At 44.6% G+C, this 144,179-nt stretch overlaps 2 protein-coding genes and 1 non-coding gene across 5 annotated transcripts; 2 read left to right on the top strand and 1 right to left on the bottom strand.

Moving 5' to 3' along the window:
- The first annotated feature begins 3,761 nt into the window (after positions 1-3,761).
- Positions 3,762-10,169, top strand: RPS3A (ribosomal protein S3A). Its single transcript, XM_083171534.1, has 6 exons — positions 3,762-3,919; positions 4,375-4,478; positions 5,106-5,293; positions 7,970-8,178; positions 8,770-8,879; positions 9,995-10,169. Exons 1-6 carry the CDS (start codon positions 3,858-3,860, stop codon positions 10,114-10,116), a joined length of 795 nt encoding a protein of 264 aa, XP_083027660.1. The 5' UTR covers positions 3,762-3,857; the 3' UTR covers positions 10,117-10,169.
- Positions 8,256-8,323, top strand: LOC146045514 (small nucleolar RNA SNORD73). The gene has a single exon (XR_014465455.1). It is a non-coding gene; the product is annotated as a small nucleolar RNA SNORD73 (small nucleolar RNA).
- Positions 10,170-25,936: 15,767 nt separating the features above from the next.
- On the bottom strand, positions 25,937-104,943 carry SH3D19 (SH3 domain containing 19). Of its 3 annotated transcripts, XR_014470226.1 has the most exons (22): positions 104,297-104,943; positions 74,767-74,806; positions 69,636-69,676; positions 65,932-65,974; positions 61,666-61,801; positions 61,096-61,288; positions 58,707-59,684; positions 54,265-54,372; positions 52,129-52,229; positions 51,193-51,251; positions 50,116-50,371; positions 49,615-49,683; positions 45,705-45,845; positions 42,360-42,426; positions 39,370-39,500; positions 32,480-32,535; positions 31,817-32,010; positions 31,555-31,607; positions 30,955-31,141; positions 28,861-28,933; positions 28,353-28,447; positions 27,954-27,995 (listed from the first exon to the last, which is right to left on the bottom strand). XR_014470226.1 is itself a non-coding variant. In XM_083171560.1 (21 exons), exons 1-21 carry the CDS (start codon positions 104,388-104,390, stop codon positions 27,888-27,890), a joined length of 3,150 nt encoding a protein of 1,049 aa, XP_083027686.1. In that variant the 5' UTR covers positions 104,391-104,941; the 3' UTR covers positions 25,937-27,887. The 3 variants fall into 3 exon arrangements, 2 of the variants coding, with proteins under 2 accessions (XP_083027686.1, XP_083027692.1); XM_083171560.1 differs by lacking the exon at positions 28,861-28,933 and having other exon boundaries at positions 25,937-27,995; positions 104,297-104,941; XM_083171566.1 differs by lacking the exon at positions 28,861-28,933 and having other exon boundaries at positions 25,937-27,995; positions 61,096-61,285; positions 104,297-104,940.
- Between the last annotated feature and the right edge of the window lie 39,236 nt (positions 104,944-144,179).

Genomic DNA, 144,179 nt, shown 5'->3' on the forward strand with positions numbered 1-144,179 from the left:
TCAAGTGAAAGTGTGGAGGTGGTGTCTTAAGCCCCGTACACACGGGGGAGATATATTGCTCAGCAATATATTGCTGAGCAATATATTGCCCAGTGTCTCCTTTTCATCAGCGACCAAAGATGGTCGCTGATGAAAAGGAACCTCTGCTGGCGGTGCCGCAGAGGTAATTAGCTGGTCGCAGGAGCAAGCTCCTGTGACCAGCGATTAGAAGGGGGCTGAAAACGGGAGCGCGCACCCGGCGATTTATCGCCGGGGCACACTCCCAATCACTGGCAATATGGTCGCCAGGGACCATATTTCCAGCGATTTCAGCCCCTATCGCCCCTGTGTGTACACAACTTTAGAAGATCCATAGTCCCCACCTGTATTAACCATTTGAATGCCAACATTTCTGTCAGAGATGTTCAAAATAGCCACTAAAAATCCCAGCAACCCTCACATTTGTTATATAAATTCAAATAAAAAATGTTGTGTAATAAAATATATTTCCTATATAAGGTAAACATTACAGGTAATTATGATGAATAAAAATGTTTGCTTGCCAATTTTTTACACATATTTCGACAAATTCACTTGGCACTCAAAGGGTTTAGTACAAAAAGGATGTATTTTTCATAGACAGCCTTAATTTTGTGATAGACAGACCCAGTGGCACCTCCTCCATCCCTAATCAAGGCAACCTAGGTAGCTGTATAAAGAGCCAGCCCTGCTGACATATTGCATGTGGCTAAAACAGAATGATAACTTATTGTAGCAGTACAAATGCCAGCATAAGATGACACCCCAATACATTTTTTGCCCATGATTAACCAATGCGGGTGTGGATTATAGAATGTTTGACTATTTATTAGCTTAATTTGTGCCCCCCAAGAGCAGTCCTTTTGTCAGATAACGTAGGCCTACAAACAAAAATTACTGTCAGACCATGCTAGAACTTGTAATGTCCAAATAAGGTCTGGAATAACCCTTAGGCTGTGACCTGGAGCATACCTACAAACTGTCCGGATTCCAGTGGGACAGTCACGCTTTTTGGACCATCGGCAAAGCAGCTGATGGTCACCGAATAGTGAATAGTAATATAGCATATGGGAGAGGTGAGCCAGGGACTGCACAGGAAGCACTGCGGTTTGTGCTGTGAGGCCCTGCCCCTCTGTTTGATGCTCCACCCTCCATAGAGGCCTGCCCCCTTTTTTGCTTGCTGCACCTCTGGCACCCCAGATCCTGAATTAAGACCTCCTAAAGGTTGGAGGTATGCTAGAATACTGTGACTTGAGGGATTCTACTGAGGCCCCCTAATGCTAAAATGAAGGAAGTGACATCCTTAATGTTATAAGCAAGCTCAAATGTTGCAAGCTGCTGCCCTGCACTTTCAGATTTCAAATGTTCTGAGAGATTTAAGATGGCCACATATCTAAAAATTGGTACTTGTGTATTATCAGGGCGCCCATTACGTAGTTTACGTAGTGGTGTATTCAGAATACCAATACAGCACTATGCTGGCTACGTAAACTACGTAAGTGGCTCTGGAGCCCTAAAAATGCACAATGCTTAATACCCCCACTATCCACGTTGGCGTGGAGTTGATTTTTTAAAGTGTGGTGAGCGCAGTGAGCCACCGAGCCTGAAGCGTGTCGAGCGCAGCGAGCCCAGCGAGGGGACACGGATATGCGGCCCCTCGCGGGGCTCGCCACACTTTATAAAATCATCACCACGTCGACGTGGGTGCTGGGGGTATTAGCCGTCATACCCTGCCCGCTGCCGTCCCCTGCACGGCTCCGAGGCTAGGCTGCACATAAGATTTAGCAAATCTTATGTGCAGCCCGTCCGACCTCCCGACTCCGATCCGATGCGCACGGGACCGCGCATCATATTGGACAGGATGTCTACATGTGCATCCGAATCGGGTGAAATCGTGACCAAATCGCATAGTGTATGGGGGCCTTCAGGTTACATGATAACAGCACTTACCAATATATCTAAGTTGAGAGCCAGCCTATAAGGAGTTACCCCTAAATCCTCCTTGTGGCACTACAGGAACCAGCATGCCCTCCAAATGCAGGTCCCAACAAATGCCTCTTAAGGTGCGTACACACGGGGCAATATGATTGCTGGCAATATATTGCTCAGCAATCATATTGCTCAGTGTCCCGTTTTCATCTGTGACCAGAGATGGTTGGCATGCAGAAAGGTCGACATGGGTCTAGGTCGATAGGTAATTAGGTCGACACAAGTATTATGTCGACATGGGCAAGGTCGACAGTCAAAAGGTTGACATGGGGTTTTTCACTGTATTTTGACCCGACTTTCGACACAGTCAACATGGACACTGAAACGTAGCACCGTGTCCCCTCATATGGCTCGCTGCACTCACTATGCTTCAGACACTATTTTATTCTCCTACCACACCCTAGTGGACGGTAGGGCATAAAATTCCGCGTGTCGGCACATGTCGGCTTAAAAAACAATGAAAAATCCCATGTTGACCTTTCTGCATGTCGACCTAATGGTGTTGCATACCCTCCAACATGACCCATTGCATTCGGTACACAATGGTCTGGACTTCCCTGGTAATGTATGATTGCCAGCACCTGTGTGGAACTAGGTAATTGACGCGAAGGGTGTTTCAACACAGGTGATGACAATCATACATTACCAGGGACGTCCAGGACCAGAGCATTGTGTATCAAATGCAATGAGTCATGTTGGAGGGTATGGTGTTGACCCAATGCTTGTCGACCTAATGCTCGTATCCCAAATATTTAGTAGTCGCAATTTATTTAGAAAGTAAATGCAACAAAGCAAATTTGTAGCAATGATTATGTTAAATCTTAGCAGCTCCATGTCTTTTCAATAAAAACAACAGGGAGCAATGTAAAAAAAATTAAGAAAAGCTGGTGTAATGCAATAGTGTAATACAGTGGTGTAAGTTTGTCCCTGTTGCCCGGAGGCAAGATCAATATTGGTGTCGTCCCCCCACAACCTTAAATTTGATATTCTATACAGTATATATATATATATATAGATTTTTCCAAGGAATCCGCACTCGCATCACATCAAAGTGCAAAGGGGAGGTGCTCCATAGGATGGGAAAACATCATAGAATAGAGAAATGGAATGGGCACTCACCAAGGTCTAGGTAATCAAAATATCATTTTATTTGTATCAAGTCGACATACCATCCGACGTGACGGATGTCAGGTTGTTGTTCTGCTGATGATCTGTATTTTGCTGCACTATTCCTGATGATGGTCTTATGTAGACCGAAACGTGTCGTTACGTCGGATGGTATGTCGACTTGATACAAATAAAATGATATTTTGATTACCTAGACCTTGGTGAGTGCCCATTCCATTTCTCTCTCTCTCTCTCTCTCTCTCTCTCTCTCTCTCTCTCTCTCTCTCTCTCTCTCTCTCTCTCTCTCTCTCTCTCTATTGAAATTTATGTGTTCTATATATATTTAGAGAGAGGTGTAGAGAGAGAGAGAGAGAGAGAGAGAGAGAGAGAGAGAGAGAGAGAGAGAGAGAGAGAACATATTTCAGAACTCCATTACAAAAGAGATATTGATGGTTTTCAGTTAACGGATTTAAACTTGCAGGGGAGGAGAGGTGCCCCCTTGGGAGCAGGAGCCCGGCAGCAGATGACTCCATTGCCTCCCAGTTTTCTGCCTCTGGTGTAATATAATTACCAGCTGGTCCTACGGCATGAGCAAATTTCTCTCTCGTTGCGCTTACTCCGTCCCGCCTCTAGGGGTCCTCGTCACCAGATCTGCGGCCGCGCGTCCTCTCCCTCTCGCTGGTCTCTCCCTGAAATCTCGCGTGTGCGGCCTTCGCTTCCTCTTTCTCTCCCAGCTCAGCAAGATGGCAGTCGGCAAGAACAAGCGGCTGACCAAAGGCGGCAAGAAGGGTGCCAAGAAGAAGATGTGAGTATCAATACGGGCGCGGCCGGTTAGGGTGATGTGCGGGTCGGGGGTGCAGCTGGGCGTGGAGGCTGCGGGTCCCAGGATGGCGCTGATGTGCGGCGGATAGTGACCAGGCGGGTCCTGTGCACTCTGTGTGTTGGCGGCAGCTTTCCCCAGCGCCTCTCCCTGTGCGCAGGCTGTGTAAGTGCAGGGCAGGCCAGAATGCGTGCTGGCACCCAGCGTGTCAGTGCAGTGGCTGTCACTATGGCCACGCCGTTGCCTGGCCCTAAATGTAGGCGCAGGGCTGGTGGCAGCAGGCTATTTGCAGGCATGTCCCAGGTACAGTAGCAGCATGTCGGTGTGCTATTCAGTACAGCACTGGCGTGCCTGTTGCTCTTAGCTGTTGGGTGCAGCAGCATGGTGGATGTACATGGGCGCTCTGACACTTGCTTTCTGTTTTTTTTCTTTTTTTAAAGCGTCGACCCTTTCTCCAAAAAGGATTGGTATGATGTCAAGGCACCAGCCATGTTCAATATCCGCAACCTTGGGAAGACCCTGGTTACGAGGACACAGGGAACTAGTAAGTAACATCACTGATATCTTTGTGTGTATGTATGGGGTAGGTAGGTGTAGAGGGGTAGATTTATTAAGCTCGGTGAAGTGATAGTCTGGTTTTTATTACCGGTGAACATGCTTCTACCTGTCATGTTTCACACAGTTATTAGCTGATTGGCCGGTGATAAAAAATAGGCACTTTATCACATCACCGAGCTTAATAAATCTGCCCCACAGTCTCTTAATGTGGCGCCTGTTGTCTTTATTAAAGCAGGGATAGTTTAGGGTCTGGGCAAGATAAACCCCATAACACTGTACACCGTCACATAATGGCCTGTAAGTATGGCATTTAGTTTTGTGTCTAGGAATACTTAGGCAGGGCCTATCAGAATATTCCTGTGTTATTGTGGAACTGCTGTTAGCATTGGCAGTACTGGTCTGCGGGAAGTGCTGGGATGCTTGGCGGCATGAGTGAACTTGTATTTGCCATTAGATGGGAATGAATGAGTGCGGTGTGTAGGTCCATTTGACTTAATAGGAAGTGAGATCTCATCTGTCATTTAAGTCTCCTAACACTTTTTTGCTTTTTCCTGTTCTCATATTTTCTCTTCCAAATACTTGCATTAATCATTCCACTCCTTGCTCCAAACAGAAATCGCCTCTGATGGTCTAAAAGGCCGTGTGTTTGAGGTGAGCCTTGCTGACCTGCAGAATGATGAAGTAGCCTTCCGTAAATTCAAGCTGATTACAGAAGATGTCCAGGGCAAGAACTGTCTCACCAACTTCCATGGAATGGATCTGACCCGTGACAAGATGTGCTCTATGGTGAAGAAATGGCAGGTATGTACATGTAACTGCTGGACTGTAAACATTGAAGTTTAAAATCGGTGTAACACATTGCTTTACTAGTAGTTGAATTGGTGCCTAACAGAAGTGAACCCTAGTGTGTGTACATGGGCAGAAAAGATGGACCAAGTTGTTATCTGCTGTTATATGCTACTATGAGAAGTCATCTTATTGTACTCTAAGATCACTTCTCACTAGAGGAATTTGCTTGTGTGTGTGCCTGGTCTAAAGCTGGATCAGGTGATGGGTAAGTGCATACACATTTACCAGTGTTCAGCCTGATGTGTTGTGCCTGACTTCACAGCTGAGTGTGCACACAGGACTATGCATTGATACATAGGCAAATATGTGTTTCCCAGGCTGACATGAACTACCTCATTCAGTCATATTGGGACACACCTGCCAGAGTAGCCATAATGTTGACTGTTCAATTGTATGCCTGACCTATTGGCCAGTGTGTGCCCATCGTGTGTATCTAAAGGCCCATACATACACACTGGGAGATTTCGAGCTGAAAGCCGCTCCATTATGTCATTTGAGCTCAAAAGCTGCCCAGTGTGTACGGGCCATCGATGAGCAGTGATGCACGCTCCTGTCGCCAACACTCATCTGCTGGTAGTCTCAACAGATCAGTGATGGGGTCGATGGCTTTTTATAGCATCCTGCTATGGAAAGTAGTCTACCTATGGGAATATCACTTAGATTGGTGAAAATCACTCTGTGTATGGACCTTAACTTATACTTGTGTTAGGAACTTTGTGTCACCCGCAGGGTAGTATTACATTAAGGTTCGTGTAACTATTTTTGTATGCTAATGTATTTGTCTTACTAAATATAAAGCTATTTATATTTAAGCCTTTAAGTATATTTCAGACGCTGCCCTTATGGGAGAACTCTGTAAATGTTGAGCTAATGGAGTTGCTGTTGGATGTTGAGTTTCATCATGTTATTACTAAGCTAGATATAGCATCATTTCTTTATGAAATCTATATAATGTCCCTCTGCAATTTTCTAGTCTTAGAATTTCAGGAAACTGGTATCATTACATACAACTCAGTCTGGTGTTCCTGTATGCGTACCTGAACGTTGCGTATTTCACCAGATTCTTTGTATATTAAAGCTGGGTACACACCTGAACAATATGTTGCTCTAGCTGTGGTCAGATATGATGTGAGGATATATTGTTCCTGTGTACCAACTGCGCAATAATATTACATTATTGTATATGTAACCTTACCGGGCTGCACAATTTGTCCCATGCAGATCATGAGGATTTGTGACCATACAACTCAATGATTGCCACAGAGCTTCACCAATGGTGCCCTTAAGTGGTTCCTTCTCTTAACTTACAAGCCATACCTCTGCTGTGCTGGTAGGGGGGGGTCAGAATGGACATTTTAGTAAGGTTATGTTATTTGTTCAAACATACTCTATGATCGTGTTAGGATTATTTTATTTTTTTGTCATGTTTTACTCAAATAATGGTTTTTGTAAGAAAACCGTTATGTTTGGCTATACTTCTGCCAGCAAGCTGGTTTTATGCTGGGTACACACCAGGATGGTTTGGGCTCAATTCCCCCAATAGTAACACGTCTTGTGACCATTTGTACGTAGAAAGCACAGAATTGTACCTGTTTTCTCTAAAATTCCGATCCGATGTACGCCCCTGCCGGTTGTCTTGTTGGATTGGAGATTTTACCTACTGCAGTAAACATTTGTTACTCTGCATTTGATTGGGTATTGATCGTGTACAGATCATGTGTGTTTGTATACTTCAATCCATCAAGAGAGCATCGTGCGATTTCAAGGGAAATCGTTTTACGATAGTCTCATGGTCGGCCTGGTGTGTACCTTACATAAGACTGTTAAATGGTCATGGTTTTTTTTCTTCTTTTATAGAAGTATGTTAGTGAATGCTCATCACTAAGGTTATGATCAGTACAGGTTTTATTGTGATAACACTGTTAAATATGTAACTTGGTAAGAAGTAACGGGTCACACCTCCTTTTTTTTAATTGCTTGGCACCATCGCATCATTTGTAACCACACCAGGCAGTGCATATTGATCTGGTCACAAATTATGGCTTCAGTCAGGTAGTGTGGGCAGCTGCTGCTCTTAGTGGTACCTCCAGGTCCCTCTGCTTCCTTCCTTGCGCCCTTCCCCAGTGTCTGCCACGCTGCTGATCGGTCAGCACAGCAGGAAAGGTCTACCCAGCGGCTGCCAACATAGATGCCACTGGGGAAATATATCTTAACCCGCTCCTGTGGCATGGCAGGTAGGAGCTGATTGGCTGGCTGTTTATCACTCTCCATTTTATCACTTTTGAAGCTTAGTACATCTAACCCTAAGTCATCTGCCGGAGAAGAAAGTTGTAACTTATTTAAAGAGTTTCATTTTAGTCTGTCAGGTTTTTGTAGGGTATCTGTAGAATTTCTTTAGGAGTATTACATAGTGTAGGTCTTATTTATGAACCATGCATTTGTGTTACTTGCACTTAACCAAAACAACCAATCGGGTTTTATCTGTGTGGTGCAATATAGAACATGAGCAAGTGTGTTTGTTCAGTTCTAACCCTTCACCGATTTGTTTATTTTAGGTCTCTTACACTGGCTTTAGTTTACTATAAATATGTTGTCCTTTGTTCTGAAACTTTTGACTATTTTTCATAGACCATGATTGAAGCACATGTTGACGTAAAGACAACAGATGGCTACCTGCTCCGTCTCTTCTGTGTTGGTTTCACAAAGAAGCGTAACAACCAGATCCGAAAGACATCCTATGCCCAACATCAGCAAGTCCGCCAAATTCGTAAGAAGATGATGGAAATAATGACCCGGGAAGTGCAGACTAATGACCTGAAGGAGGTTGTTAACAAGCTGTAAGTTTTTCCAGCTGATGTGTGAGGGTCTTTTGTCACTTTTTTTTTTTTTTTTTTTTGGGATGGTACCATGCGGGAATGAATGATGACAGTTTCGGTCCCAAATGATCGTCTATGATTACTGTTTTGAGATCGTTCTGAAATTCCCATTTACCATTCCAATGCAAAAAAAAAAACGATTAAAACCTATTTGATTTTAAACTAAATGTTTTCCTCTGTATTTTATCATAGTTTTCTATGATAGCAATAGGTAAGTGTGACATCCATGGGGGATGGTCCAAATCCAAGTAGCTAGTAGTATTCCTCTTTAAAGGTTTTATTTATGCTTGGTTGGCTTCTAAATGAAGAATACCCTCTTCTAGGTCAGGGGAATTCAACATTTGCTATTAAGGCAGGCTAAATGGTATGGGCATCTAGTAGTTGTATTTCCACAACTGGAAGGCCACATGGTGTATACCCCAGCAACTTCCACTTGTATTATTTATTGAAGAATTCTGGGTATATGTAGGCATGTTGTATTGTAAGCACTTGCTTTAAACCAGTGTATCTCGAAGGGTTTACATTCATGGTGCATAATTCTTTTCGCTCTAGGATTCCAGACAGCATAGGCAAAGACATTGAGAAGGCCTGTCAGTCAATCTATCCTCTCCATGATGTCTATGTTCGGAAAGTCAAGATGTTGAAGAAGCCAAAATTTGAGCGTAAGTGTTTTCATTTGTTAAACTTCTAGACAATTAGACAATGTAATACATTGTCGGATCCATTGGTGAAACTTAAATTAAGCTGCCAGATTGCAACTTTTGTGTAGTATCTCGTGCATCTTTACAAAAAAAAGGGTAGCCGCCCATAAACTCCTTCAAATAAACACCCGAACCTTTTGTCTGCTGTAAGTTTAGACGTTTACTTATGGGAATTCCATTGAAGGTTTGATATGGCCCATAGCAACCAATCAGATTTTAGTGCAGCACATTCTAGAAGATAATAGAATTTGATTGCTATGGGCAACATCCCGTTTTAGTAAATGTATCCACAATGTTGATGTAATACAAAGCTGGGTACACCTCTATAGATTTGTCCATTCTGTCTGGTGTGAACAAATCTGGTAAAGAATGTGAACGTATCTGACCATTCAGAAATGCTGGACAATGGACAGATCTGTTAGCTCTGAATGACCATTGTCTGATTTCCAGCATTTGGGAGGAAATGGTTGATTGTCATTTTCTCCAATACATTACCAGATTGTTCCCACCAGACAGAACAGACACCTTTTATAGTCGACAGTCCGACACACCTGGCCGGCGGTCCAGCTATATATCGGCTGTTCAATTGAACGGCCAATAGATCAGCCAGTGGTCTGTTGGGGTTGCACAAATGTTCACTCTGACATAGTTGGGTATTACAATTCCACACTTGTAGATGTTTGGTAGCTAGCACAATAGATGCTTGGGCATGTTACAGGACATGCATCTGATCATCTGTAGCTGCTTTTCCATAATCATCTTCTGTGTACACTCACCGTAGGAAACTAAATTGAAGGATAGATATCTTTTATATCGGGTTTTTTTAAGTGCCAAATTGAGGACTTGTAGCACAGCCAAATATGCCACACCTCGAGTTCTATTAAGTGATTTTTGTAGCATAGTTGGCAGGCTGTGTTCTCAGTACTTTACAATATATTTTTGGTCTTGTATTGGTACAGTGCCATTATTAGCCCAAATGATTGTATGGGAACATCAAAATGATCTCCCAAGTCAGAAATGAGTATTTCTTTCTTTTCACTTGTTTCAGTGTGTTTTTTCTTTTGTTTACTCTCTAGTGGGCAAACTTATGGAGTTGCATGGAGAGGGTGGTGCTACTGGGAAGCCTGCCGGAGATGACACAGGCGCCAAAGTTGATCGTGCTGATGGATATGAGCCCCCTGTGCAGGAGTCTGTCTGAGATGATCAATCTGATCTAGCCTGTAAAAAAATAAAACAAAACTATTCTATGTATTTGCCTTGTGTATTGCATTTACAACTTACAACATGGAGCAGTGTTCCCGTGAATATTTTTGAATGAGGTGAAGGTATCCAGTCATAAAGGGAGTGGGACTTTTTAAATTTTTTTTTTTCCTCACTTTTTAAAAATTCAGATTTTTAGTTTTTGTTCTATCCAATTAGATCGCTAAAACATTTTCTCCACAATAACACACCAGTTTGACACCTGTACTTTCAGCCATCAAAAGTTTTTGCTTAGAAATTGGGGTACTTGTGTATTTTGGCGGCGCCCATCGCATACCATAACGCATGCGATGCGACGCGATTTCGCTGAAAAGTGTGCGATGGCATACAATTCTCAAATTGTATGCCATTGTACATGGCATACAATGCGATGCGATTATACATTGTATAAGCACCCTAATGGGTGCTTACAATGTTAAATGCACCCCCACGCCACCCCCCCACTATAAACGTGAACCGGAAGCGTGGCGAGCGCAGCGGTACGCGTCCTATGACCTTTTCATACCCCCACTATCCACGTTGGCGTGGAGTTGAGAATAGAATAGTGTGGCGAGCCACCGAGCCCGAAGCGAGCCCCGCGAGGACGCGGATACCTGTGAAGGCCGCAAAGGGACGCGTTTACCTGTGAAGGTATCCGCTGCGCCCGCCACGCTTCGGGCTCGATGGCTCGCTGCGCTCACCACACTATTCTATTCTCAACTCCACGCCGACGTGGATAGTGGGGGTATGAAAAGGTCGTAGGACGCGTACCGCCGCCCCTCGCGGGCTTGCTACGCTCGCCACGCTTCGGGTTCACGTTTATAGTGGGGGGGGTGGCGTGGGGGTGCATTTAACATTGTAAGCACCCATTAGGGTGCTCAAAAGCACCCTTTAGGGTGCTTATACGATTTTTTATCGCATAGGGGGTGAAAATCGCATCGCATGCCATCGGGTACATGGCATGCGATGCAATGCGTTCATTGCACGATGGCCAAACCGAAATTGGTGCTGCTTTTGTGGTGTTTTTTTCTGGTCCTGTCTTTCTATCTTGGTGAGACATATATATTTATTTTATCACTATTATGACAGCCTCTTATGAAGGAGGTTCACATTTTTTTTTTTTTTTTTAAATGGGTGGCACATGATTAACTCTGATGTACAATTGGGGTTGTCATTAACATCTCCAGAGACACTAGTGTGGCTATTCTGCTCTACACTCAGGAAGGGGGGGGGGCAAATGACCATTTGCCTGTGCGCTCTTGGGAGACTGCTCCACAGTGCGTAGTGGCCATTCCCCTGCAGTGGTCATAATCCTGTTATTGGCCTTGGCACAGGAACAGCTATTTAATACAGATACAGCTTAGTGCTCTTCCTCCCAAGCTACAGTTAAAGTGATTTCTAGAGTTAGGTGCCATGGCGTATCTAGTCACCAGAACTGAGAATAAGCCCACACTTTCATTTCTGCTCTCATCTTTGTAGAGAGCAGCTGCAGCATTATGGTCGCAGAGTCCAGACTACTGTATGTTCTGTAGATTGGGTCTCTGGTGGTATGGAACACCCATCCTGCTATTGCCCTGCGAACCCAGCATGCTCAACTGACACCTTTTGTGTGTTCATTTATGGTTGACTTCTCTCCACCCCATGCAGTTGTCGCCCCAAATACATTAGTGACTTTAGACTATCTGGATGATAGTCAATAGTGAAAAATTTGCCTTTTTAACTTTATAATCTGCCTTTTTAAAGCTTTAACCTGCTAATACATGTGGGTGTCCAGTGTGGAAAGCTATAGTGTTCAATCACTTGCATTGCTGCATGACTCTCACCATAGAGTATAGCACAAAGCTGCCTTTGGATAGACAACAATGTCTTTGGCGCTAGGGACTATTTAGGTGTAACTGGTCACCCTGCAGCCACCACATTGGAGGATTGCCAGCCTCCAAACAACTTAAGAAAAACAGAACGTGGGGCTCTCTAAGGTGTACACTATATAAACAATTTATTTAAAACACATAAATGACACATTACATCAATATTAAAAATTAATTCATGCACAATGGATGTGTAAAGATACACACGTTGTTACTTATTCTTGTGCTAGAGCCCCTTTAAAAGATAGTCCTTATTTCCTTTATGATTGCAATTAATTGCCAGTTGGGAGGCTAGTCTTTTGCTCAATAGTAACTTTGTAAACGGCACTGTCCAATCTCTCAAGCTTAGTACACACTGTCAGACCCAGAAATACCACAATGTCTCTGGTCTGGGTGGGGCGGCAGTCTCTTCTGTAAACATTTATAAAGGGTTTATTACCTACAATGTGCTGTTAGATGGCAACAGTATCTGCTTTTTATTTGGCAGTCAACTTCTGTCCCACTGCAGGGCTCACGCAGCTCAGATAAAGCCGTGGAATAATACCTGAGCCGCGGAACCCACTCCGTCTCATACCCCTCGGCTTGATCTCAAAGTTTTGCAGCCTGCTGTGTCACTTCACCGTGCCCCGTTTCCTCACAGCGGCTAGATAGTGCTGCGGCGCTCTGCCGCAGCGTCACCATCTCACTGCACCGTGCCGCTCTAGCACAAGAATAAGTAACAATGTGTATTTTTACACATCCATTGTGCATTAATTCATTTTTAATTTTTACTATTGATGTAATGTGTCATGTATGTGTTTTAAATAAATTGTTTATATTGTGTACACCTTAGAGCGCCCCACATTCTCTGTATGGTGAGAGGCAGCTTTGTAATCTGACATTTAAACTTTTTGCACCTATTAACTGATCATTTGACAAGGCATACAAAGTGTTCTGATCACAAGCCATGTGAATACCATCTGTAGACTCTATTACCACCAAGGAATCATTACTGCACAAAACATGGCAATTTGGGGTATTGCATTTAATGAAACCATGTACAGATCTTCACAATGGTGAATGAATTATCTAGAATGTGAGATCTTTTTGTGAAATCTTCTGTTTTTATAAATTCAGATTTTACATTGTCCCTCATTAATCAAAGCAGAAGAATGAATTATGGCTCTGAAGCATAAATGTGAACACTCCACCTCACACTCTGAGAGCTCACTCACTGTTGGAGAACACTTTATAGGCCACCTTAAATAACATGAATTTTATCCCTCATACAGGAGTTCTGTCTAGCCCAATGGTTCCCAAACAGTTTTCAATTAAACCACTCTAAAGAATTGGATATTTATTTTTTTATGGCACCCTAGGCCAAAATAGGATTTTGTACTTACTGTTAAATCCTTTTCTCCAAGTCTACAGGTGAAACTGGAGTTAGTGGGGAATAGAAGGGTGATTTTAAATTAAAATGAGTGTGGCCGATGCCTCCCCTTCTACTTCCCCCCTCTCATACAATAATAAGGATTGTGACTGGAGGGAGATGGAAGAGAAAAACACTTCCGAAGAGGAGGTTAAGCAACATCTAAAACAATCATACAAATAACATTAGTAATGTCATGAAAACCAGTGAGAAACACTGAATAAGGAACAGCCACACAGGAAACACAAGGGAGTTCCAACAGTCATAACCGGATCCAACCCTGGCAGGAAAAAACTTCAAACCGTTTATAGTTCGGTACACAAGGTAACAGCGCCAAGGTGGGTGTCCAGTGTCACCTGAAAAGAATTTGATGGTAAGTACAAAATCCTATTTTCTATCCACTACATGACACTGGAGTTACAGTGGTTCCATAGCTCCCAACACAGACGGGACGTGCGGAGAACCCCTCTTAACCCAGCAGCCAAACTGAAAAGCAGGAGCTGCAATGGTATGAAACTCAAGAAAAAAAAGGGGGGGTGGGCAGCGCTGATAAATTGCTATTTATGTGCAATAATTGGCAAGAAAAAATGGAAATGGAAGATTGGTTGGATCTAGCACAATTTAATACAATTTCTAAAATGCAGAGCCAGAAAATACCAGCTGAAAGCAATGAACAATAATGAATAAAAACTATAAAATGATTATCTCACCAGACCGAACCACATGAAGGTAAAACCCGGAGAGTCCCAAATGTCCAGAGGATGTGCACTGGTGTCACCCACTAATTAGGGGGGGGTTTGATCCTGAATTGTCCAAATGCTGTTCCTGGTACAATAGCCAAGCTGCAATATGGAGGGAGGTCACAAAGATGTAGATGCCAGGAGTGGCCCAAGATGGCACGAATCACCAACTCCTGTCGCCAGATGTTGTAGGCGTGGTGTCCTCAACCTCTACTATTGTTGCAGAAGTATTTGTAATCCAATGGATAAGGTGGCCGGGTGGCCAGTAAAGCTGGTAATGGTCCTTCCGGGCAATATAGAGGGTAATATCCTCAAAGCGGTTCCCCTATAGAAGTGGTGGGGTTAGGTGAGGCAGAAATCCTTCTTTCTGCCTCACCTAACCCCACCACTTCTATAGGGGAACCGCTTTGAGGATATTACCCTCTATATTGCCCGGAAGGACCATTACCAGCTTTACTGGCCACCTTATCCATTGGATTACAAATACTTCTGCAACAATAATAGAGGTTGAGGACACCACGCCTACAACATCTGGCGACAGGAGTTGGTGATTCGTGCCATCTTGGGCCACTCCTGGCATCTACATCTTTGTGACCTCCCTCCATATTGCAGCTTGGTTATTGTACCAGGAACAGCATTTGGACAATTCAGGATCAAACCCCCCCCTAATTAGTGGGTGACACCAGTGCACATCCTCTGGACATTTGGGACTCTCCGGGTTTTACTTTCATGTGGTTCGGTCTGGTGAGATAATCATTTTATAGTTTTTATTCATTATTGTTCATTGCTTTCAGCTGGTATTTTCTGGCTCTGCATTTTAGAAATTGTATTAAATTGTGCTAGATCCAACCAATCTTCCATTTCCATTTTTTCTTGCCAATTATTGCACATCAATAGCAATTTATCAGCGCTGCCCACCCCCCCTTTTTTTTCTTGTATACCATTTTGAACAGGACTAACTACCCTGTCCCAGGGCAGCTGCTTAGGAAAAACAACTCAGGTCAGGCGCACCTGACCCCGAATCACCCAGTGTGATTCGGGTTCATTCTCTTTTTTCAATGATGAAACTGGTAAAACCTCACAAGGGGCCTTATTCTGGTTGAGGCGTTCCGAATTCTTTTGGACGACGACTTTTAGCTAACTGCCCAGGCGTAAGCAACGCTGTGTCTTCGCTCTTGTTCTCAAAAATACAGTCTAAAAATGTCCACCGAAAACTCTCGGGAAATGTGGGTGTGTATAAGGGTGTGGTTTCAAAGTGGGCAAAACTGGGTGTAGATGTGGGAGTGCATGAACAGTGGTAGGCGTGCATTCGGACCAGACACCGAGCTCAAGCGAACCAACACGGCAGAAATCTTCGATGAATACAAGCAGCTTTCACTTCTCGGAAGGCAATGGTTCATGCGCTAGGTATTTGGATCACCCAATTAGTATGCCCGCACCTTAAATACTCTCAGCTGAGCACTATACAATCCAATCCTCTGGTCATTAGTGATTAATTAAACACTTTCCACAGGTTCAATTGGAACCACGAAGTCATTGCTGGCTAAATGGGGCAATACAAAATAGTTGAATATATGGTGCAATCACATTAACTTTATTGTTGGTATCTGACCCACATTAACACTGCACTCAATGGACATAACTGTGTTACCCAAATCTATATGCAAATCTGGTGATTACATTAATGTGAAACAGCACACACGTTAACAAAAATCTTGTTTTAATAAAGAATTATTTTAAATTTTTAACATTTTTAAACACCATATTATTTGGCACATGGAAACATATGTGAAAAAAACATACAATGTGAATTAAAATAGCCACAACAGAATCATTAGGAACACACCAGTTGGCTTTGCAAGAGATGTATAACAACAACACTTCGAGCCCATCAGCCAGTAATTGAACCAGACAAGGGGGCAACAGGGGAACAAAGCCAAATATTCCAAGAGAAGGGACATGATTTCCAAATAGATTTGTGAGGTGGACGCAAAAACGCCAACTCTGTGCGTACGGTCAGCTTCCCGTCCGTTCGGACGCAGTAGGACCGTGCAGAATCTTTGAGTTCCGACTGCACACAGATGTGTGGATACAGTCCGAAGACACTCCCTCTTCTTTGAAAGTCCGTACGAACGGATGCGGACGACATGTAGGCGTGTGTTCTTTGAAGGTCATTTCCGAACGAACGCGTATCCGAAAGAGTCAACTAGAATAAGGGCCAAAGTTCTGCCGGCACTACATAGCTGCTGAATGGAGACCCCACAGGCAGCCACCCAAGAAGGTCCCACAGAGCATGTGGAATGCACCTACAGTAAATAGAAGATGGAGGAGGCCGTGAAGTGGCCACATAAGGTTGCCGGATAGCAAGACTTACATCTGGCCAGTGTTTGTTTAGACCAGGCATGTCTAACCTTCGGCCCTCCAGCTGTTGTAAAACTACACATCCCAGCATGCCTTGCAATAGTTTTAGCATTCCCTAATAGCATGCTGGGATGTGTAGTTTCACAACAGCTGGAGGGCCGCAGGTTGGACATGCCTGGTTTAGACGCAGGCCAACCCTGCCTTACGGAATCATAGTTCACAAACAAGGCATCCGATTTTCTGATGGAGGCTGTACATGCCACATAGATGCGGAGAGCTTGAACTATGGCCCTTATTCAGATCTGATCGCAGTACAAATTTGGGTACTGACGTATTATCTGGGCTCCCATGTTAAATGCACCCCATTTTTTCATACCCCTACTATCCAACTACGCATAGAGTTGATTTTATATAGTGTGGTGAGCCACCATGCCCGAAGCGTGGCGAGCGGACGCGGTCTCATAAGAAAAACGGGAGCCCAGATATTACATAAGTACCCAAATTTGTTTTTAAAATGGGCAAAACCATGTGTACTGCAGGTGGGGCAGATGTAACATGTGAAGAGAGTTAAATTTGGGTGGGGTGTGTTGAAACTGAAATCTTAATTGCAGTGTAAAAATAATGCAGCCAGTATTTACCCTGCACAGAAACAAAATAGCTCACACAAATCTCTCTTTATACATGTTACATCTGCCCCAGCTGCAGTGTACATGGTTTTGACCATTTTCTGAACAAATTTGTACTGCGATCAGATCTGAATAAGAGCCTATGTCCAGAGACCTGGCATTAGTAGAATCCTCGGCTGATTATATGGAAAGCCTTTACAACCTTAGGAAGGAAAGAGAGGCTGGTATGCGGTTCCGCACGGTCAGCATGAAACTCCAAAAAGGGAGGACGACAGGATAGAGCTCCCAACTTTTAGACACGTCTTTTGGAGACAAAGCCAAAATGCACCGTTTTCCACCAGAGATTTTTGAGATCGACATCCGCCAATAGCTCAAAGAAGGAGGTGTGTAGAAACCCCAGGACGAGGTCCAAATCCCATGAAGCTGTAGGCAGATGGAATGGTGGTTGAAGTCTAAACACCCCCTGGAAAAAAAGTTTGCACCTCAGGCATCGATGCTAATTTTCTTTGAAAGAAAATTGATGAAGGGACCTGAACCTTTAAAGATCCAAGCCGCAACCCCGAAGCAAGTCATGCTTGCAAGAACAAAAGAAGCCGTGCTTTCTTGAAAAGGGTAGTGTAAACCCCTCGACCCTCGCATCAAGACATAAGCTCGCCAAATGCGATAGTGGTGCACTGACGTAACCTCTTTCCTAGCATGCATTATCATAAGGATCGCCGCAGTTGGAATGCCCGTACGCCCCAGGATGGACTTCTCAGTAGCTATGCCGTCAATTGAAGACACTTTACATCTGGAAAGACGAAAGGTCCCTGAGAGGTCACGACTTGTCTATCAGCAGAGACATGAAGCTGGTTTACTAGGACCGGCAGGCCAGTCCTTGGGCCCAAAGCAGTATCCAACTCACCCCTCCTTCATGGCCGCGTGACTGCGTGTGCTACCCTGTTTGTTTATATAGGTGACAGCTGTGGAGTTGTCAGATTGAACTTGAATGGGTTGCCCCTGAAGAAGGTGTTGCATCTAAAGCAGGGCTGGGCAACACCGGCCCTCCAGATGTTAGTGAACTACACATCACAGGATGCTTTGAATTAGTTTTGCTATGTGGCCATGCTGAAACTGATGCAAGGCATGCTGGGATGTGTAGTTCATCAACATCTGGAGGGCCGGTGTTGCCCAACCCTGATCTAAAGCAAGGCATAATACACTGCTCTTCATTCCAACCCATTGATCGACAGGAGGGCTTCTTGCTAAGTCCAAAGACCCTGAAACTGGCAGTCCAATGTGACCGCCCCCCCACCCCTGGAAACTGGCATCTGTGGTGAGGGGGGTCCAATCCAAGATGACTAATCTCTTGCCATCTCAGAAATTGGCGAAGTGGAGCCACCATAGAAAAGAGAGACACGCCCAAGGGGACAGGGTCACTCATGGATGAAGGCTCAGAGAATCGACCGTATTGTACAACCTTAAAGGTGGCAAAGATCTTTCCCAGAAGTCTGGTGCATAGGTGTACCGACACCTGCCTGTGTTGAAGAACCAGGCGATACAGCTGAATGGCATGAATATTGTCCTCTGGCAAGAACACCTACAATTGGACCATATCCAGAATCATTCCTAAAAGCAGTTGGGATTTTGGAAACTTCAGAATCCACCCATGCTCTGTGAGCGTGTTCTGAGTGAGATGGTTATTGATCAACTGGGTCTCCGGTGAGGGAGCCTTTAACAGGAGGTCATTGAGGTATGGTATTGTTGTCTTCACCAAGGTCAGGATGGAGGTGCTCAGGACTCAAGGTGTGACCATGCGGAGAGCCCATGGCAAGGCCTGGAACTGCCAATGGTGGGGTAGTACCGCAAATTGTAGGTACGCCTGATGTGGATACCAAATTGGAATATGTAGGTAGGTGTCCCTGATATCCAGGGATACCAGGAACTCCTCCTGCTCCAAACCCACTATCACTGACTGCAGGGATTCCATCTTTAACTTGACAAACGTCAAGTACAGATTCAGGTTTATCAAATTGAGAATTGGCCATGCCAAGCCATCTGGCTTTGGCACCAGAAATAGACTGGAATATAACTCCTTGGACCAGTGATCATCAGGGTCCCACACCACCACTCCTGCAAACTGGAGTCTTGCGATAGCAGTGTACAAGAGGCAACCTTTTTGTGGCAAAACTGGCAAACTGATTTTGAAGTATCGTTGAGGCGGAGGCAACCAAAATTAATTTTGTAGCCGAAGCCTATCAAATTCCTTACTCAAGCATCGTGACAAGACTGAAACCACACGTCTTTGAAATTCCAAAGATGTGCCCCAGATAAAGTCTGTCATGCTGTGGGCTTGGTAGAAAGCTTAGCCTCATGGTGGGTGGAGGCCTCTACAAGAACCTCTGAATGAGGCAGAGCCACCTCTGGAGCGACCACAGAACCTATTTGGCAGACAAAAGGACCACAAAGAGGGTCCCTGTAGCTTGGAAGATCCATTTGTCAAGTTTAGGGCTGAACAAGACATCTCTAGTGAAAGCAAGCGTTTCTACAGCCTGCTTTGACTCTGCATCTGCCTGACATTGACGGAGCTACAGAGCTCTGCATGCTGTTACAGAGAGAGCAGAAATGTGGGCAGCAATGATGCAGATATCAGAGGAAGCCTCCACCAAATAAATTGAGGCTTCACGTATGTGTTCAGCCAACAGTGTAAGGGTTCCTGCGTCAGGATTTCTTCGTAAAACCTTAGCAATCTAAAAGACCCTTATGGCTTTGTTGACCCAGCATCCTACATGAGCAGGGTGCTGTAATACCCCAGCAGTGGGGTGGCCAATCCTGGTATTGAGATTGGTGGGATCCTGGGATTTGGCCGCTAAAATGCCAGGATTTCAATCCCGGGATTGGAGTTTCCAATCCCGGGATTAGACCGCGCACATGAGCAGTCTAATGCAGAGCAGCGGCTAACTGGGTGCTCAGACGCTGCCTGCTTCTTCTGTCCCCGGTGGTAGTACGGCTCTGTGCAGCGTGACTAGGTCAGGTCATGCTGTACCGGCCACACAGCCCGCTTCACCGCCTGTTCGGCTCCCCTGGATTTACCGCCCACCCACTCGTCTGTCGGGCTGGCACCTGTCTTCACTGCCCACCCGCACATGTAAGTAAATATGTGGGGCATTTTTATTCGGGTAGCCAATGCCAGGATCCGGCATTTTTCCAATCCCGAATTCCGGGATTGAAAAAACCCCGGGATTGGCATCCATACCCAGCAGCCTTATAGATGGATTTAAGAGTAATTTCCAGTTTTCTGTCAGAAGAGTCATGAAGAGAGGAGGCGCCTGGGACAGCATGCACTGTCTTTTCTTAGACAGGTGCCAGACTGATGGGTCCACCATTGGAGGAGTCTCAGACCATTTTATACGGTCAGCAGGAAAGGGATAAGTAGACAAAAGCCCGCAAGAGGCTTGGAATTTCTTATCTGGGTGGAGCCAAGCCTTTTGTAAATGATCATCCAATTCCTCAGAAGGAGGAAAAGAGGATGTCTGCTTATGCCTTTTACCAAAAAATTAAGCATGAGGTGGGGCATGATCCTCCACATTCACATTTAGGGCTATCTTAACCATCTCAATTAAATCCTCCAACCCCTGAGAAACCTGTTCAGGTTCTTCAGGCTCTGCCTCATCGCCTGGGTCTACAAATTCACCCTCGCTCTAACGCTGGCATTTTCCTGTATAATCTGAGGAAACGGTCTCTTTTTCTGTTACAGAGGAGGGGAGCCTGAGATGTGGCCGACTCTGGTGCAAGAGCTTTACTAAGGCACAGCAGAGGTTAAATCAGCTTGCTGAGATTGAGAGTTGTCTCTGTCTCTCTGGAAAGCAGTTAGTTTAGAGTACCGTTGTGACCTAACATCAGTGAACTGTGAAGCCGGGGCAGGGGCATCCCTTTGGGATAATAACAAAGGTGATCTGCTGCCCATTTGTCACAGAGCAGAGTCCCCAGGTGTAACCTTAGTTGCACACTTCTTGCAAAAAAACTTTTTGGAGCTTCCTCCTGCCATGATATATACTCTACAAACATACAAGAGTAGGTACAGGTAAACCAGAGCTAGAATCACTGGACAGCAGAGACAGTATGAAGAGAGGAGCTGCCACAGGCCACCAACAGCACTATGGTATATAACATAGGAGCCTAATGGCCTAATTTGCATACAGCCTAAACTGTCCCACCATGCTCTAAACCTCACTTTCTGAACTCACAGAACCTGGGGAAACCTTACAGCAGGTTTCAGGCATCAAGAGGCTTGATAAAACGCTGTATCTGTGTTCAGGAGCATACTGGAGCCTCCAGCAAAGTGCAGAGGCGCCAAATTAGTGTTACAATTGCCACCAAAGCCGCGTGAGTGCTGGGGAAACACCGAAGCCGCTGTAAGCAAACCGCGCAGTAAGCTCCACCCCTCCCAGAAGCTCCATCTCCTTTAATAGTGCCAAAGTTATAAAAAAAAAACCAGCTGTTTATCCACCTTTAATGCAGGACCTGCACTCACAACTGCTCAACACATGCAGCGGTGGCCGTTTCATCTCCAGAGGCAGTAGCCTCTGCAGCCGGGGACCCGGGCGTGAGCTGCACGCAGCTGCCCCCCGGCAGCTCCATCGTTGCAGGCAGGTGGTGGTGGACACTACTTGCCGGTCCTCATGCTGTAGGAAAATCTTCTGCAGCTTGTAGTCTAACTAATGACATAGCTCTTAGGAGGAAACCAAAAGCATGACCAGCTCCCTCAGAGCACAAGCTAAGACTGCCTGGGAGGGGAAGCAGAAGGGGAGGAGCTGGCCACACTCATTTAAATTTAAGTTGCCCATACTCCCTGTAGTCGCCCTTCTCCAGTGTAACCTAGTGGATGAAGGAGAAAGTTTGTTACTAACAAATGTAGAAGTAAAATATTAAAGTAAATTGTGTTTATAGGTTATCATTAGGTACATACTGTATATGTGGTAAGGGATAAAGATTCACTTCTGATTGTCCACATATTTTATAACTGGTAGCCATCAGCACAGGTTTTTCCTAATTACATTATATATAAACAATTAAAATTGGTCCTGGACCACCAATCCAGGGCACCCCTGTAAGTGACCTGAGGCACCCCAGGGTGTCGCTGCACATAGTTTGGAAACCATTGGTCTATCCTTCCAGCTAGGAAATGGATTGCTGGGTTTATTCATTAACTGATTAAGCTAAATGTAACGCTTCAGGAAACAGAAGATTGCTTACTTTCTTCTTGAGGCTTATATAATTTGAATGCTTCTGTGGTCATTTGTGGGGCTGGCATTCGTTTGCCCAGCAGGCAGCGTTAGCCCCCTCGCTTAGCGAACCAAGTTGAATCAGGCCCAAAGCTAATTTCTTGGAAGAAAGCCTCCAATCAGAAACCCCTTGTACTAACTATTTGTCACCGATGCTGAACAGTCTAAAAAAGTTCTTATCTAGATGAGAAGGATATAGATTTTGGTATTCTCTTCCCCCAAGTTCTTCCTTCTTACAAACAAGCTCTACGTACATGACAAGCAGACTCAAAGTCAACTGAGGCACCTGAAGCTCTTCCTTTCAATAGGAATGTTCTGTTTCGGCGCAAATAGTTGCCACGGTGGCAATTTCTGAAGACCGCTTTACTCCCTTCAGCAGAGCCAAAGCTTTCCATTCTTCCTCAAGGAATGTCCAGAGGTCCACCTTCCCCTAGATTTCAAGGTTAGTCTACAAAGGGTTAGAAGTCCAGACTCAGATAGTCATAGTCATAGTCTGCCCACCATCAGATGCCCAATTCAGCAGATAGCGAAGCGGATGACAGTACAGTCCCTCACTTGGGACTGCGCAGCATTGGAGGCCGTCTTATGCTCTTTGACAAGGCCTGGAAGCAAAAAACTGTAGTTACCTGGGTAAGAAATGTAATATGCAAAGTGTGCTCATTAACATTAAATTAGTGTTCGCCAACACAGTACTTTTCATAAGGACTTCCTGTCAATCTCAGCAAGGGAGTCTGTCAGGATCACCAGAATCTTCTCTGATTTGCAGTGCAGGCGGATTATTTCCAGTTTGGATCATAAATATTTGGTCTTTCCATGTCTCATGTATTCTTAAAATTAAGGTCTTTGATAGTGACTGACCTTCAACTGTGGGTGATCCGTATCCTTCCATATTTCAATGACCTAATTTTGGCTCAGCAACCATACACCTTCCAGGATCATCTACTGCTATCTCTGGAGGTTCTGAAGTCTAAGATACATACCCACTAGGAGTTTTTGCCCAGTTTTTATACCAAGCATTGATGTGAAAATCGCTGTCTGATAAATCGCTAAGTGCATACACACACACAAGGCCACTGGAAAGTAGTTAATTCGTCCTGTAAAACAGGCCAACGGACTTCAGCGATGATGCTGAGCGCGCATCGGTGCTCATTGCCCGGTCATACACAAAGGATGCTTTATTTGGGAGCTCTGTTGGATTACAAATTTCAACAGGTATTTATTCCCAGATCTTTAGCTTATGCAGTCAAAATCTAGATAGATCACTGGCATTTGCATAAATAACACAGTGGTTAGTACAGATCGCTCAGCACACATCAGTCTATGTGTATGGGCGATTTGGCTAACCGGGAAATTGTCTACACTACATCGCTTAGCAAACACACGGGGGCGATTACCACTGCCGGGCTCCCCCAGGCAGTTTCTTTTTCATCAGCGACCATCTCTGGTCGCTGATGAACAGGAGAAACTGAGCAATATATTGCTCAGCCATATATTGCTCAGCAATATATGGCTGAGCAATATATCTCCCCCGTGTGTACACAGCATAAGTGTGTTTACGGGGCTTAAGGCTGTCCTCTGCACATACTTTCATACCTTTTTACAGATTTAACACCTTCACCTCTACATATGCGAGTTTTGGGAGTCGGGTTTTAAATACAGCACTGCTTTGTTCCCTCCATTAGGGGAACATCTTTGCGATGATTCCAGTGTCCCCCCAAAGGAGAGAGTGTAAATGGGATTTTGTTCTTACCTGTAAAATCCTTTTGTACAAGTTTATGGGGGACACTGGACATCTGCCCCTATGCCCCTGGCTGATTGAGTGTTTTTTTTTTTGTACCGCACTATACACCAGTTCAGGTTGTGCAGGTGTGCTGTATGATTCTCCTCACTTACGTTGGGCTTGTCAAGTTTACTGGCTGCTGTAGGGGGAGAGAAGTAGGAGCCTGTGTGGTCTTTAATTAAGTTAATATTTTGGTGCCCCGGACTCCTCCTGTTCTACTCAACCCAGTATTCCAGTGTCCACCATGACTCAGAAAATACTTTAACAAGTAATAACTAAAACACAAATTTTTCGCTTTCCAATCCCTTTGACGCCAAGGTAAAAAGGTAGGGAACTAATGGTAAAGACTTCAGTTAAATGTTATGTACTCTAAATATGCATCAGCCAGAATTTATCTAGAACATATAAGCTTGAATTCTAGAATAAAAGGGAGTTTAAGTGTAATGTAAAGTTAGAAGGATCCTGCTTGAATAAAAGTTAGTTGATTTTTGGTGCTTCCTAGAAAGATTCTACCTTCTGCTTTCATCCACATCCTAGTTAACTTGCTTTGGTCAAGGCATCTTTTAGACCGTGAACATGGAATGAACGAACAAATATTGCAAGATGACACAGCTAGATTGTTTCTTGGATGAATCGCACTAAGAGATGCCCATAAATGCATCAGGGGGTAATGCAAATAATGAAGAACTTTCTAAAAAGCACCAAGAGACTTAACATAAACTTTTACTCCAGACTCCCCGTTTGACTCTTGATACTGGAGGCCTCCCTATTCCCCCCCTTTTTTCTCACTCCCTCAGTCCCCCTTCCCTACATTTTCTCACACCTCTTCTTTATTGCTTAATATGTTGAAATAAGCTGTTTGCATCCATTCCTCAACAGGGCAACATAATTTTTTTTTTTTTACTCCAGAAGCAGCTAGAAGATCCTTGAATGCATTGCTAGAAACGCAAAAGGTCTGGAAAACCTAGGGGTGGGATTGAGAAGATTGAGGAGCTTGAATGAGTCAATTGTACTAGACTTTACTCTAGATATTATTAAGGATTTACGGTACTTGTGTAGTTTCACGTTGTCAGTATGGCACCGTGTGTCTGAGTCCCCTTGCGGGGTTCGCTTCGCTCGCCCATGCTGCGGGCTCGGTGGCTCGCTACGCTCGCCACGCTATTTAAAATCAACTTCATGCCAACATGGATAGTGGAGGTATGAACTATCCATGTTGGCATGGAGTTAAGTTACTTTTTTTTAACATAGTTTGTGGCGAGCGTAGAACCCGGAAGTAGCACGGCGCCACACTAGTACCGGATTTACTGTTGCGAAGGGAGCTTTTTTATGCATACACTTGTTGGCAAGCAAACTTGTTGAATTTAGGACTTGTACGGGAAGTGCATATTCCATCCCTCCAGGGGATATCCAAGACGTAAAGAACAGGGTCACTTAAATTTAAGTTCTAAGATCATCATTACTACAGTTGACATCATCCCAAAACTAAACAATCTTTGGACAGAACCCTCCACCACACACCTGGAGAAAAAAAAACTATAAATGTGTGCAGAAATAGTGCAACACATATTACAGACAGTGACATCATTCTCTTCAATCTAAAGAACCAGGTTCAATTGTTAATACACCAAATAAGTCTAATTTACTAGGCATAGGATTGAAGATCTAAAGTGTATACATTGTTGGGCCACTCCTATGTACACAAATTATTTGAAATAGAGACAACACACGGATGTATTATAAATTATCTTCTTTTATTATGTAGCGTTCCAGTAATGTATACTTGCCCAATGAAAGGTTCTAGACAAATGATCCCCTTGTGATACCCTCCTCAGTAGGCCATTATGAAAGGCATATTACACTCCTCTACAAGTTTACAATATCAGAGTCTTGGGAAAGCAGTCAAGATCCTTAAAGTGCATTGCTGTTTATATGACAGAAGATAGGACACACGTTGTGGATTTAGGTAAATTGCTGCATCCACTGTATTATCCTTGCAAACAAAAGGATGCAGAAAACTGCAATAGGGAAGGGGGAACAAAGTTCATTCAGAGATCATGAATTTACAATGAATGTAAAAGGGAGACATTCAGTTGTAAAGTGGGGTCTCAATGCAACCCCATACACTCAGCAAGTCTGGCTAGGACACTTCATTTCAGTTTCTATTTTACATGTTGAATGTTTCAGCATAGAAAAAAAAAAGGATACACTCGTCATAAAAAGTAGTATTTTATACAGTGCCCAACGGAATGATTCGAATAAAATCCATTAAATCTACCCTGTATATGGACCTTCAAAGTTCATTAATGCACTTAAATGTAAAGTGCGACTTCTTTCCACTTGATACTTGAAGTTTTGCCTCTTCTTGGGGTATTTATGTACATACACATTTCCACGCTTAGCAGGACTATAAGCCCGTGTGGTCATAACAAAGCCTGACAAACACAATCCCCAAAGTAAATTATTATGAAACATGATTTTTAATTAAAGTAAGAAAAAAACACATCATCCTATAGCAATATATTTCTCAATACTGCACTGTGGTCATGCCGGAAGTACTCGTATTGCTGTGTATTGTGGGAGTGCTATGTATTCAAACACTTGGAGGTTTGAATGCATTGGTCAACAGTCTGTCTGCAGAGATGAGTGCTGGATGGGTGTTTGGGGAACATACGGCATCTCTACTAGTCCCAGTATGGCCGGCCTTTTCCCTTAGGAGTAAAGGGGATTTTGACCATCAGAGCATTGTGTCAGAACATACAGTGACTCCGATATCATCTCAAAGCAGAGAGTTTACTGCATCTTTGCTTTATTGCAAGTGTCTACCTATTGCAGTTTACTCCTACAAAGAGTCACATCCCAAGATTAGTGATTTGTAAAACGAATCGCTCCTTTGTTTCGCACAAGGGTTGAAGGGTAGCATTGCTGGTTCTTCGGAAGGATGTCTGCCCTGCCCTGAAGCAATGAGAGATAGAATGTGCAGGAAATGGAAAGCTTAAACAAAAGTGTAGTACATCTATTAGGGAAACGGTTCCGAATACAAAAATGGGTAAACAATGACGACTTAAGGAACCACAGAAAACAATATATAGAGATAAGGATATGATGGGGCATTAACATGTCACTGTAATGTACATAGGCACTAAATGGATTGTAGCTACTACAAACCCTAAAGCAACCTGTGGAACCCCAGTATCCTGTCATGGAATGCATTTCGCTAGCCTGGCCACTGTAAGACAATAAGAAAGTACAATAAAATACAGCACATTACACATCGCGTGCTCCCAGGCTGCTCATGTATAACACGGACCGAGCAGGCTTCCAGACACTTGTGTCCCTCATCTGCAGGGACGTGGCAAGGTAGATCAGAAGTCAGGATTTATTGGTAAATTCAATAAAGGACATTCTTCTTTAAGCCCTTTACACTGCTACATGGCCTGCAATATGTATTTACCATCTGACTGGACTGGATATATTTCATACGGGACAAGCAGGTAAACAGCGCATACAGAAACCAGAACAAAACATTCTCTTTTCTAAAATTAAAAAAGAAAATGAAACCGAAAAAAAACAAAAAAATACATAGTGCAAAAAATCTCACACAATTCATATAAAAAGTTCAGTTGGCACCGAAGGTGATAGTCTGTTTTTGTGAGAGGGTACAATGCAATGCCCGCTGCATACTGTTAACATCTCTGAACAAAGTTCTTTGGAAATATTCCCGTTTTTCCATGGAGCTCTCCGCTCATCCATTCATTATCAACTGGCTCCAGTGCAGAGATCATATCCCCAGCCTGTCAGGGAAGCAAGGAGACTTACTTACACATGGGATTCTCTTACAAGGCTTTACAAATCATAAACACACCTTTCTACCGACCAATAAAAGACACAACGGACCAAAAAAAATAAATAAAACAATGAGAGAAGTAATGGATCCGATGAGATGCAGAAGGGATTGCAGTATTGGCAGTCATCGGTCTGTGACCTTATACAAATGCGATCACAAATGCCTTCCCTTTGTATATCCATACGGCTAAAAGCACAAGGACTGAGATGCCCACTTTCATCTGGTACATCACCAGAGGTCAATGAACAAAAGGAAGTGGATTACACAATAACTATTTTAGGTTGAGCTGCATTCTAGAAAATACCGTAAATGTAAGTTCGTCCTCATTCTCCCCACAGAAGTCATAAAGAGCCCTGGCCTTGGCTGGCTTTCCTCCCTGAGATGGCCACGCCGTTGGTCCTGCAACACAGACACCGAGATCACCATGTGGACTTAAAGAAACCTTTAGCTTGTTGCATGTGCTATCTGCCACCACACTTTAGCTTATAGTATAACAGCATCCCAGCTATTGTATTAATGTGTTTGTTATATGCCTCACCGTTAGTGGACCTGCTTCCTTGCGGATACTCTGAAAAAACTATGTACCCGGGCAAACAAAATGTTTGTATAGTTTGCTCTATACAACAAACTGATCAGTGTTAAACCTGCACTTGCTATACGTCATGTCCTAATCCCCACCCAGCCTACATTACATGTGCACATGCTGAAATGCATACATTTTACAGACACTTGGGTAGTTCCAAGTCCCAGCTTATCGCTCTGATAGATCTAGAAGGGAGTCCATATTATACACATTCAAAGTGGGTACAGACCTCAGACTGAGAAAGCCTACTAGTCGGGACTACTGCAGGAAGAAAATCAGTCTTCAGATTTGCATAGAGGGATCTAATACAGGGAAATAATTAAAGGGCTTTACCATTTATGCAATGCAGCTTGGGTGATGGAAAAATATTTGGAAAGTGTTTTAAATTTTTTTAATTTTATTTTTTATTTTACCATCCCAATTGTAGGTCCACTTGCAAATGTAAACTTAACGGACATAATACATGAAATATTTTCAATATACACCCATCAGCCATAACAAGAAAACCACTGACAGGTAAAGTGAATACATGGATTTTCTTTCTATAATGCAATGGGGTGGGGTCAATTATGCAGTAAGTGAACACTTCATTTTTGAAGGTGAAAGCAGGTATAATGGGAAAGTGTAAAGACCTGTGCGAAATTGAAAAGGGCAACAGTGTAATGGCTAGACATCTGGGCCAGAGCACCTTCAGAAAGGCAAGTCGTGTCCCTGGTATGCAGTGGTTAGTGCCTACCAACAGTGGTCCAAGGAAAGACAACCAGAGAACCTGTTTAAGGGTCATGGGTGCCCAGTGAGTCGTTAATTTGCATGGGGAGCAAAGGGTAAGACCTTCTGGTCCGATCCCACAGCTACTCCCAAGAGCTACTGTAGCACAGATAGTTCAAAAAGCTAATGCTGGCTATAACACAAAGATGCCCAAACACTCAGGGGTAGATTTATTAAGCTCGGTGAAGTGATAAAGTATCTGGTTTTTATCACCGCCCAATCAGCTCCTACCTGTCATTTTTAAAACCAAGCCTGTAAATTCACAGTTAGGAGCTGATTGGCCGGTGATAAAAATCAGACACTTTATCACTTCAGGAACTTAATAAATCTGCCCCTCCGTGCATTGCAGCTTGATGTGTATGGGGCTCAGTAGCCCCAGGCCGATCACAGTACCTATGCTGACCGCTGTCCATTACCGGAAGTGCCTACAATAAGGGTGTGAGAAATGGATCATGAAGCAATGGAAGAAGGTGGCCTGCTCTGATGAATGACATTTTCTAGTACATCATGTGGACAGGCGGGGGCTTGTGCATCATTTACTTGGAGAAGAGCTGGCACCAGGATGCACTATGGGAAGAAGCTAAGACAGTGTTACGCTTTGGGTAAAGATCTGCTTTTATGTGGATGTTACTTTAACACGCAATACCTCCCATAACATTGATGCAGACCAACTACACCCATTCCTGGCAACAGTGTACCATTATAGCAGTGGCCTCTTGCAGCAGGATAACGTGCCCTGTTCAGGATTGGCTTGATGAACATAACAAAAAGTTCAAGGCGTTAACTTGGCCACCAAATCCCCCAGATCTCAATCTGATCAAGCATCTGTGCTGGACAAACAAGTTAGTGAAAGGATCTTGGTACCAGATACCACAGTACACCTTCAGACGTCTTGTGGAGTCCATGATGTTTTGGGGTACAGCCGTTTTGTTGCCAAAAGGGGCTCTTACAATATTGGGCAGGTACATTTAATGTTTTGGCTGATGGATGTTTATTTACTAAACAATAGGCCAGATTCAGCAAAGCAAAAAAGCAAGTAATTTTGTGTCTGGAGCAAACCATGTTGCTATGCAAGGGGTGCAAATACATTTATATAGTTTCTGTGCAGGGTAAATACTGGCTGCTTTTGCATGTAGCCCACCGACGTTAGGCAGCTTTATTTTTACACAGCAATTTAGATATCAGTTTGAACACACTCCACCCATCTAATCTATATGCACAGGCACAAGCTACATCTTTCCCACCTGCATTGCAACATGGGTTTGCCCATTTGGGTGCTTTTTTGCTTTGCTAACAAAGCTGAAATCAGAGCTAATACGCATTTCTCATGTGGCTGTATGGCCAAAAATTCATGTTATAGTCATAATGTAAAAACTGGCAATCACGTCTTACTGTGATATGTGGATGGGTAAAACATACATAATAACAATCAGTTGCTGGTAAAATTAAACCGTAAGGATTTAACACAAGAATCTCCATCCATCGTAAATGTGGCAGGGTGATTTCAGGGGGATTCATCACAGGCTTTGACATTTTAAAATCGTAACACACACACCTGAGCAGAGCTGTACAAACGCAGCTGGCAGAATCCCTTCTCTGCCATTCAGTCGCCCTTTGTACCACTCCAGGTCCAGGTGTTCTATAATCAGGATCTTGTCTCCTTTTCTAAAGGGCAGGTCATCTTGTGCTTCTGCAGCAAAGTCATACAGTGCTTCGCCCCATTCCCCAGACTGGCGGCTCTGCTGTGAAGTAACAAGACGACGGAGACATGAGTAGCTTGGGAATGGAAAAGCACTTTCTTCATTAAACCTACTGTCTGTATGCTTGGCTGATAAGGCTGTCGCAGATACAATAGTCGTCAGGTTTATTTTAACTCATGGTTACATTTACTAATGCTTCACAAAATTAGAAGAGATGACGTTGCCCATAGCAACCAATTCTGTACATCATTTCTCTATCGCATCCTAGAAATGATACTTAAATTCTCCTTTGAATGTAATGGCTTTTGTGTAGAACACGTGTTATAAACCCTAAATACACCTTATGGGAATGTTTGTGCCACATAGTACTCATAGGTTATTGGATCATTCTGCTGTACACATGTATTGCATATCAAGTACAAGTTCTTTCTGTTTAATGCATAAAAGCAATGTACCTGTGCCGATGATCCAGATAATTTATTCTTCTGTGAATCCCGGGATTCTAGCCCTATGGACAGAGAAAGAGAAAGTCACTCGAGGCAATGTCACAGCAACCAGCCCACCATGAGTGCCATGACTGGCGGCTACTGCTGCCGCTGCTATGAGCACATTCAATAATACAGGTCACATGAGCAACCAAATTTTTTGGGGGGAGGTGTTGATTTATGATTTGAACTAGAAACAGATTGTATATTATAATAAGTAATAATGTTATACCTGGAGTTTTGTTTGCCAAGTCTTCCAAAATTTCCACAAAATTGATTGGAAAGATCCCGATCCGCCCTTTCAGCTCCCCCTTAGCCCATTCCTCGTTAATGTATTCTCTCAGGATGATTGTGTCGCCTTCGCTGAAGCTCAGCTCGTCTTTCTGATCACCTATAAATTCAAAACGTGCCACACATCGCGGGCCCCTGGGGGAAAGCAGTCATACATTCAGGGCAGTCTCGCTCACATGTATCTTGCAATTCTGTATCGTCTATATATAAAGGAGGATATTGTGCTGCTTTATAGGGTTTGTAATTACAAGATAGAAAGAGAACATCACACAATATAGTCTCCTGGGATGTGGAGAAATTCCAGCAGTATCATCATATAGTGGATAAATAGTAATGTGTCAGAAAATAAGTATACAGCCAATATCTGTAAGTAAAAGAAAGAAGCACAGTCTATGCCTGTGTAGCATTTCTCCCACCCATTTCCCAGCTATGCCACTCACAATGGTGATTGATGCCATGAAGTAAGGGAAGGGTGTTGGACAAGAAGGATGGGGAAGGGGGCACTAGAGATAGGGTAGGGTCTCAAACATTACCACTACCAATGTAATTCTATGAATATGAATACAGCTCTCTACAGCCCGGCTATAGTACTGTACATGCTTACTTCATAGTAGATGCTGAGGAGTTTCTCTTCGGATTCACTTTCTCTGGAATATCAACCTAAATACATATAGAGGTAGTATCATTCATATGCCCCATTCTACACATAATGGCCCCCAATGGGCCATGCATTGCATTGGCAAACATGTTACAATCAAATCAATATATATATATATATATATATATATATATGACGAGAAAGAGCAGGCGGCACTCCAAGGATTTTTCGAAAAAGTGTAATCAAAACAGTGGGATAAGACATCAACGTCTTATCCCACCTATTATTTCACCTTGACAAAGGGGCGTTCGGGCCCCGAAACGTTGATGTCTTATCCCACTATTTTGAAAAATCCTTGGAGTGCCGCCTGCTCGTCCTCGTCTTCTAACTTATTGTTGTGGAAGGCACCGAGGTGTTTGCCTATTGGGGAGAGTGCCAGACCGCCTACAGAACACATACATACATATACACATTATATATATATATATGCACACACACACATTATATATACATATATATGTATATGTGTATATATATATATATATATATTTATTATCAATGCCCTGTCTGCATTGTAACGTTGGTAACAACAGAGGCTTGTGTCCGTTTCATTCTTTCCGAGTGCCGCCGCCTACCATGTTGATATATATATATATATATATATATATGTATAGGTCTAGTGTCTGTGTGACTCTGAAACACTGCCATCTGTTGGCAGCAAGTGAAACTACATCTACTAACTTTCCAAGTTAGCATTAGCTGTAAGCGGGCTTACTAGTAAATAATAACTGATGTGTGTGCACATCATACGATGTGTCAAATGTCACCACCCTTATAACACTGAGCACCTATGCAGGGAATTTTCCCATGTAGCTGTCTAATGCATAAGGGTATCACTTGCTGTATGGGCTTATCAAGTCATTAACCAATGTTGCCAGCAACATCTGCTGTAATATAGATCAACATTTTAACCCCTTCCCGCCCGCGGACGTACCTGTACGTCACGGCAGCGGGGTAGTTCGCGCACCTTGCCGTACAGGTACGTCCCCGCTGTGTCATGTCGCCTTGTCAAGTGACAAGGCGACATAGTATAGATGGCTGCTGTCATCAACAGCAGCCGATCGTGTCAGTGCGCCCGCGGACCAATCAAAATGGTCCCGCCCCGCCGATCGCTGTGATTGGTCAGTCAGTCCTGACTACACCAATCACAGCCTTTCTATTGTAAAAGGGGTGTTTTGCTTCTCTTCCCGGGCTCTAACCCTCTCACTGTGTTAGAGCCTTGGAAGGAGAAGCTGTGTCAGAGCTGTGTCAGAGTTTAGGCTGTGTAAAATTGCGCTGATCACCACAATACCCCTGCCTATATCACCCTCCCTGTGGTCATCTGTGCTGGGATCACCCTCCCTGTGGTCATCTGTGCTGTGATCACCCTCCCTGTGGTCATCTGTGCTGGGATCACCCTCCCTGTGGTCATCTGTGCTGTGATCACCCTCCCTGTAGTCACCACCTAATTTTGTGTGTTGTGATCCGTATAATTTTTCTGTACCTTATCCGTACACCATAATTTTTCGGTGCATTTGTACCCCATCATTTTTTATGTGCGTTACTCGTACCCCATAATTTTTCTGCGCATTTGTACCCCATAATTTTTTTCAGTGCATTTGTACCCCATAATTTTTTCTGTGCGTTATTCGTACCCCATAATTTTTCGGTGCATTTGTACCCCATAATTTTTTCTGTGCGTTATTCGTACCCCATAATTTTTCGGTGCATTTGTACCCCATAATTTTTTCTGTGCGTTACTTGTACCCCATAATTTTTCGGTGCATTTGTACCCCATAATTTTTTCTGTGCGTTACTTGTACACCATAATTTTTCAGTGCATTTGTACCCCATAATTTTTCAGTGCATTTGCACATTGTCAGTGCTACAAAACCCCACACGTGTTGAAGCACCTCATAAATACATACACCAATAAAACTATGGCCCAACGAACATATACTGCCGAGGAGGCATACGCGTTTCTGGCCTCTGAAACGGAGTCTGCTAGCGAGGATGAGACAAATTTCCGTTTGTCATCCTCTTCATCATCTAGTGACTCTGATGAACCCCCGAGGAGGCAACGCAGGACTCCCACTGCAGTAGTCGAGTCCTCTGACCCCATATGGACAACCTCTGAAAACTACGTACCCCAGGTCCCTGAGTTCACAGGGAATCCAGGAATACAATTTAATTCAGCAGGGTTCAGAGAGCTGGACTTTTTTAAAAAAAATTTTAGTGATGATTTAGTTGATCTAATGGTCACCCAGACTAATGTTTATGCCCAACAATTTATTGAGCAAAACCCCACCTCTAATTATGCCCAGCCCCGCAAGTGGACCCCTGTACATAAAAATGAAATGGTTATATTTTGGGGCCTTGTACTGTGCATGGGGCTAGTGAAGAAGCCCACGATTAGGTCCTACTGGAGCACAGACATCTTATACAATACACCAATGTTCCGTGTGGCTATGTCAAGGACCCGCTTCGAAGCGATCCTTAGGTTTCTCCATTATAGGGATAATGCACAGTGCCCACCCCGGGATGACCCCAATTATGACCGGTTATATAAACTTAGACCCCTAATAGACCATTTTAGTACCAAGTTTGCCCAGGCATACATCCCCGAGAAGCACATTTCAATAGATGAGTCCCTGGTACATTTCAAAGGGAGGCTCCAATTCCGCCAGTACCTGCCAAGTAAGAGGGCAAGGTATGGCGTGAAGATGTACAAGCTGTGTGAGAGTACATCAGGGTACACACACAAATTTAGGATATATGAAGGTAGAGACACAAAAATAGACCCCCCACAATGCCCCCCCTTACTCGGAATTAGTGGGAAGATAGTGTGGGATTTGGTGCACCCACTGCTGGACCAGGGATACCACCTGTACCTGGATAATTTCTATACCAGCGTCCCACTATTCAAAAGCCTCGCTTCCAGAAGTACTGTGGCATGCGGCACTGCACGTAAAAATAATAGAAGCCTCCCTAGGTCGCTGCTTGGGCAAACACTTAGAAGGGGCGAGAGCAGGGCATTATGCAGCGACAATGTACTGTGTGTCAAGTATAGGGACAAGAGAAATGTCCTTATCTTGACAACAGTGCATGGCCATAGCATGGGGGGGGGTCGACCTGTCAGATCAAGTGCTGAAGCCTTACAGTGCTATGAGAAAACAAGGTTCTGGTATAAAAAATTAGCTGTACACATAGTACAAATGGCACTGTACAACGCATTTGTACTACATCGATGTGCAGGCCAAAGGGGGACATTCCTGGAGTACCAAGAGGCAGTAATAAAGGCCCTTATTTTTGGCAACCAGGAACCCTTCTGAAGCCTGCTGTCTGCCCAAATAGCGTTTTACAACCATATATGGGGTATTGCCATACTCAGGAGAAATTGTGTAACAAATTTTGGGGTGCTTTTTCTACTATTGCCCTTTGTGGAAGTATAAAATTATGGGGTGAATCTACAAATTAATGGAAAAAATGACATTTTTCATTTTCACGTATCGATGCCTAACAATTTGACAAAACACCAGTGGGGTCAAAGTACTCACTATACCCATAGATGAATTCCCTGAGGGGTGTAGTTTGCAAAATGGGGTCACTTGTGGGGGGTTCCACTGTATTGGTGCTTCGGGGGTCTTGCTAATGCGACATAGCACCCACCATTCATTCCACCAGAATCTGTGCTGCAAAATCCAAATATCACTCCTTCCCTTCTGAGTCCTGCCATGCACCCAAATGGTATTTTTTGGTCACATATGAGGCATTGCCGTACTCGGGAGAAATTGCGGCACAGATTTTGGGGTGCTTTGTCTCCTTCATTCCTTGTGAAAATGAAAAATTTTGAGCCAGAACTTCATTTTTGTGTAAAAAAATGTAATTTTGCATTTTCACAGCCCAGTTGTACCAAAATTGGTGAAACCCCTGGGGGTTTGAAATGTACACTATACCCCTAGATAAATTCCCTGAGGGGTGTAGTTTGCAAAATGGGGTCACTTGTGGGGGAGGTTCCTAACTTTTAGCATCTTATGGTGCCTAGAAACCTACATGGTGCATAAAAAATAATATCATAAAAAGGAGGCTCCAAAATCAAGTAGGTGCTCCTTCTATTATGAAGCCTGTGGTTTGGTCAACGTGCACACTAGGGCCACATATAGGATATTTATGAAAACAAAAGAATTGGGGGAATCAATTTTTAGTCACATTTCTCTAGTAAAATCTACTGTGTTCCTTAGAAAAATGTATTAAAATTGAAAATCTGCTAAAAAAATGACATTTTTAAATTTCACCTACACTTTGTTTTAATTCCTGTGAAACACCTAAAGGGTTAACAAACTTCCAAAATGCTGTTTTGAATACTGTGAGGGGTGCAGTTTTTGAAATGGCATCATTTATGGGGGTGTCTCACATACAAGTCCCTCAAAGTCACATCAGAACTGAACTGGTCCCTAAAAAAATCAGTGTTTGAAATTTTCTTGAGAATTTGCTATTTATATTTTAAGCCTCCTAGTGTCCAAAAAAATTAAAAGGAGGCTGAAATAATGATGGCAACATAAAGTAGACATATGGTCTTTGTTAGTTATTAACTATTTTGAGTGGTATGATTATTTGTCTCACAAGCAGAAAATTTAACATTTTGCAAAATTTTCAGTTTTTTTTCCAAATTTTGGTATTTTTCACAAAAAAACACAGACTGTATCGACCAAAATTTGCCACTAACTCACGAGAAAACAATCTCAAAATCAGTTGGATAAGTAAAAGCATTAGAAAGTTATTCCCACATAAATTGACACATGTCTGATTTGAAAAATAGGGCTGCGTCCTTTGGGCCCAAATAGGCCGCGTCCTTAAGGGGTTAAAGATACTAGCAGAAAGAGATGTAATACAGTTGCACGCGTTCATGGGCACCTATGCCCACTCACCTTCCCCCTTCCAAAAAAAGAGAGTTACTTGGGTGACTGCAATCAGAAACAATAGCCATAGGGACATGGGACACATGTGCCCAATTAGGAAACACTACAGTTATAATTATAGAGCGTAAGAAGGCTACAGGAAACGTTTCTATGGTTACAGGAAGGTACACAAGAAAAGCAGAGGCTTCATACACTGCGGAACCTGAATATTGGAAATACCCATAATTGCTATAGTGGAGGACTTTTTTTTTTTCTTTTCAGATTTAGACCATAAGGGTGAGATGTATTAAACCTTCTATTGAGTGTGAAAGTGGAGAAGTTGCCCAGCGCTTCTAGCAGGTACATTCTATAAAATGACAGGTGCTATGGGCAGCTACTCCACTATGTAGAAGGTTTGATAAAATTCCCACTTACTGTATGCTTCTAAAAAAATGACTATGAAAACTGCATACTGTATATTTAGGATCTGCTTGACCCTTCATATACATTATTCAGAGACTTTTGATAGACACTCCTATATAGATACACAGATGTTTCCATACACATCTAGCCTCCTTTCGTGTTAACCAGCTCTTCTACGCACACCATGCAATGGCGGGACTTGGTAGCGCTGGGTGTCTTTTTTTTGTGACCTTTTCCAAGTAGCGGCTTATTTGCATAACGGATCAAACAGGATGCACAAGCAGCTGATTGAAATGATATGTGGCATGGCTATGATCAGTGTGTGACTATGGCTGTATCTGCATATGAAATGCTAATGTACACTGTTTTCCTGGAAAACACTAATGTTCCGTTTCTTATGCAGATACAGCAGCAGTTTTGCAAATAAAGCGCTACTTCCCGGAAAATGTTGCAAAAAAGACGCTCAGTGCTACAAAGTCACATGGAGCTCACACGTTATGTATTACACAACTTGTATTGCATGGAGGATAGATGGATGTGGACATATCTGTACAGCCATATAAAAACCTAAATGTTCCATATTGGGTTTTTTTTACACTATGTAACTTTGTAGTTTCTATCTGTTCTCCAGCAAGGGAGACTATGTTCCGATAAGCTTATTGTTTCCATTGCCAAGCATGAGTTTGTATAATCTCATGTGTAATTGACAGGATATAGATGCCTTAATTATCAAATCACTACTAAGCACTGAAAATCTATGTGGGGCGGCCCTTGTTTGGGTGCGGCACACTTGGATGCTTCAGTTTGAAATGTACCAGTAACTACAACACATTTCCACTGAACTGTACAATATGGCACCTTGAATGGAATGTAAATGGGAAGGACATGCACACACTGCCCTCTAAGCTGTCCTACTTAGTAAATATGTATACCAAAAAAATATTGACTATCATGAAATAAGAGCTTATAACCAGGGGCCTAACTAGATATTCGTAGCCCCATGGCAAGGGTTTGTAAGGGCCCCCAATTTAACAACTAATGGTAACAGATGTATGTACAACATATTACTTAGACAGTAAAGATGGGCCCCCTTCAGTTCTGGGCCCCATAGCAGCATCCCTTGCATCTATGGTAGTTACACCCTTGCTTATAACCAGGCAATGAAAATGATAAAATTAGGCAAATGGGTGGAGAGGCGACGGGAGGAGGCAATCTTTACTGTTGTTCCTAGGCACGTTCTCAACCCTAAATACACCCCTGGTTGTTGGGACTATGATCCTTTGTGCATCTCTAGCTGTGTAAGTGTATCTGCATGCATGCAGCCTGTGTTCACCCATATGATGGACTGATTCATGCTGTCCGTAGGGGATGTGAATGTCCTACATATATTCTTGAAAAATAACAGCTTGTCACTGTTGTCGCCGCCTGCCCTGTGCCGAGATACAGAGACAAACTACTGATTATACACAGAAACTGTACAATAATCCGGGAGCCAAGGCAGAGTTACTTCTTCACTGTACAGATGTATTTACATACCATTATTCTGACATGATTGGTAGGAAATATGCCGCTGTTTCCATGACATTTCCCTCTGTACCACTCATTGTCTACCTTTTCCAGCAGGTACACAATCTCCCCTGAGCTCAGGCTGAGGTCATCTCCGTGTTCTGAAAAGAACCATTGACAGAATCACTATGTTAGTGCAGAAGATAGAATAACACAGTCATAACTGTATAATAATGTCATTTGTCTGCCCATGGACAAGCTACAATAATAATATATAATACTAACACTGCAGAAAACTAAATTACCGGGTGAAGGAGTTCTACTCGGTAATTTCGTGAAAAACACGGGTCCTTTTTCTGAGTGAAAGGGCACACCCGGATTGTAAATCCCGTGTCTCCGACCCTGGAATTGACCAGGGGCAAGGACACAAGATTTAAGACCCGGGTTGACACTTTCAAGCAGAAGAAATACCAGTGTTATTAAGCAAATTACCGGGTAGAAATTTTCAACGCAGTAATTTGTTGTTCTGTGTGAAGGGGGCGGTCAGGCTGCTCTCTGTCAAATGACCCGGCATTTGAAATGCCCTGTATTTGCTGGGATTTTCAGACTTTTCTGTCTGAAAGGGGTATTATAGCAAGACTTTTGAAGAGTCAGCCCATTCATCTTGATCGAACTTTCTTCTAAATCAGATTCCTATTCAATGTGGAATGGGTCCCTTTTTTAGCGCCAGAGATGGGAGTAGGACATTATAGGGATTGGAGAGAAGACATATGAAAGAATTAGCATATATACAGAGATAATGTAACTCAGAGACAGAATTGTATCATAGGCGAGACTCCCAAGGTATTGGTAGAACTGTAGTATCCCCAGGAGGTTTCAACAAGTTGTCAGATGGAGGAAAGATTTCAGCAGATAGACGGTTCAGGAGAAAAAACACAGGTTTTTGAACAGATCAGGGAGGGGAGCGGGGTTACCCCACAGTGGGTTATCTGGAGATGAAGTTTGGGATAAATTGCCCTTTTTGCTACAACATGAACATATAGCCACCCGGGGCCAATGGTGTGATGGTAGCCAAAGTGGGAATAAACTGTCCAAACCCTGGTGACTTGTCGTGAATACATTGCACACTGAGCTAACCTGGCTGAATAAGAATTCACAGAATGAACACTAGATGGCTCCAGTGATTCTTTTCAGAAGACTTCAAGCAGATGTATACAATTAAAGGACCTGCATTCTAGGTGACACCTATAATTTACATAATAGAGCTAAACATGAAGGAATAGCACCCTTTAAAACTTTCTGGCAACTTTTTAAAGGTTTTGGTCTCCTTATGCTAAAATGGTGTATATGGCCAATCATCATATCATTATAAGTCCTCATCAGTATTTAAATCTTCCCTTTGTACTTTAAGAATCATGAAAAAGATAATACGCCAACATTAGTTTATTAAAAATATGTAACATGTACTTTTGTTACTAATGCTGCTGATTGAGGACTGTAAATCACTAGATCTGACCACCTCTACATGTAAGCAGCCGTTTTATTGAAATAATAATTAAGATGATACAGCCCTTTCTTGCATCCATTTTTCATGACCGTATACAAATGCACCACTGACACCTAGCAACAAAGAGCCAGTCACCACCAGGCATACAGGATGTACATAGAATAATGACAATGCACCTGTCTAAAATCTCTGTCATATTGTACTGTTCTTGTCCTTGAGGGTCTGACCAGCAGTGGGGTTGGGATAATTTGGTCTACAGCATGATGGTCGACAGTCATTAGGTCGTCACCATTAGGTCGACTTAGGAAAAGGTCGACATGGTTATAGGTCGAAAGGTCATTAGTTCGACAATGTCTAGGTCGACAGTCAAAAGGTGGACATGGAGGTTTTTCACTGTTTTTTTACCTGAATGTCAACACAGTCGACATGGACACAGTTTAAAGTGCACCACAATGCTCGCTACTCTCGCAATGAGTCAGGTACGGAGCCTCGCTACACTCGGCACACTCATTTATTCTCCCACCACGCCTTAGTGGATGGTAGGGCATGAAATACCGCCTGTCAGCACATGTCGGCTCAAAAAACAGTGAAAAACCCCATGTCGACCTTTTGAATGTCACCCTATACACTGACGAACTAATGACCTGTTGAACTAACAACCTGTCAAACTAATGACCTTTCGACCTAGAACCATGTCGACCTTTTCCCATGCTGACCTAGACCCATTGTGTGATTCTCTATTCTTTTTTGTCAGTTTTAATGTGCCTGTAAAACTCTTTGCACACAAGTAAATTTCACTTGCCTTGTGTTTTATACACAACATTATACTTGAATATAAATTGATTACATTTTGCTTTGTTATTTTTGCTAAGTGCACTTTATTATATGGCTATTTACCATCATTTATTTTATTGCATGCAATTATGTTAAATTTGACTTTGAAATTAATCCCCTTCATGTGACATAGAACCCGTGCTGTACTCGCCATTCATGTGGTGCACTTTGACAACAATAAAGGTGCCCATACACGTTACAATTATTGTATACAATATTGGATACAATATCACATCTCATCGCATATCGGTTTTGCGATGAGATCAGATGAGATGAGATCTAGTACAAAAAGTATGTGCAGCACATACTTTTTGTACTAGATCTCATCTCACCTGATCTCATCGCATAACCGATATTCAATGAGATGCGATATTGTATACAATAATTGTACCATTTTTACAGAACATTTAAAAAAAAAAAAAAAAGGACAAAAGAAATGACTTAGGAGAAACCTGTTACATGGTAGCCCAACCATACTGAGTTCATTAAAGGATTTAAAGGGACATGTCAATGCATGCAAGTACAGCAACTACGAAAAAAATCTATACACATTAGAACATGATTTTATATATATGTGAAGGGAGGGGAACCATCCTATATTAGGTGGCAGGACAAGTTAGAGTAATTTTGTGTATGGAGTAGCACTAATAAGGATAGAGTATGCAGACGACTGCCTTACCTCCAGTGAAGTCATGCAGTACCAGCGCATGAGGTGTATGGCTGTCTTCCATTCTCTGGGGAAAATCCTTTAAGCCAAGAAAGAGGAATTATGTTAAACGTTAACAACAATTTGACAATGTTATGAAGATGTAAATAATCTACACAACCGTAGTGGACTGTGAGGCTGGGTGTAGTTAAAAGAATGTGATTAATACATGGAAATTATGGGTGAGATTTAATAGGATGAGAGATTCAGAAAATGAGAGATTTGGGAAGAAATCTCCAGTTTTTTTAAAGCGGCAATCATTTACACTGCAAAATCAAACTAGTTTTGCAGTGTAAATGATTGCCGCTTTAAAAACAACAACAACAAAAAAAACCCTGGAGATTTCTTCCCAAATCTCTCACTTTCTGAATCTCTCATCCTATTAAATCTCACCCTTTGTATCATAAGGTCATGTATTATTATGGCCCTGTCCAACGCCACACTTGATGCCAATGCTATATTGAGGCAAAGGTGCTGGAGACAGCTGCAGTTCCCTCAAACCAACCCAATATCCTTTATCAGCAACACTGTAGCCAAAAACGGATATACAGTATGGGTGGCACCAAGCACGAATCCTCTCTGTAGCCTAGGGCAGTGGTTCTCAACCTCGGTCCTCAAGGACCCCCAACAGCTCACATTTTCCAGGTCTCCACACAGAATTACAAGTGAATTAATTATCTCCACCTATGGATCTTTTATAATGTGTCAGTGAATAATGAGTGCACCTGCTGGGTGACCTGGAAAACTGTTGGGGGTCCTTAAGGACCAAGGTTGAGAACCACTGGCCTAGGGAGAAATAAGGGTTTCCCAAGTAAACCACAACATATAGGGGGGGGGATTCAATCCCGACCAAATTTTTTTGCCAGATGAAAAATCTTTTTTGTAAAAAGGGGAACGGTAATGATCCATAGAAATGTCAATGACACCATAGGCCAGTGGTTCCTAAACTGTACGCACTTACGGAACACTTATAGGGGTGCCTTGGGTTGGTCGTCCAGGACCAATTCAAATTATTTATGATCAATTATTTTTGGACAAAACCAGTGTTGGTGGCTGCCAATCATAATATGTGTACAATCAGAACCAAATCCTGCCCTTTACCACATAACTGAACCTAAGAAGCACATATAAACACAATCTACTTAATTTGATATATTTTTTGGGGGCCTAGGGGTGCCTTGGAAAAATTCTGATACACTAGGGTGCCGTGATTAGAAAAAGATTGGGAACCCCTGCCATAGGCTGTGACTAAACAGTCCCTTACTCCTCATATGGAAGAGCTAGTTAGGAATAGAAAAGCCAACGATTGCCTAAAAGCATGATTTGCACTGGTGATGATTTGTGCGCTAATACATTTGTTTGTCAAAAACAATATGGGCCTTATTCTAGTTCACTCTTAGAGGCAAATTCCTTCTTAGCTGGACAAAACCATGTGCACTGCAGGGGGGGGGGGCAGATGTAACATGTGCAGAGAGATTTAGCTTTGTGTGAGTTATTTTGTTTCTGTGTAGGGTAAATACTGGCTGCTTTATTTTTACACTGCAATATAGATCTCACTTTGAAGAAAACCCCCACCCAAATCTAATTCTCTCTGCACATGTTACATCTGCCCCACCTGCAGTGCACATGGTTTTGTCCAGCTAAGAAGGAATTTGCCTCTAAGAGTGAACTACAATAAGGCCCCATGTAACACCTCTGAATCACTCATTTTTCCTGAGTGTATAAGAGCTGTGACCCGCTGGGTTAAGAGGTCTTTCTGAAAAAGCTATTCTATATGAAAAGATAGGGATTGCTTATTTGCAGCTTATAGTGTCATTGACATTTCTGTGGTCCTTACCATTCCCCTCTCAGAAGCATATACCTCATTTTCTAGATTTGTAATAAGACGATTTGGAGATAGAGTGGTGGAGAAGAAAGAGAGGGAGTGGGACTTTCTCCAATGTTGTTATGTGGTGTGAGAACATTTTGGGGATTGCTGGTCAATCTAGAGTCAGCCTGGGCAGGGGATTGGACCATGGAAGATGGATAGTAACGGCTGGGACAACAGTTTCAAGGGTAATAAAGGGTGGATATAGGGCTAAGAAGCCAGTTGGGGAAAGGAGGAAAAGTGTAAGGGTCAATAACAAAATAGAGGGTACTCTTTACCTAGATGGGCGCCCGTCGCGGGCATCGCGGGTACATTTATGTCTGGCCGCGACGCGACCGACGCGATGCCCGCGATTTCCCATTGAAACCAATGTTAAACATGGAAATCGTGTCGGTCGCGTCGCGGCCGGCTATAAATGTACCCGCGATGCCCGCGACGCGATGCTCACGATTTCCCATAGGAATCAATGTTAAAACGCACGATGGACCCGATTTGACTGTTAAATGGCTCAATCCACCCGATTTGGCCATAGGAATCAATGTTAAATGGGCCACAGAGCCCATTAACCCTTAAATGTCCCCCCAAATTTTTAACGCCACCCCACGATCCACGCCAACCCGAAGCGTGGCGAGCGCAGCGAGCCCGCGAGGGGCGGCGGTACGCGTCCTCCGACCTTTTCATGCCCTACTATCCACTAGGGCGTGGTGTGAGAATATAATAGTGTGGCGAGCGTAGCGAGCCACCGAGCCCGAAGCGTGGCGAGCGCAGCGAGCCCCGCGAGGGGACGCGGATACCTTCACAGTTATGCGCGTCCCCTCGCGGGCTTCACAGGTGTCCGTGGCGAGGCGGACACCTGTGAAGCCCGCGAGGGGACGCGTCTACCTGTGAAGGTATCCGCGTCCGCTCGCCACGCTTCGGGCTCGGTGGCTCGCTGCGCTCGCCACACTATTATATTATCACACCACGCCCTAGTGGATAGTAGGGCATGAAAAGGTCGGAGGACGCGTACCGCCGCCCCTCGTGGGCTCGCTGCGCTCGCCACGCTTCGGGTTGGCATGGATCGTGGGGTGGCGTTAAAAATTTGGGGGGACATGTAAGGGTTAATTTGGCCTATTTGGCCCCAAATCGGGTCCATTGAGCCATTTAACAGTAAAATCGCGGTCAATCAGCCGTTTTAACATTGTTCCCTATGGGAAAATCGCGGTGATCGCGGTCATCGCGGTCATCCCGATTTACCCGCGATGACCGCGATTTTTACCCCCGACGCCCGCGATTTCAATCGCTGGCGCCCAACTAAGTAAAGAGTACCAAATAGAGTAACACAGTTTAAGAACTACATCACTTTACTGGGATTTATTCTGAGTATTCTCACCGAATATATAACCCACCACATTGGGGCACAATACTTGTAAAATCACCTGGATTCTTACAGGAATAATCCAGAATCTTACTTTTTGTTTGCTTTCGAAGCTGTCATCCAGAGGAGTTATGATCTTTACATTCGCCACCTTAACGTCCCCAGTTACGCCTCCCTTTTGGCAGTGGATAGATTTCTCATCTCTTTGTTCCAGTAGCACCAGTACATCTCCACGCTGTATGGGGAGCATACAAAGCAAGTATTACCCTTACAGCTGTACAACAGATGAATGCACGTTATAATCTTCCTTTAACAACGCCAGTTTCTAATATTGTGGCATCTTAGTACAAGGCTTGACCCATGCACTGGGAGCATTCGGCTGCACCTTCTGTTACTGGTCTCATCAATAGTGTTTGGTATACCACTTCTATGGAGTATATCACTGCTCTACTCCATAATAACATCTATTAATTCCATGAAATGTAGAGTACTTGGTATTCTCATTATGGGACAGATGTATTAACCAATAGTGGTGGACCTATTGAGGGTTGAGCGAATGACTGCATACCTTCATAAAATAATACCTAATGGCTGATACAAAGTTTAATCCCAGTACAGTATGTTTCTCTTATAGGGGCAGATGTATTAAGCCCGGCGGTGAGATAAAATTGAGATAAAGTGGAAGGAGATAACGCACCAGCCAATCCGCTGTGTTTGAAATATGAATGGCCCAGGAGATCTGGTTATTTGTAACGTGGTGCAGTTATGACTCTGCTGCCTTGTAAGAGCACAGTGGCGGATTTAAAGTGGGGCACACAGGCCCGTGCCCTCCCTCTTGTTTCTGTCACTTTCTTTTAAACACTGTAATAGAGCCGGCCGGACCTGCCTCCTCCTCTCATTTTGCTGCTGCCGGGTCTTGACATCACGATCTAGTGACTGCCCGGGTACAAAAAAACAAATGAGGTGAGGTGCTAACAATGGGTCCTGCTGCTGCCCGTCCATCCCTCCACCGGCCCCCACTGCTGCCCGGCTAGCCCTGAGACAGGAGGTTTACCTTTATAAAAGTGAAGGGGGAGGGTCTAAGGGTTCATTACAACATGTTGATACCTGTGCTGTGAATAACCCTCTCCTTCTCTCTCACTCTCTCTCCTCAGTGTCTCTCAGGGCCAGATGTATCAAGCAACCAGCTCCTACCTGTCATTTTTAAACCCAGCCAGTATTATGGCAGTTAGGAGCAGATTGACTGTGTTTATCACTCTCTATTTTATCACTTATTAAAGCTTGTTACATCTGGCCCCTACTCTCTTTCTTTCTTGTTCTCCTTCTCTCTCTCTGCAATCTCCTTTTATCCCTCTCTCCGCTTTCCTCCTCTCTTCGCTCTCCTTCTCCATTCTCTCTTGTTCTACTTCTATCTCTCTTCAAACTCCTTCTCTCTGCGCACTTTCCTTTTCTCTCTCTGCTCTTCTTCTCTTTCTCTATGCTCTCCTCTCTGCTATCCTGTCTCTCTTTGTTCTCCACTCTACTTTTCTTCTCTGTCTGTTTTCGTTCTCCACTCTGCTCTCCATTTCCCTCCCCCTCTCTCTCCATACTGTTCTTCTATCTCTCCACACTCTCTCTGCTCTCCTACTTTCTCTTACTGCTCTCCTCTCCATCCATTCTCTCCTCTCTCGCTCCTTGATCTCCTTTTCTTGCACTCCATTCGGTCATTCTTTCCCTCCCTTTCTCTCCCCCTGTTGTCTCTCTTCTCTCTTGCAATAAACCCCCATGTTTTTCTGCCTTTATTGCCCATTTATGCTTTCTCTTTATGTCCCAGTTAAACCTTTCAGCCCAATTTACCACATGTACTCCCTCATATAGAGACCAGATACCAACCGCCTCCCCAAATCACCCTCTGCTTCTCCCTGTAACCCACTGCTTAACACCCTCTGTTTCCTTTTTACCCACTGCTTTTTCCGGTCATATTTCCCTCTCCCTGTTACCCTCTCTTTGTCCTCCACTACTGGTCAGTCACTCCCTGCTCATCATCCTCTCTCTCATTCTATATCTGCCTATTTTCCACAATCCTGTGAGGCTATACCCTCTGCAGTGAAGCCACACCCTTTTCTGAGAGTGAGTATACCCTGATACCTTCCCCCCAACCCCTATTATGGTTCCCCCCCCTGTCATTTTCTTCTGGATCCACCCTTGAGAGAGAATACATCTGTATATAACACTACACATCAATAATGTGTACTACTAGCCCCTAACTTGATTGAATGTCTTGTGTATTATAGGTCCATTATATTACTGTCACCTGAACTGAGGCTTTTATATACGTTTGTTACAGGTTAGGCTTTGTAATGTTCACATTACAGCTGTTATTGTTTGAGAATATCTATAAATGCTGAAATATCTATAAATCCTGAAATAGCAGCAATCTCCCTGACTAGTCTAGCAATCTCCCTCATTTCACCTAGCCCACATTATGTAGCGGTTACATTTTGGGGAAAAAAGGAATGAGAGATAGATACATTTACATTGAATCATCAGCGCCATTTCCCAGCATTGGTGATAAAACGCAATGGGGCAGATGTATTAAGCCTTATCAAGAGATAAATGCAAGGGCGATAAGGAGAGATAAACGTCCAGCCAATCACATCCTAACTGCCATGTTACAGGCTGTGTTTGAAAAAAGTCAGTAAGGAGCTGATTGGCTGGACGTTTATCTCTCTATCACCCTTGCATTTATCTCTTGTTAAGGCTTAATACATCTGCCGCAATGAGCCCTATTGCTACCTTCATGTCCTGTGGCCATTTATATGGAACCACGTGTACAACACAATAAATGAACAATTCCTGACACATATCGGTGACTTTTCTGTAGCAAGTATCGTAGCGCTTACTAACTGCTTTGGGGCTCATCTATATTTGGATATGTTATTTTACAAGTTTCCTCTCAGATGTAGCAGTTCTAGGTCCACGGTCACAATCTCTCCTTATATGGAACTAGGCACACCCTTTGGGTGGAGCATGACATGCCCACTCAATGGAGCGCTGTACAAAATTCTACTACCAACTATAATCTCCCCAAAACTAGTTTTCAAAAGTAGGCAAGTATGTGCTAGCTCTTAATTTGCAATGGCTACTTTTTACCATTTTGGTCTCCAGTGCCTTTCTTTTTTGACCATTCCTAAACATCAACCAATTGATGTGAATAGTCACCCTATCAAGGTAACTGTAACTATGTATGTATATATCATGTGCTAAAGTTGAGTGACAGCCGTTATGCCATAGAACGCCATCTAAAAACATGCATGGCGCATGAAAATTATTTCCAAAGTTAAGGAACAGGACAGAAACGCGGACCTTCCCTTTCATCAGTGACAACTGGGTTCCAGTGCCATTTCCAGAGATCTTGCACCACCTAACAAAACTATCCTCTCTTGGGTGGAGATGCTCCGGCTACCAGGATCTGTGTCTAATCATGACATAGGACTTTCCAGCTGACCTGAGTGATGCCAATGTCAAGCATGTGATGGGCAAGGTTTCAGTTACCTTTTTTTTTTCTGTATTAGCAGTAGGATCACTACTCACATCAATAATTTAAGGCATATATACTAATAATTTCAAATATTAAATCAAATAAAAATAATATAATAAAACAATGCAATACTAAAAAAATGAGAACACAGTGTTGACCATTGACCCTGTTCCATTCTCGGCCCGCTTCACAGCAAATTCGCAGGCGGAATTCAATGTCTCATCTGCCAAGTGCGGAAAAGCGTGAGTAGCCACGAGAAACGGCCATGGATTGTTGGGATCTAGCCGTGAGCTCAACCATCCACGGCCGTTCTCTGCAAAACAAGCTCGACTGCTTTTAAAGTCGGGCTCGTTTTGCCGAGATGCCTATGATGCCTCTTCAATGCTGTCCGGAAACACAGCATTGAATAGGCACCTGCCGCTATTTCTCCCATCGGAAATAGTGGCAGGGGATTGAATACCCCCCTCAGATTTAGTTACTGTACCTTGAAAGACAGCTCCTCAGCATTACTGGACACAATATCCTTTTCAGCAATTCCATGAGGCAGAGGCAACTGAAAATGGAACATTTTCATCAATAAACAGACAATGTAATATCAGCCTATAAGGTCACATGTCCGGCAACTCAATGGAAGATACAAGATGACATGGCCATGTAGAGATAGTGCTTTTTAATGAGCCACTGTGTTTTTTTATGAAAATCTTTACCCTTTAAGGTTTGTTCCCACATTTCAAACTTGATGCCCCCAGAATAACAGAGCTGGTCAAATATGCTGTAATCTTACGGTATCCAGCACCCAAAGAAAGCACAAGGCGGCCCTTATGGACACATAGCGGAGACAGGAGAGGGACCAGGGTGGCCGGAGACAGGGGAGGGACCAGGATGGCCGGAGACAAGGGAGGGACTAGGGTGGCCGGAGACAGGAAAGGGACCAGGGTGGCCGGAGAGTGACCGGAGCAGCTGGAGTAGAAGGTAAGTAGCATACCGTGTATTTATTATAAAGAGGATGTCCAGGCTTAGGTCGAGGAGGTAGATCTGGTTGCTGTCTTTTTACCACTTGACTTTTTGATCTACTGATCCCAGATGTGTTCTGCTTTGCACCCAGACCGGCATCAGAGGATGATCGGGGTAAACCATCTCGATTTGAGGCATTTTTGGATATCTTAGGAGGTGGAGGCCTTCCAGGCGGGCCTTTTTGTGGAGGCGGCTGTGGAGTTTCAATCACTTTAACACCGATTGGCCTAGATAGGAATATATGATCAAAATAGGTCATAAAATGCATAACCTTTTATTTTAATATGCATTCAAACCTTTTATTCTAATATGCATTCAAATGGAAATAAAAGTAGCAAGGATACTGCAAAACAAGGTATCACAATGCTAAATGTGAGAGGGAAACTGCAAAACAATACCTAGAATGCTGTATAGAGACAGTTCATTTTTGTTTTATATTCTTGAAAGATTTGACCAAAATAAGTTTCCAAGTGCTTTGTAAGAAAGCACAGTGGAGCTAATCTTTTGTTCTATTCCTTTGTAATATCCATTAATCCTGTGGAACTGTATTGTAAAAGGCTACGTTCAGGTGATCCAGTAATATCACACAAAACAATAACCTTCCTTTCTCTAAGAATGACACAACACATTCCATTGGATAAATGTACACATTTCTAAAGGCAGAGAAGATAACACTCTGCTTCACAGTGGTGAAGAGGCATGCTGGTAGTGATACTGTGGGCCGTATTCAATGTGGCCAGCAAGGGGGTTAAACAGCGAGGATCGCCAAAAACAAGCGGCCCTTGCCGTTTAACTCCCCCCCCGCTGGCCGCTCACCATATTCAATGTTCCGGGGGAACCCTTGCTGTCAGATGACAGCGAGGGTTGAAGAGGAGGCAGATAGTTAAGTATTGTCATCAATTCACATACAAAGTATTACAGCTTACTACAACAAAAGGACTATATGGTACAATACATTCTCTGTAAAATGTAGAAAATAGCAAATCAAAAATATAGCCTAATCTGGCTGCCAACCAAAAAAGTAAAAACAATATCAACAGACACCAACCTTGTAGGTAGCGCAGGCCTGGACCAAGGCTCTTCTGTACTGTCAAACTTCTCCCATTCCTGCAATAGAAATAGAACTGCATGATGGGACTAAATAAAATAAAAACTAAATGAATTAATCAAAAGTTCATTTATTAAATATCAAAGGGCATCCTGTTACTAGTGATTACATCTACATTATGGCAAAGTGTGGCACAAAATGAGTGCTGCTGCAGAACATAGGTCCGAAGTTCCCAAAATTGTGGATTGCATTGGCGGCTTTGCAATTCCCTACTACAGACCTGCATAGCAATTTTGAACACTTCTTCTCTGTAGCATTCACAAATATATACTCCTGTAGCATAATATAACACAATGGCCCAAAATTGCAGTATTTTGTGCCAAAACGAGCATAGTGCCATGGACGAAAATCAACGCAATCTGTATAACCATTCTAAGAACCCCTGTAAGGTGGAAGCTTTCCTAAAGTGTGCCCAGATTTTGTGCAATTGGGCCATGTGTGTGGGTAACATTATTGCACACCTCAGTTCTGATAGGATTTCCATGTGTGAGTCATTCTAGGAAATTGGGATATTTTATTAAGGCTTGATGTAAAATCAACAACAGCCTAATATTGTCTGCAGCAGAAGTAACGCAGGCACCATGTTTATGTACGCTAGGGCTTACAGCTGACCAGGTACACAGCCTGAATAGGTTCATGACAGACCTGACTTAACAACAACTCCCCACTAACACCATGTTAGCGCCCGCAAACGGTCACTTCCTGTCAATCACTTTGTAAGGGCATCCCCTGTCGTGTGTGGTTATGCAGGGGCACCTGGACGCATGCACAACGTGAACACGTCTGCCAATAATCACTTAGTTCTGCAGAACTGAATCAGGCCCAAAATCGGAAAATACAAATTCAAATGATCATCTTAAATGGCAAAGAACCTACTTTTCTGGCTGTAGGACGAGCTCTTGTCATTGGCTTATTGTACAGGCTCCCCACGGGTTTTTCCACAGGAAGTGGAGGAGGAATCTGAAGCTCTTCGCATGCTGTAAATAGAGGTAGGCATTATACCATTTGGTCAGGAAGTCTATCCCCTGTACTTGCAAAAACATTAATGTATGCTGCCTAAGTTCTTTTTCTTCATTTACATGCATTAAATATTATTAAGTGATAAAAACTAGTGCACAAGTGACAGTGTAGATAGTTAATGTATCCTCTAGGAACACGAATGTTTCTCATCTTGTATAGGTCACAGAAACAACCCATCCAGTTGTTATGTGTTACAGAGACTTTTTGAACATTTCCTGGCCTTCTTACATTTTTCTCCAATTAAAACAAAAGAGAAATAAAAACTATTGTGGACTCTCTCCATATGCAGGGATTGAATCAGGCAGATAACTAGACAATTGGGAGCCCCACAGGAAAAAGGGGCCTCCAAGTACTAGATCTACATATACCTCACATGTGGCTTTTACCGAGGTGGTGCACCTTCCTACTTGCTGACCCCATTGCAGCTGCACACTTTGAAACTAGTACTAATGTATTTGTATTCTGAGCTTCTATAGAGCACTGAGGTCACAGGTTTGACCGATTACCACTCAAAAATCCAAACATATACTGGTAGATCAATTGGCTCCCAACAAATTAACCCTAGAATGTCTGTGTGTGCAAGTACATGTGGTAGGGAATATAGATTATAAGCTCCACTGGGGCAGGGACTGATGTGAATATTTAAATACACTCTGTAAAGCGCTGCGGAATAAGTGTTTACTCTATAAATAACTGGTAATAATAATATTATTATACTGAATACTGAAACTGTGGGAGCCAAAACTACAACAGATGCACTCAAAGTCCAATTTACCATGATTTGTAGATGGCTAGAAAATTCCATAGCCTGCTCTAACTCTTTTCACTATAATGGGCTATACAAAGAGAATTACTAGGTAAAAAAACAAAGATATATATAAAAAAAAAAAAAAAAAGAATTTTAGAATGGTTAGAAATGAAGGCTACATATCACTATCCATCACACGCATGGCTGCTTTCATCCAGGCACTGCAAAATTCCAGCTCTAATTCAAAACAGTGTAAACGCTCCGGGCACTGTTATATGTACAAAGTAACTACTGTAAACCAAACACAAATATGTATCATTGGATGTGTTAACAGATGTGTTAAGCCTGTGGATAAAGTGGAGATAAAGTAGAAGGTGATAATGCACCAGCCAATCAAGGGATATGGTCACTAGGTCGACAGGCATTGGGTCGACAAGCATGAAGGTCAACAGGGTCATTAAATCGACATGCATAAGGTTGACATGGGGAAGGGCGATATGGGGTTTTTTACTTTTATTTTTGAGCCGACAGGCAATATTTTATGCCCTACCATCACTAGGGCATTGTTAGAGAATAAAATAGTGTGCCGAGTGTACCAAGGCACCGTGCCCGAAGCATGGCGAGCGCAGCGAGCCATGTGAGGTGTTCCGTTTCTGTCCATGTTGACTGTGTCGACATTCGGGACAAAAAAAGTGAAAAACCCCAGTCGACATGGACACTGAAATGGCACAACACGTCCCCTTGCATGGCTCCAAGCCCTTGCCAAGTTTCGGGCATGACGCCTCGCTACGCTTGGCACACAATTTTATTCTCCGACCATGCCCTAGTGGATGGTAGGGGATGAAATATCGTCAGCTACAATTTTTTTAAAAAAAACCACGTCGACCTTCCCCATGTCGAACTAATGACCTTCCGGCATGTCGACCTAGTAGTGTTGACCTAATGCTTGCCAACCTAGTTGCTGTCTGTCCAATGATCCATACCCCCAATCAACTCCTGTCATTTTTCACACATAGCTGATTGGCTGGTGCGTTATCACCTTCTACTTTATCTCCACTTTGTCTTCACCAGGCTTATTACATCTTCCCCATTATTATTATTAATAATAGGTGTCTAACTCTACAAGTCCCATCAGAAAGCAGTGCGCAGAGATGTTGTGTCCCTGAGAGTGTGAGAATAACAAGGCAATGACGATGTTGGTCAGCATCCCTGAGCAGACCATGGGGGTAGTGCACAGTGCTCACATTTGCCTAGCTTCCCAGAGATACGGATGACTGTGGGTTTCCTCAGCACAGCAGGCGGAGCTGGCAGCTCTTTCTCAGCCTCCTCCTTGGAAAACAGCTGGAAGGGATCTGGGGAGAGAAATATTTGCTTTGGGAATGTTTTTGCCATGTTATTAAACATTTCATGTTTTGAATTGCACATTTATAAACTGTAGGCATTCTTGTGTATATAGACACCGATAAAATTTGTCATTCAAATAATGTAAATAACTACAGAAAAATACAACAGGATTAAAAATAAGCCCTATAATTAATTTCTGGAAATGTTTGCCGTACTTGTGTAGTTTCACGGCGCCACTTACGTAGTCAGCGTAGTGTCCTGTCAGCATCAGCGTCGTGTTCCCGCGGCCAGCGTAGTCAGCTTGTGTCTGCGACTGTGTGTATGTTCACGCCTAACCTGAGCTTACGCAGTTAGTGTCAGTCAGCGTTGTATCAGTGCTTATACATTTTGTGGGAACCATTGACCATTTTTAACCTGCCTGACATGACAGGTGTGAATGTGTTCCTGAAACACCATGTGTCGAAGCGTGGCGAGTTCAGCAAGCCCTGCGTGGGGACGCGATACATGTCCTCTCTACCTGTTCATACCCCCACTATTCACGTCGGCATGGAGTTGACTTTTAGAAAGTGTGGCGAGCCCGAAACTAGGCGAGTACAGCGAGCGGATGTGGAAAAGGAGCCCGAAGCGTGGCGAGCGCAGCGAGGGGACGCGGATTACTTGACGTGTATTCCGCTCGCTGCACACGCCATGCTTCAGACTGGTTTTCCGCGTCCACTCGCCACACTTTATAAAATCAACTTCACGTGGATAGTGGGGGTTTGAACAGGTCAGAAGGATGTGTACCGCGTGCGCTCGCCACGTGTCGGGCTGATGTGGATAGTGGGGGTTTGAAATGGAGGCATTTGCCAGTATCTAACATGGAGCATTGGAAAATGCGTCCTTTATTGTGCATGAGACGCAGTTGCGCCTGCATCCCCCCTTTGTGCACGAGACACAAACGCTACCGAACCCCTAACCCTCTCCCTGAAGCGGACATGGGCAGGGTTGGGGTACCCTGCTGCACGAGTTACTGAGATGCTCGTGAAGCTCAGGCAGATGGAGCGCCTCTCCGCCGGCACCTGCATGATCGCCTTTCCGCGCTCTGCCAGCACAGGGGATCTGGCGGTTACCTGCGCTGTGTGAAAGGCGCTCACTAGGCTTGCCAGGGATGCCGGGAAGCTTGCGGGGATAGTACGGTGACTACGCTGCCTCACCGGGATACTATGCAGGGCTGCCGCAGGGACACTATGTTGACTACGCTGGGCTGCTGTTTGCCTATGCTGACAACATAGCTTAGCGTACGCTGACAACGTAGCGTACCGCCGTGAAACTATACAAGTACCATGTTTTACCTTTCATCATTATTTATCTAATAAAAAGATGGAACAACATACATCAAGGGCGGGATGTACTAAAGGGAAAATGTGGTAAAATGGGGGTTTTACTGCATTTTCCTATTTAACATTAGCAGTCCGCCCCGTCTCCGCCTGGCAGGGTATTGCCACTCTCTGGGTGGCGATACCCTATAGAAGCCTATGGGCTTCTATCGCCGCCTGCCGTCCGCGCGCCCCCCTCCCGTCCTCCATTGTCTCCTCCTCCCCCAGCAGGTGTCACAGCCGGGAGGACATCCGGCTGCAGGGGGGAGGAGGAGACGCAGGGGGACACTGTTAGCCGCCGGGATGTGATGGAGACCCCCGCACACCACATCACAGGTATCGCGGGGGTCTGCGTCACCGCAACCCAATGCTAGCCGCATATGTTAGTACATATGCGGTAGCATCGCGGTGGCTGGCAGGCGAAGGGCGGCGATGTATATTAATACATCCCGCCCTAACGGTCATACTGGTATATACAAGGTTTTTACTCATTTATTCTGTGCTGTCACCATGTTTGTTACTGAGTCCCAATAGAGTCCAGGGTACTTGTGTATTAGCCGGTTGCCCAATTAGCATACGTACGCAGGCGTAGGGTAATCTACGCTGCCTGCGTAGTCCAACGGCTGCCTAGCGTAGTGACTCCGCGGCAGCCCGGCTCTGTCCCGGTGTCCATGGCTCTGTCCCCGGAGTCCATGCCAAGCCTAGCAAGCGCCTCTCACACAGCGCTGGTAACCGCCAGATCCCCTGCCCTGGCAGACGCTGGCGGAGAGGGGATCATGCGGGCTCCGGCGGATAGGCGCCATAGGATGGCTGGTGAGTTATCACCTTCCACTTTCTCTTCATCAGGCTTAATACATCTGCCCCAATATTAGTAAGCTTTGCCGCTCCATGTCACATATTAACTGAAGGCAGATGCGAAAATGGGGGGGCACACAGCAGCTCTGTCCCCAGGCAGTGGCCCGGTGGCTTCCCCCAGTGGCGGGAGGGGGTGGGAATGCCACACAAAGCAAATCTGTCCCCAGGCAGTGACCCTACAGCTTACCCAACGGCGGCACTCTGTTCCAGCACAGGCAAGCCAGGAAGTCGGGTGAGTAGCTTTCACACGGGCTTGTATGCCGGGAAGGTCCCAGGAGCAACCCTGCTAGCTAGAAGGGTTGAAATCCCGGGACATTGATCCCAGGATTTTGGCCCGGGACCCTTTCCCACCAGTGCTAGTCCCGGGTCGTTCCCGGGGCCAACCAGGGAAAATAGGCAGGTATGTCTGTAATCGAGGATAAAATAACCCTTTTTGGCTTAATTAGTTGCATTGGGCTTCTGAGCAACTATAGATGGTGCATCTTTGTACACAAATGGTGTATAAAGCTGGCCATACATCAGAAAGATCGATCTTAAGATCGATTGCGCTCATGATTGTGTACAATTTCCCTTGAAATCCCCGGCAGTCCTTGGTGGTTTTTGGACACACAATCCATCTTACAATCAGTCATACAATCCATCTGCTGTATGATTGTGTATACAAGATGTGCACACAATCTGCATACAATCCATCATACAATCAGTCATACAATCCATCTGATGATTGATTGTATGATTTGTGTACACAAGATGTGCACACAATCTGCATACAATCCATCTTACAATCAATTGAGATTGTATGATTGGGTACAATATCTTTCTGATGTATGGCCACCTTTAGAAATGTAGGTGGTGGGTGTCTCTGTACCAATTCCAGCGGCTGCGGTATTAGCGTATACACAGTACTGATGTGAACAGATCACCACCAGCACAGAATTTGCACCCACCTTTGAATCAGTGTCTTTACACTGACTGAATAATAGACTAAATCCAATATAAAACTTCATAATCTTATCAATTACTACCCTGATATACAGTTCACACACAATGTACTATACATGTCTTATCTATCCTTCCTCAGACAAACACTGTAAGCACAGGCCACAACATTATTATTATCCTTTATTTATGTATGCTTGGCTTATATAGCCCACTGAGCACCATGTACCCTTACAATTTGGCTAGATCACTATGCAATATTCAGCCAAATTCCTATTTCGCCCATAGAGTACAAGTTGAGTGCCCCTTATCCAAAATGCTCGGTAAGTATTTTGGATAATAGATTATTTTGAATTTTGGAATATTTTTATATTTGAATGGGGCAAGGTGTATAAACACATCAAACACATGAATATATTTGATTTGTGCATGAAACAATGTCCCAAAATAAAGTACATTCTGGAAACTATAGTTTTCAGAATAATTTGGATAAAGGATATTTGGATAAGGGATACTCAACCTGTACTAGCTTGTGAGCAGGGACCTCTTACCTTGGCCTGTCTGTAATCATGCAGTATGGTTTTATTACTGTGTTCATGCTGTACTTGTTAAGAACAGAACATACAAAATAACAGAATTCTGCTATATAAATGTTAAATAATTCATCGGCCAGCAATTTCCGCACTTCAGCGTGTGAAGCTGAATAAGAGCCATCATCATGCATGCACTAGCAGCACTTACAATATATTTTCATCAAGAGGCCCAGACTATGTACCTTCGAATTAGGGATGCCAATCCAGGGGCATTTTTTCAATCCTGGGATTGGCCTCCCTCATAAATAAAAAAAAAAACGCCCCCTCACCCTGCCCGTCTTGCACATTTACTTACATGGTGCCATTGGGAGCGGGGCAGGTGGTGCAAGCGGGCGGGAGGCAGCAGTACGGGTGGGAACGGGGGTGCAGCCTGCACAGCCAGACCCCTGAGCCACACGCAAAGGTTGGGAACAGAGACTATTTTTGTTACCTGTTATTTTGATAAAATGTGTTTGCAGTGTGTGACACTCAGCTAACATAATGAAGAAGATTAAATATAAAATAAAAATCTAAAAACTTTCATTGTACTGTATGCCATTTAAAAAAAAACCATGAAAATTCAAAAATAAGAGAATTAAAAGAATGTACGCTCATTCTTACCAGCATTGACCTTTGAGTCATTCGGGACATCTGGATTGGGGATAGCAGGAGTAATAATATCCTCTTCAAAGCTGATCAAGTCTAATTCCCCCATTGATTTGCTCTGCACTACTGGGGCAAGGCTCCTGGCTGCAGGTGTTTCTATTGAGTTAAATACTTTGGCTTTAGAAGCTACAGACAATTTTGGAGCAGGGATGAGGGGTTTGGCTCCTGCTGGCATTGAGGCAGGGAGGTCAGTCTGCACTGTTTTCCTGGGCACCATAGGCCTTGGGGCAGGAACTGGAACCTTCCTTTCAGGATCTTTACTATGATTTCCAGACAAACTAGTCCCAAGCAGGACATCAGGAAATTCATTACTGCTGCTACTTTTCAAGAGACTTGGCTTTGGTTTCTTTGGCAGGTCTGGTTTGTTTGTTCCACCGGTATCCTGTAGTCCATCTCTTGGAATAAATTTTGGTTTGCTATCTTTACTAGGGTCCACTTCACCAGGTGTAATGTTAGATATGGGTTTTGGAGCCAACACAGGCTTACCAGTGACAGCGCCCCTCGTGTTAATAGAGCGTGGCGCAATTTCTGGTCTCCGAGGATGCTCTGAACCGTCAACTTGAGACTCAAACGCTTTAATCCTTGACACAATACTACTTTGGCTTCTTTCATGGCTCATATTGTTCATTTCAAATAGTTCCTCCAGAAAATGATCATCAAAACTTGAACAAGTCTGATTGGTTGGAAGTTCTCCCTCTGTTGTAGGCTGGAAGTACACTTCACTGCTACCTTTATAAATACTTAGATAACTGTTTCCTACGGGTTTAAGATTGGATTTTGTCCTTGGCCTCGGAACGGGGTACCTTGTAACATTTGAGTCTTCGTGTCGGGTACTAGTTCCTGCAGTGTTACTAACTGCTATCTGTAGACCACTGTCCTGTACATTGCTGGTCACAAAAGGTAACGGCTGGCGGGGTCTCTCTACTCTTTGCACTAATGATGAAAAGAAAGATATATATATATAAAATAAAAAAAAAAGTAATATCTTGTGATTTAAAACAAATGAAAATGAAAGCATTACATCACACACAAACAGAACTATCAAGGGTCCCCTTCACCACAGCAACAGGGAGGATCACTGTGGAAGAATTTAACGAGGGGTAAGAAATGGGTCAATTTTAAATGCTACTTATTTATTTTATACAGTATGCTCCAAATTACAGGAAAATTCCAAGAACAAATATTCTGAAAGCTTTCCCAGATATTCCAATACCTATGTATGTAATTAGTGTGACATGTCTGTATTTGGGAAGCAATATCAATATCTGGTAGATGCTTTTCTCAGACGCTATTAGAATAAAGCAGCATGGAAGCTCACACGTCTATGCTAGATGTGCAGTATATATACATAATCAAATAAAACCTCCTAATCTCATGTTTCATGTTAATGCCTATAGAGGAAATATAAATGTTAACTTATACTATAAATAGAACATTTCTACTTAAATACACTTTTGTACAGAGCAATATATTACCAGCATACTGTGAAACAAATATAGATTTTTGGAATACATTTTTTGATTGAGATACCTTGGAATTTTCTACCTTCTTCGGTCCACCAAGGCAAAAGATACCTTTATATGCTGTATACCAACACTGTTGATCATGAGTAAAGGTACGCTCTAAAAAAAAAGTCATCCCTATCCCTTTCCATATGGTGATGGAAGATAAAGAAACCTTTATACATTTCCTACTATCTTTCTCATTGTGAGTGCAGGATTGTCAGATTCAAAGATACCTAGATGTGCATTGTTTTATGTTTTATGTGAATGAATGTGACTCTAGGTACGCAGGAGAATCCACATTTATATGAGACGTTATCCTATATGTCATTTCCATTAATCTGCTGAATTAACATCTGTAAATCACAGTGAAGGTCCTGGGGACTCTAATCTGTATGGTACTTTTTTTGAAGAACGTACTACACATTTGTTTTTATTTCACTGTTTTTCATGCATGGTACCCTGAACAACTACTGAGAAGAGTCACCCCCTGTGAATACATCGCAATAACAAGGAAATAAATCAATATGTTAGTGCTTATTTTTTGTATATCACTACCCCTGTTTCTCAAGTATAGTACCATGTATACAATTATACTAGTGGTCAGGTAATTTCATTAGGTATAGTGTCCTGTGTACAATCATCTGACAGCAGTCCCCCTTCAAAATGTTGACTAGTATTCTATAGTCTAATAACTGTATATCTTCCCCACCAACATTGAGACTGGGACTTCAAGCACCCAGCATCAACTAAAAAAAAAATGTTGCCGCCCCCCATCCCCTTAAACTAAGTCATCTTCCTACTGACCCAGTGAATACCCACCAAGCCTTTGGATATTGTACCTGTAACTGTGGCTTGATCACAAACAGCAGGCTGAAGAATTACATTATTGCCTGGCCCAGTGCGATCTTCTTCCAAGTGAAAGTCGGTCTGTGTTGCACATGTTGTTGTCCGCCTGGGCTCCACATTCGAACGGCTTGTGACTACCTGCACTTGGTTGATTTCTTTGATGACCTGTTCATAGGAAGGTGGCTGCTGTACAGAAAGAGAAAGGAATTAATTCACCTTATTTGTGGTTAGGTTAGGCTGGTTAACAAGATAATGACTTAGCTATAAATGGTAATTAATTTGCACAAGTAAATTAATAGTGGGACAGTTATAACATGTGCAGAGAGAGTTACATTTGGGTAAAAATAATGCAGCCAGTATTTACCCTGCACAGAAACAAAATAATTCACACAAATCTAACTCTCTCTATACATGTTACATCTGCCCCACTTGCAGTGCACATGGGTTTGTCCATTTTGAGAACAAATTTGTACTGAGATCAGATCTGAATAAGGGCCATTATGTTTAAACAAAAAGGTAGCTAAAACACTGATAGAAAGTATTAAAAAAAAAAGTATGCTGACCTCAGCAGGATGGGACTCACTGGGCCTCCACTGTGGTGGAGGTGGTGGAGGAAACCCTAAGCCCCCTTGAGGACCACCATGAAACCAAGATCCAGGACCAATAGGCTCAGCAGCAACAATGGTGATCTCAGGACGTCTGTAAAAAGAGTGAATTAATACATATGTATATATATATGAAGGTGCCTAAACAACAACTACAGATGTACAGGGATAGTTAACATGCAAGGAAACTAGATGTATGTGGACACATCTGTGTGGTCTTTAATACCACAAATATTTGTGTAGCTGACAATGGGGCTAAAACTACTAACAAGCTGTAAAAGGGTCATAAACAGCTTAAAGGATTTTGCTTTAATTAGTAAACAGAAACCAATTTTAATTGTGTATATATAGTGACTCACAATTTTCATAAAGTATTTAGTTTTCTTCATTGTACAACTGTAGGACTGTTCTTAGACAGCATGCTCACATCACGTCCATATAGAACGCAAGTTGTTTGTTTCTGTAAATGAGCTAGCGACAGTTACCACTTATTGTCAATTAATGAGAATACATCTGATCACTGGGGTGTATTCAATGCCGTGGGAGAGCGGCGACAGCGAGCAGGGCTTCCTGCTCGCTGTCACCACTCACCCTGTCAGTATTCAACGCACCCCCCTCATACGCCAATTCCCCCTCGCTCCGTTTTTTGAGCGAGGGGGAATTGGTGTATGGGGCTCCAGAAGCAGCGAGACTCGCGGCTCATTACAGCGGGTTTTCTGCATTAGCCGCACGTCTCGCTGCTTTGGGGAATTCTCGCCCTCCTGTGATGGCGAGGATTTCTCCAGAACGTTGAATAGTGCAAGCGGCTGGCGAGGGGGTTAAACAGCGAGGATCGCTGGTTTTCTGCCATCCTCGCTGTTTAACCCTCTCGCCTGCCGCATTGAACACTACCCACTGTTTGCACCACAATGGGGTGTATTCAATGCGGCCGGCGAATGGGTTAAACGATGGGTTTTCGCCGAAAACAAGCGATCCTCATGGTTTAACCTCCGCGCCGGCCGCTCATCCTATTCAACGTACCGGGGAAATCCTCGCTGTCAGAGGACAGTGAGGATTCCCCCAAACACTGAGGCTCGCGGCTAATGCAGGGAGCCTGCTGCATTTAGCCACGAGCCTCGCTGTTTTAGCAGCCGCAAACGCGGTTTCCCCCTCGCTCCAAAAACCTAGTGAGGGGGGAAACGGCGTATGCAGGGGGGTCAGGTGAATACTGACCCTGCAAGCTGTGACAGGCAGCCCTGCTCACTGTCACAGCTCACAGAAAGCATTGAATACACCCCAATGTGTTACCCTTATTCAATGATTGAGGGGAAAAAAAAAAATTTCACAACCACCATAACCACAAATATAGAAAAAAAAAATCTATGCAAACCTTAAACTTATAAATAAAATGTGATTGATAGATACAAGGTTGGGAAAAAAAAAGTTTCTTTAAAAAAACAAAACCCCGCTTTTTTGGGGTTGAAATAATTTTGTTTTTCTTTTTAAACCAATTTTTTTGCATTCGTGTTTTAATGAAAGAAAAAAATTTAATCCTGTTTGTTATAATAATACTGTGGAACATTGATATGTATTAGAAACTTTGATCATCCATGTTTTAATGCTTTATAACATTAGGGGAACATTTACTAAGATGGGAGAACTATTGAAGATGGGATGTTGCCCATAGCAACCAATCAGATTCTATCTATCTGGGGCAGTACGGATGGTGTAACGGTTTGCATTACTGCCTCGCAGCACTGAGGTCATGGTTTCTATCCCCACCATGGCTCTAACTGTGCGGAGTTTGTATATTCTCCCCATATTTGGGCGGGTTTCCTCGCACAATCCAAAAATATACTGGTAGGCTAACTGGCTCCCAACAAATGAACCCTAGAATGTCTGTGTGCATGTACATGTGATTGATAGATACAAGGTTGGGGAAAAAAAAAATAGATTGTAAGCTCCACTGGGGCAGGGACTGATGTGAATGTTCAAATATTCTCTATAAAGTGCTGCGGAATATGTGTGCGCTATATAAGAAACTGCTAATAAATAAATAAATCTATTAGCTTCTAAAAGGTGCTAAATAAATAATAAGAAGAAACTGATTGGTTGTTATGGGCAACATCCCATCTGCAATAGAAAGATCATATTAGTAAATTTACCCCTAACAATCCAAAGTTACTAGGCTTCGATATGATTTATTTGAAATCTTTCAATAAAACCAAATTTTAGACTAGACTAAACATAATTAAAACATGTAAAAGTATTTTTCAGAGAAACGTACAAACGCATAAAATGAAGGAGTTAAGAATTAGCACTGAAAATGTCACTGGCATTAAACATTTTGATTAAAACACTCGTTTAGATGCCTTTTCAGTTCCCTGTCTGATTCAAAGCTTCGAATGAACTAAACCAAAAGAAGAAAAAATAAAATTTTCTTCACTAGCAGAAGATGATTCAGCAGTCAGAAGTTGTATCACTAATGGGAAATACATTAGGATTAATAAATGGGAGAAGCTTGATGATAGGCAGATTTAGCACCTCTCTTATCTGAATCACCTTCCTAGATCTTTGTTGTGTGTGTGATTTACTGCATTGTTTCAGCTTACTTAGATAACGAATGTGAAATAACACCAGGGATTCCCTTACATTAGGCTTTTTTTTTTTAAGATGTCACGGTGTTGTGCCTGTAGTCAACATATTAAAAAAAAAAAAACAGTGGTTTTAAAATAAAAAACCCTTTGCTTGAAACCATGTTTTAAACCAGCCAACCCTGGCTAGCTGCAAACAATGGAAACCTGCTTCCATTGACTTTTCAATTTAGAAAAACACAAATTGCAACACACAACTTGGCAAATGTAGTTTCAACCACCAGACTACAGCCTGCTTGACATTTAATAGACTTAATTAGGAAATAATAAAACTCTGCCATTTGCAAGATGACAAACTTTTTTTTTAAAGAAATAGAAACCAGAAATAAAGAACAATTTTCAGATCTAAGTTTGCAGAGCAGAAAGTGTCTACAGTGCCAACACAAGATAGTTCTCAGTACAGCTCCATTACCAGACAAGCCTAAGCTGTGTAGTTACCAGCTCAATCCCTTTCTTTCCATTGCATTATACACTCGCTAATATCACAGTACAAAGACTGTCACTTCCACTCATTTCGAAAACTCTGACCCAACCCCACAATGAACTGGGCAATTCTAAAGTCCACATTAAGGAAGAACAATCTATTCCTTTGATTCTAGCAAACCACAAATGTAAACGGTTCCTGTCCCAGTAATTGCCAGCATCGGTTCCTTTGTGTAACCACGTCTGATAGGCACTTCCTATGGCATGAGATCCCACAAGCTGCAATATCGCTGCTAGCAAGTTCTAGCATTTATATTTTGCATGGTCAGAAAAATGATAATACATAGTATAAAAGCAGTTCAATGATTGTTGTTTGATTGAAGAATATTAACAGAAGTATAAACAAGACATGTCAAAAGCATTTAGATGCAAAAAAAAAAAAACCCCACGTCCACGTAATTATTAGAAAACTGGCCTGCAACAATATTGTAGCTGTGAGGAACCATGATTTATTTAAGTACTCTTATAACCTTATTCTTTTGTATTGTTTCTAAGACCCCAAATATATATGGTAATAAACGCCCGCTCTACACCTTTTCTTTTGAAGACACTTCCTGTCAGAGAATGCTCACAGAGAGACTAAAAGGAGCCCATAACACAGGTTATAAACAATTACAGTGGAATCTATTGTGAGTAACACCGCTTTCAGACCGCACTCTAGACCCGGGTTATTGCCGTGTTCTTGCGGCCCCAACACGGGTCAAGGTGCGGTCTGAAAAGGCCACCACGGGTCGAGCAACACGGGTGTTCAACCCTGGTATTGACCAGGGTTGAACACGGCTATGACCCGTGTCAAGTGCAGTGTGAACGGGTGCCTGGGTCGAGCGACCCGTGTCCCGTTCATAGTATGGAGGAGGCAGCACTTTCAGCTCCAAGTACTGCCTCCTCCCGAGCCCCCGATGACGCGCCCCCGCCCAGCTCCGCCCCATGTGACGTCACCGACTCGGCAATATGCCGTGTCGGTGTCGGAACTTTCAGACCGCAATGCCGTGTTGCTCTGGGGATGGGACCCGTGTCCTAATCCCGTGTGCGACACGGCATTTGCGGTCTAAAAGTAGTATAAGTAGCAGCAGGTTATAGGGAATAAGAAAATTCTGTTCGCCAGTACCTTCGCTCTCTTTGCTGATCGCTCTGTGTAGTAGTCCTGGAAGCTGGAAAGTAAAATCAGTTTACGGTTAGGATATCGACACATTTATGCAAATTATAGAAATGACCAATAGACAGAAAATATTGTACAATTATTATACCTAGACACAACATAAAAGTAGCCAATTACGGAAACGGCCATCTTGGTCATCCATTAGACATCAGTGAGAACAGACCAGCAACTTTAAGCTTACCCAGATGGGTACAGAACTGAAACCAGTTCCTCTTTGAAGAGGTCTCAGGCTATGAGGTGCCATATTAGTGCTGAGAGGGTGATGGTTGCGTAATCAATCCGTGTAAGTAATCCATGAGGTGCCACATGGATGATAATAATGTCGAGTATAATGATAAAGTGATCTGGATTACTCAGACAATGGGGGTTATTCTGGTTGGTTCGCTCGGATGCGAATTTGCATCCCTGCGAGTCAACCAGATCCCGCCTTGCAAATGGTGGTACACCACCATTCACAAGGCGCGTACCTTCGCACAGGCTGCAAATGGATGTTTTACATAAATATCCATTCGCAGACCGTGGGGGAACACCCACATCATTCGATGGTCGCCGACCATCGAATGATGTGGAACGTGCACGCAGATCTAAGGTTGCTCAGAGCAACCTTAGATCGGTGTTCACATTCTGAAGGAAGAGGGCGGGCAGCTAACATCCGGTCATGCCAGCTTGCCAGCCCCCCCGCACCATCAGCCCATTAGCATGGGAACGCCCAAGAAATGCTGGGAATTCCTATATGCTAATGGTTCTCCCGGCCGCCCCACGCCATCCGCTCGCAAGGATGGGTCCTTGCACCCAGTGAACAGTTAGCCGTGGACGCACGCACCTAGCGCATGCACAAAGAAAATTTTTTGCCCCGTACTAACGCATGTGGCCGTGCGAACGGACCTGAATAAGCTCCAATGTCTAGCTACACAGTCAACAGGTCGGCAGTCAACAATTTGCCATGTCAACCTTTTGCTTGTATTGATCATTTGTCAAAGTTCAACGATTGACTGTTGAACCTTTGGTGTCGACATACTGATTGTCTAGCTAGGCATTGTCAGTGAGCTATACCACACCCAATGATAAAAGGATTGGGAAGAGGGAGACACTGATGGCGGGTAAGTGGATAAATAGTGAGACAGTGGTAACATTGGATGAATGAGATTAATGATGACTGAGGGTGGGGCTGCTTATGCAAAAACTGGTGAAGGGAGCAGATAGTGGGCGGGGTGCATACCGAGATGAAGGGCAAATGGTGGATATGGGGAGCAGAGTATGATGAGAAGATGGAGACCGTGAATGAGTCCACAATCATCCGGCTGATCAGTGAATGCGACTGAGGAGCGAGAGGGAGTACAGAAAATGGTCTAGAGAGTGGAAACAGGAGTGAGGTTAAGAAGAGGATGGAGGTGCAGACAGAAGGGTCACGATGTATACTGAAGATGATGAACAAATTTCTGCTTAGCCAAATAGTAAGGAACAGTTAGTACGACTCATGTTATTGTGGAACTACAAGTTTCAGAAGACCAATTAGAAAGAATTTTCCTTATGTGTCCTGTTCCTACACAAGTTAAACCCAATGCTGCTGGTGTCTGTCATCCAGCCGAACCAGCGAAGAAAGAAAACTATGATCACACTATCTCTAGGAGACGGCACACTCTGGAGAACACACAGTGGAAATGTGGGTGTGGAGATACGCAGTCTAATTAGACGGAAAGATCTATGCAATGTTACTAAACACGTTCTCCCACAAAGCCCTGTAGATACAGTATAATAAGGGAGGGCAAAAGATGGTGCTGCATTCTGGTGATGGTATTACTTTAAATACCTTCCCATGGCAGCCTGAAACTGGAAATATATTAGGAAATATGGGTGCACCTGGGCACTTACAATGTGTATAAGCAGCAAATAAAGCACATGAAAGGACTTTACCATCCCAATGGATATTGGAAGGGGAATATAATAGCAGGATGCAGAAAGCAGATGCAGAACATTTATAAGTCGACAGACAGACACACAAAAAAGAAAACAACTTAAAAAACTCATGTTGACCATTTACATGTGGACATTTTGACCATGTTAGTCTAATGCATGTCGACCTTTCTTATGTGTCGACCTACTGCCTGATGGAGCAGCTCTCATTTGATTCTATCGCCATTCGCTGCCAGCCAACAGAAAGGGACACGCGCTCCTGTTCTGTCGGAGGCTGTAACAGCCATCCAACCCACTCTGGCCGCTCTGCCCCCAGCTCCCCACGTTCCCCTGCCCATCACCCTGAAGCAGAGACGGGCAGGGAAGCCGCTCCCCACCTTGCTGACGTGCGAGCGAGACGATCGCACGTCTTCGTCAGATGGAGCTGCAGTCCACCAGCACAGGAGTTCTGGCAATGGGGCAGGCTGGCTGACAGCTGCTCCATCTGTACCCAAGTATTGTCAACCTAAGGATCCATACCCTGTTTTGTCATTGGGAAAGATATAGTACATGACAACTATAGATTGGAAGCTTGCGAGCAGGGCCTTCCTACCTCTATGTCTGTTTGTTACTACCCAGTTTGTTTTATCACGGTTTCCTTTTTTAAAGCGCAACGGAATTTGCTGCGCTATATAAGAAACTGTAAATAAAACAATAAAATTAAATATATGTTCTAACAAAGGGACCAACAGTTTTTGCAGATTTCCTTCCTCTTTCTTTATGTACCTTTGTTAAAATCAATTCTGTAGTAATATTACATTTACATACACAGTATTATAAAACGTTTACTTTGAAATGTGCCCCTGTATTGGCATCGCAGGTCCAGCAAAATTACATGGAAATGGTGCTCTATTTGGGTACATATGATTTTTGGCCCAGCCATTCATTTTATACCAGCTGGATTTTTCTTTACTTTTGTTTCACAAATCACTTTTTATTTGACTGAGGGTGATAGGTGGTCCCCTTGATATTCCAGTTCCCACTCCCCGGAACCTTTTGTAGGCTTTCCCATAAGTGGACAATTAAGGCTTTACCATAAGTGGACAATTAAGGTGTTTTTCCATTTTAGGGAGGGTAAAAAGAGGTTGTGAGAGATGTTCAAAATATCCACAAAAAATGCCGGCATCCCTCACATTTGGTATATAAATTCAAATAAAAAATATTGTGAAAAAAATAAAATATTATATTTCCTATATAAAAGGTAAACATTACAGGTCATTATGATGAATAAAAAATTTTGCTTGCCAATTTTCACACCAATTTTTACATATTCAATTGGCACTCAAAGAGTTAATGCAGTCACTCTCATTAATATGCAATCTCTGATCCAATCAGTTTATCTGAGTTCGCCATGCCCATTGACTCACCTGACTTTTGAAGTACTATACAGGTTGCTCCATACGGTGTTATTTAAATATATTCCAAAATGGCAGATGTAATAGATTACAGAAGCTATGGGAAGGTCACACTTAGGAGTAAAGCTTCTAAAAGTGAAAAAAGGTGGGGGTGTTGCACATAGCAACCAACCAACTAAATGATACACAGAATCTGATTGGTTGCTATGCGCAACATCACCTCTTAACATTTAGAAGATGGGGGGGATGTATCCCTTAGTAACAAAACAGAGAATAGGAGGCCTGCATTCAAATATATTAACATTAGCATCGCAAGTAAGTGTGTGCAAAATAAACAGAACTTACTTCTTTTAATAACGGCTCTTATTGATGACAGGGGTCCTTGTCTATAAAATAGAAGTATTATTGGTTAATTGGCATTCAAGAATAATCGTGCAACTACAACAAAGCCTGGCTTACATTTCTTCTACTACTACTACAAAACAAAAAAAGTACAGTTCCAATATTAAAAGCCAATTTACTTTGTTCTTGCCAGTTCTGTAAAATAATTTCATGATCCCACCCTTTCCAGCCCTCTGTAATCAAAACCAGAAACTTGACAGAGCGACTGTCCATAGAAGTACAATGTACTTGTCTTCGTTCTGTTATTAAAAGGAGAAAAAAGAAAAATGCAACAAATGCACAAATAGGTCAAGATGTATAAACATCCCTTGTATTAAAAACCGTCTTACTGTGTGAACGTCAGACCCTCTCCCACAGCAAAGCAAAGAGGCTGATGTGACTGTTTATCTACAAGTGTACTGCAAGTCAATTCTCCAGATGATGGTTCCCATGAGATTCAGGCAGAACACACACACACACACACAATCTAATAAACTTCAGAGCAGGGATAAATGTACTGTACATAGCTGATTCTAGGATAGCAACATGCATCATTTTTTTTCTATAGTAAGCTGGAAAGACACTTATAGATCATAGAATCCTAGAATTTGACGGCAGATAAGAACCACTTGGCCCATCTAGTCTGCCCCTTTTTTAAACATGTTACCTCAAACTATATTTGATCCTTATTTCTTTGTACAGATATCCATATGCCTTACTATGCAGGAAAAGTGATCATAAGTAACTATAGGCAAATAGTATAGCAGCTTCCTTTAGTGGTACTGTGTTACGTATGAAGCACAGCATGTCCTGCTCATTTGTATCACTGCTGGTTCCCATTGAAGTGCATGAGAGGCAGTCACATACATGCACCAGCTCTCATTGGGATACGGTCACCAAGCATTAGGTCGACATGCATGAAGGTCGACATAAGCGTTAGGTCGACAGTCAAAAGGTCAACATGGGGTTTTTTACTTTTTTTTTTTTGGAGCCGACATGCTGAAAGCCTGTATTTCATGCACGTCCATTCACTAGGGCACGGTGGGAGAATAAAATAGTGTGGCGAGCATATTGTATGCGTGGCGAGACTTGCGAGGGGGCTGGGTGCACTTTTTAGTGTCTATGTCGACTGTGTTAACATTCGGAACAAAAAAAGGGGAAAAAACCACGTCGACATTTTGACTGTCGACCTTAAGCTTGTGTCAACCTAATGACCTGTTGACCTAACCCATGTCAACCTACATGCATGTTGACCTAATGCATGTCTAGCCAGTGATCCCATTCCCTCTCATTGACTTCAATGGAATAGCATATGCCGTGCCATAAGTTCTGCAATGCGGATGGATTCTATGGAGTAAATTTACTAAGATGGGTCTATGAAGATAAGATGTTACCCATAGCAACCAGATTCTATCAATTATGTTCTAGAAGATGTTAAATAAATAAAAAGTAGAATCTTCAATAGAATTCCCATTATGTAAATAAGCCGGTATGTGTTTTTGCTCAAAAACTGATCATTTGTCTGAAGAAAAACTGATCTACAATTGGAATGCCCCCACAAAAAATCAGGCAATAAAAATATAGCAATCGGGCTCAAAGTGCTTTATATTTGCCTTTACAGCACAAAAAAAAATAAAACCATCTTAACAGTCTATAGTGAAGGCCTGAGAGAATAGAAAAGGCTTGAGTCTATTTGAAGGATTCCACAGTAGGTGCCTCTAAAACTATGCAGGGGAGAGAGTTCCATAGAATCAGAGCCACAGAGCTGAATTGGGTGCCTGATGATGGCCCGACAGTTGGGATTCTGACAGTCAGTATACAGACATCGGAATCCCGACTGTTCAAATGTCCGGCAATCGGGAACCTGACTAACAAGGGCTATTCTCCATCGTTAGGGTCCATGTCCCCCAGAGGGAGAATAGAACCTGTGGTGAGCACAGCGAGCCAACAAGAGGCTTCTTTGCGCTAACCCCCTGACGGTTTACTGGTGGACTGGATTCCTATGTTCGTATACTGGCTGTCGGAATCCCGCTTGTCGGTCATACCACGCCTGCTGAAATCTCAATCCCAGGTGAGTTTAGGGAGATTCTAGACACAGTTAATAGTGCATCTTCTGCAGATCACAGTAGTTGAGAGGGACAGTAAGGTATAAGAAGCTGCTTCAAGTACCTTGGGCTGTGATCATGAAGGAGTTTGACAGTCATTAAGCCAAACTTAAAAGTGACTTGCCATCTTACAGGCAGCCAGTGAAGGAAGTAGAGAATGGGTATAATGTGACTAGGGTGAGGCTGCTAGGTTGGCAGCTGCATTTTGTGCCATCTGCAAGCATTGTAATTTTTTTGCTCTCACTTCTTTGTATTATATGTCCTGAATTTCTGTTGTACTTCACAGATGAAAAAAAAAATTCACACTGACACTTTGAATAAACTTTAAGAAACACAAACATTTGGGAAAAGGGAAAGGGTCCAAAAATTACACATTTAAGAGTTTAAAAATCAATTTCACATCTATATCTACATTAAACAAAACAGCATCCTACGGAGATAGCAACAGCCTTACAAAGCTATAATAGGATCTTCGAATTCCTCACATGTTATCAATTATGTTTTGTCAGCATGTGTGCATCATTTCTGATGCATGCCAAACCACACCCGTCACTCCAGGCCATAAGAAGAACACAACGGTTTGCGGTAATTTTCCCGGCGGTCGGAATCCCTGCCGCCGAAATCCTGACCGCCGGAATCCCAAAACTTTCTCCCTCCGTGGGTGTCCACGACATCCATAGAGGGAGAATAAATTAGCGTGCCGAGCGTAGCGAGGCACCGGGGCCGCTGCGTGGCGAGCCCGCAAGGGGGGGGGGCGATCCACACCCCTTGTCGGTAGTTCGGCGGTCGGGATTCTGGCGTCGGGATTTTGACCGCCGGGATTCCATACCGAATCCAACACAACTGCTATGCTGTACACTTGGCAAGAAATCCAAGTTTAAGCGCCTACCTGTGTAATAAGCATTAGGTTTTACATGTAGTATACGTTACTATACACAGTAGTGAATGGCTTTTTAGCCCGATAACACTATCAAGCTATCCAATTACATCCCATATTTACCATATGATAAATTACCCATTATCAGATGATAACAGATAGGATCTGAGAAATGTGTTAATCGGACAAAAAATGGGGCTCCTGGAGCTGCTAATCAGGGACTCTGCATGCAAAGCAGATTCCCTGATAAGCGCTGGCTTACCTGGGTTAATTGGAAAGCCCTCAGGGGATCCTCGCAGCTTAACCCTAACATCCACGGCGAGCGGGAGAATAGAAACCATCCTATTCAAAAGACCGGGCGGCCGCTGATTGGCTGAGTTTCCAGCCAATCAGCGGCCGCTCAGTCTTTTGAATAGGATTTCCTTCTATTCTCCCGCCGCGCCCCCGGTCTCTACTCAGCATCTGCGCAGCGGTCCCCGCTCCCTGCCTCCCGCTACACCTTGTGCCGCTCACGGGACCAGTCCCTGCTCCTGCCGCTCCCCGGACAGGTACCCACTCCCAGCCTGCTCCTGATGCTCCCCCCCCCCCCCCAGACGGCTGCACATGATTAATCTTATGTGCAGACCGCCCGACATCTGGATCTGATCCGATGCGCACGGGACCGCGCATCAGATCAGATGTCATACCCTACGCAATTTGGCCAATTTTGGGGCCAAATCGCGTAGTGTATGGGGGCCTTAAGCCTAGTGCCTAAACTTAACCCTCCCCTCAAATCAGCCTAATGGTACTACTTCCCGCATGTTTACGTTTGTGATGCTGGCAAACGGGATTCCGCTGTCAGCAGTCCGATGCTGGTCTTCTTATGGTACTCGAGATGCTGGCATCTGTATTGTGACTACCGGCATCGTATCACTCAGGATGCTGAATGCATCACATAGAAAACAATGGGACTTGGGTATAAACCAAGGTGGTTTATATCAGCCAACCCTGTCAGCATAAAAAAAACAACAAAGTTGTACTGTGCAAATTCCAATATTAACCTTCACCTCTGAGGGTTTAATATCAATAAACAAAAATGGTACTTTGATAGTGTGTTATTTTCCGAAGACCGGATTTTCTGAAAAGTAATCTTTCATAATCTTTTCATTCAGCAAATAAACTCTACACATGTCCCTAAACTCTACACGTCCCTAAACTGAGTGCCAACGTTTCTGTGAGAGAGGTTCAAAATATCCACATTTCTCACATGTTATATAAATTCAAATAAAATATATATTGTAAAAAAAGATTATATTTCCAATATAAGGTAAACATTACAGGTCATTATGATGAATAAATATGTTTGCTTGGCAATTTTCACTTGTATTTTGACAAATTCACGTGGCACTCAAATTTAAAATTAAAATTACAAGAAAGTGAACTAAAAAGCACTTTTTTTAGATGTTTTTTATTTTTTAATAAATACTGTAAATAAATATTTTGTGATTTTTTTATTTGGACGTGGGAATCTCGAGTCAGGCAAGTATACTGCCTCCCACCCCCTAACCCTCATTTCTAGTGGCCTAACCTTAGTCCTAAAGTCTAATAGTCTAACCCAGTGATGGATAACTTTGACACTCCAGCTGTTGTTGAACTACACATTCCAGCATTCCCTGCTACAGTTTTATTATTTGATCATGCTAAAACTTATGCAGGGCATGCTGGGATGTGTCATTCAACAACAGCTGGAGTGTCATGGTTAGCCATCACTGGCCTAACCCTATCCCCCACCCTAATAGCCTGACCCTAACAAACATCATTGTAAATTACTTTTGATCCAAAGAACCATAGTTGTGCATTTTCTGCAGTAACTTCTAGGCTGTCATAAAATCCCAATATAGAACACAGAATAATAACAACAACAACAACAACAAAATAATAATAATAATAATAATAATACGTAAGAGGTGGTTTTTTTTTTTTTTTTACAGAAATAAAACTTTGCTTGTCAGCAAAATTGCAGATTTACTGCAGGATACGGAGCCATTTGTGTGTGAAGGTAACAGTTTCCAGGCAAAGTACTGTTCTCCTAATTCTTGGCACTAGAACGGTTATATCACGTTTGGAAACTTACCCGGGAAACCGATGTTCTGGCTTATTTCTTTCTGGGCGTTCTGTAATAAAGCAAAAGTAAAGAAAAGTGTAACTAATAACATACACGCATATGAACATCTACATTATAGTATGAAATAAACAATCAGAAATTCTCTCTAATATTTACCAAAATTAAACTTTCCGTAACAACATTTTGTTTCTCATCTTGTTTTCATTTATTTGGTTACAAAACTAAACACTTTTTTTTCTACACAAAGACAACTCTTAACAGATGTTTATTTGACACAGAAGATCCCAAACAATTAAAGTGGCCATACACTTCTGCGACTTCTCCAAATGGGAGAAGTCGCACACGACACCCCCCCCCCCCCTTTAGGACCCCATATGATACACCACATGCAGTCTTTTTGCATACAATCTATCCTATGCAATCCCAACCAAACTGGCGACGCAACGCATTTTACCTGTAGCGTGTGTGATCCTCAAGCTCCAATACGATGCGCACAGGACCGCGCATCGCATCAGACCTCAGTCAACCACATGCAATTCAGACACTTTTCATGAGATTTACCGCTGCAATCACATAAGAAGTGACCAAATCGCATGCGAATCGCTCCCTAGTGTATGGGCACCTTTAGGCACCAATCCAAAACATGGGGAATTCAATGTCAATTGAATGCCTCCGCCACAGGCAATAAGCCATGTGGAAAACCCTAGATTTGGACACAAATAATGATATCATCTATTGAAGTCACAAGGATATGTAATGGATATGTAATAATGGATTTTAGTGAACCTGGTCTGGCATATGGGAGGAGCAGATGATTTCCATAAGGAAGGTATCACTGCTCAAATGTCTAAGTAGAGTTTTTATATACAGAAAGAGGGGTCGATGAATGGTTTAGAAACCTAAAGGCCGGATCTTTAGGGATAGGGGTAGAGAGAAGCTGGTTGACATTTTAACAATGTCCATGTTTCTATTATGTACTAAGTTCCAGAATGAGAAGCATTCCAGAGCTTGGCCTAGTTAGCTAATGCCATCTTTAAATGTTAAGAGTTAGCCATTTCAGCATTTCAGCCTCTGGGCTATATTCTGCAACAATTACTGGGGATTTCTGTTTGACAATTGCGACTTAAGGGGTGTACACACGGAGCGATTTTTGCAAGTGAGTGACTTTAACGAAGCGATTTGACTAGATACAACAGCGATTTTGACCAAGCGGTTTGACTAAATGCACCAGCGATTTTGACTAAGCGATTTTGTCTATAGGCGATTTTGACTATACTAGAATTAACATACTGGGTTGGTATTCATTGCAGGTCGCCTAGTGAATATCTCCCTCAGCAGTGAGTACCACCGATTTTGACTACACAGCCAGCGATCTAGTCAAAATATTCTTGCCTGGCAACTTTTTTTTTTACTAAGCGATATTATAGGGCGATTTGTCTAACCTTCTAAGCAATTTTGACTATGTAGTCAAAATAGCTGAGAAGGATCGCTCTGTGTGTACACCCCTTTACACACGTGTGATCAAATGAATGCACCTGTGCTACAGCAGGGCCTAGGACATGGAAGCAAAGTGATCACATCACAGGGATGGGCTCTGATAATTGCTGAATGCGATTTATGGTACATTGCCATGATACTTCATTTGTTATTGCTGCAGATGGTGGAATATGAAATTCTAATTATCAGCACCAAATTCTAGTGTATGTACAGTAGTTCAGGGTTGCCTACCCTCCCAGAATGGCTGGGAGGGTCTTGGAAATCGGGTCAACCTCCCGGACCGCCAAAAAGGTAGGCAATCTTCCCGGAATAAGTGTAGCCTCTCGTGACCCTCCAGCGGCAAGGGGGGGGAGGTCCGTGGAAGCAAATGATGCGAAACGCATCTTTGTAGCCCTGCCCCCACTGTGCAATGCCTGAAATACCGGCATTGCACGGGGGGTGTGGCCACGAGGAAACGATCGGCCATGCCCACACCTGAATCATCTGCTGCACGTCCCGCCCCCATCTCGCCCTGTCAGTGGCCCCGCCCCCGGTGCCTCACTGAACTGGCTGTCCTCTCCCGGAGAGGGCAGCCAGGGAGTAGGCAACCCTGCAGTAGTTTATGTATAAAAACACACTGAACATACAGTATGCATACTAGTAGATTTATCGTACGTGGTCCAGCAGCCCAGGAGCTGCCAGGGTATGGCATGTGAGGTACTGCATGTAATAACTCTAAGTAGTGGATAGAGTAGTGTGAAATAAACCATCTCATCAGTGCTATGACCAAAGAATTACAAGAAACATGTAATAAATCTATGTTCCAGCACTAAGGGGGTAATCATTCATTATTTCCATATCAGTTTTTCAAACCATCTCAAAGCTTTGAAAAGCACAGATGTCAAAATGCCATTTAGGACCCAGCCTAGCCATGCTGACTATTTTGAGCTGTACAGTCAACCAGAGAGCTTTTTTGCTGGCACGAAACTCATTCCTCACACCACTGAATGGATTAATGGAAACAAAAGCTGTAGTCCAGAACAAAAAAGCAGCTGAAGGGATCTCATTATAAAGCTACAACAGTATCAGGACTCAGAGGCCACTCTGGTTTCTCTCACTGCCAAACACCATACAACCTGAGTTTTGTACAGTGCACTGCCTGCTTCAGACACCTCAATGAGAATCAGAACAATGCCATGCACAGATCCAACATCCCAATTGCTGAATATTAGTTCTGTTAATTAGAATTGTAAAATACAAGAACAGTGGAGATTTAGGTAATCCATTAAGATCAGCCTTTTAATATAATCGTCAATAATAAACATGAAATCAGTTCTGAATAAAGATCAGGTGATAAAATAGATCACAACTGATCTACTAACAAATTGCGCTCTGTATTAAATTTCTATTTCTGGTTAATCTAAATCTGTGTACACACAGGCGTAAACCACTGGCAATATGGTCGCCAGGTGCGCGCTCCCGTTTTCAGCCCCCTAATGGTCGCTGGTTGGAGGAGCATGCTTCTCCAACCAGCGACTTCCCCTGCCTCTTCTCCCGATAGTGTGTCATTTTAATCAGCGACCATCTCTGGTCGCTGATGGAAACGGGACACTGAACAATATGATTGCTGAGCAATATATTGCCAGCGATCATATAGCTCCGTGTGTACACAGCTTTAGATGCACATGTCCATCAAAGACAGGTATAGGTAACGTGGCACTCCAGCTGTTGTGAAACTAAAAGTCTCAGCATGCCTTGCCACAATTTTGCTATTAGGGAGTACTAAAACTGTGGAACGGCATGCTGTGTCTTGTAGTTTCACAACAGCTGGAGAGCCACAGGTTGCCTATGCTTGATCCAGGAGATACATACGGATGACTGGCAGTGGAGATGCTGGCGGTCAAAATACCAACCCCAACATCCCGTAGGAGGGAATCACGACAGGGGTCCAGTAAGAATAGTTACCTTCCCCCTACCTATATCCTGCCAGCCTAAGCCTCACCCTCACCAGTAGTGCCTAAAGCTAACCCTTGTCCCAGTCTACCTAACACTCCCTTCTAAGTGTCAATCCTTCCCTCCTGGCAGCCTAACCCTAACTTTACCCCCTCAAGACTAATACCTATACCTTCCCCCTGCCCCCAGGCCAACGCTAACTCTCCACACGTACTTATGTTCAAGATGCTGTGAATCCTCATTATTGACACCATTCCTGTGTCTCTAGGCGTTGGTTGGGATGCCGGCATCCTATCTGCCAGTATGCTGACTGATGGGACTGGTGGAAGGCTTATAACTCTACTATTGATGCCCAGCCATGTGCACATTTTGTAGCTTTATACCAAGTAGATGTAGCCTCACAAACCATTGCGGATTAGTAGAATAATCTGTTTTATTAAACCTGACTAAATGAAACCCAGTATGGCTGGAGGGGGCTCCTATTTGTGCCATAGTCCATCCTGAGGTGTAGGGGATGGTGATTCTGCCGACCACCTGACTGACCGCTGCAAGCTAACACTCCATGTATCCAGACATACTAAAAAAAAGCTAAAAAAAAAAAAAATACAAAACCAAATGAATGTATGTATATAAACTCCAATATGTTCAATAAAGTAATTATTTACCCTGCTCAATAAAGCTTTGCTGAAACATCTGTTCTGGATTAAATGGTCTACAGCAGGGGTGGCCAAACCTGTCCTCAAGATCTACCAACAGCTGATGTGTTTCAGGCAACCTGTGAATCTATAGTTGGAAGGAATGCGACAGTACTGACTACAGCCGTGCACCAGCTAGGTGATTTGGAATACGTGGACTGATGGTAGATCGAGGATCAGTTTGGCCACTCCTGGTCTACAGTGTCTAGATAGACAGTCAACATTGTCAAAGGTCGACACAATCAAAAGGTCGACATGGGAAATGTATTTCAGTTTTTTTGTGTCAATGTTAAAACACCTGAACTAGTGGACCCCAATTAGTGTAGCAATTTGCTCGGCATACTTCAGGCCAGGTGTCTTGCTGTGCTCGGCACACTTACTTTTCCCAATCGGAGTCCACGTGGATGGTTAAAGTATAAAAAATCCCAAAAATTTAAAATGGAAAAAATCATGAAAACCCCATGTCATGAGTCGACCATTGTCATGTTATAATTTTTGGCTTGTGTTGACCTTTTGTGAATGTCGACCTTTTGGTGTCAACCTATTGGCCTTCTAGCTATACACTGCTGAGATATCTGGATACACATAAAAAAAAAAAAAATCAAGGTGGAGAATTAGAGTTTTGCAATGATAATTGTGATCTTTGCATCAGCTGGACAAAGTTCCCCAATATCGCACGGTCAATGGCCTGAAAATGAGTAGGTTGCCCAATATTGACCGTTAGAAACACTGATCTGGTAATTACTGGGTATATTGAATAAAACTATATTTGGTTTGTCTCCCAAATGCATTAACAGAAGTGATTGTAAAAGGCTGTGAAGTTTTACTTTCTACTTGTACATAGTCAGCCAGTCGAGGGACCCTCAGCTTGCCAATGGAAGTGGGGTCTGCAAGACCAGGAAGTCTGCATGGTGACCACCATGCAGACTCCTGGTCTACCCTCCCAGAAAACCAGGACGCAACCCTTCCTCCACTCACTCCAACTATACCAGTCTATTAGGCAGTGGAAGATGGGAACTATGGGTGCCATCCCATGGCCCATTCTGTTCACGTGCAGAACAGACCTTATGCAGCCACAGATTCCCCATAATGGGTGCAGCACCTCTCCTGCATTCACCTATGAATTAGGCCCAGAATACAGACATGGTAGTAATGAGAGGTAAAGCATTGGAACTATAATTTTGACATTCAGAATGTCGATAACAACAGAGGGCAGCATGACCTGGAGCCTGACATGCTAGGTTCAGCATAACACAGTCCACCTGGTCATTGTCGACGTCCTGAAAGTCGAAAACTGCATAAGGGTGGCAGTCCTAAACTGTGGATGCCGGGTGAGGCAATATTGGTGTAGATTAGTAACCTACATAGTTGGTCTCTTTTAACATTAATGTTTTACCTCCTTCCTCATTATAGGGCATGGTATATTAGGTCAATGTTAAAAGATCAACAGGCGCAAAGTGATATTGACAAAAGATCGACACGGATATGGCTGACACGAGTTTTGAGCATGTGAAACCCAAATTAATGTACCGCATTGCTCATCATGCTTCCAGGCCAGGTGCATTGTTCTACTACCGCTGTGTTTGACACACTTTACTGTTCCCAAGCAGAATCCACATGGATTGTAAAATATTGGGGGGAAAAAGGGCAAAAAAACCCCCCTAATTTCAGCCTGTTCATGTGTCGACAGTTGTCGTGCTGACCATTTCCCGTCATTGTCCTTTTGACCATGTCGTCCATAAGGATGTCGACTAGATAGTGTTGATCTAGACAGTGTACAGATACAGCAGAGATATGTATATAGGCTGACCACTGCTTCATTTATCCATGGGCTTTGTCAGGATACGATCCAATCTTTTTGTTCAAATCTTCCCTGCCTCTCCTGTGACCGATGGAAGACCTAGAACAAAGTAAACTGCTGAGCAAGCGATCTTACGCAGCTGTATCCTCATCTACAGGTCAGTCTCAGACTTCAGCCGCAACTTTAAAAATAGAGTAGGGGAAAAAAAGAGTACCACAAAAAGTAGGGGGAAAAAAAAATAAAAATAAGCAGCGGCTTATTCCATGATTCACTGCTGGCAATGTTCCGAGACAGGATGCAACATCTGGAAATGCACTGTATAGCTGAGCAAATACCTCATCATTTATAGGAGACATTCCATATTAACCTTTCCTTCTCCAATGGGATTTTGACAGCACAATATATATAGCGGTGTCCCTAAATGACATAAAATCATGTTTGCAAGACCTCTAGGGACTCATAGTGAGTTCACTTTTCTTCACTACATGTTTAGTTTACAATGCAACCGTTTGGGTTTCCTAGTTAAAAATTCTCCTTTGTAACCTACAATATATTTTATTTTACATTTTAGGCAGCAATAGTTACCAAAATGTTGAAACCTTTATAGCCTCAGGTTACTGCAGAACAGGGGAGTCTATACCCAGAATACATAATTCAGCCTTAGGTGTACTAGGATAGGCATGGTATGTCTAAAAGCAGAACATAGACAGTGAAGTTAAAAACGTAACACTGACATGTTCAGAATGCTGAAATTCAGCATGTCTGCATGTTCTAAAGGTTGACAGATGACATGGAACACTCACAATGCCGACACTGACATGTTGACAGTACAATTTTAGCTTAAAACTAATGGGGCATACACACAGGGTCGATTAAATGTGCATATACACTGCATGATTTTCAACAAATATCGTACATTTTGTCCCTTCTGAACGATACTGGTGAAAATATTGTTCAATGTGTACAGATGTAGCAGGGCTCATCTTTGGCTGGCGCTCGCCAGATCCCTTGCACTGGCGATAGAGACTGGTATGCGCGTGCGTCTCACACGCACGTGCATCCCAGTATCACGGCAGCATCTCCCTGTCCGTCTCCGCTTCAGGGAGACTCTGCCCAGTTTGGGGGGGGATTGGGGCGGCAAGGGGGACCAGCGGGGAAGGCGGAGGGGACTGGCGGCAGGCTCCGTTCTCCAAGGGGCGCGCGAGCACCCCTGGCGGTAGCCAGCCGCTGGCGGGGCTGGCGATAGAATCACCAGCCCCTGCAAAGTTAAAGCCGGCTCCATCTGTATGTTACAAACGATGCGCAGTCCTGTGTGTCGTTCATCAGCTCAATAGACTGCAGCTCCATCATTTGTCATATTGTTCAGTGTGTATGCGCCACATCTTTCATCCAGGAAACTGGTGAAGTTCAAGGGAAATTGGTCACCAATGTCTTTCAGTGCATACATCGTCCAATGTATATGCACCTTTAAGCGATCTGATCATTTAGAAATGAAGCACAGATCGCTCCGTGTGTGTATGGCCCTCGGCGACGGCGATGCGCTGTATCGCCTGACTAGATATATCCTGCATGCAGGATATATCTAGTCATCGCCAGTGTGCTCTCTTCAGAGTACTCCGACAGTGACAGATCACTCAGCACACATCACTGGTACATCGCTGTGTGCTGAACAATCCATGCGACACCGAATCGCTCAGCATGGAGGCTCACTAGCTCCAAGTGTACGGGGCATAACCGTGGCTGAAATCTAGCCCTAACCGTAATTGCATTCATTCACAAAGTCAACATTTAGAACATGTAGTCATTTTAAACGTCTACTGGAACCAGACTAGGATGCACCACGTTCCCATGATTTTTAAGTTTACTGCATTTCAGTATAATGTAAGTATTATAGCATATATAAAATGTATTATGTAAATAGGCCGGTAAACAGATAATGACAACAGCATTGGGTATAGAAAACAAGGAGGTACCGTCCTAAGCATCTGGCCAGTATAAAAACAGAGCCACTTCCAGAGAAAACATTTTACAGCTCTCCAAAGCCTGGGCCTATTCCTGGATATTAGGGACGACTGCAAACTATGCCATACATACAGAAAAGCACAATTCTCATTCGATTCTTTCTTGAATCACCACAGTTCTGGAAAACAATCCTAATGACAGTACATACGCTGTTGGAAGCACGTCCAGACACTTAAAAGACACTTTCCAAAACTTCTGAAAACTGCGCACAAACACTTGATGTATCGTTAATTTATCACAATTGATGCATTAAAGAATTATACAGAGAGCAAATTATGGACACCCCCCTGCTCAGATCTTATACATCTAATTAACTGGCAACGATCTATTTTCATTAGCAATTTTAGACAGACAAAGGCAGAACAAGTAGAACTTGCTATTAATAAATAAAGCTAACACGAAGCAGGAACAAAGACAATGCATAGGTCTTACCTATACCCAGATGAAACTTTAGTGTGTCCCCTTAGTCTCAGCATTGTTTATGAGCATCTAAGAACTTGGAAATGCCTACTGTATGTCAAATGTACTTCCCCAAACACTGCCACACTCAGTGTGAAGTGGCATGCATGTAGAGAGAGCGAGCGAGATGAAATCACACAGCAGCATCCAGAGAGAGAGAGGCGGGGGAGTGGAGGGATGGGTCCTGTGTGTTCGTACACTTATGATTGGAAAGCTAAACTGGTCAAAGAGCAATGAAGGAATGCAGCCATTCAGGAAGTGCCTGGTTCCTCCTCACTTTCTCCACTCAAGAAAAGGAAACCATGTTCATTGCAAAACCTTTCCTGCTGCAAAGCAATAAAATAGTATTTTTGTCAACATGATCTACTGTTTATTAATACGAACACACAAAAACGACACAGCTGTACGGCAAATATCACACCACATGGTGAACTGCTGCACATTCCTACAGTGCAAACCAGTTTTACTAGTGACACCATCAAGTTGAAAGGGCTATACTCATTTACACATCAGGTGTTCTTCACAGGCTGCACTTCAGGTAGAACACCGACATTCCTGCATTGTCTGTGTGCCCATGTGCTAGAACTCAGCAGGTAAGTGCTGCAACATTCAAAGCAATTCTGCATTAAGCCGATCTTGATCACTTATTACAAGCTTGTAAAGTAATATACACACAGACAGTGCCCCGAGCAAGCGGATGTGATCAATGACAAAGGCAGCCATTCTCTTTGTACATAAAATGACACACATTTGTATTATTAGTAAAGTCCTGTATCAGTACAGTAGCCGATGGGGGCTGCTGGCTGCTCCTGGTGTGTGACACCACGTTACATTCTGTCTGTACCACAATATTGGCATTCTAGATAAATAACTACAGGGAATTTTCTGTGTTTATTTTCCAGATCACTACTCCTTTATTATCTATTACTTGCATTGCATTTTTTCTCACATTTTTAGGTGTAATGTAACGTTGGTGATGCAAATAAACTTATGGTCAAGAAAGTGCAAACGACTAAAGTGTGCAGTGCTTCCCATTATGGGGCCGATTCTTGTTCACATGTAGTGAACTGAATTCGGCCCCTTGGTCGGGGCTGGTGTATGCACATTTCCGCGCATGTGCAAACCCGACTGCAAAAGGCTGCGGGGAGTTGCTCATTCGCCGGGCAGTTCGCTGCGGGAGGCGCTGGGCCATGGGGAGGCCCATGAAATGCTGCGCGTTCCCATGGGTACACGGGCATGCCGATGGCTGCTAGGGGTGGGCGGCTGATGTCACATGACTTTAGCCACTCGCCCTGTCTTTGTTCCGGCGCAACCAAATATAAGCCAGTTGAGACGAACTTCTATTTGCGAAGGCAGGGGAAATCATTTGATGGCCAGCGGGCACATACGAGGGGATGTGTCCTCCGATCCCATCCCGTCGCGTGGTTGCGAGGGGATACGGTGGCATATATTCGCCGGGGAAACAGAGCAGCGTCACAGGGCCTCTTGTCAGCTGCAAACTTTTCAGCTTACCGTGTCAATCAGAATGACCCCCTATATGCAAATGCATCTGGCACACATACAGGTGTACCCCCCCATTCTGGTTAGGGGGCTGGCCAATGAAAACAATGGAATAAAACATAACTTCAAAGTCCTATACCAGACACTTGATTTCAGTTCCACCTTTTTCATTTACAGCATAGAACAAACTACTGTTTGGCTTAGCCTCATCTAAGTTTTAAAGGAATCATAAGAGTCAGGGAGCCTCAGGACTTTCTTTATTCCATATGTCTCTAGCGTGAAGGATTTTTTTATGACACTAGTCAAAATGCACATTCCAGTACATAGCGTGCAAAAGGGTGTTTGTGGAAAGAATAGGCCGAAGCCTGGCATCCATTATCTCCAAGCATGCATGAAATCAAAGTGTTTATGCAATGAATAAAGAAAAATAAAATGGTCTGCATATTTTCCCTGATCTCAGAAAAACATTCATTTGCTTTCAAGCTGGGTGCACACTTACCTATATTGGCAGTGCCGCGGGTGAATGATATAGTGCATACACACGAACTATATCTATCAGTGAGGTCACCTACCCCCGCTCCATGCATGCCGTCTCTGGCAATATTTCCAGATTCAACTGCTTGTACAGATGAGGGGGGGGGGGGGGATGCAGTTAAAATCCCGGCGGGATTCCGACCGCCAGGATTTAGTACCAATCCCATGAGGGGGGGTGTGGGAGTTAATCAGAATCACTTTATTGGCCATGTATACTCCCGTATACAAGGAATTGGTTGTGGATACAGTGCAGCTTCGAGCACGGTACAAGAGGGATGACAGGACATACATATATTGCATCAGTTGTGCATACAAATGACATGTTATGATTTGCAAGGTTAGACAGAGCCGTCAGGTGTTTAGATCAGCAGTATCTTAGAGTACATTGTTCAATAGCTGAATAGCTATCGGGAAGAAGCTTTTTGCGGTTCTTGACGACTTGGCAGGGATGGACCTGAAGCGTCTACCTGATGGGAGAATATCAAACAAGTTATGGCCAGGGTGGAGTTTGTCCGCCACGATCTTCCCAACTCGCTTCTTAACCCTACTAAAGTATTGTTCCCTTACAGGGGGAGGTCCGTCCCAATAATCTTCTCTGCTGTCCTCACCACTCCTTGTTTGTCAGATTCATTGGCCCCTCCATACCAAATTGTAATAGAGGAGCATAGAACGGACTCCACGATAGCAGTATAAAAGAGCCGCAGCAGCTCCTGCGGAATGTTGAAATTTTTTTCAGTTGCCTCAGGAAGAACAGCCGCTGTTAGGCCTTTATGACAATGGAAGTCATGTTGGGCTCCCATCTGAGGTTGCGAGAGATTTTTGTCCCAAGGAATTTGATAGTCTCTACCCATGACACCACTCTGTTGAAAATTACTAGTGTGACCGTGGCATTTTGTTTTCTCCTGTTTAGATGGGTTTGGTGTTTCTCAACTGTTTTGATGGGTTTAGGTCCAGGTTGTTTCTGCCGCACCACTGTGAAAGCCTGTCCACTTCCTGTCTGTATGCAGACTTATCCACCTCCTTGATTAGGCCAATGATGGTGGTGTCCTCAGCAAATCTTATGATTTTTACTGACTGGTCACTCAAGGTGCAGTCGTAAGTGTAGAGGGAGAAGCGCAGTGGGGAAAGGACACATCCCTGGGGAGCACCAGTGCTGATCGTACGTATGGCGGATGTAAAGGCTCCGGCTTTCACCACCTGTTCCCGTGCCACCAGGAAGTCCACAGTCCAGGAGCAGGTAGATTCTGGAACTTCTAGGGAGAGAAGTTTGGGCTTTAGGATAGCGGGGGCAATTGTGTTAAATGCCAAGCTGAATTCAATGACCCTCGTGTAGGTGCCTGGATGATCCAGGTGTTCCACGATATAATGCAGCCCTAGGTTAACTGCATCCTCGGCGCTTCTGTTTGCTCGGTAGGTGAATTGCAGGGGGTTGAGATGGGTGTTGGTCACTTCCATGTGCGAGAGAGCTCATTGTTAAAGATATAGTGTGTGCACACTGAGCAATTTGCAGTATGTATTGCTAACAATATATTGCTGAGTGTGTATGCATTCTAAACCTTTATGGTATAATGGCTGTTAGTTCAAACTGTGGTATGTTTGTTCCATCTTGGATAAAACAGCAGCATCACTATGGAAGGACCTTTGCAGATGTAGTACCCAGACTGCGGTGCAGATAACCAGATGTGTAGATCGCAGCTCAAGCAGAGCACTGCAGCCTGCCTTCACCGCCTGTGTTAGCCGCCTCAGGAGGACATCAGTGACAGCAAGCTTATACCTCCATGGACCGTGATAGCCTCCATGGGCTGTGTGGAAACCGGCGGTGATACCCAGGGCTTACAAGCAGCTCCAGCTGTCAGCACACACATGGACCGTCTGTGGGTTGTCTGGCAGACAGTGAGCCGACAGCCTGCGTTGTAGTAGATGCTGAAATCAGCTGATGGCGTCTTGTGCAATTTTGCGATGAGTGAGAGTACAGCAATCAGAGGCAGTGCAATAAGTTAGCAATAATTTGGGAGAGAAGAGCTGTATACCCCACATTATATATTACATATATTTTCTTCACGCGTTTCTCTGCAATGTAGGGTGAAGCGGTTTCATCCAAAGAAGAGTGTTTGAAAAATGACAGAAGTTGATTGTGTCTAAAACACAGTTAATGAATAAGTGAAGTTTAATAAAGCAAAAGAATAAACTATATTTATAAGAGATATATGTACAAGATAGTAAATACAATGTCAAATAGCTCATGCTCCAACATGATATGCCGACACATACCTAGGACTATTTTGCAATATGCTTGGATTTAGCCCAATGTACAAGTCATCTTATGTAAAAGAGCTACTAATAGCAATCATAATTTTTTTCTAAGATTGTGCAATAATGAGGGAGGTTATTTTCTCTAAACAACAGACATCCTGGCAGCCATCACTTTACAGGATGCTGTAGTAAGATTTTTTTTTTAATTATAAATATACAGGCGTGAAGTGATTCGGCCTCTTGGTCCAAAAACAGGACAACAGAATCTATTTCCGGTTTATCTTTGAATATAATGCATCTTATTAAACGAGAAACTACTATAGCCCCATCCTGGAGCATGTAGAAGAACACCAGACAGGGATCGTTCTGGCAACAAATGGATAATGAATCTAAGCCAGTGGTTCTCAAACTGGGTCCTCAAGGCACCCTAGTGCTGGGTACACACTGGCCCATTAGCCAGCGTGTACCAGTGATGGGTCTGTGAACCGTGTAGTTCATAGTCATATCACGTCCACTGTGCAACATAGCCAATGCCTATAAAGATATATCGGCGCATTGTGTATGGATAATGCGCTGACCGCCAGTACACCCGTGCCAGGAGTCAGAGATGGTTGACAGCTCAACTGGGTGGCTGCATTTAAATGCACCCACCTGTGTTTTTTTTTTAACACAGCCGTGGATGTTACTGGACGTAATCTACGCTGGAGGGATGGGGAGTATAATTTTTTTCTCACAGGTATCCTATGGATTATCTACTGGAGAAAATGACAGGCCTACGAAGGACCCTATAGTGTGTGTGTGTGTGTGTGTGTTTAATTTAGCTATTCGTTCTGTTGTGGAACTACAAGAACCAACAGGCCCATTAATGCCTTGTATGCTGGGATTTGTGGTTCTCCAAGTCTTGTTTTTACACTTTTATGGCATCAGCCTGCCACCCCCCCCCCCCCCCCCATGCTTTCCTCCATATTTGGCTGCCAGGAAAGTCATCAGCCAATTACAAATGACTTTGCCATCTGAAAATATGAATCTGGACAACACGGCAGCTTTGTAAATTTCCTGGTTGCACCCGTTTGTACACAGGATCGGCCTTCTTAATAAATTTTGTTTCCCCCATTAAGTCTCCTCACGTAACTTCTACATGAGTTTAATGTCGTCTCTACGTTCTCCAGAGAAACTTGTTCCGCAGATTGGCAGGGTGTTACTAACCCAGCGCCCGCCACTATATGCAGCTGATGTAATTGATTAAAAAAGACAAGAGAAATACAACAGAGGATAACCTAGCAACTACTTGTGATATTGGAATTATTGCTGTGCTGCAAACTACAAATGGGCCATACAGGGAACTCAAGTGCTGTGCATTTTTGGACCACTTCTCTACAACAACTATTAATTTTTACCCTCTCTATGACAATCACAACCACCTCAAATTACTATGATGCGCTATTCATGGGCAAATGATACAGGCCTCCACAGCAGCCCCACTATATGCAAAACCACAGGTTCTTAAGCTGGGTACACTATGCGATTTTTTTAAATTAACTAAATGCACGGTCCCGGGTGAACTGCAGTGTAAACCGAGTCATCCAACATAGGACCTGTTTTCAGGTAGACTAATATCCAAGCGCTGGCATTGCTTGATCAGGTGAACAGTGCCGACCAATACGCCTCTTCCCCGGCTCAACTGTTGTCTACATAGTACAGCAGACAGCAGCGGAGGCTGTACACGGCCCCTACCCAACTTCTGGACTGACCAAATGGATACTGCAGTTGGGAGGTATGGGTTCCCTTCATTGGTGGAAAGGAGTCCTGGGCCATCCAAATGTTACCCGTTTACACGACCCCTGACTCCCTGTATGGGGCATGACAATGTATGACAATGAGCATTTTCAGGGTTGGATTCCCGGGTAACAGGACCCGGATATTTTTCTTGGGCCCCACTTACACCAAACCTCGACCTGGAGTGGTGCGGCAATAATCTGGGTCAAGGCTCTTGTGTAAAAGGGGTATAATTGGAATCCTATCTAAAAGATAGCAGTGAGAATATCGGCCCAGCCTTTCTACCCACATTGTAGGGTTCATACATTGGGGGAGGCATTCTCTGTGGCACATAACATGCGCAAATAGTACATCAACCCCATAAAATAACTTTCGTAAATATAGCCCAAAATAGAGTACAAAACAGGCGAAAATCTGAAACTCAATAGACTGCACCTCCTACCTCTGGAGTAGCCAACTCCAGTCCACGAGAGCTACCAACAGTGCATGTTTTCCAGATCTCCTCACAGAATCACAAGTGAAGTAATTAGCTCCACCTGTGGATCTTTTAAAATGTACCAGTGAGTAATGAGTGCACCTGTGCAGCAGCTAGGTTGTCTGGAAAATCTGCACTGTTGGTAGCTCTCGTGGACTGGAGTTGGCTACTACTGTCCTAACTGGTAACTCAGATACACTATACAGTGGGGGATGATGTAGACCAGGCATTCCCAACCACGGTCCTCAAGGCACACCAACAGTGCAGGTTTTGTAGATATCCAGGCTTGAGCACAGGTGACTTAATTAGGATCTGAGGGATTCTGATTAAACCATCTGTGCTGAAGCCTGGATATCACTAAAACCTGCACTGTTGGTGTGCCTTGAGGACCGTGGTTGGGAATGCCTGATGTAGACAGATTAACAAACCTCCAATAGGCTTGCGACAAACTCAGGAGGGTCAACCTAAAGAGGTGTTGTGTATTTGTGTATCATGCCAACATGACTCCAAAAAGGGTCAACATGCACAAGGTCAACATGGAAAAGGTCATCATGAGTTTTCCACTTTCTTTTTGGTGTCGATGTCCGCACCTGAGATAATCAGTGGCACACACAAGGGGGGGTGGGGTTCTGAGTACCCAGACATCCCCCCCCCCCCCGAAGACCAGTTGTTCATTTTTTTCCCTTTGTAGGCAGAGGCAGGGTACGGTAGCTTCAAGCAGCTAAGGGCGAGGTGTGCAGGTGTGGCCCTGCGGGGACCTCAGCAGGCACAGGAAATCGGCACAGCTGGGGTAGGTGGCCAGCCGTGAGCTGGGGACTTCGGTGGCTGCGTCTAGGAAGTAGCATTGAGGGAGAGGCCCAGTAAGCAGCACAGTGGGTGCAGATGCCTAACTTTGTATTATGTGTAGTGTGGTGTATGAGGAATGCAAAATGGGGCACTTGCCACATAATAGCAAAAATTTATTTCAAGCCTCAAAAATGGCAAATGGTTCCGTTTTCAGCCCATAACCGACCTTTTTTGAAGACCAATTCTGCATTTCAGTATAATAAATATGCTGGTGCTGAACACTATATATTTATGGCACTGGTGCTGTGATGTTGGTCTTTAGAAAAATCTGGTATGGACTGTGAACATTTGCTATTTATAGGAGCATGAAATACTTATTCTCTGCTATTGATTGCCCCATTTTCAACAGTCTTTGTAGCAGTGAAAACAACCAGAGTTTATTTCTGTCTACATTCGGGGGAAAGCACATGTGTCTCCTGATGAAGGGTCAGCTGACCCCTTAACGTAGAGATAGATAGATAATGTGTGGCACTCGATAATAATGTCACGACCACCAGGAATATCAAGTATCGATTGCCTCACATTTTGTCCATGTATTTTGGTATCTGTGAGATATCCATGAAGGCACCGGACCTATTGAAACCTCTTGCATCCCTTCACATGTCTCGCTTCGCTCACCATGCTTCTTGCCGATGCCTGGCTCTGTGCGGCACACTTTGCCACATGGAAGATAAATTATAAAAAAAGTTTCATAACGGCAAACCATTGCCTTAGAACAGCTAACCAAACTCCGCCATTAGAGTCCAGGTGTTAAGCATATCCATACTTGAGTCCACAAGGTTAAATAAATAAAAAACCCAGGTACTTATAAAGTCGTTCGAGCTCAAGTAAAAACCTGGGGCGAAATGTAATAGGGTGCGATTTTTAGACTAAAAAAAAAAATCGCACCAAATCGCACCTTTAAAAATCGCATTTTTTGCCGCGAATTCGCATATGTAATGAGATGCGAATTAGCGGCAAAAAAATGCGATTTGCCGCGATTTTTAGTCATGAAAATGTGCGCATTTTCAGTCATGAAAATGTGCGCATTTTTATAAATGCGCTTTTGTGCAAAAAAAAAAAAGTTAAAAAAAAACGGCGTGGGGTCCCCCCTCCTAAGCATAACCAGCCCCGGGCTCATTGAGCCGGACCTGGTTCCAAAAATACGGGGGGACAAAAAGCATAGGGGTCCCCCGTATTTCTGAAACCAGCCCCGGACTCTTGGACCGGTCCTGGTTCCAAAAATACGGGGGACAAAAAATCTGGGGGTCCCCCGTATTTTGAAACCAGCACCGGGCTCCAACAGCCCGCGGTGTCATGCCACAGCCGGGGGACACTTTTTATACAAGGTCCCCCGGCCAAAACATGAGCACCGTGGCTGGTCAGCCTTGGACGGGGTACCTGGAGGAGTGGGGACCCCCCCAATAAAGGGGTCCCCCCCCCCAGGCTTCACCCGTCCAGGGCTGAAGCCCGGGGCTGTCACCGGCGTCCGTGGCCAGTGGACGCCGGCCTGATAGGGTTAAATCCATCATACATATCATTACATTGCTTTTTACCGGCGAACTACAAGTGCCAGCAGACCTCCCCCGCATGCTGGGACTTGGAGAACCACAAGTCCCAGCATGCAGGGCATTAATGGGCCCGCTGGGACTTGTAGTCCACCTGTAAAAAGAATGTTTATAAAAGACACACACACAGAGAAGTACAAGTTTATTACACACACACACCTCAATTTTACACCAGCATACTTACCATTCCTGGATCCAGCGCTGGTCTGGCTGCTTCACAGCCGGCTCCCCCCGCACTGACAGGCAGCGGGGAGAACCGGCTTTCTCCGTTGCCTGTCACCGGCTTTCTCCGTAGCTTCTGTAGCGCTGTCCCAGTGCTACAGAGGCTGAGAGCGTGATTGGCTGAGCTACAGTATGCGTCTCCATGGAGACGCATAGCTCAGTCCTGATTGGCTGAGCTATGCGTCTCCATGGAGACGCATACTGTAGCTCAGCCAATCGCGCTCTCAGCCTCTGTAGCACTGGGACAGAGCTACAGAAGCTACGGAGAAAGCCGGTGACAGGCAACGGAGAAAGCCGGTTCTCCCCGCTGCCTGTCAATGCGGGGGGAGCCGGCTGTGAAGCAGCCAGACCAGCGCTGGATCCAGGAATGGTAAGTATGCTGGTGTAAAATTGAGGTGTGTGTGTGTAATAAACTTGTACTTCTCTGTGTGTGTGTTTTTTATAAACATTCTTTTTACAGGTGGACTACAAGTCCCAGCGGGCCCATTAATGCCCTGCATGCTGGGACTTGTGGTTCTCCAAGTCCCAGCATGCGGGGGAGGTCTGCTGGCACTTGTAGTTCGCCGGCAAAAAGCAATGTAATGATATGTATGATGGATTTAACCCTATCAGGCCGGCGTCCACTGGCCACGGACGCCGGTGACAGCCCCGGGCTTCAGCCCTGGACGGGTGAAGCCTGGGGGGGGGGACCCCTTTATTGGGGGGGTCCCCACTCCTCCAGGTACCCCGTCCAAGGCTGACCAGCCACGGTGCTCATGTTTTGGCCGGGGGACCTTGTATAAAAAGTGTCCCCCGGCTGTGGCATGACACCGCGGGCTGTTGGAGCCCGGTGCTGGTTTCAAAATACGGGGGACCCCCAGATTTTTTGTCCCCCGTATTTTTGGAACCAGGACCGGTCCAAGAGACCGGGGCTGGTTTCAGAAATACGGGGGACCCCTATGCTTTTTGTCCCCCCGTATTTTTGGAACCAGGTCCGGCTCAATGAGCCCGGGGCTGGTTATGCTTAGGAGGGGGGACCCCACGCCGTTTTTTTTTTTTTTATAAAAACACTTTTACACATTTTTATTAACAGAACCATGCACAGATCTCAATGATCTGTGCATGGTTCTGTCAAATTCGCCTGTCAGAACCTGGTCTATTTTTTTTGCGATTTTTGGTAACATTGACCAAAAATCGCACCCTATTACATTTGCGAGTTGTATACTTTATAATGGGAAAACATCTGGATGCGAATTGAAATGTGACTAAAAATCGCACTTCTGAAAGTGCGATTTCGCGGTAAAAAGTGCGATTTTTTACCGCGATTTTCAACCTATTAAATGTGCGATTTTCGGAAAATGTGCGATTTCGGCCGTTTTTGACCAAAAATCGCACATGTCTAAAAAATCACACCCTATTACATTTCGCCCCTGGACTGTTTGCATGCCTTGAGGCACAAGTTTAGGAACCACTGTTATAGAGCAATGATTCTCACACTACGTGGCAGCATTCCTTTCCGGTCACACCTGACCAGAAGACAGTGCTGCTACCCACAGTGATTTTCAAAATATTACACCGATATGTAGATGGGTAGGGAACTGGCTGTGTAATAGAGAACAAAGAGTGGTCGTAAACAGTGCCATTTCAAATAGGATACCAGTACTAAGTGGAGTGCCACAGGGTTCGGTTCTAGGGCCCATTTATTTAACATTTTTATTAAGGATATTGGGATGGGGTTACTCAGCAATGTATCCATCTTTGCGGATGACACAAAACTGAGCAGAGTTATTAAATCATCAGAAGATGTAACCGCTTCAAAATGATCTTGACAATCTAGATGAGTAAAAAAGTGGAAGATGAGGTTCAATGTGGACAAATGCAAGGTCATGCACCTTGGGAGACATAACCAGTGTGCTAGTTATAACCTAAGCAGGGATGAATTGGGTAATTCAGTACTCGAAAAGGATCTAGGAGTCCAAATAGACAACTGGGGTGTAGTGCTCAATGTAATATAGCAACAAAAAAGGCCAACAAAACTCTAGCATGTATTAAAAGGGGCATGGAAACTAGGGACTCAAAAGTAATTATGCCTCTGTACAAATCATTGGTTAGACCGCACCTCGAATACGGAGTACAATTCTGGGCCCCACACTATAAAAAGGACATCATAGAATTAGAAAAAATCCAAAGAAGAGCAACAAAGCTTATTAGGGGAATGGAGAATTTAAGCTACGAGGAAAGATTAAGCAATCTGGGACTATTTACACTAGAGAAGAGACGTTAAAGGGGGGACATGCTCAACATGTACAAATATATCAGGGGCCAAAATAAGGAACTGTCAAGCACCCTTTTTTCTGCTAGACAGGAATCTAGGACGCGAGGGCATGAGTTTCGATTAGAAGAAAAAAGATTTTGTTCATCTAGAAGAAAAAATTTCTTTACAGTCAGAACAGTCAAACTTTGGAACGCTCTTCCTGGAGAAGTGATGTCAGCAGACACGATAAATACGTTTCAAATAAGGTTGGATAAACACTTATTGGTTAAAAACATCCACGGTACGAATAAGTAACATAAGCAGTCTTTAAAATAATCGAAACACACTATACAACAAGAGATAAACTATTATAAACATAGGTTGAACTAGGTGGACGCAAGTCTTTATTCAGCTTCTCCTACTATGTAACTATATGATATTCTCTGTATGCCGTGGACTTATTAATCACCAGATCTCAACCCATGTGAGCATTTACGGCTTGTTCTGTTATGTGACAGGTGTCAGCTGAGCAATTTACCGGGGGAAGAATGCTGCTGTTATCCTCCTGCATAATTGCAAAAAGGGACAACAGGAACAATCATTTAAAAAAATTAACTATTTGCTTATATAAAACACAATTGTAATGCCACAGTCTGTAGATTGAAACAATAGTGCTGGAGCCAACGGTGGTAGATTCATTTGTCTTATCTCTTTATGGCCCCTTGTCCATTTAAATGGACATTTTCTGACAGATGATAGAGTACCAAAAAATGTAATTAGGGTGAATCACAATGTTTTGGTTTATGAGCTACAGCGCTTTCTGTACTTAACATGACCAAATCATATATTTTTTTAGGGAGAGGTTACTTAGGTTCTTATTCATCTACTTTACCAGTGTCATCACTGGAAACATAAAATGGTTCATGAAGGGTTCAGTAGGATGGCGCCCTCTTGTGCTGCTTCAAGGAATAGGTTAGTAAAGCACAGAACAAATGTTATACTGTATGTACACTGATAAATGCTACACCAGTCATAACAGGCAGATGCATTTAATTGCCAGCAAGAAAACACAAAGCATTTAGCCAAGGTCTTGGCATGTGTTTTGCAATCTCTAAGACAGGCATGTCCAAACTATGACCTTTCAGCTGTTTTGAAACGACACATCCCAGCATGCCTTGCCATACTTTTAGCATTACCTAATAGCATTACTTTGGCAAAGCATGATGGGACTTGTAGTTTCACAACAGCTGGAGGGCCATAGTTTGGACATGCCTTTTCTAAGTGATTTCATTTTAGCATAAGGTGATAATATCCATAAAAAAGTATTTTGATTGCAAATATGAAATATAGTCTACCAGAATCAATTCGACTTCTCGAAATGATGAAAGAGCCCAGTGTCTTCTAATGGGGCCTACACACGGAGTGATTTAGGGGCATTTTCTAAGTGACCTCATTAGATTGATTAGGAAATGCCTGTACTTTGCTCCATGTTTAAGGGCCCCAGCGGTAGCCATGTGCGACTATTGTCCGGCGATTAATATCCAGCATTCTGGATATTAATTGGGCAGAGCCAGTGTTCCCACCAGAGAACACTTGCCCTGACAGGTCGCTCAGCACACATCGCTGACCCATCGCTGACCCATCGCTGTGTGCTAAGCGATCTTGCTGAAATGTTCTTAGTGATCTAGTACTGCTCAGAATGCTCAGCACATCTCCAGGTGTGTAAGCCCCCTAGAGGCAAACCTGACAAACACATTCATCAGGCATCAGATGCTGTGATATCAGGAAATGGGAGAAGCATTTTCGGAAATTTTGCCTTTAAAAATAACATTGCCAGTTTAAAAATAAATGGTAAAATTACAGAAAACCAGTCATTTTTCAAAATTGCAGCTTAATATGTTTCCCTCTAAGGAGTCAATTAATTTAGTGTAGGGTGATGTTGTTGCCCACACATGTAATGAAGATACAGGATGAAATCTGATATATCTGTTATATGTATGCAGGTGTCTGAGGATGTACTCCCAGATCAGTATCATTACCATTGGTTGTTACTCACAATGCCAATAGGCCACAGTCAGTCAGGAGCTTACTCAGAATGGCCAGAGGATGCGGGTGGCCGAAGCCTGGAGGTCTGCTTTCGACTACACAGACCCTAGGCCTGGCATGCCTACAAAATGAACAAGGCACGCCGTCATATTGAAGAACAGTGGCGGTTATCATGCTACAGCTAAGCAGTTGCTGCCAGTGATATTGCAAAACCTACTCTGCACATATTCAGAACAGGTCACCTACACAGACCAGACAACATCGGATTTGTATGTAAACTATCTGGTTTGCGTACACATCCAAATCTGGCCCCTTATGGCTCTCCCCTTTCTCTCTCTGAGATTTGATTAATCTCCCATTCAGTATTACTGTAACTTACATTCTTCAGTCTGAGTAATCGGACAATGACAAAACACGTAGAAGGAGAGATACAGTTTCTGCTTTCTTATCTTCAGTTTCTGACTCATTCTGACGTGCGTTGTCTCCTTGTGCTTCACCAAACCTGATTTGCCAGCCTCTCCTCACCCCTCTCTCAGTAGTTGTGTCAGAACAGGTGTTCTGTCACATGAGCATGTAAGGGAGCAAGTCACAACCAGAAAGTGCATCAATTAAGCCACCAGTTCAATGAAGTAGCCAATATTTACCCTGCACAGAAAACCTACGTATGGAGGTGTGGCGTGAAAGCACCACAGCTTACAACATGGGCCGACCAACCTGGCAATTCACCTTGGTTTTATAAGAAGGGTTAAACCCGATTGCCCTCTGTATAATGGGCGACTCAGGTTTAGGCCCTTATTCTAATCTATGCGGTACGGCCCGCGTGCGGCCGTACCGCCGATGTTTTGACACTGCACATGCGCAGAGGTCAATCTGCGCATGTGCAGCCCCCTTCGCCGCAGACGTATTTCGTCCACCGCAAAGGGGGCGTATAGGGGCGTGAGAGGCTTCATGCCCTCATTTCCCTATGTGTACGCCCCGCGTTTCATGGGCGTTCCCATGCAAACGCGGGGCGTATGCATGGTAATGAGGGCATGACGCAACTCATGGGGGCGGAAAGCTGACGTCGCCGGATGTCAGCTTTCAGCCCCCATACAAGCTACCACACGGACGATTGTCCGTGTGGTCTCAGCTTGCGGGAGCTGCCGGGGCGTGCGGACCTGCCTTCGATGGTCGACGACCATCGAATGCAGGGGGCAGCTCCCACCATGGTGGAGGCGTACGCCTCCACCATTTTTATGCGGATCGGCAGCCGTCCGTGTACGGACGGCCGTGCCGATCCGTCTTGTAGGCGGGGATTCGTCTGGTGCGGTCGGAGCCGCATATGCGGCTCGACCGCACCAACCAGAATAAGGGCCTTAGTGTGAAAGTGCCGGACCCAGGTGGGGCCTAGCGCCGGGAGTTGTAGCTTAGAAAATCTAGTATGAATCAGGCCCTAAATTTCAAATATGGGTTGAAAACAAATGATATACTGTATGAATCAACCAGGTTGTTATCCAAAATAATGGCGTTAGATGTGAAGTGAGACTTGCATATGGTTATCAGCAGAATGCCCTGATTGGGCCACTATGTGCCTGTTTGCTTTTCACCTAACAATTAAAAGATGTTTAACTCTCAGCAAACTGAATCATATGATGGTAGATTACTAGACAGACAGGGCCAAATGCAGAGCAGATAGAAAAGGGAAATAGATTAAAACAAATGCAAAACCTAGCAATCTGCTTCAAAATGAGCCCTCACACTAGAGAATATGCTGCCAACAGTCTATCATAAGCTTGGTTTCTGTCCCTATGGCCACAAAGTCACCTGAGGCCATTGTTTTGAGATGCCTACAAAATGGCTCCTTAGCGGCCTGAATAAATGTGCTTTTTTGCCCTACCTCATTTAAATAGAATTAAATCTTAAGGTGCGTACACACTGGCGGATATATCAGCGATAGATTAGTAAACAGCGTCGTTCACAGATATATTGCGTCAGCTGTGCAACACAGGCAAAGCCCGATATATCGGTGCATCGTGCTGTGTGTGTACGGGTGAGACACCAACCACCCGTACAGCTGCCCCGGTAGCCGCCGGTGATTGACAGCTCAGTCAATCATCTGCTCATTTGTGATGTCAGCACGCTGCCTGAGAAGTCTGTAGATATATCTGCAGATCAATTGATCTGCAGATATATCTACTAGTGTATACCCAGCTAATCTGGTAATATGGTTCCTTTGCCTGGTTCAATGACTAAACAATCACATCTGTAGCAAAATTGGCCGCACACATGATCTGTATTATATAATGACACAGATCATACGGTTGTTTAGAAAGCTAGATGATCAGAAAGTGTTAGCACCTGTGAAAGGAATGAGGAACCTCGCACGAGAAAATGTCAGGAGAGATATTTCCAACTGGGTAGGGCAATATGTACAACCTAGATTATTTCCATTCCAGTTGTCACTCACAGACTGATCCACCACTGCTGAATATCTGTCTACATCACTGTAAGTGAAATTGATCTCTTAGGTGAATAATTACAAAACTGGTTAAACTATACCCAGATGACCTTGTACTCGACTTGAGATAAAACTTAAGTAACCTAAACATTCTTACGCTATTACTGTACATTGCATTTCGTAGTGACCGTGTATTTATCATTTAGTGTGTAGGATAGCTGGATATATTAGTAGATATTCAACACAGTTCCAAAAAAATGAAACAATAGAAAACATTTGAAAAGCACAGAAGTATAGAAAATAAGGAATACCTCGGTACAGGTAATACTCAGTACAATATAGAAAAAAAATACAAAGAAATCGGGCACAATACAAGTGCGTCAAATTGAATAATGACCTCCTGAATTTATGCTCACCTAGAAATTGGAGATGCAGTTCCAATTAGTAAATTGGTGTCAGTTACTTGCTAGAAATGTTTAATTATATAAGAGCGTAAGACCAATTTAAAAAAAAATTTGGGATATAAAGAATATTTATTGTACATATATAACAATAAAAAAGTGGGTGTCTGCGGTTGCATCAGAAGATATGAAACCGCAGACACGCACTTAGCGGAGAAACAAGAGAGAGTCTCCATATACCAGCTCAACCTTTTCCAGCTACAGGGAATCCTCCTGTGCCCCTACGGTCCCCCTTCCATCTTGTGCACCGCACAAGTTCCAGATTCACAGCTGCTGAGTCCATGTTTCACGCTTGATAGACGGCTAGGACACCGAGGTGAGCGAGCAGCCGGATGGTCGGCAGCATCAGCAGCTACTGCCGGTAGGAGCGCATATGAACGGCGTTTACCCATTACAACACCGCCCTGCCAGAAAGAGATTCTATAGCCAATATGTGGTGTCGGCCTGGCACTCTCCCTTGTAGGCATGCCCGGGTGCCTTCTGGAACCGATGGATAGCAGAAGTAGTAGCAGAAGTAGAAGAACAACAGCGGCACTCAAACGGGAACTTTTCAAAAAATATATTTTTCACAGCAAACGGTCCTACGTTTCGGGGATTACACGCCCCATTGTCAAGGTGAAAAAGCAATACAATTTTGTATTGCTTTTTCACCTTGACAAAGGGGCATGTAATCCCCGAAACGTAGGACCGTTTGCTGTGACAAATATATTTTTTTGAAAAGTTCCCGTTTGAGTGCCGCTGTTGTTCTTCTACTTCTGAGATAGATCTATAGATATATATATATATATAGAGAGATCTATCTATCTATTATATATATATATATATATATATATATATATATATATATATATATATAGATATATAGAGATCTATCTATCTAATATATATATATATATATATATATATATATATATATATATATATATATATATATATATATATATATATATATATATATAATCTCAAGGACTGTTCTGAAAAATCATTAGATATGGGTGGTAACTATCTCCTTTAAATATATACCCTCTAAGGAACTATTTACAAAATGACCCAAGTTAAGCTATATTAATATGGTCACGCTGGTTGACTTATATGAGATATATACAATAAATATTCTGTATATCCAAAAATTTTAAAGAATTGGGTTTGCACTCTTATAGGATTAAACAATACAAGACCTGTAAAACTATCGGGACATATTCATGCTGCGAACCATTTACTAAAAACAGTTATGGAATTCTGTATTTATCTATTTTTTTTACTGTTATTGTAAACCGACTTTGTGTGCACAAAACAGGAATATGTAGTCCTCAAAATAAACTTAAGTGGGGCATGCACTGTCCAATAAAAAGAGCAGGGCCTGATTAACCAATAGGCTGATTAGGCTGCAGCCTTCATCCCTGGGTCGGGGGGGGCGCAGAGCACTGGCAGAATACATTGCATTGGTATGGGAGCGGTTCCTGGTGCTGCTGGAGTTGCAGCCGCGCAAGGTTTCATCGGATCTCTCCCGGAAACTGTGGGAGCAGCAGCTACTGCTGGGATTGCTGAGGGAGGGACGCTGGGAAGAGGAAATCCTGTGAGAGCTGCGGCTGGCTCCACCACCGAGGCTGTGATTGATGCCACTACCACCGTTGCCAGCACTACTAGGGTGGTAAGTGGCAATATGAATGGAGTTGAGGTCCAAGTGGGAGATTCTGTAAGCAAAAAATGCTCTAAGCATCCCCTGCCGGGTTACCGCTGCGGGGGGGGGGGGGGGGGGGGGGAGCATCGCCAGAAAAATCTGGCGATGCCCCATAGAAGCCTCTCAGGGTCTCTTAAGTTCTTTCATTACTTATGAATATTTGCCTTCTACAGCAGGACAGGCAAACTACATTGCCTTCCAATACCAAATGTTGTACCTTCTTTTACTATAATAAAAATACTATAGTTTGCTACAGTCAGGTATTCTGCAATCAGAGACACAGTCAGTATTGTGTACATGACCAGCATTGTGTTCCTGTGTAGAGGGAAAGAGTACAGGTCAGAGATTAGATAATATAGGTGTAGCTCTCCTCCAGTAGGTTCTAGAAGAAAGGAAGTACTATTATTGTTTTTTTTTTTTTTATTTAACTAGAATTTTTAGGAAAAAAAAAAAAGTCACCCATTCTGGCTCCTGCACTATCTTGTTCTCCAGAGCTCTCTGTATTGACATTGAATGGAATCCCACTGGATAAACTCATCAACAACAAGAAGCTATAGGAGTTTACGTTTACACTTCAAGCTGTGTTAAGGTGCCCATACACTTGTCCGAGTTGGGCCGATTTCACCCGATTCCGACGGATCAAGCATAGAAATTAGCCCAAATCGGATGTGTTTGACATCCCCTCTGACCCAATACGCACGGGACTGCGCATCGGGTTGGAGTGTGTGTGAGGGGGGGGGGGTCGGACGGGCTGCACATCAAATTTATCGGATCGGACCATCACTGTTTTGGGTCTGATCCTAGGGGGGTGCCAGCAATGAATCACTGCTGGCACACAGCTATGTGCAGCTGCAGGGTCTTTGCATTGGGGGCGGGCAGCAGGGTCCTTGCAGCGGCTGGGAACTAAGTAGCATTTTTTTGCAGCAGGGCGGGAAGCGGCTGCTGAATATGAAAACATATTTTGAAATACTGGTCGGATGCTGATTGGCTGAGAGAATCAAATGGGAGGCCGCTGATTGAGAGAATTCTCTCAGCCAATAAACGGCCGGCCAGCAGCCGCTTCCCGTCCCACTGCCCCTCAATTAGCGCTACTTAGTTTGCAGACGCTGCACAGACCCCGCTGACTGTCCCGCACCACACGGACCACCCTGCGGCCTGCCCCTGCCAGCTCCCCGGGGATGTACATGCAGTAAATCGCATGCGATTTATTATATGTAACTTGGCACATCAAATCGTAAGGACAAGTCGGACTAGTGTATGGGAGCCTTAAGACTTGGAGGATTAGATGGCGACAGAGGCAAATTTCTCTCCAATCATTGTGTTCTCTGGCATGGAGTATTAGGACCATCTAAACGTATAAGCAGACTGGGCAGCTGCCCAGCGCTCCACAATTCTAGTGGTCTTCAAGCAGGGGCAGGTGGTGGTCACACAATCAGAGCGGCAAGGCCGCATTCTCTACCTGCCTTTTATCCTGCAGCCAGACAGCCAATGACAGTCAGCATGCTGATTGGTGAATGGCTATACATCAGAGTGCTGGCACCCATTCACTGTATAGAAGCATGTGGAGAGACGGTGCAGGACTGCAGAAGGGGAAAGTTGGGTTTTAGGTTTTTTTCTGGTTTCCCTAAATGAGTTTGCATGGCAGGACCGCATTGCATTCTATTACTTTGCCCAGGGCATAGAATGCTGTTAAGACAAACCTAGGCTGTATAGTGTAACTTGCTGATGGTGGGTTGCTTCCAGCACAGAAGATTTGGGGTCAATGTTATACTCCAACTAGTTGTTCATTCCCATGTCCCAGTGCCGCCACTGCCCCATCCCTCCCTGCTGCAAACAGCCCAGCAACATTGTTAATCGTCAAGGCTGTTGGCATTTGAAGTTTGCACAACGTGCGGTTATTTATAATGACAGAATTTATACAAAATGACCTTTTCCAATGTCACAACAAACAAAGCTGAAAGTTGTAAAACAAATCATCTGCTTCCTTACTTATGATGTACTGATACCTCACTACATGCATAACATTACCGATACTAGCCTGGAACTTGGGCTTCTCCCTACTATTACTTCTGAGTATCATTCCAATTGGCAGGAAACAAATATCACAAAAATGTAAACAAAAGCATTGCTGGATATATATATATATAGATAGATAGATAGATAGATAGATAGATAGATAGATAGATAGATAGATAGATATATATATATAATTAACTTAGCAGTATGTTACACCCTTTAATACAAAAACAGTATTATAAGCACACATCACCAATGTGTTTCTGGAGCATGGATTTCACAGCCGGCAATTGCAAGAACTCCTAAAGTTACTTTGGTGCTGGGGACAGCTGCTCACAATATTGCACCATGTGTTCCAGAAGGTGCATCCTCTTTATAATACTAGCTTAAAAACACAGGCAAAATCTGGTGTTATAACAAGGGTAGCATTATAAAGAGGGAGAAATAAAGGAAATAAATATCTGTAGGTGTTAAAGTGCACAATATACACCTGTGAGTTCTGGAATGATGGATCCATGTTTTGCAATATATTTGTATAACTTATAATGATTACATTATTTCCTGGCTGATGACATCAGTGACTGATACTGTATTACTGGCTACATAATGATGTAAGCACAGGGATCACCACTTCACTGATGGTTACAGAAGACAAATGGACCCAAATAATATCTCAAGGTACAAATTAGCCTCTGCATCTATATTCAGGTGTGTTCTAAAGGAGATATTGTAAACTGGCATCAAACAACTCACTAATAAGCCCCAGCACCGTACAAAAGAAGTGGTTACCTTGTTATAGTAATCTTCAGTATATACGATATATTACACTATGACAATGCAAAGAAAAAAGGCTATACCAGGCACCAGCCCAGCACCATAGCAAGCTTCCATAGGTTCCTGCTTAGTATTTATCAAGGCAATATAATAGCCTTGGTCCTTGCCAAGCAGCTAATCAGTGTAAAGTCCCTGGGGATTAGCGAGGCTCTGTAGGCATGACTGCTGTGCCCAGACATGTGTGCCTCCATACACACACAGCACTCAGACACAGCACACACTACACAGCATGGCTCAGCAGCAGCACTGCAGACCCCTCTCTCCATGGTTACCTGCAGCTTGGTTCAGGTTGGACCTCCTGTGTCTCCTGTTGCCAGCACTGTCCCTCAGCTCCTCCTCCTCCTCCTCCAGCCAGGCTTCAGCCATCAGCAGACAGCACAGGTTAAAAGCATTGGAGATTCAGACAATCACATTGCTCTTCCCCTCGGATGCAGGAGAGGCCGAGGTGCGATCAGGCTGCTATTCCTGCACAGGGCTCAGCAGCCTATCCAGCAGGAGAGAGAGCCTGGCATTGCCATCCTTCCCCATGCAGTGTTCCCCCTACACCCAGCAGCAGGCACACAGATCCCTGGGTGCACCTGATTTCACATCCAGCCCAGTCTCTGCCCTGCCCCTCTTGTCACCCTGATCCCCAATGTTTGTCACCCCTGCTGCACCCAAACTTTGTGCTGGGTGAGACCATTCATCCAAGCAGGGCCTCCCTCTGCCAGTCACCCCTCAGCTGGGGGCAAGGAGAGGGGATTGCATCCAACTTCCACCCCAGATTCTGCTTCTGCTCCTGCTGCTGCTCTCCTCTCCTCCTCTCTGCTGCTCTTCTTTCCTCCTGCCCAACACTTTCTAAATATTCCGGTGTCAACAGGAAATTGTTCCCTCGGTTTCCCTGTGATAGTAAAACAAAAGGCGGAGGGGGAGGAGGGAGGAGAAGAAGGAGGGAGGAGGTACCTGCAGCAAGTAGATGGGTGCAGGCATGTGTGAGAATAATGCACAGTTCCTGCAAGCTGCAATCACAGTCAGACAGGACTTTCTGCCCTAATGTACATAGCAGGTGACTGGCCATTCTAACATAAAGGGCTGAAAGGAATATTCTCTATGTTATTGCTCCTGAGATGAGCTTTACATACTATATATATATATATATATATATATATATATATATATATATATATATATATATATATATATATATATATATATATATATATATATATATATTATTACCCAATTGTATCTCCTACCTGATAGGTATTGCAGACAATGCTGGATTCTCTCTCAAAAAATATATATATATATATATATATATATATATATATATATATATATAATTTTCTTATTAGTTATGTTCAGATTTCAGTGTAATTCCAATATTTCTATTCAATGAGGCAGACAGGTAGAGGGAAGGTCCATACACACTGGGCGATTTTGCACAGCGTGTATGGTGACAGATGATGAGGGAAATTGCTGGGCTGAAAAACGCAATTTTCCCGGGAGTGGACGACTTTCCATGGCAGGATGCCATGGAAAGCCGTCCACTCCGTCGCTCATCTGCTGGTAATACCAGCAGATGAGGGGCTGGGCCAGCAATGATGCGGGAGCACGCCTCAGTACTCGCCACTCATTGCTGCCCCGTACACACTGGATGGCTTTCAAGTAATTTGTTCTCAAATTGGGCAAAATCATGTGCACTGCGGGTGGGACAAATGTAACGTGCATAGAGAGTATAGGTGCCCATACACTAAGGGAAGGGAGTGGAGAAGTCACCTGCTATTACCTTTAAACAGCACGACTGCATACGATACACTGTATGCAGTCATTTTCCTCACAATGGCCCTTATTCTGGTTCACTCGCAAAGGCAAATTCCTTCTCAAATGGACAAAACCATGGGTACTGCAGGTGGGGCAGATGTAACATGTGCAGAGAGAATTATAGTTGGGTGGGGTTTTACTGCAAACTGAGATCCATATTGCAGTGTATAAATAAAGCAGCCAGTATTTACCCTGCACAGAAACAAAATAACTCACCCAAATCTAATTCTCTCTGCACATGTTACATCTGCCCCACCTGCGGTACACAACTGCATTCTAAGGGCCGCAGGGGGAGGGGGGGCAGCATTGCAGGGGCATTCAGGATCATTTGCGGGGTGGACCACAGTGGCTGCATGATGTCACAAGCAGCTGCTGCAACCCAAAACAAGGTTGCCAGGAGGCTACACTTATGCTGTGTACACACGGTGCAATATGATTGCTAGCGATATATTGCTAGCAATATATCCCCATCAATCATATTGCTAAGTGTCTCCTTTTCATCAGCGATGAAAAGGACACACTGCTACGGGGCGGAGGGGGAGCGCAGCAGCAGCAGACGCTGCTGCTGTCACTTTGATGGGAGGAGGGAGGGAGCAGCGGCATGGGGCTGAGGAGATCAACGCTGATCTCCCCGGCGCTGACCTCCCGGCACATCGATCGCCGGGGGAAAGCCGCTGGGGGAAAGCATGCTCCTGCGACCAGCGACCATTAGGCAGTGCACACGGGAGCGCGCAGCTGACTCCAAATCACTGGCAATCACTGGCTCCAAATCACTGGCAACATGGTCGCTCAGCGACCATATTGCCAGCGATTTGACATGAAATTGCACCCCGTGTGTACACACCTTAAGCATGCGAGCACTTCGTATAGTTTACATGTGGGACTGCCTGTGCTCGGCGGCCTTCCACACTGAGGTGGATTTAGACCTAATTGAACCCTAGGCAAGATACCGGATTGGAGCCCCCTTCAAACAATCCATAGCCCTATATGTTTGCTGCTGCTTGCAGCCAGCATTGAGTACCTTGGCAAATGCACGGTCTACCGATAAATGCTCAACTGAGTGAAAACCCAAGTTCACAATATGCAACACGGTATTGGGTGATAGAGAGAGGCAGAGTGTGACAAGGAAAGAGGGAGATAGGGGCAGCAGTGGGCCCCTTAGTCCTCAGGGGCCCCGGTGAACTGCACTTACTGCACAAATGGTAGTTCCGCCTCTGGTCTTAGTAACTCTACCTCTAAAGGTCATAGTCAATTAAGCACAAGTTTCACTGTACAGGTTTTATGCCTGAGGCTATTTAGTGGGGGGTTCCTGCTGCTAATTGAACCAAGCAGTGCTCAGTTTGCCGCTGGGTAAATGCTGCAGCTAAATGGATATGCCCATTGTTCTCTTTTCCATTTTTTAAGCTCTTTTTTTTTGTATATGTGAGATGGGTGTAGGGGCGGTGCGGTGTGGTGCCTGCTGCCGTGCAGGTGTCGTCGGAACACTTACCTGGCGCCGCACCCTCTCACCTTCAGGCCGTGCCAAATCACGGTCCTGGAATTCTCCGGCACCCGGACACGAACACCTAGGAGGAAGGAGAGTAGGTGAGAGCTGTTCCTCCTGGACGAAGACCGATGCGCCCTCCGTCCCGCGACGTCTCTACAGTGGCACCCTCCGGGCTCCGGGAAACATCATCATCGGCGCACTGCCTCAGAGCCCGGAGTGTCACCTATTGGCACTTGCGCACCTAGGTGAGGCCTTGTCCTTGCACGGGGTACAAGGTCCGCGTACGCCCTGGATGAAGGAAGGAAGGGAGATAGGCAGGAACACACAAACAAACAAGACGACACTCACCGTCCTCACTCTTGTACTGCGTCCGCACTCTTGTACTCTAACCCACGGTTCTCCTCACAGGTCCCTGTAAGGAGACAAACACCAGACCCGTGCAGAGCCTAACAAACCTAAACGTGGCACGACTACATAACTACAACACAAAGCCCTAGAACTGACTAAGTGTGTGTGGTGCAACACAACTACGCAAATCTAAACAACTTTGCTCTGCACGAACAACATACAATACAGTACAAGACCTTACCAACCAGCTGCTCCTTTAACCTCTGCCTGTATTCAGATGTACTCCCTTAGAACAGTCACCGAAACCTGGGTAGACAGCCGTCTATCCCAGCTCAGGGCCTGTGGTGTGGGAGGGCTGGATCACCCTTCCCTTCCTATACAGTTAACTAACATACAAAATGGCCGACAGACCTAAGATGGATGCCGCAGGCCTATAAGACACAGACAGTAGACCTGCCGACGAGACACAGGCCGGAGGCCTGACAATAAGGCACAGGCAGGAGGCCTGTTTCAATTAGCCCCCCCGAACTATGGGGGCCTCGGGCCTTACACCCGGCTGCTGTGCAACGGGCCTAGTGCCCGGCTATCTGAACAGGGGCCTGGCGAACTACACAAGGGCCAGGAGGGCCCAACAATCATGTGGCCACGGGCCAAGAGGGCCCGACTTCAATTCCCACAGGCCGGAAGGGCCTGAAAATACCCACGGGCCTAGTGCCCGACTCCCGGTGGTCAAGGGTAGGGGGTAGGTGGCCTGGGGCCGCCTACCTGGGGTTGGGAGAGGCCGCGGGGGGGAGCTTCCTCAGCTCTGATGCTTTCCACCCCCGCTGGTCTCTCCGTGCGCGGCAGCCATCTTCCTTCTTCTGCCGCTGGCCTGTCCTGGCCAGCGGCGGCGCCGTTTCCGCTCTTCTTCCAGGAGGCGCCGGAGATCTTCTTTCTTGATCCCGGCGTCTTCTCTCTGCAGCGGCCGCCGGAGCTCTTCAATCCGTCGCCGATGTGTCCTCTCTCCTCCGGCGTCTTCTCGCTTCAGCCGGGGCGCTCCTGCGCTCCGCCGGCGTGGGACCTTTCTGCTTGTTCGCCTCCCGGCTGCGTCTGACGTCAGACGCCGGGGGCGGGCTTTTGGACGGCGCGGCGAGCGCTGATTGGCTCGCCGCGGCCGTCTGTCATTGGCCGCCGATTCGGGAGCCATGATTGGCTCCCGAACGGCGGGAGATTCAAACCGACGCGAGCGGCGCTTCGCCGCCCGCACTGTCAGCGCTGGGATCGGTGCTTTGATCCCAGCGCTGTTCCTCCTTGTCGCTGCCTGCACTATTGGCACAGGGATCAAACAGCTGATCCCTGCGCCGGGGAAGGTGGTGTCCCGTGTGGGACCCAGCCCTCCCTCTCCTCGTCTCTGCTGCTGCTCCGGTGCTGGGAGCAGGGGAGCTGTCCCAGCACCGGGGCATATCATTACATTTCCCCCCCCTTTTTCCTTTGTAGTCCCTACAAAGTCCTCACTCACCAATATCCGGGGGTCAGGGCATTCTGAAGTCCTCTCAGGGAAGTTGTCTTCGGGAGCCCAGTCTGGACCGACTGTGGCCCCACTTTCTTCCACTGGCTCCGGACTAATCTCCGTCCCTCCTGACACTACTCTCCGGATCCTCTGGGGAAGTGGCTGCTTGTTATGGCCATTCACCATAGGCCACCAGGGAGAATCCTCTTCAATGGGTGCAGCGTTCACCCATGCTTCTTCCTCCACCTGGTCTGGGTCGTCATCGCGGGCTCCATGGGGTGGAGCTGACCACCAACCTATGGCAAATTCCTCCGGGGCATCTCTTTCCTCCCGGGCAATCGTCACCATCGGACAAGCTTCTTCATGGGGCACTTCCAACGGTCCCATATCTCTGGGAACGGTCCCTCCCATGGCATCACCATCCTCTCCTTCCCCTTCCTCCATCGAAGTCCATCCTTCCAGCAGGGGGTCTTGCGCCAGGATCTTCTCTTCCTCTTCCCCGAGGGCGATCAACTGCGAACACTGCTCCACATCCTGCAAATCCGGTTCTTCAGGCATGGCTAACACTTCAGAGTCTGGATTCTTCTCTACAGACTCCGGCGCCAGGTGCCGACCTTCTTCCTCAGCGTACTCCCTCTTTTCCGCTGGCACTTCACGATACCCAGGGCACTCCTGTTCTAACCGTCTAGGTTGAGGACTCTGCCAACCTCGGGAACTTCTGGGCTTCTTTGCCACTGGGTCTTCACGCTCTTCCTCAATGCGTGGTTGCTTCACCTCCCGGTCATTCACGTCGGCCTTCAACGGGAAAGAATCTTTTCCAGAGGTCTCTTTTTCTGGGCACAACATTGCCATGGCGTCTTCCCAGGGACACTCATGGGCCAAATGTCCCTGTCGCCGACATTTCCAACAGGGGGGCATTGACGCGGTCTTCTCCGGAATCACAGCGGCCACCTCTTCCACACAAGGGTACCTCTTGCTCGGCGCTGGCACAGACAAAATGGGCACCTGCGAACTCACTTCAAGCAGGCTTTTCCGCTCCACTGCTCTGGCTTCTTCCGGCCGTTTCTGGACCCCGCCATCGGGGATCATCCACTCTTTAGCCATCAGGTCTGAGTCCCCGTGTTTCCATTGTGGTTTAGTCTGTGGCCTCTCTGTCCACTTGGTTTTCGGCGGCCAGTCCCCAAAAGGACAGTCCGGTCGCAGATGTCTCGGATCTTCACATAACTCACACCGGCCAATGTCATCTTCACTATACGGCTCCTCCCATGGGCAGCTAAAATCCTTGTGTCCATACTCCCCACAGAGCTTACAACGGGGCTGTTTCTTCACCGGGGCCTTCTGTCGACGCCTTGGAACGACATCCTGGACCATCTGGGTCGTCTTCCTCGGAGGCGTCCGGCAGGCTCCTTCTATCGCAGTTTCTCTCCAGGGACAATCACTGACGAAGTGTCCGACCTGTTGGCACGTCCTACAGGGGGTGACGGCAACCTTCTTGCGCCCCTTCTCCCGGCGCTCTTCTTTGGCTCTCTGTATCGACCGTTCCACCATCATCCTAAATTCTTCTCCTGTCACAGTCGCCCATCCGTCGTCGTCAACCACAGGGGCGTGGATCGGTTCCGACGCAATCCGCTGGGGGGGCTTCCTGGGGACGTTCCACATCGTGTCCGCGGTGCGTATCCTGCCGACTACGCCAAATGTGAGATGGGTGTAGGGGCGGTGCGGTGTGGTGCCTGCTGCCGTGCAGGTGTCGTCGGAACACTTACCTGGCGCCGCACCCTCTCACCTTCAGGCCGTGCCAAATCACGGTCCTGGAATTCTCCGGCACCCGGACACGAACACCTAGGAGGAAGGAGAGTAGGTGAGAGCTGTTCCTCCTGGACGAAGACCGATGCGCCCTCCGTCCCGCGACGTCTCTACAGTGGCACCCTCCGGGCTCCGGGAAACATCATCATCGGCGCACTGCCTCAGAGCCCGGAGTGTCACCTATTGGCACTTGCGCACCTAGGTGAGGCCTTGTCCTTGCACGGGGTACAAGGTCCGCGTACGCCCTGGATGAAGGAAGGAAGGGAGATAGGCAGGAACACACAAACAAACAAGACGACACTCACCGTCCTCACTCTTGTACTGCGTCCGCACTCTTGTACTCTAACCCACGGTTCTCCTCACAGGTCCCTGTAAGGAGACAAACACCAGACCCGTGCAGAGCCTAACAAACCTAAACGTGGCACGACTACATAACTACAACACAAAGCCCTAGAACTGACTAAGTGTGTGTGGTGCAACACAACTACGCAAATCTAAACAACTTTGCTCTGCACGAACAACATACAATACAGTACAAGACCTTACCAACCAGCTGCTCCTTTAACCTCTGCCTGTATTCAGATGTACTCCCTTAGAACAGTCACCGAAACCTGGGTAGACAGCCGTCTATCCCAGCTCAGGGCCTGTGGTGTGGGAGGGCTGGATCACCCTTCCCTTCCTATACAGTTAACTAACATACAAAATGGCCGACAGACCTAAGATGGATGCCGCAGGCCTATAAGACACAGACAGTAGACCTGCCGACGAGACACAGGCCGGAGGCCTGACAATAAGGCACAGGCAGGAGGCCTGTTTCAATTAGCCCCCCCGAACTATGGGGGCCTCGGGCCTTACACCCGGCTGCTGTGCAACGGGCCTAGTGCCCGGCTATCTGAACAGGGGCCTGGCGAACTACACAAGGGCCAGGAGGGCCCAACAATCATGTGGCCACGGGCCAAGAGGGCCCGACTTCAATTCCCACAGGCCGGAAGGGCCTGAAAATACCCACGGGCCTAGTGCCCGACTCCCGGTGGTCAAGGGTAGGGGGTAGGTGGCCTGGGGCCGCCTACCTGGGGTTGGGAGAGGCCGCGGGGGGGAGCTTCCTCAGCTCTGATGCTTTCCACCCCCGCTGGTCTCTCCGTGCGCGGCAGCCATCTTCCTTCTTCTGCCGCTGGCCTGTCCTGGCCAGCGGCGGCGCCGTTTCCGCTCTTCTTCCAGGAGGCGCCGGAGATCTTCTTTCTTGATCCCGGCGTCTTCTCTCTGCAGCGGCCGCCGGAGCTCTTCAATCCGTCGCCGATGTGTCCTCTCTCCTCCGGCGTCTTCTCGCTTCAGCCGGGGCGCTCCTGCGCTCCGCCGGCGTGGGACCTTTCTGCTTGTTCGCCTCCCGGCGGCGTCTGACGTCAGACGCCGGGGGCGGGCTTTTGGACGGCGCGGCGAGCGCTGATTGGCTCGCCGCGGCCGTCTGTCATTGGCCGCCGATTCGGGAGCCATGATTGGCTCCCGAACGGCGGGAGATTCAAACCGACGCGAGCGGCGCTTCGCCGCCCGCACTGTCAGCGCTGGGATCGGTGCTTTGATCCCAGCGCTGTTCCTCCTTGTCGCTGCCTGCACTATTGGCACAGGGATCAAACAGCTGATCCCTGCGCCGGGGAAGGTGGTGTCCCGTGTGGGACCCAGCCCTCCCTCTCCTCGTCTCTGCTGCTGCTCCGGTGCTGGGAGCAGGGGAGCTGTCCCAGCACCGGGGCATATCATTACATATAATGTTACGTTTAATTCAGACCTTTTATTAAGGCTGTGATTTTTGCAGATGGAAAAAAAACATGTGCATTGAAGTGGGGCAGATGTAATGTGCAGAGAGAGTTAGATTTGGGTAAATTATTTTATTTCTGTGCAGTGCAGGGTAAATACTGGCTGCTTTATTCTTAAACCCCGTACACACGGGGGAGATATATTGCTCAGTTTCTCCTTTTCATCAGCGACCAGAGATGGTCGCTGATGAAAAAGAAACTGCCGGGGGGAGCCCGGCAGTGGTAATCAGCTGGTCGCAGGACATGTTCCTGCGACCAGCGATCACTACAGGGGTAAAAACGGGAGCGCGCACCCGGCGATACATCGCCGGTGCACACTCCCATCGCGGGCAATATGGTCGCTTAGCGACCATATTGCCCGCGATATTGTACAAAATCGCCCCTGTGTGTACGCACCTTTACACTGCAATTTAGAGTTCAGGTCGAATACCTCTCACCCAAATCTAACTCTCTGCACATGTTACATCTGCCCCACCTGCAGCATGGGTTTTGTCCATCTGCAAAAATTGCAGCCTTGATAACAGGTCTACATACCTCCCAACTGTCCTGATATTCACGGTACCGTCTCTCTCAGGCTAGTAGTATCCTACAGTGTGTGTGTGGGGGTGGGAATCCCCACTGCTGCTGCATCTATTCCCACAGACAGGGGGCTGGGGTAGAGGCTTACCTAGATATTCATAGGCCCCATAGCAAAAGTTTGTAAGGGCCCCCTATTTAGCAGCTGATGGTTCAGTTGCTGATTCAGCTCTGGGCTCCATAGCAGCTGCACCCCTTGCACCTATGGTAGTTACGCCTTGGGATGGGGGCATGGCCAGCAGCTCACACAGTGCTGGCCATGCACCCAGAGTGGCAAAAACTGACCCACTGAGTCCCACTGAGCATATACACAAAGTTGTGAGGTATGGGTCTGAATCAGACCACTGTGCAGTATGTACAGTGTGTATAGTTTGCTTTTCCCATACTGCATACCACTCGGTTATACACAGTGTGGTGTTAATGTACTCACTTTGGTGTGAAAGAAACTCTTCTTTCTGCTCACCCAGCTTATGTTTTTGGCAACATGTCTATTCTTAATTGGAAAATACACTAAAATTAATATTATTTAGCTAAATTTGAATCCATTTAGGTAGAGGGTAAACATGTAATATAAAGAGTGGCAGCATTCAACAATTAATTATGTTCAATTTAATTAATCATTGTTTTATATTATAATGAAATCTTTGAGACTATACATTTAACTATTTATTGAATCTGAAACTTGTAGCTCTTCAATCAACTTATGGTGCCCATACACGCTACGCTTTTTTGGTCCTATTTGATTTGATTTGATTTTGACTATATGCGATACAGTACAAAAAGGATGTGCCTGCACATCCTTTTTGTACTTTACTATATCGGGCTCCCGGGGACGCGCATCGCGTCGGATCTGAACGCGGCAGACACTTAACACGCCGCGATTATCGTATATGCGATGCGTTTTGTACTTAAAAAGTACAAAACGCATACGATAATCGTAGCGTGTATGGGCACCATTACCATTGATGTTTTGTTTATTTTCTTTCCATATTAGAGAGGATTATTTTGCTTTTGTCTTGATTATCGTTATAATAGGATTAATTAATTGTGTATTTTTTTATTTTCATGTATTAATATCTATGTTTATACACTTTTTAATAACTCAAGCCAATTTCATTTTGTTTCCGCATTTATCTTTTGAATATTTCTAATTCCATAGTAAAGCGGTAGGGAAAGCATTGTTGCTTATAGCCAGGCATTAAATACGGTCTTTCTGTAGTATGGGTAATTGTATAGGTAAATAAGGCTGGATACACACCTAAAGATTTGTCTATCCAATCTGTCTGGTGAGAACAAAGATCTGGTAATGTAGGGGAGAATAGGGCAATCGATCATTTGCCTCCAAACACTGGAAAACAGACAATGGTCATTCAGATTAATTGGTTAAATCCATCTGATTTAACAAATTTATACCAACAATAATTTTTGCCTGGTTTCCAGTGTTTGGAATGAATGGCTAATTGTCCTTTGCTCCCATACATTATTCGATTTCTATTCTCACCAGACAGATTGGACGGATACATGTTTAGGTGCTGTAGACAATGGAAGCAGTATGATGTATAACTTTTTTTTTACAACTGCCCGTAGAACACTTTTTGGACCTTATTCTGGTCAATGTGCTCCCATGCAACGGTAGGTGAGGGAGCAAAGATATGTGGCATACTGAAGCATGGCCACCAATAACCAGGCGGCCTTGTCTGTACATGCACAGACAACATAGGAGGCAGATAATGACCCTTGGCAGCATACACTGGAGATGGAGGCATACACACTGGGTAGTTTATATGAACATTATCGCTCAGAAGTGCCAAAGTAAGCTAAATCACTCATTATATCACCTAAGGCAGTGGTTTCCAACCCTGGTCCTCAAGTACCCCCAATAGTGCACGTTTTACAGGTCACCCAGCAGGTGCACAGATTATTCAGGCACATTTTAAATGATCCACAGGTGGAGCTAATTATAGCACTTGTGATTCTGTGTGGAGATCTGCAAAACATGAACTGTTGGGGGTACTTGAGGACCAGGGTTGGGAACCACTGACCTAGTGTGTACGGGCTTTAACGCCACTTGTGCCTAAGCATGGATAGCATTAAAACCTGGACTGTTGAGGTGCCTTGAGGGCTGCATTTGGGAGCCACTGATACAGTATATCCATAGGCGTGCGCAAGGGGGGTTCTGGGGGTGCACAGGCACCTCCTAATGATCCCCAGCACAATTGCAGGCAGCACCTCCTATGACCGCAGTGCCCCCTCCCCCGGCCGGCTAGCAGTTGCTGCGTTGGGCTGGCCTGGCTGGCTGGGCTCCTTCAGGCTTCAGCAGTCAGCACGAGTCTTTTCAAAAGGGGACGGGGCCGCGGGGGTCCGTGATTAGACCACGCCCCTGCATTTTCCTGTGCCCGGATGGACTAGTGCAGCTGCAGGCTGGCTCCTGGCTGAAGATGTGTGCAGAGACTGGAGACTGGAGACTGAGTAAGTGGGTGTGAGTGTGACATATATTGTGATGGAGTGGGCTGTGTGTGAGAATGTAGTGAGGGGAACAGGGGGCCTAATTCAGTATTGCTCACTAAGCAGCAATCTTTTGCTGCTTAGCCAGGGCCGGTGCTAGGCTTTCATGCGCCCTAGGCAAAATTTTAGCTTGCCGCCCCTACTCCCCTGAAAATCTACTTTTGAGCCTCTCACATAACTCTTGAAAACCACTATACAACTCCCCCCCCCCCCCGTCCCAACCAGCCCCTCCTCCTCCTACCCTCAGCCCGGAATGCGTCCCTAGCATCCAAGTCACTTACCGCCTCCGGAGCGCCAACACAGGGTTTGCACTTTGCAGAGAGTCGCGCTGTGTGCTGCTGTGCATCCCTTTTTTGCACCCGCTGGCAACCAGGCACTGTCTGCGTAGCTGTGTCAGTGCTCTAGCAGGATTTCACCTGACTGCCCGCCTCTCCTCCATCCAATTTACAGCATTACTTCTGACAGCCGCCAGACAGTCACGCAGACAGTGCCGGGTTGCCTGCGGGCGCACAGAGAGATGCACAGTGCGCGGTTCGCTGCAACCCCGTGTTAGCGCCTCTGCCATATTTGGGGGGAGGAAGCTTACCCTTTCTGATGCCCCTGCTTGTGTTGTAAAATAATGTAGTCTCTTTCAGAGACATATTAGTGTGCTGATCCCTTCAGTTCCACCCCCTCACTGCCGGTGCCCTAGGCAGCTGCCTAATGGTAGCACCGGCCCTGTGCTTAGCAAGCAGAACACCGCCCGCCGAACCCCTGTGTAATGTGAATATGGGTCAGTATGTGCTAATATTATTCACTATGCACTGTGTAATTTGAATATGGGTCACTATGTGCTAATATTAGTCACTACGCACTGTATAATGTGACTATGGGTCTCTATGTGCTAATATTAGTCACTATGCACTGTGTAATGTGAATATGGGTCACTGCGCTCTGTGTAAAGTGAATATGGGTCACTATGTGCTAATATTAGTCACTATGCACTGTGTAATGTGACTATGGGTCACTATGGGCTGTGTAATGTGAATATGGGTCACTATGGGCTGTGTAATGTGACTATGGGTCACTATGGGCTGTGTAATGTGACTATGGGTCACTACGTGCTGTGTAATGTGGCTATGGGTCACTACAGGCTGTGTAATGTGACTGGGTCACTACGTGCTGTGTAATGTGACTGGGTCACTACGTGCTGTGTAATGTGACAATGGGTCACTACGTGCTGTGTAATGTGACTATGGGTCACTACATGCTGTGTAATGTGACTATGGGTCACTACATGCTGTGTAATGTGACTATGGGTCACTACATGCTGTGTAATGTGACTATGGGCCACTGCATGCTGTGTAATGTGACTATGGGTCACTATGCACTGTGTAATGTGACTATGGGTCAGTACGTGCTGAGAAATGTGACAATGGGTTACTACGTGCTGAGTAATGTGACAATGGGTTACTACGTGCTGAGTAATGTGAATGTGGGTCACTTTGTGCTGTGTAATGTGATTATGGGTCACTACATGCTGTGTAATGTGAATTTGGGTCATTACATGCTGTGTAATGTGAAAATGGGTCACTACATGCTGTGTAATATGATTATGGGTCACTACATGCTGTGTATACCCAGTGGTCTTTACCGCTGCTCTGCCGGACCAATGATGAGGTGAGTAGAATTAAATGGGTGAACGGTGTACAGCGTGTGGGGCCCCCATTACAGTGTGTGATATAATATGTAATTTGCATTATGGTGTGTGGCATAATGTGTAATGGCCATTATGTCACAATGTGTAATGGGCATCACGGTGTGAGGCGTAATGGGCATCATGGTCTGAATCATAATATGTAAGGGGCATCATGGTGTGAGGTGTAATGGGCATCACAGTGTGAGGTGCAACATGTAATGGGCATCACAGTGTGTGGTGCAACATGTAACGGGCATCACGGTGTGAGGCGTAATATGTAATGGGCCTTACAGTGTGTTGCATAATGTGTAATGGGAATTACAGTGTTTGGTCTGTGTATTGGGCATTACGGTGTGTGGCATAATGTGTATTGGGCAATATGGCATGTGGTATACTATGTAATGGGTGTGTGATGTGTAATAGGCATTACGGTGTAAATTTTTGGCACGCGCCTTCAGCACGCACTGTCCCTATTATCCCTATTTTACAAAAAATTGTCAACCCTTGGCATAATGTGGAATGTCCATTACTGTGTGTGGCATTATGTTTGATGGGCATTATGGTGTGTGGCATTATGTGTAATGGGCATTACAGTGTGTGGCATTATGTGTAATGGGCATTACTGTGATAGGCATTATGGGCCTTATTCTGGTTGGTGCGGCCGGGCCGTACGCGTACGTCCCGGGGTTTTTTATGATCTGCGCATGCGTACATTCGCTAATGCGCAGGCGCGAACACTCCACAACGCTTACGGACGGGTCTCTACGTGCGAAAAAACCTATACGCGAGTGTACGGGCATTGGGGGCGGCATAGGGGCGTGATGAGGGGAGCGGCCGAAATAATGAGGGAAAATGGGCGTAAATATGGGCGTACACGGGGGTGTGCACCAAAAATGAGCGGTGCTACTACCGCACGATCGACTAAAGCACCGTTCATTTCGGACACAAAACAGGCGGCCGCCAACCGCCATCTCAAACCACCCCTACAGATACCGCATGCCAGCGTGCGCCTGGATTTGCTAATTTACGCTGATTACTACCAAACACATACACCTGAATGTAATAACCAATGCTGCAGTCTATTAAGTCCAAACCATGATTTCACTACCTGCAAGCCTACACACAGCACTCAAACACATTGGAAGCTTATCTTTCGAAACTTCTCTACATTTAAAGGTTTGTTTAATTTAAGGTAAGAATCTTTGTAAGACCTGCTTATATATGCTAAGGTAGGTATTTGTTAAACAGTTATACACATTCACTACGTGCTTTCATAGACTTTACACAGTAGCACACTCAATCTACACAAGTCGACATGTGTCAACGTGTTCACTCTAATACAAACATAGGTTTTGTATTTAGGATACAATAACATAAACCACATCTAACACCTACAAAGGATGTTTCAGCAATGTTTTAAGCCCATGGCCACTATTTTGCACATTAATTAATTCAATCAATTAATTCATTTTCATAATTACAGTTGAAAGGCAAGATTTGCAGGTCCATATATGTGAAGGGTATGTCAGCGTACACGGACGTACGCTCACTCTCACGAGCGGTGACATAAGCTGACTTTTCTATTGAAAACAATAGGGACCCGTCCGTGCAAGCTGGCGTACGCTCAGATAGCCGCAAGAAGTCGGCGGGAAGACGGACGAGAGACGTCCGTAAACGGTGGTGTACGCTCAATTGTACGCCAGTTGTCGGAGTGTAAGGGCTGGCCCGTCCGTGTACGTTGGCGTACGCACATTTGTACGCCACTCCCCTTCGACGTTGTTTCTGGCCGTACGTATGCGGCTGAGTTGTGGGTGGACTTAACCCCAACGGCCGCGTACGGATAGCGTACGTTGTTTTGGAACGTACGCACGTTTGGCCGCACCGATCAGAATAACCTCCTATGTGTGATTGGCATTATGGTGTGTGGCATTATGTTTAATGGGCATTACGGTGAGTGGCATTATGTGTAATGGGCAGTACAGATGGTGTAATGGTTAACATTACTGCCTTACAGCCCTGAGGTCATGGGTTCAATTCCCACCATGGCTCTAACTGTGCGGAGTTTGTATATTCTCCCCGTACTTGCGTGGGTTTACTCCGTGTATTCTGGTTTCCTCCCACAATCCAAAAATATACTGGTAGGTTAATTGGCTCCCAACAAAAATTAACCCTAGAATGTCTGTGTGTGCGTGTATATGTAGTAGAGGGGATATAGATTGTAAACTCCACTGGGGCAGGGACTGATGTGAATGTTCAAATATTCTCTGTAAAGCGTTTCGGATTATGTGTGCGCTATATAAGAAACTGTTAATAAATAAATAAATTACAGTGTGTGGCATTATGTGTAATGGCCATTACAGTGTAAATTTTTGCAGCGCGCCTCTGGCGCACACTTTCCCTGTTTCTGGTGTGTCTGGTGGGAATGATTAGTTCTGAAGCCCATATACATAAATAAGTCACCTTCTATTTAGTTTGCATTGGTGCCCAGTAGGCAGTGATGGACACGCCCAGTAGGCTTTGATGGACATGCCCAGTAGGCGTGATGTACACGCCCCTTCAATGGTGCACCCACTAATAAAATGGGCTGCGCACGCCTATGAGTATATCTGATAATTATACGTTCAAAACAGGACCAGGATTATTTCATTATGCTGGATATCTGGTTTGTGGATGAACACTGTTTGTCAATCACACCCACAGGTTGCCAATTGTTGTGTGTTTGTGTGTGTTATTTTTGTGTGCTTAAATTATATAGAACTGCATTCCACAGTTCTGTGCAAATATATTTTCAATGTTTACAATATATAAGAAATTGCAATTAGCCTAACAAGTTTGTTGCCTATGAATCATCAGCATTGTATTGTGTCAGCTATTAGAAAACTAGGGAAACACCTATCATTATAGTTTAATATAATCAATTTGTAGAACAAGTGGCAAGTACACAAAATGGTTGTGATTTTTTTTTAACCTAATTAAATTAAAGACTAACACTTCTAATAGATGTGACAACACGACGCCTTATGTTTATTCTGCAAATATGGATTTAGAAGTAATATTGTACCACAACAAATCTAAATGTGTGTGTTTAGCATTTAACAGAACAAATACCTCTGGTCAATGGCAATGAAGATTTAGGGCAGTATTCAATAAGAATTTTGACGATGTGAAGCGAATCCTGTTTAGGATTCGCTGCACATTCGCCACTGCCCGCCGCGTTCCGGAGCCTCGCCGGCTCCAGTATTCAACGAGTCAGGGGCTCACTGCCCCTGACCGGCAAATTTTAACTCCTGCGGCGATGCCGCAGGGAGCCTGAGGCGATGCCGCAGGGAGCCTGAGGACGGCGGCAGGCAGGGAGATGGAAGTCTCCCTGCCTGCCCCAGAACTTTTGTGGGGGGGAGGTGGGCTCCCCGGGAGCCAGGCAGCACAGGCTGCCCCCCAGGATAAAAGAAAAAAATGGATGGTGGAGCGCTACTATTTTTAAATATATTTAGATTATGAAGAATTATATTGAGTTAAAAATATTGACCAATTGGGTATTACAATAATCAGTTTAATATATTCTATCTCAAGAATTTACACATAACGCAAATAAAACACATCTAAAATACAATGTAAATAAAATTTTATAAGACAATAATCACCCCTGGTTGCCTTTGATAAAGTCATCTGTGGATGACGAAACGCGTTAGGCGCTCACCCTCTATTGGACCCTGTGGATTACAATTTACTTCATCTCACTTTGAACCAGCTCTCCTCTTTTTTTCAAGTTAATCACTGGACTCTTCCAACTAAGGGACACCACCACCTGCCTATTCTGTGAGACCCTCCATTCCGTGAGACGTGTACCATCTTTCCTCACGAGGGGAGAACAGCACCATCAGCTCCAAGTCAGGTTTATGGACACCCGCCAATCCAGTTTAATCACTGGACCATTCCAACCAAGGGACACCACCACCTGCTAATTCTGTGAGACCCTCCATTCCGTGAGACGTGTACCATCTTTCCTCACGAGGGGAGAACAGTACCATCAGCTCCAAGTAAGGTTTATGGACACCTGCCAATCCAGTGTATGTATCCATCCATTTATCACACAGGAGAGTATCACCAGGAACAAGTGAGATATATCCACATTCCACACCTTTCTCATTGGGATTCCATATAGGGGTGATTATTGTCTTATAGAATTTTATTTACATTGTATTTTAGATGTGTTTTATTTGCGTTATGTGTAAATTCTTGAGATAGAATATATTAAACTGATTATTGTAATACCCAATTGGTCAATATTTTTAACTCAATATAATTCTTCATAATCTAAATATATTTAAAAATAGTAGCGCTCCACCATCCATTTTTTTCTTTTCTTCAGACCTAGGGCCTTATTTTGGTTCATTCTTTCTGACAAAATCCTTCTTAGATGGGCAAAACCATGTGCACTGCAGGTGGGGCAGATGTAACATGTGCAGAGAGAATTAGATTTGGGTGGGGTTTTTCTTCAAAGTGAGATCTATATTGCAGTGTAAAAATAAAGCAGTCAGTATTTTCCCTGCACAGAAACAAAATTACTCACCCAAATCTAATTCTCTCTGCACATGTTACATCTGCCCCCCCCTGCAGTGCACATGGTTTTGTCCATCTAAGAAGGATTTTGTCAGAAAGAATGAACCAAAATAAGGCCCCTAGCTATATAGGGGACTTACCACCCCCAGGTGTGAGCAGCTTGGCAATCCATACACATCTCCCCAAGCGCCCAACAAGCTCTGCCATCCAGGTGGCAGGGTTTACATTCTGCCCCCCAGGATAGCCAGCAGGGGACCGGGTATTCACTACACAAAATCGTGCATATGTAATGATCGGGTGCAGTGAATATATGAATATCTAATGAGCGGCTCGGCTCCCGGCCCCTGCTGGCTGCTCTGTGTAAAAAATAAATAAATATATATATATATATATATATATATATTTAAATGAAATATATATTCATGTGCTTACAGCACATTAATAAAAATAGCATGCCCCTCCTCAGAATAAAATTCCTGATTTTTTGACACGAAATGTAGAAAACAAAACAAGTTCACATTCCACTTCACCATAAAAAGATAGCGATTGATACTCGGTGAATCATGGCGATAAAAACCTTGAAATGTATTCGCCATCTGGTCATTGAATATGGTGATTTACCGTTTTAGTCAAAAAATCGCCATACAGCACGAAAATAGCACAAAATCGCCATAAAACATGGCGAATCAGCCTCATTGAATACTGCCCTTATGCTTGTGTTTGTTTACTGACAAGATTTACAGTCTTTTTTTCTAGTTCCTCTGCTTTTCAGAGATAGCTAACTGAATAGTCAGAGCAAAAACAAGGTGAGGGGAACAGCTCATGTGCTGGGCAGGAGGACCAGGCATCCGCAGCTTCAGTACAAACGAATGGGGAGGCAGTGATTGGCTGAGAGCTCTCTCGGCAATTGGCTGAGAGAGCTCTCAGCCAATCACTGGCTCCCCATTCTTTGTATTAAGTTTTTCTTCCTTGCAGCTGCGACTGCCTGCCTGGTCCTCCTGCCCAGCATGTAAGCCGTTCACCGGCGTCCCCCCGCCCGCTGCCTATGTGTACGCTGCCCCTGCCAGCCTCTCCCCATGCCCGGTTCACAGTGTCTCCTGCCTGCTGACTATTTGTCAGCTTACCTTGCCCAGCTGTTCCCTGCAGCTCCCCAGCATCCCCCACCCTGCTCTCACCCCTGTAGCTATCCGGGGACTGCATATGATAAATCCATGAGATTTATCATATGCAAAATGTTTCACATCAAGTGTCTAATCGTGTGTCCCCCTCCCGGGGAGCTGCAGGGGAAATCAGGTCCGACTTGTCCCTAGGACAAGTCGGACTAATGTATGGGGGACTTTAGATGTGGGTGGGGTTTTGTACTTCAAACTGATATCTATATTGCAGTGTAAAAATAAAGCAGCCAGTATTTACCCTGCACAGAAACAATAAAACACCCAAATCTAACTCTCCCCGGACATGTTACATCCCCCCCACCTGCTGTGTATATGGTTTTGTCCATTAGAGAGTGATTGTGCCTTTGCGAGTGAACCAGAATAACCCCCATAGTGCAGATCTGCACTATATAGTCACTGCAGCCCGGTCTACCTGGGTTTCAATTTGTGCTGCCACGGGAGTGCGCATCGGGATCGCAAGGTAAAAAACCTCTGCGATCTGCATGCAATCCCTATATAGTCAAAATCTCATGCTGATTGTACCCGAGTGTACACACCATTATTTTCTAATAGAGCTCTGTTCAGATCTGATCGCAGTACAAATTTGTTTTCAAAATGGGCAAAACCATGTGCACTGCAGGTGGGGCAGATGTAACATGTGCAGTAGAGAGCTAAATTTGGGTGGGGTGTGCTGAAATCGAAGTTTCAGTGTAAAAGATAATGCAGCCAGTATTTACCCTGCACATAAACAAAATAACTCACACAAATCTATCTCTCGCTATACATGTTACGGTACTTGTGTAATATCTGGGCGCCCGATGCGATTGATTGTATGCCTTAACTTAAGGCATACAATCAGATGCGATGGACGCGATTTTCCTGAAAAATCGCATCGATCGCATCGCGACCAAATCGCATGCGATGCGATCAACGCAATTTTTCCATAGGATTCAATGTTAAATGGTCCTGTTCATATCCCCACTATCCAAGTGGGCATGGAGTTGATTTTATATAGCGCAGCGAGATACCGAGCCCGGAGCGTGGCGAGCGCATCGCGCCCCGCAAGGGGACGCGGATTACTTAAAATGTATTCCGCGGCCCCTCGTATGAACAGGACCATTTAACATTGAATCCTATGGAAAAATTGCGTTGATCGCATCGAATGCGATTTGGTCGCGATCAATGCGATTTTTCCGACCCAATCAAAAAATCGGATGCCCAGATATTACACAAGTACCCATGTTACATCTGCCCCACCTGCAGTGCACATGGTTTTGCCCATTTTGCAAAAAAAAAACTACTGCGATCAGATCTGAATAGGCCAATGTGCATTCAGCAGATGCCAGAAATCCTAATGAAAAATCAGCATACCTTCCAACATGCTGGATTCGTGATTCAGGATCCCCGCCGCCTCATCAATAGAGGGCATGGGTTTGCAGGAGTCGCTCCCGAAATCCAAAACTCCTGTGTGCTGTCACTATGACGGCATGCCCCTGTAGCGGTGCCATAAGTAGACACGTGCTGTGTACCATAAAGGGAATTGGTGCCCCCCCCATACTAAAAATATGGACAGTGCGCGCATGAGCACAGTATATTGTGTGCACGTGCAAGCCATCTGTATGAAGGCAGCAGGGGTGGGCTGGGCCAGGGGCAGGGTGCCATCTGCCCCCCAGGCCGCTCTGGCAGGTGTGCTGCGGGCCACGACGTGTCCGAGGCCGCCTTAACGTTTTTTTTTTTCACTGCCGGCTGCCATGTTCCTGTGGTCTTTTAAAAGATGTCTGCGGCCACAGGAACATGGCCGCCGGCCTCCACAGCTAAGTGGAGGAGGGCCCGGCAGCCTGTTCCCTCTTATCCCCTGGCGGCAGTGGCAGTGCCATGACACCACAGGCTGCTCCCTCTGTATAATAATAATAATGCCATGACACCACAGGCTGCTCCCCCTGTATAATATAAAAGTAATGCCATGACACCACAGGCTGCTCCCTCTGTATAATAATACTGCAATGACGCCACAGCGCTGCATCTTCTCTCCTCCCTGTCGGGTCTCTGCAGTCTGCACCGCCGGGTCTCCACACAGGACATAAGTGCCCGAAGCTAGACACGCGCTGGGTCTCCTAACCTCCGCAGCACACATGAGAAGTATCGGAAGCTGCACCCGCGCCGGGTCTCCTAACCTCCGCACCGGGATACCTCAACACTGCACAGGTCATCAGGGGCTTTTGTATTTTGCGCCAGGGCTGGTGACGTTGAGCCCCAGGAGGGAGTGGGAGGACAGAGACACTGAGGCCGTAACAGTGCTGCGCTGTCACTGGTGCTGCTAGCCTGCCACTGCTCATGACACTATTAACAAAAATGTAAAGGGTGCAGGGGATTGCTAGCTTGGGCTTGAGCCCCCCGTTGTTATGCCACTGCGTACATGTTTGAATTGATGTGATAAATTGCATTGTCTGTGACATAAAACTTTAGAGGAGAGAGGCATGACTACTTGGGTAGCGAATGTGAGCGTTCAGCACCGTGCCTGCAAACTAATGGGACCCATACATCAGCAATCACAATTTATGGATTTCCAGATCCCGGGATTTTTTGGCCAGATAAATGGATTTTACAATCTATCTGACTTTGCCCACACATTACAGATTTATTTCAGTGATCGGCAGATTTTTCCATCTAAAGATTGCATCTTCATATCTGGAAATTGCCCAATCGATTGTCATTTCAGCTGTTCATAATGTAAATAGATGAAGAAGACGAATTGGGAATGCCCACACATATAACAAAGATCTGCAGATAATTCCAGATTATTAAACATGTTTAAAAACCTGATTAAGCAATCGATTGGCGATTTTGATTGGGATTGCCAAAAGGGGGAGCCCACACATCTAAAATTAATTGTGGCAATCATCTCCATATCTGAAAATTGTCACAATTAATTGCTGATGTATGGGGCCCTTAAGAGATAGACAGAGTGTGAGCAGGGTGTCAGAACTGTGCCTCAGAGGCACAGCGCCTTGCACATATAGCTACTGACCACAATACCGTGTGGTTCACTGCAGCTTACACTGACAGTCATTTGGCGTCAGTGAATCAAAGCCGATTGTGAACTGACTATACTATATTGATTGGCCGGAAGCACTATAACCCATCACGAACACACGGGTAGACCTGCAGTGACTAAAGTGCCATTTGCCGTGTGTCTACTAACTATTTGGGTACCGAATATAAAAATCTGCACCTATGAGCGGCTAATCACTATAACAGGGACTCATTACCAATAGGGATGTCCCTAAATATTTAATTTAACCCACGATACTCAGGTTGCAACCACATGGTTGGTTCTAGGACCCATTGATATTTAGCCTTACATCAAACACCGCTTTAATAGCTGTATCATACATAATAGCAGAGCAGTGGGAGAAGGTTAACCCTATGTGATCGAGTTAGCTCATTTTCTAACAATTTAAGCAAACATTACAGGTATAAATCTCCTAATTGGCACTTCTGTTATTCAGCACCTCTAATAGACTGTTACAAATCTCCTCTGTGAGTGAACATGAAATAAAATGTTTCAAAATATTGCAAACAAGTCCCAGGCTATGTAGCCTTTATTAGAGGGAACACGTTTGAATACAGTCAAATATACATCACAGTTAAGCAAATTCACAACAAATAAAATACATTGTGAAATTAAAGAATTTATTACAGTGTGCCACCTGCTCGCCACCTTATTTTAAACACCATATTGTCCCTGTCTTAATGTTGATTGTGTTTTCTTTTTATATTGTCCCTGTCTTTACACCACTTTATGTTGAATGTGTTTTCTTTTTCTATTTCGCAGCTTATTTTATGAATACTTAATAAAAGTTAAATTTTAATAAAAACCTAGGTGCACCATATCAAGGACATACTTTCTCTTTCTTCTCCTGTACAAAATTTTTTTGTCCTAAGGTCGCACACCTTCATGAAATATAGACAAAGAATTCCTGTCATATTATAATAGAAGGTCCAGTCCATTTCTGTAATCTATTACTTTTGTGTCCTGTGCGATTGAAAAAATCCCCGCCCCCCTCCTCCCCTTTTTTGCTCATTCTAATCCTAGATTTAAGTTTGGGTGCACTGCAGCGCTGGGCAGCAATGATGCGGTAGCACGCATCAGTTCTTAACGCTCATCGCCAGGCCAGGCACATTAGGTGACTTTTGACTTTTTCAGCTCAATAGGCACAACTGAGCTGATCCAGCTGAAAAATCGCTTAGTGCGTATGGGCCTTTAGGGGTCAATTTAATTAGTGGTATGTTGCATTTACGGTAGCCCTGTGTCACGCCTGGGGTCTGAGTCGAGATGACAAAAGGCTCAGGCGGAGACTCTGACCAATGAATAAATCAGGGAGGCTTAACTAAGCTCTGTTACATTAACCCAGGATATGGCACTTGTAGTGTAGCCTAGAGGCGTGACCAGCATGGAGAAGGACAGGGGATAAAAGTACAATCTTTTATTGAGCACTTGGTAGTTGGTAACAGCAGTGGAAGATTGCACTTAGCAACTTGAATAAGAGATAACGTATCACATAAGCAGGTATTGATCACAATAACTGTAAGCAAGATGGGGATTTAAAGGTGTAGTGCAAAACACTGATGCAGTTCTTGAATACGGCAATAACTGCAATAAGTAAAGAGTATGTTACTTAGAGTTGCTTGAGAACGATGACAGAACATTGAAGACTTGGGAGTGATGCTCAAAACATCTGAAGCTTGGGAGCAATGATGTAGAACATCGGACACTTGGAAGCAATGGTTAGACCATTAGAAGCTGGAGAGCGATGATTAGAACATCTGATGCTGGGGAGTGGTAATTAGAACATCAGATGCTGGGGAGCGCTGATTAGAACATAGATAGCACAGAACCCATGGCTGGAACATCGATAGCACAGGAACGATGGCTGGAACATCAATAGCTCAGGAACGATGGCTGGAACATCAATAGCTCAGGAACGATGGCTGGAACATCAATAGCTCAGGAACGATGGCTGGAACATCAATAGCTCAGGAACGATGGCTGGAACATCAATAGCTCAGGAACGATGGCTGGAACATCAATAGCTCAGGAACGATGGCTGGAACATCAATAGCTAGGCATGATTGTGCTGAGGTGAGTAGTGTACTTCTCTGGCAGATAATCACAAGAGCTGGAATATCTGGAAGCAAACACACTGCAGCAGAGAGACACACCTGTATCAGCAGGAGACTCAGCAGCGCTGGAGGAACAAGTAGTAAGCATAATGCTGGCACCACCATTGGAGGACAGAGTGTATGGGTTTTATTGAACTTGCATTAAGTGACATCTACAGGATTACTTAATAGATACTTGTGTTTGCAAATTATACTGATTTTATTGAGCTGTTTGTATAGCTGACTATTGGGATTTTGTTAACGACATCCTGATCTAATTGCGTTTCCGGTTCCAGTTATCTGAAGGCAGTAGGGATGCTGGCGTCGGTAGACTGAATGCCAGAATCCTGACCATCGGGATACTGACTGTATCCCGTACGGAAACACCCCCCCATGAAAACCCTGCGTTTGCCAAGTAGATGCTTTTCCCAGATGTTCATATAAGTTAAAGATTTTGAGCAGCAAAAGAGGACTTTTATGGGGCTGTTCATGCTTAGGAGGGGGGACCCCAAGTGTTTAAAAAAAAAAGATTCAACCTTTCTTTTTTTTTTTTTAAACCTATTTTATCGAAGCACAGTTATCGAAAATATACATCGTATAAGACATTTGCGAATAATATGAAAAGTTATATAAGACATGGCAATATTCAAATTAAGACAATAATAGTACAAATTGTCTATAAGAAGCAAAATTATGAATATATTATCAGGATGTACAAAGATCATATAAGTAAGTAAACAGTGTACTGGTCATATATGATGTCAGGCTTCTTCCACAACCAGGGCCGGCCCTACCCACTCAGCAGCTCCTGCAAAGCAGGGAGGCGCCATGATGAAAAGGCGCTGTCTCCCTGCCTGCTCTGCTAAAGCTGCCTCAGCCCTCACTGTCACTGCCTGCACGCCTGTCTGACAGCGGGCAGCAGTATGGAGAGGCTGAGCAGCTCCCTGCATCGCGCACACACTGTCCTCCTCCTGCGACCTGCCCCCTCTTCCTCACGGACACTTGCGCTGAGGCATGTAGCGCTGTCTGTGAATGCTTGGATGACATGTCATGTCCGGATGCGCCCCCTACCCATTGCTCCCTGCGCCTGTCAGCTGTCAATCAAATGATGAACAGGCAGCAGCGCCACCTCCCCTTCCTTCCCCCTTCTCAGTGTGCTGTGCCAGTGCACCTGCCAGTCCTCTCCTCCCCTCTTCTTCCATCTCCTCCTTCTCTCCCCTCCTTTCCCCCTCAGTCACGAGTGCTGCACATACTTTTTGTACTGCTTTCGGATCGCATCGCACACACATTGCATGCATGCCGTGCGATGCGATCTAGCCCTTAATGTATGCGATTCTCGCAGCGTGTATGGGCACCTTTAGTGCCTGCAACATTTTGCGGACACAGCACTGAGATGGTGTATGCAAAATGTACAGTACATGTACATGCACCCGAGATCCTCCATAGGATCGCATGTTGCATACACTCCCACAATCGGGCTGCAGCTTGTTGCAATGGCAATGTGAAAGGGCGCAAAATGTATGGTTTGCAGGAGGGCGCCGGACACCCTAGCACCGGCCCTGTTCACAACATTTTTCAACTTTCTCAACCAAATAAAGAGGGGAAAGGCTGCTTTTCTGCAGCCAAACCCTTAAAGAAATTATATTATTATTATTGTATAAACAAACACAGATCCCCCACCACAATTAACAGAGGGACCACAAGAGTCAATACAAGTAAGTTATTAAAGCTTACTAATTAGCAAAGGGGGATAGGACTGTAAGTGCTATGTAACAATAGTCTGAAAATGCACATACTGTAATCGTGTATGTTTGATGACAACCAGACTATACCGACTTAATATTGCAGTTTATGATAAAGGGCAGTATTCAATGAGAAAAATTCGCTGTGATTTCTGGAGAGTTTGTGCTTTTCACGCGGTGGAGAGAGGTTTTTTTTCTCCAAAGGCGAGCCACCCTATTCAATGTGAAATATTCTCCGTCTTTCTAAGTGATTCTCGCCGTCTCTCTCCGTGTAGAAATTCTCCATCTTTTGATGGAGAGCAGGAATGTGAACTTTTAAACTAAAAGGGTGTTTTTTTAATTTTGGTGTAAAAAAATCAGGTTTTTTTTTCTGTGAAGGGCCATGTTATTTTTATTCATGTGCCTATAGCACATGAATATATATTTAATTTTTAAAAAAATATTTTTTTACATTTTTTTTTTTTTTTTACACAGTGCAGCCAGCAGGGGGCCGGAGCGCTCGAGCCGCTCATTAGATATTCATATATTCACTGCACCCGATGCACGTTCGGGTACAGTGAATACTGGGTCCCCCGCTGGCTATAGGGGGGGCAGCCTGTGCTGCCTGGGTCCAGGGGAGCCCTGCTCCCCTCCCCATATCCCCTGCAGCAGCCAAGAGAGACTTTAATCTCTCTTGGCTGCTACGTCCCCCGGCTCCCTGACAGCTCCCTGCCGCGGACGCTCGTCCGCTGCAGGGGTTAAGACTCACAACATTTTTTTACACAGTGCAGCCAGCAGGGGGCCGGAGCGCTCGAGCCGCTCATTAGATATTCATATATTCACTGCACCCGATGCACGTTCGGGTACAGTGAATACTGGGTCCCCCGCTGGCTATAGGGGGGGCAGCCTGTGCTGCCTGGGTCCAGGGGAGCCCTGCTCCCCTCCCCATATCCCCTGCAGCAGCCAAGAGAGACTTTAATCTCTCTTGGCTGCTACGTCCCCCGGCTCCCTGACAGCTCCCTGCCGCGGACGCTCGTCCGCTGCAGGGGTTAAGACTCACAACATTTTTTTACACAGTGCAGCCAGCAGGGGGCCGGAGCGCTCGAGCCGCTCATTAGATATTCATATATTCACTGCACCCGATGCACGTTCGGGTACAGTGAATACTGGGTCCCCCGCTGGCTATAGGGGGGGCAGCCTGTGCTGCCTGGGTCCAGGGGAGCCCTGCTCCCCTCCCCATATCCCCTGCAGCAGCCAAGAGAGACTTTAATCTCTCTTGGCTGCTACGTCCCCCGGCTCCCTGACAGCTCCCTGCCGCGGACGCTCGTCCGCTGCAGGGGTTAAGACTCGCCGCGAGTGGCGGCGAGTATTTAACACGTTGAATAGTGGGAGCAGGAGGCTCCGGAACACGGAGAGTGCATGGCGAGAGAAAATATCTCTCGCCATGCACGGAGAAAATTTCACATTGAATACTGGCAAAAGAATAACTGTGTTTAATATAAACGGTTTTCCACTTTTACAGAAACATTGGCTGTAGAGTCCACTATTTTAATTGGCTGGTATTAAAGGGGTGCCCATAATTATTCAAAGATAATTAAGACTAGGGATAAGTGTACAATCATTCATACAAATATCGTTGCTAGCATAGGGCTTATGGGGACTCAGGTGAATGAACACCATTAAAGGAATGAGACAGGGCCGACCAATAAAAGTACCATAGACGCCAATAAAAGTATCATAAACGTCAATTAGTCTGAGTATATACCAAACTGTTATAACTATTGAGATGAAAGCTAGATTATTATAATTGTTTATATCAATTAACATTGAAAAGAAATACCCATCAAATTCTAATGCAGTAGACCAAATTCAATATGTGCAATAAGGGTCTAATATCCGAAGGACAAACTAAATGTCCTAGTCAAGTAACAGAAGCGCATCTAGTGGACAGAGCGGCTGATAAATGTAAACAAATAGTCCATTCATGTTTTTTTCCTATAAAACCGAGGAGTAAATGTGGAATATAAATGGCAGGGAGGAGGGAGAAGTGCCACAGCAATACCAACAGCTTTTCAACAGTTGGCCACAGTATCTGGGACCTATAGGGAGCAAGGCCACTTATGTATTTTGCAATCATTGGTTTCCAGAAGGCCCAGTATTGGGTAGTGTCTAAACATGCCTCTGCATTGCCAGTTACTGCCTGTACCTCTAAAGAATTAAGTCCGGCAGTGTCTAAAACAGAGCCAGGAAAACCAGCATTTTGAGTAGAGATTATGGGAGGAGTTGAGATGGTAGCATCAGTGACAATTGTTGGTTCAGTGTTTTGGGAGTTACCGATCTCAGAAATATTTTGGTGTGATGTGGGTATGTGGTTTATCAACAAGCAACATTATTTGAGTCCTCCTTTTTTCAAAGTAAGGTACGAGGATCTGCGATAATTCAATAGCCTTCTGGGCAGCTAAGGTGGTTGCATTTATAACTACATTCCTGGACATTTTTCTTAATCTTTTAGATACAATATAATTAAGTAATGTTTCAAAAGTAACAATATTATAAACAATATGGAAACTGGCCTGAACAAGGTAAATTATCTATCCTGTCAGTAATAAGACGTTGAGATCACAAGAGCAGTTCAATGGTAGCTTATTAATCAATACTAAACAGCAGTATAAACCAGAATCTAAGGTCCGTATCTGCAGAACAATGTTGTCCCCCACCCTGTGTGGAAAAAGATTCTTCAGCCGAGTCACGTGTGACTAGAGTCAAAGATACAGTCAGTAAACGTAGGTGGTGAAGTATATTCAGATAGTGCTCCAACTAAGGTGTGCAGTGAAATTAAAACAGCGGCACACAGCTTATACCCCAAATAGCTGTCTCTCAACAAAGACACCCACAACACGAGGGGATCCACAATCACATCACACATTGCCTCCACTTGTGATTTAGCCAATATGTGTCTCAGACAAGCTCTACTTGCCCAGGTATCCCCAAGTAGTGCAGACACGGGATCAGTTCCCACCGATCTGTATTGAGAGTGCACTTTAGTGATAGTGCAAGAAGTTTAAACAGCAGTACAGGGGAATATTATATCAATGAGCCTCCTGGTCAGTCTCGTGGCTGTAGTAACTGGCAGGTTTGAAGTTAAGGTAGATGACCTCTCCACGTGAGGCAATAGGGTTGGGGGCCAGGCAAACAGGCTGATGAGCTGTGGAAGTCACCAATAATGTTGCAGGCAGCTGGGGTGTTTGTGGTTCAGAGAGTGCCTGAGGTCGGGCGGGTGTTCTGCCTATCTGCAATACAGTACCATCTCACACTCTCCTCCAATATGGGCGAGAGATGTCCGAGTGAGGCACAAAGTCAACGTGGTTTGCAGGGCTAATGACCGTGACCACCATTTGTTGGTCGTCCAGCACAAACGTTTGCTGGGTCTGCTATTATTCTCCGGGAGCCCGGGGCTTAGTCCCACGGGGGAAGCAGTCCCTCGTTTCCGATCACAGAGCAGCCCCCTCCTCACCCGATGTATCGTCTTGGTTCCCCGACCAGCCGCTCCGGCCCCAGATCCCCAAACCACTCGAGAGGACTCCCACAGAGCCATTAGAGCAAGGCCGCAGGAGGGACACACGGGAGGGTGCAGTCTGTTACTGGGTCTCCATCAGCCGCTCAGCCACCACCGCGGCCTCTCCCTCCTTCGCGCCAAAACCTCAGCGGTCATGCGTGCCGCCCTTCATGCGGCCAGACTCCGGTAGATGAACTAGTTCCCAGGGAGATGAAGACACTACCCCGTTCCTCAGAATATCAGCTGTCCCTCAGGTATGTTTTAAGCCCAAATAGGGTGTCTATAAGGGTAGGTAGCTGTGGATTATAAAGATCGTCCCCAGGAGCTTCAATAAAATGCGGCCATACTTGATGCCCCGCCTACCGAAGTCGATTCAAGCTTTCTTTAACTTTTATACATAAAAGCACTGCATGGATCTCAATTCTCTGCCGAAAGATGGTTTATAGAGTGTCGTATTTTGAGCTAAATTATTGGCTGGCTTTCCTGATACAAATGATAGTAAATTTCCATGTTGGCTTGGTGCCTATGGAAAGCCGATTATGGAGAATAGTCTATTAATTCATACTTCTGTGTTCTGCCATGATTTTCATTTGTATTAGAGCAAAACTGCACAATTTTAGTGCTTAGTGAATTTACAATTTGTGATTCCCAGACGAGAATAGCTAATTCGCAACCATTCAATCTTAGTAAATGTACCCAGCAGTGCCCTTTACACATTATGACCAAACTGTAGTATTACTGTAGATCCTCCTCTGATTGATGAATATGTCAGCAAACCATCATCAGAGACAAGTTGTATACTGTATATATTTTTTTTATCAATCATAGTATCAGAACAATAAATAACAAGCAAATCATAATTTACATTACATATGTATAATGATATGATCAGGGCTGGACTGTCCATCTGGCACTTCTGGCAAATGCGAGAGGGGCCATTGGCCTGGTGGGCCGGTCAGTGCACAGAGAGAGCCGGGATAGCTATACATAGGGCAGCTTCTGGGTCCTGTATTTGTCCAAGTAACACACATTTGGCATGTGTACACCCTGTAACAGGCATGTGTGTCTTCGGGGTGCGAGTGCAAAATGCCAGTGCCAAAAAGCAGCCTCAGTCTGTTGCTGGATATTGGTGATCTATAAAGCATATAGAGCATTGCCCAAAGTACTGTACATGTATTTGTATGTTCCAAACACATACCAAGCACATTGTGACTATTGTGCAGATGGGAGGCATACACTGTATAATGTAATGGTGACTGATAACATGTGATGGCAAATTGCTCTCCTTACAGTGATGTTATGTAGGTGATTTTGGAAGCTCCGCATTAGGCGGGGGGACAAGGGGATACTGAAGAGAGATGTGTCACTGCAGTCTACGTGGTCACCTGACAGCAGCCCCCACCTCTAGCTACCCTAGCTGAACAGGGAGTCATCACTTCTCCAGTCCACACCTGTGGTGCTGGCCAGTGGTGTAATTTCGTCAAGATAAATATTGGTGTACCCCCACATACACGCACCAACCGTATATAAATATACTGTATGTATGCATGTGTGTGTATATGTTTAGAATAAAGAGAATGTGAGGTCGACAGCTTTCCATTACCTGTTTCAAACACACAGGGGAGGACAGGGGCAAACGCAGGATTTTCAGAAGGGGGTTTCCAGAGGGGCGGAGCAATGCATGGAGATGGACACTTAGGTGACCCAGTAATGTATATAAATAATAATAATAATAATAAAAAAAAAAAAAAAAAAAATATATATATATATATATATATATATATATATATATATATGTAGAGATAAGATCGCACTCCATCCAACAAAGGGCATCTCCTAGGGTGTCATCCAGAACCAAAGTCCATGTATGTAGAAAAAAAAGGACGCACTCTCCAATATTTTAAATGCAATTAAAATTAGCTGTGTATTCAAGAAAAATGTACAAAAAGGATAAGTATCAGGGTACTCAACGTTTCCGTCCACTTGGGACCTTCGTCAGGAGGTAAGCAACAGGTAACGCAATCCAACAGAGGGCACAGCTCAGACCACACAGCAGGTTCCTACAGCAAGTTGCCTGCTGTGTGGTCTGAACCACACCCAGGGGGTGCGGCGATGCCTCCCCCCCGTCGGCGATCGCTGTGATTGGCTGTTCAATGTGAACAGTCGCAGCGTTTTCCTGTGTTACCGGCGAATCAGACGCTCGGTAACACAGGTGTCAATCACCGCCGGGTGTGAGGGGGCGTGAGGGGGTCACCGGTGATGACCACACCTCACCCCACCTCAACACACCTGCCCCCAAGGCTGTGATTGGTCCGTCGGACGACGGACCAATCACAGCCATAGAGCGTGATTTAAACTAACGGTGACTGCGCTGCAGACGCAATTCCGGTCTGGAATTGCGTGCAGAGCGGTCACCGACCAATCTGTCGTGATATACATACCTGATCATTGCCTGATACTTACCTAATCACCGCTGGTAGCGTGCTGCCAGCAGCTGAATGCTTCCTGGATCTTGTCACTTCCTGTGTGCTGCTGCTGCTGCAGTGTCATAGAGTGACAGATAGTGAGAGATAGTGAGAGATAGTGACAGAGAGTGATAGAGAGTGATAGAGAGTGATAGAGAGTGCTATATTTTGTGTCTGCTGCACCCCCTTTTGTGCTGATCAGTATATCTGTGCTGATCAGCAACTTTTTGGGGGTGCAGGGGTTATTTTTTTTATATATATACCTGTCAGTTGCACCAAAGCTTGTGCTGCCTGTGCAACTGACTGCTGCCCCCCCTTTTGTGCTGATCAGTATAAATTAACTGATCAGCAACTTTTTGGGGGTCCAGGTTTTTTTTTTTATATATATACCCTGTCAGGTTGCACCCACAGTTGTGTGCCTGCTGCCCCTCACTGCTAATCAGTGTTGCATCACTGCATCACTGATCTGCAGGTTTTTTTTTTTGGAGAGTGCAGTGGGGTTTTGTTTTTACACCCACGTTGCTTTTGTGGGTGTCCTGTGGCCGCTGAGCGCTGATCAGTGACGTACATCACTGAACAGCATTTTTGGCACAGGGTTGATATAATTTTTTTTCTGCAGTTTTTTTAAATTGATTTTTTTTGGAGAGTGCAGTGGGGTTTTGTTTTTACACCCACGTTGCTTTTGTGGGTGTCCTGTGGCCGCTGAGCGCTGATCAGTGACGTACATCACTGAACAGCATTTTTGGCACAGGGTTGATATAATTTTTTTTCTGCAGTTTTTTTAAATTGTTTTTTTTTTGGAGAGTGCTGTGGTTTATTTTTTTTAAATTGTTTTTACACCCACGTTGCTTTTGTGGGTGTCCTGTGGCCGCTGAGCGCTGATCAGTGACGTACATCACTGAACAGCATTTTTGGCACAGGGTTGATATAAATTTTTTTTTTTGATCAAATTCCTGTTGCCTTTGAGCGCTGTTCAGTGACGGACGTTACTGACCAACATCTGTGCTCAATTTTTGGCGCAGGACCTTTTTTTTTTTTTAACCCCTTCAATTTTTTTTTTTATTGTGATCAAATTCCTGTATAAAGTATTTTTTTTTCTGCACTACATACACACTACACACTACATACCCCCCGTGTTGAAATAAAGTTTGTACCCCCCCTACACTATACACGTGTTGAAACATTACACTTACAGAAACACAAAAATAAAAATGGCATCCCAAATGTCATCCCAAATGTCATCCCAAATGTCATCCCAGTCATCCAGAAGAATGTATTCAGCGGAGGAGCATGCCATGCTTGCCTCTGACTCTGACACAGCCAGTGATGCAAGCGGGGAATTTGAAGGATTCGTCTTAAGCTCCTCTTCCTCCTCTAGTGATGAGGGACCCCCTCAAAGACGCCCCCGTAGAGCAGCTGAGACCCCCCCCAAATGATTGATCCCGTATGGACCCCACCACCAGACAATTTAGAGCCCCAGGTTCCTGAGTTTTTGGCCATCCCAGGAATCCAATTTGATTCAACAGGTCTCAGAGAAATTGACTTTTTCAAATTATTTTTCTCTGATGATTTTATAAATTTAATGGTGGACCAAAGTAATTTATATGCCCAGCAGTTTATTGCTCAAAACCCCACGTCATCATTTGCTAGGTGGACCCCTGTAGATGCAGTAGAGATGATGACGTTTTGGGGTCTGGTGTTACATATGGGCATAGTAAAAAAGCCAGAAATTAGGCAATATTAGAGTACAGATGTTCTGTACAGCACCCCACTTTACCGTATGGCCATGACTCGGACTCATTTTGAGATAATCCTTAAATTTTTACATTACACCGATAATGCACAGTGCCCACCCAGAGATGATCCCACCTTTGACCGGCTATTCAAAGTCAGGCCGGTCATTGATCATTTTAGTGCCAAATTTGCAGAGTTGTACATCCCTGAAAAATTTATTTGTATCGACGAGTCCCTTATACATTTTAAAGGAAGGGTTAAATTCCGCCAGTACCTTCCCAGTAAGAGGGCAAGGTATGGCATAAAAATGTATAAACTGTGTGAAAGCACCTCAGGGTACACCCACAGGTTTAGGGTATATGAAGGGAAGGATTCAAGAATTGAACCGCCAGAATGCCCCCCCTCCCTCGTAGGTGTTAGTGGAAAAATTGTCTGGGATTTAGTGCACCCCTTCCTGGATAAAGGTTATCACCTCTATGTGGATAACTTTTACACTAGCATCCCCCTGTTTAAGGCCCTTGGTTCAAGAGGTACAGCAGCTTGCGGTACTGTGCGCAAGAACCAAAGAGGCCTCCCAAAAACGCACATTGCCCAAGTACTGAGAAGGGGTGAAAGCAGGGGAATATGCACCGAAAATATGTTGTTGGTCAAATATAAGGACAAGAGGGATGTCCTTATACTGACAACAATTCACGGAGACAGTACCACCTCCGTCCCTGTACGAGGTACCAGTACGCACACCTCAAAACCGAATTGTATCCTAGATTACAATAAGTACATGGGCGGAGTGGATCTTTCAGATCAGGTACTGAAGCCGTACAGTGCCCTGCGGAAAACAAAAATCTGGTACAAGAAGCTGGCCGTGTATATCATCCAGATGGCACTGTATAACGCTTACGTGCTATTCCGTTCTACCAGCCAGAGGGGGACATTTATGCACTTTCAAGAGGAAGTCATAAAGGGCCTAATATTTGGGAACCAGCAGGCAAAGGGCCCCAGTACTTCTAGTACTGGCCCCCGTATTGTACCAGGGCAACATTTTCCTAACGAAATCCCCTCCACTGCAAAAAAGGGCAGGACACAAAAAAGGTGCAAAGTTTGCTATAAAAAGGGAATAAGAAAGGATACTATTTTCCACTGTGAAACTTGCCCCGACAAACCCGGCCTATGTATAAAGGAGTGTTTTAAAATATACCACACATCTATGGATTATTAGGTTCATCATTTCACCGTGCTTCGGGGGTCTTGCTAATGCAACATAGCACCCACCATTCATTCGACCAGAATCTGAGCTGCAAAATCCAAAAATCACTCCTTCCCTTCTGAGTCCTGCCATGCACCCAACTGGTATTTTTTGGTCACATATGAGGCATTGCCATACTCGGGAGAAATTGGGGCACAGATGTTGGGGTGCTTTTTCTCCTTCATACCTTATGAAAATGAAAAATTTTGAGCCAGAACTGCATTTTTGTGTAAAAAAATGTAATTTTTCATTTGCACAGCCCAGTTGTATCAAAATTGGTGAAACCCCTGGGGGTTTGAAATGTACACTATACCCCTAGATGAATTCCCTGAGGGGTGTAGTTTGCAAAATGGGGTCACTTGTGGGGGGGTTCCACTGTATTGGTGCTTTGGGGGTCTTGCTAATGCGACATAGCACCCACCAACATTCCACCAGAATCTGTGCTGCAAAATCCAAATATCACTCCTTCCCTTCTGAGTCCTGCCATTTTTTGGTCACATATGAGGCATTGCCGTACTCGGGAGAAATTGGGGCACAGATTTTGGGGTGCTTTGTCTCCTTCATTCCTTGTGAAAATGAAAAATTTTGAGCCAGAACTGCATTTTTGTGTAAAATATTTAATTTTTCATTTTCACTGCCCAGTTGTACCACAATTGGTGAAACCCCTGGGGGTTTGAAATGTACACTATACCCCTAGATGAATTCCCTGAGGGGTGTAGTTTGCAAAATGGGGTCACTTGTGGGGGGTTCCACTGTATTGGTGCTTCGGGGGTCTTGCTAATGCGACATAGCACCCACCAACATTCCACCAGAATCTGAGCTGCAAAATCCAAAAATCACTCCTTCCCTTCTGAGTTCTGCCATGCACCCAAATGGTATTTTTTGGTCACATGTGAGGCATTGCCGTACTCGGGAGAAATTGGGGCACAGATTTTGGGGTGCTTTGTCTCCTTCATTCCTTGTGAAAATGAAAAATTTTGAGCCAGAACTGCATTTTTGTGTAAAAAATGTAATTTTTCATTTTCACTGCCCAGTTGTACCACAATTGGTGAAACCCCTGGGGGTTTGAAATGTACACTATACCCCTAGATGAATTCCCTGAGGGGTGTAGTTTGCAAAATGGGGTCACTTGTGGGGGGGTTCCACTGTATTGGTGCTTCGGGGGTCTTGCTAATGCGACATAGCACCCACCATTCATTCCACCAGAATCTGAGCTGCAAAATCCAAAAATCACTCCTTCCCTTCTGAGTCCTGCCATGCACCCAACTGGTATTTTTTGGTCACATGTGAGGCATTGCCGTACTTAGGAGAAATTGGGGCACAGATTTTGGGGTGCTTTTTCTCCTTCATACCTTATGAAAATGAAAAATTTTGAGCCAGAACTGCATTTTTGTGTAAAAAAATGTAATTTTTCATTTGCACAGCCCAGTTGTATCAAAATTGGTGAAACCCCTGGGGGTTTGAAATGTACACTATACCCCTAGATGAATTCCCTGAGGGGTGTAGTTTGCAAAATGGGGTCACTTGTGGGGGGGTTCCACTGTATTGGTGCTTCGGGGGTCTTGCTAATGCGACATAGCACCCACCAACATTCCACCAGAATCTGAGCTGCAAAATCCAAAAATCACTCCTTCCCTTCTGAGTTCTGCCATGCACCCAAATGGTATTTTTTGGTCACATGTGAGGCATTGCCGTACTCGGGAGAAATTGGGGCACAGATTTTGGGGTGCTTTGTCTCCTTCATTCCTTGTGAAAATGAAAAATTTTGAGCCAGAACTGCATTTTTGTGTAAAAAATGTAATTTTTCATTTTCACTGCCCAGTTGTACCACAATTGGTGAAACCCCTGGGGGTTTGAAATGTACACTATACCCCTAGATGAATTCCCTGAGGGGTGTAGTTTGCAAAATGGGGTCACTTGTGGGGGGGTTCCACTGTATTGGTGCTTCGGGGGTCTTGCTAATGCGACATAGCACCCACCATTCATTCCACCAGAATCTGAGCTGCAAAATCCAAAAATCACTCCTTCCCTTCTGAGTCCTGTCATGCACCCAACTGGTATTTTTTGGTCACATGTGAGGCATTGCCGTACTCGGGAGAAATTGGGGCACAGATTTTGGGGTGCTTTTTCTCCTTCATACCTTATGAAAATGAAAAATTTTGAGCCAGAACTGCATTTTTGTGTAAAAAAATGTAATTTTTCATTTGCACAGCCCAGTTGTATCAAAATTAGTGAAACCCCTGGGGGTTTGAAATGTACACTATACCCCTAGATGAATTCCCTGAGGGGTGTAGTTTGCAAAATGGGGTCACTTGTGGGGGGGTTCCACTGTATTGGTGCTTCGGGGGTCTTGCTAATGCGACATAGCACCCACCAACATTCCACCAGAATCTGAGCTGCAAAATCCAAAAATCACTCCTTCCCTTCTGAGTCCTGCCATGCACCCAAATGGTATTTTTTGGTCACATTGAGGCATTGCTGTACTCGGGAGAAATTGGGGCACAGATTTTGGGGTGCTTTGTCTCCTTCATTCCTTGTGAAAATGAAAAATTTTGAGCCAGAACTGCATTTTTGTGTAAAAAATGTAATTTTTCATTTTCACTGCCCAGTTGTACCACAATTGGTGAAACCCCTGGGGGTTTGAAATGTACACTATACCCCTAGATGAATTCCCTGAGGGGTGTAGTTTGCAAAATGGGGTCACTTGTGGGGGGGTTCCTAACTTTTAGCATCTTATGGTGCCTAGAAACCTACATGATGCCTAAAAAATAATCTCATAAAAAGGAGGCTCCAAAATTAAGTAGGTGCTCCTTCTATTATGAAGCCTGTGGTTTGGTCAACGTGCACACTAGGGCCACATATAGGATATTTATGAAAACAAAAGAATTTGGGGAATAAATTTTTAGTCACATTTCTCTAGTAAAATCTACTGTGTTCCTTAGAAAAATGTATTAAAATTGAAAATCTGCAAAAAAAATGAAATTTTGAAATTTCACCTACACTTTGTTTTAATTCCTGTGAAACACCTAAAGGGTTAACAAACTTCCAAAATGCTGTTTTGAATACTGTGAGGGGTGCAGTTTTTGAAATGGCATCATTTATGGGGGTGTCTCACATACAAGTCCCTCAAAGTCACATCAGAACTGAACTAGTCCCAAAAAAAATCAGTGTTTGAAATTTTCTGGAAAATTTGAGAATTTGCTATTCATATTTTAAGCCTCCTAGTGTCCAAAAATTAAAAGGAGTTTGAAATAATGATGGAAACATAAAGTAGACATATGGTCTATGTTAGTTATTAACTATTTTGAGTGGTATGATTATTTGTCTTACAAGCAGAAAATTTAAAATTTTGAAAATTGCTAAATTTTCCTACGACATTTTGGTATTTTTCACAAAAAAACACAGACTGTATCAACCCAAATTTACCACTAATTTGAAGTACAATGTGTCACGAGAAAACAATCTCAAAATCACTGGGATAAGTAAAAGCAAAAAAAAGTTATCCCCACTTAAGTGATACGTCAGATTTGAAAAAAAGGGCTCTGTCAGGAAGGCAAAAACAGGCTGCGGCGGGAAGGGGTTAAAATACTGGAGAGTGCGTCCTTTTTTTTCTATATATATATATATATATATATATATATATATATATATATATATACATACATACATATATATACATACAGGGGTGTCAACAGCAGTGTAGACCCCTGGGCATAACAATGTATTGGGGCCCCTACCGATTCTCCAGCGGTAGGGGTGGGAGTAAGCTTTGATGTCCCCGGGGGTGGTAGGGGGCATTATATCAACCGCTCAGCATGTAGTGCCTGGATCAGTCATTTCCACTAATTACCCCTTTACTGCACAGATGTGGGAGATGGGGTGGGAGAAGGGGGCATTGGGCTGAATGAAGGGGCCCTGATACATAACTTCCAGGGTGGTAGAGGATGTTTAATATGCAGAGAAGGGGTGTATAGTGGAGTGGGCTTATTATTCATAATTTTCTGGTGGGAGGACAGCTTGCTTGACTGCAGATATCTCCAGTTCCCAGAAATAGATTGCTTATATTTTAATGGAATTAGAAACTAAAGAATTCCACCTACCAAATGGTACTGGGGACTAGGGGATCAGAATTCAGGAGGCAGAGCAATCTGCCAATGAGTATATAAAACTACATACCAGGTGTGTGGAGCTGGAGCAGCAGTCAGCTGCTGTAAGACTGATATCTCTGGTTCTGGGAATAGTAGAGACAAGCTACTAGTGTCCATCAAAGGGGGAGAGTCCCAGCTTTTGGAATATACCCTCAGAAAAACTCTAAGTTAGACAAAACCTGAAATATCTGACTGGGAAGAGCAATTAACAGGCTTGGATGGGGACCACTGCTTTGAAGTCAGATATCTCCGGTTCCCAAGGGCCGATTTTTAAAATTCTTGTACCCATGGAAAGAGGGGACCCCTGGCGGGGTTTCTGGGTACTTAGAAACCCCCCAGCGTGCGCCACTGGAGGAGAGGTGCCCCCTTGGAAGCAGGAGCCTGGCGGCAGATGACTCCATTGCCTCCCAGAGTTACACCTCTGGTGCTGGCATTGGTAGTTGGATGTTGGATGGGGTAGAAGTGAACATAAACCGAAGGTTAAATCTAACCATGAGAGATGGTTGGATTTAATGAAGAAGTGGGTCTTTAGAGCCCGTTTAAATGTTTGTAGTGAGATGGTTAGGGTGGGGTAGAGAATTCCAGAGATACGGAGCACAACGACCAAAATCTTGGAGGTGGGAATGGGAGGAAGTAACCAGTTTGCAGGAGAGGCGACATGCATTTGTGTAGCAGTCACTATTTATGTGCTAGCATGATATGCAGTATGTGTTGTGCTGTATAAGTGTTGTAATGTGTGTAATGGGTACTACTCTATGGTATAATGTGAATAAGGTGCTCTGGTTTGTGGCATAATGTGAATAAGTAGCCCTGCTGTGTGGTGTAATGTGTATAAGGGGAAGTACTGTGTGGCATATTGTGAATAAGGTGTACTACTGTGTGGTGTATCGTGAATAAAGGATACTGTTATGTCAT

Source organism: Crinia signifera, chromosome 1 (genome assembly GCF_055691185.1).
Source record: "Crinia signifera chromosome 1, ASM5569118v1, whole genome shotgun sequence".
NCBI lineage: Eukaryota > Metazoa > Chordata > Amphibia > Anura > Myobatrachidae > Crinia > Crinia signifera.

Coding starts and splice junctions, on each gene's coding strand:
- RPS3A (XM_083171534.1), top strand. CDS start 3,858: ATGGCAGTCGGCAAGAACAAGCGGCTGACCAAAGGCGGCAAGAAGGGT. Junction 3,920..4,374: donor AAGGGTGCCAAGAAGAAGAT/GTGAGTATCAAT, acceptor CTTTTTTTAAAG/CGTCGACCCTTTCTCCAAAA. Junction 8,880..9,994: donor GAAGAAGCCAAAATTTGAGC/GTAAGTGTTTTC, acceptor TTTACTCTCTAG/TGGGCAAACTTATGGAGTTG.
- SH3D19 (XM_083171560.1), bottom strand. CDS start 104,390: ATGGCTGAAGCCTGGCTGGAGGAGGAGGAGGAGGAGCTGAGGGACAGT. Junction 32,536..39,369: donor CCAATCATGTCAGAATAATG/GTATGTAAATAC, acceptor ATATGTATTTAG/GTTGATATTCCAGAGAAAGT. Junction 31,608..31,816: donor CTTGGCAAACAAAACTCCAG/GTATAACATTAT, acceptor CTCTGTCCATAG/GGCTAGAATCCCGGGATTCA.